This window comes from Solea solea, chromosome 2, assembly GCF_958295425.1.
Source record: "Solea solea chromosome 2, fSolSol10.1, whole genome shotgun sequence".
In the NCBI taxonomy this organism is placed as follows: domain Eukaryota; kingdom Metazoa; phylum Chordata; class Actinopteri; order Pleuronectiformes; family Soleidae; genus Solea; species Solea solea.
Genome location: NC_081135.1, coordinates 16388523 through 16532701, shown reverse-complemented (window position 1 = coordinate 16532701; position 144179 = coordinate 16388523). Strand labels below are relative to the sequence as shown.

At 39.3% G+C, this 144179-nt stretch overlaps 2 protein-coding genes across 12 annotated transcripts; one reads left to right on the top strand and one right to left on the bottom strand.

The window, feature by feature from the left end:
- Positions 1-27780: 27780 nt before the first annotated feature.
- On the bottom strand, positions 27781-97682 carry atp11a (ATPase phospholipid transporting 11A). 10 transcript variants are annotated; one of them, XM_058617212.1, is made up of 32 exons: positions 97257-97682; positions 57940-58062; positions 57782-57871; positions 57346-57426; positions 57130-57237; positions 56390-56518; positions 55732-55835; positions 55569-55616; positions 54455-54519; positions 54160-54241; positions 53092-53242; positions 52812-53009; positions 52538-52651; positions 51344-51403; positions 50897-51063; positions 50733-50804; positions 49939-50012; positions 49738-49841; positions 49321-49502; positions 48611-48862; positions 47995-48172; positions 47806-47908; positions 47512-47657; positions 47356-47415; positions 46447-46574; positions 45298-45433; positions 41298-41321; positions 39992-40057; positions 39786-39889; positions 38225-38390; positions 33932-34059; positions 27781-30121 (listed from the first exon to the last, which is right to left on the bottom strand). In XM_058617212.1, exons 1-32 carry the CDS (start codon positions 97299-97301, stop codon positions 29953-29955), a joined length of 3657 nt encoding a protein of 1218 aa, XP_058473195.1. In that variant the 5' UTR covers positions 97302-97682; the 3' UTR covers positions 27781-29952. The 10 variants fall into 10 exon arrangements, with proteins under 10 accessions (XP_058473195.1, XP_058473220.1, XP_058473201.1 ...); XM_058617237.1 differs by lacking the exon at positions 97257-97682 and adding an exon at positions 79845-79921; XM_058617246.1 differs by lacking the exon at positions 27781-30121 and adding an exon at positions 32771-33194.
- Positions 97683-100700: 3018 nt separating this feature from the next.
- On the top strand, positions 100701-139021 carry tubgcp3 (tubulin gamma complex component 3). Of its 2 annotated transcripts, none has more exons than XM_058617301.1 (23): positions 100701-100874; positions 101625-101732; positions 109834-109901; positions 110000-110077; positions 110949-111157; positions 114897-115063; positions 115362-115474; positions 119771-119896; positions 120010-120078; positions 121099-121231; positions 122823-122989; positions 127132-127242; positions 127683-127791; positions 129484-129673; positions 129757-129892; positions 130604-130672; positions 130786-130921; positions 131534-131622; positions 133020-133151; positions 133246-133386; positions 133484-133600; positions 133714-133808; positions 136933-139021. In XM_058617301.1, the coding sequence occupies exons 1-23, from the start codon at positions 100799-100801 to the stop codon at positions 136997-136999; spliced, it is 2706 nt and encodes a 901-aa protein (XP_058473284.1). In that variant the 5' UTR covers positions 100701-100798; the 3' UTR covers positions 137000-139021. The 2 variants fall into 2 exon arrangements, with proteins under 2 accessions (XP_058473284.1, XP_058473292.1); XM_058617309.1 differs by having other exon boundaries at positions 133714-133819; positions 136928-139021.
- The last annotated feature ends 5158 nt before the right edge of the window (positions 139022-144179 follow it).

Here is a 144179-nt window from a genome sequence, read left to right as displayed (position 1 = left end):
TGTGGTAATCCGAGGTGAGCAGTTATAACAGAAGACCGATTCACATGCCATGGAGGATGATATACTGACCCTTGCCAGAAGTGGCTTTGCCATAATAAATTTACAGCCCATGCCAATTACAGCTACCTAATCTAAATGTTACAGCCAGGTGAGGTTGGCATATAGCTGCCTCGCCAAACTCCACAAAGTAGTAGAGCATCAATTGTATGTCTACTGAGAGAATGAGGTATGATGATTGTGTGTGTTCTACTATTTTTTTCTCTGTTCTAACTTAGCTAATTCCAGGTTTTATACGCCTATTTTTGTATTTTACTATTTCTCTGTGTCTTGTTTTCTCTTTCAAATATTGACTCTGGAAGTTTTGCGCAATAATTCCTATGTGAAACATTTTGAATCTTGACAGCACATATGTAGCCCAGATAACCATGACTGTAACAAACAATTGTCATATTTGCACAAAATCACACCAGATTTAAGAAACTGAAGTTCAATCCAGCTCCGATTGTTTTGGCATGTCTGTGGTAAAAAACATATGAATAAGAACAAATAATTAGCATTACTGGACTGAACCTGTCATGTTAAACTCTCTGCCATCATTGTGATAACCACAACCTTTGTCAATCTCATCATCGTCACTGCTGTCACCTCATCATCACGTTCCTCTTTGGGACATTTGATTGTTATGGATCTTGTGTCTGGAGAAAGCCTTTAGCTTTTTGGCTGAGCGACTGATAGTTACGGAGTGAAGGAGATCAAAAAAGAAAAAAGAAAGGAAAAAACTAGAGAAAGGTTGGACAAAAGAGGGGAATCAGGAAGGAGGCTGTAATAGGAGACACGCAGCAGGAGGGCTGGCTTAAATCTGAGTCAATGTCTTGGCATTGTATTTGATCCAGATCTTAGGTTCCAGTCCCACATTAACGAGGTGACAAAGACATCATTCTTCTACCTTAGAAATATTGCTTGTGGGATGGAGGGAGAAAAACAAAAACACAAAAACAACACTTGCTAATTTGACACTTCATGAGCGATATTGTCTTTTAAAAATATTGAAGCATCGTACAAAAGAAAAGGAGGATAAATGTAAAAAATACAAAAACAAATGAACATCTTTAATGCATTGTCAAAAATATTTGGGACTGAACACAAACAAAGGAAAAGAGAAGACCTCTCCTAATCCTACACACCACTCTGTCAGCACATCAAAGACAGATTTTAGTCTGGGACACTCTGCAAACAAGTGTGTCACAGTTTCAGGACGAGCACAGAAAGAACAATTGTTCGGGCGATCAGGATTCAGGTGCTTTGTATCTGTTTGTAGCTATGGCACTGAGTACGATCCTCCACTGAAGGTCAGCTGCCAGTTTGTCCATAGGCAGCTTGTACAAAGACCGCCAGCAGTTTTTACGGGATGCTCCTGAGCCAAAGAAAACTCAGTCCAAAGCTCTCAGTTCCTTCAGGGTATTAAAATGCCTGACCTTCACAAATACACACAGCAAGGCTTCCTTTTTGTGAATGCTTTTGAAATCTCCTGCCTTTAAATATTGGAAGGACAGGAGACTCTCTTCAACCAGAAGCTGACAATTATGTTGGAGCAGACAAAAGCTCATGTTCAAAATAAGAAATAAAAGGCTGCCAGACCTTAGAGTATCTCTTAGTTTTGTACTGCAAAGTAAATCTAAGATGCTCTAATTTACATCACCTCCTCCTATCATTTATGAGATGGTGGTGTTGCCTTTATCCAGTTGAATAAGATCAATCTCCTAGCCAATAATGAAGAGAATGCTATTGCTTTCCTTTGAGCAATTGTTAGTTGTGCTTCCCCTGGTGCCACACCTTGGCTGTCATAGGACTGGGCTCTATATCTTTGTTGTAGATGGATGAGAAAGTTGTAAACTGGCCATAAACTCCTTCAGCCTGGGGCAAGACCAGAACATGTGACATATGTTGGCTGGCACCTATTTACATCTAGGGCAAGTCAGATCAGTCCCTGATAAATTCTTGCCAGTTTGTCCCTTGAGAAATGAAATCTGTGTAACACCTTAAACTATATCAGTCTGTGTCTAACACATGCAGAAGAAGAGAGTATTAGTTCTACTATGATCACCCTCAGTCTTAACCCTAACAATCAACAGTATCCCCTTTATTGCTTATCTTATCTGTGAGAGATGATGTTAACATTAACTCATTACCTAATCTAAATTAAAATAAATATATCTAAAATACATTTTATTTTTGAACATAGTTGTTGAGCTAATAGAAGTAAAGCTTATAGTGATTTTATTTTTTTTGTCAGTTCTAGTTTTGTGTTCCAGTCCCAGTTTTGTGATTGTGATTATTAGTTTTGATGGACCCTCCAGTTAATATTGGGCATTTTTTAATACTGGACTGAATGTAGATGACGCTGTTTTGTGATGTATTTCAGACTAAGAGACAAACACGGAGAAGAAAAACTATTTCCCTTAAATGTTACTAACCTAGAATATGATTTATAAATATATCTTATCTCCACACATTTTTATAATTTGAACAACATATTTGCTCAGAAATAAAACATTATTTCTACAATAGTTTAACAACAACATTATATCTTATCAGTATATAAGCTTCAAAATTATGATACAATTAATTATATCATATGTTTGGTTTAAAATCACTCACTCTGCCACTGTCTGTATTCCAGGTTTGATTCTCAGCTCAGTCCTTGGGCAAGACACCTAACCCCAAGTTGCTCCTGTTGGCTGTGCAGGCAGCATGTGAATGGGTATGAAAGATGTGTGATAGATATAGATGTGCTGTATAAATATGTGAGTGAATGGGTATGAATGTCAAAACTGCAGTGTAAAGCAGCTTTGAGTGGTCATCAACGCTAGATAATACAGATTTACTCTTTATGTATGTGACCATATTCTCTGGAGACAGAGGCCATGGAGCCACAACACTAATCCATTAACTCAGGGTTCCTCAATGCTGGTCCTGCAGGTCAATGGGTCCCCAGGACCAGGACTGAGAAGCCCTGCAAACAATGCAAAAACACATTTGGACAGTATAACCCAAGGCTTTTCTGAAATCTTAACCATAACCTGTTTTGAGGTTACCCAGTGGGATGTCTTCCATCACGAGGACCTGCCTATATTTACAGAGACTGTACTGCACTACATCAAGTACTGTATTGGGAACGTCACTGTGGATAAGACCATCCGGATTTACCCAAAACAAAAACCTTGGATGACAGGCCAGGTCCGCATCCTCCTCCGGGCCCGGGACACAGCATTCAGATTGGGTGACAGAGCCCTCTAAAGCGCTGCCCGAGCTGACCTGAAGAGAGGCATCAGGGACAGTGGAGGTTCATCTTCGCAGCAATAACCCCCCGCAGGTGTGGCAGGGCATCCAGACCATCACCAACTACAGAGGTTGTGCCGCGACACCAGGTGACCCAGATGCAGGACTTGCTGAAGAGCTGAATAACTTTTTTTCATGTTTTAAGCCTCCAACACAGCACCCCGACACACCTCTGCAGCCCCATCAGCTCCCAGCACCCCCCCACTGACTCTGGAAGTCCAGGAGGTCACACGAACACTTTAGTCAGTGGACCCAAGGAAGGCAACTGGTCCAGATGGAGTACCTGGGAAAGTGCTGAAGGCTTGTGCTCCCCAGCTGGCCCAGGTGTTCACGGATATATTCAACCTGTCTCTGGCCCAAGCTGTTACCCCAACCTGCCTGAAGTCCGCAACCATTATTCCAGTCCCAAAAAAATCCTCCACAGCTAGCCTCAATGACTATCGTCCCGTAGCACTGACCCCCATCATCACTAAGTGCTTCGAGAGACTCATCCTGCACCACATCAAAGCCTGCTTCCCCCCCCCCTGGACCCACACCAGTTTGCATACAGGTCAAACAGATCAACTGAAGACACCATAGCTACCAGCCTCCACTCAACACTCAGTCACCTGGAACACCGGAACAGCTACGTCAGGCTACTTTTCATTGATTACAGCTCTGCATTTAACACCATAATCTCAGACCTCCTGGTCCTCAAGCTGTCCAACCTGGGGATTCCATCTCCCACCTGTGCCTGGATCAAGGACTTCCTAACAAACCGGCCCCAGCGTGTCAAACTTGGTCATCACCTCTCCTCCACCCGCACCCTCAACATCGGCTCTCCACAGGGCTGCGTACTTAGCCCAGTACTATACTCTCTCAACACATCTGACTGTAGCCCGATCCACCCAGAGAACATCATCATCAAGTTCACTGACGACACGACAGTCGTGGGCCTGATAACAGGGGAGAACGAGGAAGCCTATCGAAACAAAGTCCTCCACCTTGAAGCGTGGTGTTCAGTGAACAACCTGACACTGAACACTGCCAAAACCAAGGAGCTCATCCTGGACTTCAGAAAGAATAGAGCTGCCCCAGCACCTCTGTCAATCAACAGCGAATGTGTAGAGAGGGTGGAGTCTTTTAAATACCTTGGCGTCCACATCGCAGCAGACCTCTCATGGTCCGTGCATACGACAGCAGTAGTGAAGAAGGCCCAGCAGTGGCTCCACTTCCTGAGAGTTCTCAGGAAGGAAAACTTCCAACTGCTAGTGACCTTCTACCGCTCCAGCATTGAGAGTCTGCTGACCTATGCCATCATAGTGTGGAACTCCAACTGCACTGAGGCAGAGAGGAAGAGGCTGCAGAGGGTAGTAAGGACAGCGGAGAAGAAATCGGCTGCCCTCTGCCCTCACTGCTGGACATCTACAACTCCCGCTGCCTAAGTAGAGCCCAGAACATTACCAAGGACACTTCCCACCCTGGCCATCACCTCTTCAAACTGCTGCCCTCTGGTAGGCGCTACAGGTCACTGCATTCCAGAACAAACCAACTTAGGAACAGCTTCTTTCCAAGAGCTGTTGCTGCACTAAACTTGAGCCTGCTATGACAAAGCTCTTTTATTTTGCACTGTACTTAACATATTTATATTGACGCACAAAGAGCTATACTCAATAAAGGCTATTCTGATTCTGATTCTGATAACCAGTTAATGTCTAACCATACCCACAATTTGATCTTAGCCCTAAACTTAACCAGTTTGTGATTCATCTGCCATTATTTTTCAGATTAACTGAATAGTTTGTGGTTCATAAATTCTCAGACAGTGACATGAGGTGAGGTTCTGGTGAGGCACATTCAGAGTCAGATTTTAGCACAAGCAGAGAAGTTTGAATATAATATAGGTTGAATTAAAGCCTTCACTCATTATTACAGTAAAAATGACTCCAGTCAGATATAATAATATATCAAAATAATTCACAACCAATAATCATGTTATTCTGATTATATTATAAAATGTATACATCTCATACCACTGCAAAGACCTTAACTCTGATATATAAATAGCATTACTTGTTTACATGTTTAGGTGATAGTAAACATATCAGCCTGTATTTATAACGTTCAGCTCCATGATCCTTGAAAACTCCCTGCAAATTTCATCAAGCAGAGCTGTAGCTTTCCAGCGTCTATTGTCAACAGCTTCGACTCGAAAATAGCAGCTCTCAGACTCATCCAAGGTTGAAAAAAAGAAACTGAAGAGGAAAACAAAAGAAAGACAAGGAAGAACATAAAGAATGCATGTGGATGAAATTGAATAGTTTTCCAAGGCTGCAGCAGTGACTGCGGACTGTGAGGGAGGTAAACATGTTCGATGGTATGTGTCTGTGTGTTCTTGTATGGGTATCTTTGTGAGGAACAACAAATGGAATGTGGAGATTTTGTGAAAGATGGACATTTTATCTGGTCCCCACACTTTTAAAGAGCTTTTTATGGCATACAACTTTGTTTTGAGGGTAGGGTTAGGGTTAGAATTATATGTAGGATAGGGTAAGGGTTAGGCATTTAGTTGTGATGGGGTTAGGGTAAGGGGCTAGGGAATGCATTATGCCTATGATTGTCCTGACCAATGGTGTAAATTCTGGGGGAGAAATCTAGACTAATTATGCATTCTTTCTGTATTTGCATCACTTCTAAATCTCAAAATAACCAGTCTCTCCCTCTCTCTCTATCTGTTTGTGTGAGTGCGTGTGTGTGCTTGTCCAATTGTCAGGGAGGTCAGTTGAAATTACAGAAAAAATTAAGACATTCTTTAACTTTTCAGTGAACTAAAATGCCAAGTGAGTAGAAAGATCCTAGTAATATCAAGGCAATTTGTTAAGTGCTTGGTTTCATTAGGCAAAGCTACGTCAGAGTATAGAGCTGGGCACAGAGAGACAGAGCCAGGCAGAGGCATAGTCAGGTAAATTTGTTGAGCTTTTGTTTGTCAGTATTATGAAAAAAAGAATACCTATTTTATAAAGACTGGTAATAGGTAAAAACACTCCTGTTGTGTTCAACTGTGTTTTTGGTGGTTGTCAATTTGGAAAATACCTTATTTCTATTCTCGGCAGCATGGTCAGAGTCAGGGAAAGTGCTGGAAGGCCCAAGCATAATATAAGGATTTCAAAGAAGAGAAGAAGAATAAATTAAGAAGTGCCAGTTACTGAGGTCTATGTCCTCCACCCAGTTAAATGAAAGGACCAGGAGAAAAATGATTAACTACATAACTACATGCAAGGTTAGCTATTGTAACAGTGAAATATTATGTCTGTATAAAGATATACCCTCCTGAGACCCTGCAAACTCATATGAGGACATTACATTTTTGCTGTTCTGCACCATGATACTTAATTTGTAAGAACTTTGACCCATCGACCTCATCTGGGGACACTGCCTGCACCACCTAGTGGTCTCATAACAACATTACAGTCATGTGATAAAAAACAAGATGGCTGCAATACCTAGCAAAACTTTTTATGGCATCTCCCGACTGAAATATGGACATGGTAAGAATCCTAATTGAATTTTGTGAATTAAACTTGTATATTTATGCACAATAACGTCTGTAGCTTCATATGGCATGCATATTTGATCAATTTGAGCAATATTAGCAAGCTACAACGTCTGTAAACATGAAGTACTCGTTTGAAGACATCGGGTCTATCGTCATATTTTTTTACCATTTATATCACAGGAAAAATTTCCTTTTCGAGAGCTGAAGAATTGCTCAATGCAATTGCATTGACATTGAAGAGCTATCAGACAGTGAAGAGAATGATCCTCTTGTAGGGGAGTTTGTTTCATGTAGAGCAACCACCTGATGACTCTGATTCACTGTCTGATTCACTGTCCAATGTAGCAGAAGATGCTGATCACATCAGTGAAGATATTGATCGATTCTTCAAGCTGAGGAGCCATCTGAAGGTAGTAATTGACAAGGACTTTCCAGAAGACAGGAAAACAGACAAATTCTGGAAGGTGAGGCCTTTCATGAATCGTGTACTCGATGGCTGCCGCATTCAGGCTCGACCAGAATCTGTCTCAATTGATGAGCAGATGATACCGTTCACTGGAGCCTGTCCAGTTGGCATGAAGAACTTTGTTCTGGCATCAACAGATGGCATTGTTCTGGACTTTGAAGTGTACCAAGGTTCAAAGGCACTGGTGTCACAGGTTCCGGACGCAGAAGGATTGGGTTTGGGAGCCCTGGCCCTCAGACACCTGACGGAAACAGTGCATTCTGGTACAAAGGTGTACTGCGATCGCTTCTTCACCACCATATCAGCTGTGGAATGCATGCTGGAGAAGCAGGTGTACCTAATTGGTACAGTCATGAAGAACAGGGTCCGAAAAACAATGCAGAAGCTGCCAAGTGAAAAAATCATGAAGCAGCAAGGCAGAGGTACCACCGCATCAGTTGTCAGAGGAGATGGGAAACTAAGTTGAAGATGTCAATATACCACAGAATAATGTCCTCTGGCTGTTTCCAAACAATGAGATATATTTGGAGTTTGTCAAGTTTCGTGATATGTTGGTCGATAAGTGTGCTCTGACAGGTTGAATCCAGCACCGGTCCCGTTCATTTCCCGCTGCATCTTAAGCCGCTAACATCGCGGTTCATAGAAATTGAGTCACATGATGTCAGGAGCTCAAATAACAACTTTGCACACTATATCTTTGTTTGTATTTCGTATTATAAGGAGCAGGGTTACCTTTATATTAACCCTACCATATGCTTATGTAGTTTGGGACAGTTCAGGGTGGTTCAAACAATTTCAGAAGGTGGTGAAAAAAGTGACTCTGCTGCACTCTAAACCCAGTATGACTCAGATGGAGGTCCTGGAATTGCTCACTTGCTATTTTCTTCCTCTGGCTAATTAAGGGGATCTCCCTGTGTCTAAGACACACACACACACACACACACACACACCAGGCTGCTCTCATTCAGCTTTCGTACTAAAAACTATGAAAAGTAATGCACAATATATTCAAATGCTTTACGAAATTGTATGCCACAAAGTCGTGGTCACATAACTGATGCTATATGCTGGTTATAGGAGAGCATCAGAATGTCGTCTACATTGCATGCATTATGACTTTGAAAAACAATTACCAAAGCTGAGTTAAGGTAAAGGTTTATAAGCAATTAAGGTAGAAAGATTTAGAAAATGCAGACCTTTTTTTGCCAAAAGAAATACTGCTTCATTACAGCCAGATTTATTTAGTTGATAATTACATAGGCTGCGATCATTTCTTGAGATAGTGTTGTTATTGTAAGCCTCAATATGGTGATATTATAATATCAGCGTTTATAAAATAAATGCGTTTAATTTTCAAGATTTCTCCCTCGATCACTATTGATTATTATAATTAGGTTTGCAGTGCTGCATCACAGGGGTAAACATTACCTCTTTTTTAATGTCTTATAAATGACATTACATTCTTACAAATAAAGTGAAACACAGATGTGTGGATCTACGATGTCAACTGAAAACGTGTCATTCGGCTTGAACATAATTCATCTTTACAGGTAAGTACACCTTCATCTTTTAACAGTACAGTTCAAACTAAACTCTGGTATTAACCAGTCTTGACCAGTGGGAAAGTTTGCGTGAATTGGATTGTTTTTGCCAGTTTTCAACAGTAGTATGAAAACCAACATTAACAGCACAGCACTGACTGTTCTGACGCAGCTAAAGCTAAGAGCTAGGACCGACTGGGGTGTGCTGAGCTATATTAAACACTGCACAGACACTGTTACAGTTGAGAAACACATCCAGGTCCATCCCAACCGGAAACCCTGGATGACCAGTGAGGTCCAGAAGCTGCTGAAGGAGAGAAACACAGCCTTCAGGTCCGGCAACGCGGCTCTCTACAGCTCAGCCCGCGCCAACCTGAAGAGGGGCATCCGAGAGGCCAAGTAGGAAGATTGAGGACCACCTGCAGAGCATGTATACAGCGGGCAGGTGTGGTTGGGAGTCCAGCACATCCCTAACTACAGGACCAACCTAGGTCCTGTAGTCGGTGACGCATCACTGGCAGAGGCGCTTCGCCCAGTTCGAGGTGGAAACGTCAGAGGCCTCCGGACCTCACCCAGGAAGCGACAACTCCACCTTAAGGGTGGAGGAGCATGAGGTGAGGCGAACACTGGGGTCCGTCAACCCGCGGAAAGCAGCCGGACCTGATGGCATCTCAGTGCGTGTACTGAAGGGCTGTGCTGATCAGCTGGCCGGGGTCCTCACCAGGATTTTTAACCAGTCCTTGTGCCAGTCCACTGTCCCGTCCTGTCTTAAATCATCCATCATAGTCCCTCTCCCTAAAAAACAGACTATTGAAAGCCTCAATGACTACAGGCCAGTAGCATTGACTCCCGTGGTAGTGAAGTGCTTCGAGAAGCTCATCAGGAACCACATCATGACTTTCATCCCCCCCTCATTCGACAAACACCAGTTTGCCTACAGAGCTAACAGGTCCACAGAGGACGCCGTGATCACTGCTCTCCATGCTGCCCTGTCCCACCTAGAACATCGGGGGAGCTATGTGTGACTTTCGTTACGATGCTCTGCTGCTGTTTGCACAAACTTTGCGGAGACAGGTTGGATGGAGCACTCAACTGGTTTGTTTCTGCAACTGCAACATGGGACAAACACATAACAGTCAGTGCAGTCAACAAGCCGCCAACTCTGTTCCCACTCGAACCACAGTGTAGCATTTTGCTTCTCTAACATGGTGATCGTATAGTGAAACATAGTGATCGTATAGTGGCATCATTTGCTTAGAAAAACATTTCACAAATAAAATAGAAAATGTAAAAATATCTTAACGATTTATAATGAGTAACATACCTGCAACATGGGACAAACACATAACAGTCAGTGCAGTCAACAAGCCGCCAACTCTGTTCCCACTCGAACCACAAAAGAGGACCTCCGCATCAGTACGTCCAGACCACGCACACATCACACTGCTAATAGCTAGCACACGCCTCACACACCAGCCAACACACACATCGCACACCACGGCAACAATCAGGTCACAAAGCAACAAAACTCCGGTGTTTCTTTAACAAACACATTATACAGTTAATGCAGATAAAGACCACACATCGTATGAAACATAATTGCATTTTACAACAGTTTTATGTCCAAGCGCACAGGACAGCGACTTACCCACAGCGTAGCATTTTGCTTCTGAGCGCTAAGCAACATGCACGTCATTAAGCGTAACACTGACTTCCGCTGTGGGCTTTCAAAATAAAATATACAATGATGCGGCTTTAGTCCCAAGTTTAACAGGAATTTAACAATAACAAAACTACTTAATTATGTACACCGTTACATATGCACGGATGGTCTTTATAGACTTTAGCTCTGCCTTCAACACCATCCTCCCCCACAGACTGGTGACCAAGCTGTCGGACATTGGACTACCACACTCCACCTGCCTTTGGATTAAGGACTTTCTGACAGAGCGCATTCAGAGGGTCAGAGTGGGCCCCCACCTCTCCACAGCCATTAGCCTCAGCACTGGCTCACCACAGGGCTGTGTGCTGAGCCCCCTCCTTTACACACTCTACACCCACGACTGCACCCCGACCCACCACAGCAATACCATTGTCAAGTTCACTGGAAGATCTGCACAACTCCCACTGCCTCAAGAGTGCTGCTAGGATCCTCCAAGACCCCTCTCACCCCGGACACGGACTGTTTGAACGTCTACCCTCAGGTAGACGTTTTAGATGCATAAGGTCACGCACAGACTTAAAAACAGCTTCTACCCGTCAACCATATCTCTACTAAATGCTGCTAAATAATAACATGTGCAATAATTTAAGTACCACTACAGTGCAATATAATAATGTGCAATATTCTCTTAATTCATTCGTCCATTTCATTCTCACAGCATAGTAGGTCATAGTATTGTATTTGTATTTATATTTTTTTCTACATTTTATTTTGATTGTGATTTTTAGTTTGTTTAAATATAATGTACTGTATAACAAGACGGTGCACCATACAAGTCAACCTATCAGATCGATTAATAACAAACGTATGTTAGCTAAACATTGCAGCTATTGAACATACTCCAAGAGCAGTGGACAGCACCATGGAGTAGTATGAATATGGCGCTGTCGGTAGAGAGCAATGAGGCAATAGAAATTAGTAGGGCCGGTGTAGTTTTCGTGGGTAATTCGCTTGTACAATATGTAGCCTATAAGCTTAATTTTCCTTTTTAATGTGCAAATAAACTCAAACATTAGATGCTTTTAACTAAACAATATTTCTATCTTTCTAAATTTAAGTGTGTCCTCAGTGCAGGAATGATGAGGCATGAATGATTATTAATATTAGTTATTTATTTTTTTGTAACCCATGAAGAGACAATGAATAAACATTAAAGAAAGAGGTGGACAAAGTACACAACTCCATTTAATTGAGTCAAACCATAGATACATACTACACATTAGGGATGCACCGATTGATTGCCCGGTGACCGGAATTGGCTGATTTTCCCGTGACCGGCCATGACTGGTGACTGGCTGGTCAGACAGAGCTATGCTGAGTTATTCCATAACTCTGCACTTTTAAGTGTGTACCTTAAGTTAGTCTTGAAGAATTTATCTGTTAACCTGTTCCATTTCTTTAAACAGACATTACATGACTGAAAAGTTGGTTGTATTTCTATGTTAGAATTGAAAAGATAGAAAATAAATAGCTCTGTGTGCTGTATAGTGGTTTGAAAAAATGAAATCGGAATCAGTTAAAATCGGTATCGCCAGGTCAAACTCCATGAATAACTGGATATCAGAATCGACCCCAAAAATGGCAATTGGTGCATCCCTACTACATACTGTACATCTTGTGAAACTTTATTTGTGTTCCAAGTACTTGTTTTTAAGTATTCAAGCATTCTTTAACCCTCTATGGCATGACTTTTTATTTTTTTGGAAAAAAAAAATTTCACCTCATTTTTTGGGAGCTTGGAGGTCCCTAATAACATATCCAGCATAAAATCTGAACCCCCCCACCCCCCTGAATCAGATTTGGGTTTGTTGCCTCAGGGCAAAACTGTGCTATAAGGGTCCTACAATTCCAAGGTGTTTATGTGATTATGATAAGTATTATACAAGTAAAACAATTGATTTATGGGAAAACAACTTTATTTATGACGTGTGTGTGTGTGTGTGTGTGTGTGTGTGTGAGAGAGAGAGCATACATGACATTTTGAGGTCACAAACATGTGAGAAGAACAAACCAAAAAGCTCACAACTCTGCAAGATATAGGATAGAATAACACGCATCTGGTATAAATTCATGCTGGTATAAATTCAAAATAATCACGGTTAGAGAACAATGCTGGAGAAGTGTTTTCTTCTCAGAAATCTGTAACTTTGAACTTGAAAATTCAAACTTGTCTTCTAACTCATTTTTTTCTTTCTTTCTTTGTAGGTGTGCATGTCTCTGTATGTGTCCATGTGAGTGTGTGGATGTTTATGTGTGTATGTATGTGTGCGGTGTTAATGCCTGTGCATGTGGTTGGGTGGTGCTGTTGGTGGTGGGGGTCGGGGTGTTGCCATTGCAGTCTCATTTCTTATTCCGTGTAGAACCTCAGGAAGCAGTTGCTGGTTGATGTGAAGCAGAGATGGACATAACATTTCTGGCACTTGACTTTTGGTGTACCTTTGTATCGAGGGACTTTGCATCTCCCCTTCTGTTCAGCCATGGCCATCCAGTGGGCTTAGCATCCAGACGGACATCCGACACTGGAATTGGGGCAGCTGGTCCTTTTCTCCTCTTGTAATCACGGAGAAGGGTCACGGAGCAGTTGTCGAACCACTTCACCACATGCAAGGTGGTTTCTCCAACCACGGCTATCTTCTCTGTAAATAATCCATGCCCTGCTCTCTTCAGATTAGCATCACTGGTCAAGTTGTTGCCTGGCAGTCTGTTGCCACGAATAGTACCAGTGCAGTGGATTCCTTGCTCAGCCAGTGTGAGCACAAGAAGCACACCTGTGAACCAGTTGTCAAATACCAGCTTGTAGTTCTCATGCTTAGGGATGGTTTGGGCCAAGCGAAGGACAACATTGCCACTGGCTCCCACATCTGGCAGGCCTGAGGGTTGCACAGCTCTCCCTGTGTAAATCTCTAAATGGTGTGGCACACCATCTGTACCAGCCATGAGGAGGATCTTATAGCCCTACTTTCTTGGCTTTGATGGGAGGTACTGTTTCAACCTGTGCCTTCCCTTGAATGGAACCATTTGTTCGTCAACTGCCAGTTGCTCACCCATTTGGACTGACATCCGCTTTGAGCATAGGTGTGTAAGCAGTGGTTGAATTTTGAAGTGGATAATTTTCCTCCTCTCTCTCTGCATTATTGTTAAAGTGCAGGTGTTTCTTGATGGCTTCAGGGTCATGGTGTTCCAAAACATGCAAGTCCCTGGCAAACCAAGCAATGAGATGAACATCACAACACCCAGGAACTGCTCCAATTCTTTGGTTGTGAGCTTCAGGGGCCTGGTTGGGTTACATTGTATGGTATAGATGTTTGGCTACTCGACAATAACTTCTAGCATGTCCTCTGAGAAGAACTTCCTGAAGTACTCAAGGAGTGACATGATACCATGAGATGGTGAAAGGCCTCGCAATTCTGGGCTCACATCAGTGTGTGCATTGTGGGGTGTTCTCCATCAAGGTAGCTGTGGAGCATTAACCTTCTCTTCTGCATCCTCATTCTCAGACTCAGTCTGAGTCTCCTCATCAGCATGGGCACATTCACCTTTAAAACAGGAAGCAGGGAGTACAAATTCAAACGTGTCCTATAACAGTCTTCATCCACTGACACACGCACACGTGCACACACACACACAAACACAAACACTTATTTGCTGTGCTGACCCATGACTGACCCTGCAACTAACTGTGTCTCAAACCTGATGTAGGGATCCACTCTTCCTCACTTTCTCCACTGTCAGTGTCACTCTGAAGCTCACTGTCCTCACTGTCTGAAGGAATGGCCCTAACTCCCAGATCATTCTCCTTCCGCCCATAAAATGTTCTTGCATCCATCTCCTGTAATTGTTAATAGATGGTAAAGTTAAAAACATGATTATTGTCATTATTTTGCAACTATTAACATATCCACACTGTATAATGAAATTGCCTGAACAAAAGTAACCTGAGACTAGGATAGTCAGGGTGTTGGGATTACACCAGCAAACCAAAACAAATAAACAAAAAACATTTGACAAGGTCACAGGCAGTGACACTACAGCATTACGCAGAATATCATATATTTGCTGTAAATACTGGAAATGAGATTTTTTTGGATCACCTCTGAATGTGGTCTGAGTGATTTGATCTCAAGATGCATTAAAGACACATTGGGTGTATTTACAGCTGTCTGTACTTAGACCTGTCCACTTGAGATCACATCTATCTATGATCTATTTGAGTATGTTGTCCTCTGGATTCTATTCCCCAACGTTACTGTCCAGTCCTTTTTGGGAGAAAAAGAGAAGATAAACAGGAATTAGTTGAACACAAACCTAGAGCACTGCATTTGTCACAGAATAATCAAACAATTGTCAACCCATGACAGTATCTATGACATTCTGATAATTTGCTTGTGTACAATATCATGTCCTTCTCACCTGAGTAGCTCTCTACATCACTTGCTAGATCTTGCTCCTGAAACTGCTCATGTGCCTCTTTAAGGTCCAGTGTAAGTTTCCTGTATGTTACACATGTTTCCTGTATGTTGCACACATCACATAAATCACATGATATCTTCCAGTGAGATGTGTGTTTGAGTCCTGAAAACGTCACATAAAAAAATCAGCAAAACAGACAACTTAAATCTTTCTATGGAAGAAAAACACAGCTAACATCTACAGGGTAGATGAGTGTGATCTGTTGATGGTTTTATTGTAATGAGTAATGGCTGATGGATAGACTACTCAATGTCTGCGCTGTTCTCTTGAGGAACTCCTAGTGTTGCCTTACTTCTCTAGCAAGGATTTTTTTTGGCAAGGAACCACACCATCTGGAAATGTACAAAAAAGAAGAAAAGAAAAATGAGGCCAGAACAAAAAGGCTAATAAGCTAAAACATAAATTAATGTATGACAGTTGGTGACCAATCTCCCAATTCAATATTTTTTTTACATGAGAAGAAATAATGTTGCCAAGAATAATGAATTAGGCAATCATCTCTTTTGTCATCCAGATCCTTCTCAAAACTAATTCACAAAAAGTTGAGGCTATTCAGTTTCAATGGGCATGTCATTAGAAGAGCAAGTAGTAGACACCTATAACGGACAACAACAGCATTAATTATTCTGTTTCCATACTTCCCTATTAGGGATTTAAGTATGTTAATCAACAAATCGGTCCAGAGAAAGAACTCAAATTCTGTCACTGTGCTTGGATGTAATATTAGACTCATTAGCATGGATATAGTATTATTGTTTTTCCTTTTAGATACTGTAACAACTAAGGGGAAGGTGACACAAGGAGTAAGTTTCATAAGGATTTGAAAATCAAAAATTATGTTCAGCCTAATCATTGTCCTGACAGTACAAATGCTAGAACTTGGACATAATTCTGCAAATCAGAATTGTTGGGAAAGGAAAAAAAACAAAATATTTGCAAAGTATAACATACCAGTGGGGGGTAACTGCCAAGGAAATATGAAGCCAGCTTGTACTGCGTTACTGACAGGGCCGATTTACTCTTGGGGTTGGACCATTGCATCATGTTGAGCCACATATATCTCTGCTGTCTGGGAGACATCAAATAAGACACATTCCAATACATGAAAGAACCTAATAATCAAATGAGAAAAACATTCTTAAAACATTTGATGTCTTTCACAAACTATGTACCTGTTTGGCTATAAAGCCGTGCCTTTCGCTGCCTTAGGCCCAGAGAAGTCTCCTCAATTCTTGATCTCACTTGTAACAGAGAATCATTACTGGCTGCGGGGGGTTCTTTACACAAAGCAATGTTGAGTTATGCAAGAACATTGTATTGATTGTTGTATTTAATCAGAGAAGGCCCTTATGAGACACACTGAAGTTACAGTGTACTGGAAATCAACAAATTATACAAGGAAATCAACAAAGAACATGCTCATAAATTACATTGCCATGGTCCATAACAGATAAAAACATTGACCGAACATGTTGCTTTCTTCAGAAACAGCAAAAATGCTTGTTTCGATTGTAATGTGGAAATGTTACATATTATACAAGTTGATACCTACCATACCTGAACCATGTTCAGCCCAGTCCCAGACATCTCTGACCCGCTGTTCCACAGTCCCATCATTTGCAGACATCTCTCCCTTGAGGGTCTCTAGGCTCTGCCTCTCCCTCTCAAGATTATGCTGTGTTTGTAGGAAAAGGAGGGGAGGGGGGTGTGTTGTTTGAGTCTTAAAAGATGAGACTTAGTTTTAATCCACAATGAGCTTGTGTTCAAACTTTATTGTACAAGGAACATCCTATAGAAAACTCAGCCTTCTGCTACTCTTGTTCATCCCTGGTCTGCCCAAATGCACCATGGTCATATAACTAGGTAGATCCCTCTGCTGGTCACATTAGGTATTATAATTGATTCATTGCATGTCAACACAGGGGAATTTAAACTTTAAACTTGTCACTCATATTGCAATGTGGCTGCTTGCTGAAAGAAGAAGGTTACCTTACGAGACCTTGTGCACAAGGTTTTACACATGTTCTCCATCTGTCTCTTATTCCATAATCCATGCTAACTACCCATTGTTAGCCTGTCTGTGTGTGCTGTTACAGACGAAAAAGAAGGCAAAAATGATGCTTGCCTAGAAGCTTCAGTTAACAACAATGTCGTTAAAAGGCTCCACTAGTGTAACTCTATGCTGTCAAGTCATTAGAGTTCTCAATGGGTCGGACAAATAAATATGCAAATGAGGCAGGTCGGGTCGGCTTGTAATAAAAAAATTAAAAAAACACCTTACATGTGTAACCATGTGCTCATGTGAAAAATCAGGTTAGTTTGAATAATCAGCAAAATGTCATATTGAAGTGCTGAATCTGATTCTGATTGGTCAGCAAAAATATCTTTTAATATTTAATTTGGGGGATCCCTTTCAGGCCTGTGTTCACTGTCTTAGTTTAATTTATTACATACCTGTACTCTTTATCAAGACCTTAGATCATAAGGAGCAGATTCTTTTGACTGTCTTCATTGACAGATGGCTCATCAAAAAAAAAGGAAAAAAGTCAATACATTTTTGATAGACAATTACAAATGTGGAAAACCAGGAACAAATAGGCTGAGGGACATTTTGAGTTATTTAGTTCTGAAAAGTGTGATTTCTAAGCTTTCCATTAATGTCTAATACTTGGAAGTCTGAAAATATTTGACAAAGATGTGGATATTTGAATGCAGGCACTCCTCAAACTGCTTTAGGGAGAATTTTAGCCTCAAAGATTTACAAACTTTTTCACACTACAAAGAATGGGCCAAATTTGCACATTGGATTATTTAAACAATAATAAAAATATTCAATCAAATGAGGTAGGCTGTGCTCATCATTCCACTGCAGAGTTTCCATAACCAAATCCTGATGCTAGGAAGCATTTCACCTTCAGTCCTGTGGTGTATGAAGCTCAAATTAATACAATGACCATGTTCAGAGACGACCAAAGAGAAGGTCTGATGGATCCACAGAGTAATTTAAAACCATGGCAGTCCTCCCTGAGACACAGTTCAGGTCAATCAGGTAAATAGTGGCTCACCTTCTCCTAGCGGAAAGAGTGGAAGGATTAGAGGATTAATAAATAAATATTATTTTATAAGTGATGGAAATCGCTTGTGTTTAAAATACAATTTAGAATTGAATAAGTATTTTTTATTGTTATGAATGACAGTAAGTGAGGGTAAGTTACCATACCCAAAAACCCCGTATTCACAAACACATCTACTTACACGTTCATATGAAGTCTTCAACTCTTGACTCGGACAATGGCGCTGAGGACATCTGGTGTTCGGGACACATGAGTGCTGCACGTCCACAGCTCTGTCCTCTCATCCATCTGCCCTTCGTCTGACAGAGAAATTTCCCACAAATGACAAAAAATGTCACACAATTTGTGAAGCAGTAAATATAAACTTCAGCACTTGTGTAAATTCCACAAACAACGGGCTTGCTTGCAACAGAAAATGCTAATATGTCCTTTCAGATTTAGCTGTGCTGTTAGTTTAAGGGTTTTTGTTCCATGTTGCTCTTGGTCTACATGCGTCTGTCAACGTGTGAGAAAAGCTTGGAATGAGACTTTGTTGTGTGCAGTGCAAATGTATGGCTAGCTCAGTCGAGGTTACCACCACACACCCAATTCCATCCAATTAGAAAGAAGGGACTGAACGGACTAGTTCAAATTCTAAGTTTCACTCTACCTCCACTTTGTAATTCTGTACAGATTAGATTAGAGGCCCATTTTTTAACATTTACACGTCACCGGCATCACTGGACATGACATCGGGGAACAGCAATCGCTGACCTCACTGTCACCCGTGTTTACAAATGTTCAGGAAACAAACAAAAAATGCATCTCAGATGCTCACGTGATACGGAGAACTAAGATCTTTTATAGTCTATAATCTGTTTGTGTTGAAGCGTGACTGGTTCAGTAGATGGGGATGAGCCGTGGTTTAGACTTAGCGCTCCCTTGTTGGCGCACAGACTGGGTCCCCAGCCTCTTGGCACAATGTCAGCGAATCACCATGAGCCGCACCCAGTTTGATCCCTCCTTGGCAGCAGCTGCGCTGTAGGACTACCTTTTAAGCTGTTATGTGATGTGGTGTTGTGAGCGGGCAACTATTTGCGTGGTGCTGTGTAGGCGTGAGTTATTGTTTCACGTCTCTCTGTGGCGCTGTCTGTCTCACTGACTCCCCATTTCAGTGTTCATCCAAGGTTGTGTGCATGTATATGTACAAAGCAGCTTTTAGCTTTGTACATATGCAGTACGTTAGACTTGAGTATAGAGCAAATGTCAGTGTATAAAAGATATGTTCCCAAAAGGTCTGAAACTAAATTATAAACAATTACAAGACAGTATAATGACAAAGATTAACTTGCAGATAACACTATGGAAGGGCAGGTATATACTGTATTCATGGTGACAGGAAATAATTAGACAGAGGTGGAACACATACACACTCCCCCGGCGCCACTTTAACTAAGGAGTTCTCAGTTGCCCACATGGTACAGCAGGAGAGATCTTTTAGGGCAGAAAGGCACAAGGGCGGAGCTAAGCATCATGTTGGCTTCGCTGGGACAGAATGGCTCCAATACCAACAGTGACTTCCACCAGGAATTTTCTACCAGAATTGGAACATAATCCTCACTCAAGCTATTATATGGATACTACTTTGAAAAGTATGGTATTACTGTAATAAAATCTCCTTATTACCACACTTTTATGATTGTTACACTATAACTTAGCTTAAATCAAAATGTGTTAAAATCTCCCAGACCAGTGCTTCTCAAGGTGTAAGGTGAGCCCATAGATGGACCTGAGCTCTAAAAAGATGTCTGACTTTGTTTTTCACATTGTACGTAGTGTATGTTACTCAATGGTCAACACAACATAGAGCCTATTATTTGTGACCAAAATGGTTATCTTAAATTGTTTTGATCAGTATTGAGATAATAGTTATTTGTGATGATTAAATAAATAACTTCAGTCTTAACTGTGTGTTGTGTTACATTGTTGCTAAAGTTTGAACATAGTATTGGTGTCACGATTCTCCAAATCCTCGATTCAATTTTAAAGTTCTTTCAATCATTGTTTTCTCCCTTTTAGCACAGATGGGTCTGCCATTATTAGACTTGTCTAGTTTAGACGAGAATGAAGGAGCACAAACACTGTGTGGTACAGTGTGACTACACAGAAAAGTAAAGTACTAGATTTTGAGAATGGAGTCAGTATTCTGACTTTCTTCACAAAATGCTGTCGGTATTCTGACTTCAATTTCTGAATAATATGAACTCAGAATTCTGGCTTTTTTAATTTTATTAACTAAATGTTCTGTATATGTTTGACTCTGAGAGAAGTTTGAAGAGCAAACAGGCTGAATTTGACTGCTCACCCTGCTGTGTGCGTCAGTGTGTTTCTGTCCAAGCAGAAACAGAGGCCAGGCAACATTTATTGACAACGGCTGCAGCGCTCGATAAGAAGAGGCATAAAATCAGTCAAGTTGATTGGTGGACAACAGTGAGGCAGACGTGAAGTGCACAGTGGGCTGGAGCAGGGAGAGAGCAAAATGTGAAAAATTAAAATAAGGAGTTTGATAGCAGAGATGGAGGGAACAAAGACGGGGAGAGAGGATGAAGAGGACTAATCCTCTTCATCAAATAATTCAGCGTCAAATTCACTGATCAGTGGAAGGAAATTAGATCATAGAAGAAGCAGATAAATGTCAGCGTTCTGCTTCCAGCACTTGGAAACCCATTCGGCAGTGAGAAGGGGGATTCACACTAGTCATACAACTGTTTTAGCCTCAACATGAAACAGGCACTTACCTCTTTAATAATCAGTGGTGGTACTGGCTCATTTAATTTAAGAATCGGTCTAATACTGTGTGTACACACATATCTTACTGTTCACAGATTAAATGAAAATCAGCCACAGCGTTTTAGCTGAGTCATGTTATGGACTGTTTACTTCTTCTGTATGGGAAAATTATAAATTGCTTGAAATGGTGGTAATGGCATCAGCACATGTGTTGTGAACAGCCTTGGTGTAAAATGAGTGTATCACACTGATTTCATATTCTCGAGGTTGTGATAGTATCAGTATCGTATCAGACCATGATTATGTAAAAAAAGCACAGCAGCCACACAGAGGTCATTCTTACAAACAGTAATGTGTTCACATTACACGAAAATAATGCACATTATCATAAATACATGACTTGAGTAGTTCCTTATTCAAAATACATACAATACTACCACCTAGTCACATTCAGACAGTTAACACATTCTATGAAACATTCATAGACCGTTTGTATTTTGTTTCTATATGTGTAAAATTGCATTGAAATACATTTTTTTACGGGTTTCATGCATTGGTTGGAGGCTGCCATGTTTGTACGACAGCCCAAAAGGACAAACTGACACAGTGTGTGTGTTTGTTTGTATCACATTTTTAATCAGAAGCTTATTTTTACCAAGAAACAAAAAAAGACATCCTTACTGACATTCTGTGTTCATTCAACTGTGTCTCTTTAACCATGTCCACATACAGTGTATTGTTCATTTATGTCAGTCCACCTCAGCATTCAGCTAAACAGAAGTCTCTAAGGATCAGCTTGTCTTGTCTCGTATTGTATTGTATTTGACTGCATTGTGTGTTAGGACATCGACGAGAGTGACAACGACGAGATGTGACATGAAGACACATGGAATAAAGTTTCTGCACAATTTCCTTCCATCAGACAAGACTGAAGGTGAAATGCTAGATAAGAAAAGTGGATGACACAGTCCAATCAGGTTCATAAGATACTGTATATATATATATATATATATATATATATATGTATATATATGTATACACATATACACACACACACACATACATATATATGTATATATGTGTGTGTATATTAAGGAAGATTTTAGCCCACTTATATTAATTGTATATGTGGGCTAAAATCTTAAAGTAGGACTGCATTCATTTCAGATTGTAAGCTCCCATGGTTGTGATTGCGTATGTATCACTAAAGCAACTCCCTTAAAAAGCCACACCATAATAATGTCAAGGCTCTTTGTACAGACAAAAGGTCTCCCCCTCCAAAATGAAAAAAGAAAACACGAGCACGCGCACACACACACACACACACACACACACACACAGTGTGTACTGACTCATAAACAATCAGTGGCAAATAACAGCAATTTCACAGCTAATTCGTAGATTTCACGTGTGGATGCCTCCATCACTTCCCCCCATTTAATGCTGTGAATAGAGACACACACTGACATTACAACCATGACACAAGTCTCCCTCTCTCTATGTGTGTGTGTGTGTGTGTGTGTGTGTGTGTGTTGTCAGTCTAATTATTTAAGCCTGGTTTGAGTATTAGACTGACTGTTGGGCATACAAGTGTGCAGTTAGACAAGCTACGCACACTACAGGTGTTACTACAGTTGTCAAAGCAGCTAATTGTCGAATGATAATTTAATGAATCAACTGATTCCCTTAATTTGTTTATAGAGACTGGAAAAGTATGTGCTGTGTCTACATGCACACTGTCAGAAATCAAAGTCAATTTATGTACCCTAAGGTGCAATCAAGGCTTATATAACCTCTTAGGAATAATTATTGAACCTCAAAATACATATGTACCCTGCAGTATGGGTGGGCCTAACCCTTTTGTACTACTAGCCCACCCTAAATGAGTACACATATGTATTAAAGCATTTAAAACTAATATATTAAGTTTTAAATGTTTAGACAACTACAGGTCAGAGAACAATATGTCTATATTAAAAGACAAACCTCAGGTAGAGCTAGGCTTCTATGTGGGGTACCTCAGGGTTCCATTCTAGGGCCTCTCCAGTTTCTGACATATATAAATGATTTATCTCAGGTCTGTAATAATGAGTTGATTATTTTATTTGCTGATGATACATGTCTTGTTGTCTCACATGAAAATATTTGCACTCTGATTCGAGAAGCAGATGAAGAGCTATCATTAATTACTAAATGGTACAAACTCTCCCTCAACATAAATAAATGAAGTATCATACTTTTTGAAATAAAAAATATGCAATAAAACATATGTGCCAAAATATCAAAACCCAGGATGAACTTCAAGTTCATCCTGTTCATGGGGGTCATAGTGGATGGAAAATTTACATGGAAGCACCATATTAAATTTGTCTTTATAAACAGTTTACATTTAAATGTATTTGTATATTATATATTGCAATACTGTGTAGGCTGCCACTTCTGCTAATCCAATATAGATTTTTGAGAATGATTGATTTTGCTAAAAGATGTGATATAGCTACTCCTCTTTTCAGAAAGTGCAAACTTCTATCAATTGTTAATGTGAACATATATCAGACATGCATAATATATGTACACATAACTCATGTCTTTCTTTAATCGTATCAGGCCATTCAATGAATTTGACAAAGACTTTAATGACAAAAACTCATTAAAGTGCCATCTCTTTGGGACAGTTTATCTGAATCCATCTTATGTACTCGTATGTGCGCACACATATCGTACCAGCAGAAGACTAAAGTGACTCAAAGATGTGTAGCGAACAGTTAGTTAGGTTTTGTTATATATACTCACAGTCAAAAAGAAACATACACTACTGTGTTAGCAGTGATGGGAGTAACATAATTGAAAATAACGGCATTACTAACTGTTACTGTTACTGCCAAAAAATGTGGCACGTTACTTTAATTATTAGCTCACTGGAGCTGTTTTCATCAGACCAACCAAATCTCTAAACTGAGAAGCAAAGTTTTTTCTTCTGCATGAGACAACCGCATAAGGGATGATGATTGGCTGAGGGAATGGCAAGCTCGGTTAATCCTAAAGCAGCCGTCTTGAACTGGAAGTATAGTCATTACTTTTGTGAAAATTAAATTAAAGGAAAGAAGTTATATATGTTAAATCCACATTATGCCCCGGACAAAAGTGCTTCTCCACGTCAATGCCAAGCAATTCCAATCTAATGAAACATATTTCAGCATCACACGCCTCCACGAAATGAGTGTCCATTAACAGTGAAGGAGATAAAGTCGGTGCCACATAATCGTCATTTGACTCATCGTCAGCTCAAGTTTGAAACTACAACGCCAGTTCCACACTTTTTAGACTCACCCATAGGGGCACAAGACTTCATTCCCAGAGTGTAAAAACGGTGTCTTTGCTAACAATTATGCTAACCGGCTCTAACGCTGCAGAGTACACTTCAAACTGATATTGCTGCGTTAAAAACGAGTATTTTGTTTTGTATTTTTATATTTATTTTACAACTAGCACTGTCTGCTTCGAAGCTTGAGACAGCGAGACTCTCGCAGGGCAGCGAGCGCAGTGCATGCTGGGAGTCGTTGTTCATGAACCAAACATGAACCAAAATTTTACTTTTTCTGCCTTTCTCGGCCAAGAAGACACTTCAAATATTATTTCACATTTTTACTACATAGATGACTCAGTTTTAAAAGACATTCATCTTTCCAACAGTGAAGCATGCCTTTGAGTGTCCATTTCATTATAATATTCAGATTTATCATAAATAAATGAACATGCACATGAATTTTAAGTTCTGTTAAAGAGGAGTGGAGGTGAGGTTCAAAAATCTTTTGAGATTGGCACAGTACCCCCTGCAACCCTCATGTGGAAGATAAAGCGGTAGAAGATGGATGGATGAATATCTTTTATTTCAAAGCTACAAATGCTTTTTCTACACACAGGAGTAGTGTAGAAAACAAGATGTGATTCCTGTCTGTCTGTCTGTTTTGCTTCTATATATTATAATTAAAGAAACAAGGTGGATATAGAGTGCAGTAGCCTTTTTATTGTGGCCAGGTGGCCAGGCATGTTCTGCTTACAATCATACAAATGACACGTGAATATAATAGACTTTGTAAAAATTGAAATGAATCTGCTATTATCAACCCGGCGCCCCAGCCAGGATGTTCAAGTGGGTCAGTGGTGTGATAGAATCCAAATGCATCATAGTCACACAGAAAGGCGGTTTGTAATTAGCTTTAATGAAAAGAGTCTTCTCAAGACAAAAGAGTCTTTGCCCACATGGGTTTCCCATACGGGTCCATGTAACTCAAACCATACCTGCATAAATTGCCCACTTCAGAAACCATTTCCACTTAGTAAACAAGTAGTCTGGAAAGGATACTTTGTGGGCAGGGGCTTGAAGTGGGAAAACACGGGTGGGGCCACCATGGAGTATACCATTCTGATGCCAAGATGAGACATGTACCCTCCATCCATGGTTTTTGAAGGAGTGGATCTGTTAAAAAAAATAAAATAAAAAAAAGTTCAGAATCAAGCACCACTATGTGTGGAGTAAGCATGTTCTCTGTGTGTGCGTGAGTTCTCTGGCTTAAGTAAGTGGCTGTGTGTCTTGCGATAAATACAATTCACTCCTAAATTACAAAATTTTCACTAGGGGCACAACATTGGTCTCTATTAGGTATAAACCTCAAGGGTACAAATAATGCTGCCTTCCAACTGTAGTAGGAACCCACAATTTCCGAGGTCATGGGATGTTCCTTCCATGGCAACATCCCCTGAACTCAGATTTCCAATGCTGAGTTAGGATTCCAAGAGGCTGCCTCAATGAGGCGAGCCAGCGAGCTAGTACATGCCTCACGTACACCCCCTCTCAGTTGGCGGGCTATTTAATCTCCAAATTTTCCCAGCTCTCTCTTTCCCCGTTATGTCTTTTTGCAACAGAGTTAGCTCCGGTTCTCTGGTAGTAGCCTGAAGTTTCCCATATTTCTTTATCAAGCTGTTTTTGAATGGTGAATGGTATTATATTGTGTTACTGTTGTTAACAGTAGATATTACTGATGGTGCTGCTGCTGTTGTTGCTGTTGTTCTATAACTTAATATATACATTTTCATATGTATATTTAATGTCAATTTTAAAATAGAGTGTAACTCTCAACATGTGTTGCGGGGGCCCCTCTGACCAATTATATTTAGGGCCCCCAAAAGCTTAGCAGCAGCCCTGCTCACCGGAGCTTGTACTAAAAAAAGTACCTGGTACCAGGTACTATGCTAGTGGAAATGCAACTTAACTGTGCCATGCTGAGGCGAGGCGAGTACAGCCTGTGGAAACACTATGACACTGTGGTGGCGTCTGCAGTGGACGGGAAAATACTGGATAAGCCGATCAGGAGAGCCAGCTCTGGACTCCACTGAGGAAGTGGGTGAGAGGACCTCGCACCACCTACACAACACTGTGGGAGATTTAAGCAGCTCCTTCAGCAGCAGACTGCCATCAGACTGTATGTAATGTAAATATCTTGACAATACTTTTTTCTCTTGTTTTTATATTCCAGTTTTATCTCACTTTATTGTTAATTGTATTTGTATTTACGACTGCCTGTTCAATTAATATTTTGTACTTTGTGCAGCTAGATTATGTGAATTTCCCTCCTGTTATATCAATAAACTGACTGTTGATATTTTAAAGTCACCTGTTGCTGGTGAAGCTGGACGTTGCACAAACACACAGGTAAATCTGACTGGTGCCTCTGATTCTTAGACCTTTCTCTGCCTCCATCATGTCATTATAAGGATATGAAGGCTTGATCTATGGATTATTTCCACTGGACTGGGACTGTGATTGATTTATATGATAAGATAACAAACATAATCTTTATTTTTGTAGTATTTCTCAAAGCAAAGTTAGAAAGACCATTTTAAAATACATTATATATGCAAAAAAAAAAAATATATATATATATATATATATATATATACATATATATATATAAACTAGACTTGAGTAAAATGTGGAAGTGTGAGTAACATTTATGGGGCTTATTGGCATACATTTTACAATGTATAATATATAAAAATAATTAGTTTTTTGTATCCTAAAAACAAATCTCTTAAATGTACTGTCGGGCCTTTAGGGCCTTGCTTTATGAAGGCTACCATCCTGCACCATCGTGTTTCTACAGCAGTGAACAAACTGCTGTGCTTAGGAAATGGATGGGTGAGTGGGTGATTCTACTGTTTGCTCCAATCAATTATTATTTATTAAACATTTTTAGAAAAGTGTACAATGAGGTGAGAGATATTCAGCTGTGATACAAAACTTTTCATTCTGCTCTTATTCTCAAAAAGACTATGAGTCAAACCTTGGGAAACCCAATTTATGGATAGAGGAAGCCACTTTTTCGTACTGCATTTGACAATTTTTTTCCCCGTGGATTTAACCTCTGACAGTCGTTCGCTAGATATTTCACCATTCTTGTCAGACTAGCAGGTTTCATCGGCTGCCAGCTGTAGAGGAGATGACGTGGATCAGCGCAGATGAGAAGTGAAAAGGATAAATCTATCCAAAACCTCCATTCTAATCTCGTTTACATGCAAAGATGAAGCGGGCAGCCCTGAAGCAACTTAAGAGCGAACACAATCTGAGTATCTTTTTTCTTTTTTCACCACAGCTGCTGGCTGACTAAACACATCATGGTCTGACTTCTCCTCATGCAACAACCTCTTTGATTTCATCAGCTTCAGATATTTGGAAACTTCAGGTACCTTAGATTTGGCAAGTACACATCAGAAACACTCTGCTGCCTCCCTGTGGTTGATGCATGAAGTGCAAACATAGATGAACAAAGACGCATGTTCCCTCATTTTTTATATTTCTGGCTTTATTTGTGAGCAACTATACAGATGTTTGATGTCCATAGCTACACAAAGATTGGCAAAAAAAAAGAAGTACATTTTTAATATGACTCTGTTAAAAACTGTATACAAAAAGACCCCAAAACTGTACATGTGTATACATGTATATATACATATATATGTATATATACATGTATATACATACTGTGTGTGTATATGTGCATACTTATATATGTATACTGCATGTGTGTGTACAGTGGTTATAGTTACTACTGGTTATGTGTTACACAGAACACGACACAATAATACATGATAAAAGAGACACAATTACATTCTGTTTAAAGGCTGTCAGTTTCTTGAAACACCAGGACAGTTGAGACCTTAAACGCACCATTTAATGGCTTTGAAGGTCTTTCTACAGCAAAGTGTCAATCACTGGACGAGACGTTTCAGTGCAAGGTGAGCAAACGCCATGGAAATCTCTTTTTCTACAACACGTACGAACACAGGTGTCCAGTGTTGTTCTGTCAGGAGCCAGTGTGGCTGTTGCTTATTAATGCTTAAAAAAAACAAATAAGTCAAAATAGTCTCGAGGAAATAAAAATAATAACGTAGCCTTGCATGAGCTCTAACATCAAAAACCCTCAAGTAACTGGATATTTTAGTGAGTATACTCATTCAGTTGTCCTAGAGTTTCATGAGCGGCATATACCCGAGTGTCTGAGCTCACAGGAAGAGGAGGACGTACAGCATTTACCAACATTTATCAGCGAACTCTGGATTTCTCTCCGCAAAGACAATGTTCCTCTCAACCTTTAAGAAAATGTTTCATACATATTTTAGTCAATAAATAAACGGATGCTTGGTGATCAAAAAAGGTTATCTAAGTAAGATTTCTTTGGGAAACAGATTTTTAGAAAATAGCCAGAATTCTGAGATTGAAGTCTCCTCTGAAGTAAGAAGAAAAGGTAAGAATTAAGTTTTTCTCAGAATTCTCAAGACATTGACATCAACCAAAACATTACTTTCCATCAAAAAATAAAATAAAATAAAACAAAATTCAATACCTGGCTAAGTAAACATGCTTTGTTTTGCTTTCAGAATATACAGAATTCTGAGTTGTTGTGTGTTCCAGTCAAAATTCAGTTTTTTCTATACGTTTAATCTCAGAACTCTGAATTGAACTGAAATAAAAGATTCTTTGTGAGATGAAAGTCAGAATTTTGACTTTTTTTCTAAAACGTCTAAGATCAAAGTTAGAATTCTGGCCTTTTCATTGTTTTAACAACATACTGCCCTAATCCGCTTCTGTGTTAAATACTGGCATGGTAATGGTGGTAGAAAAAGAACAGGATCTTTGATTATGTTTACATTCATAATCCTGACAACGCTAAAGGGCCAGTTCACACAAACTACAAATGAAAAATATTGCAAATGTCATGCTTACAGTATCTGTTAAGTTAGAGTATAAGTTTGGAGATATAAATCTCTAAGATTGTATCAGTATCTTATACCCTCAGATACAATGTTGTGCTTTTTTTCCTTTTGTATTTTAGCTGAACTGACCCTTAAATGAACAAATCACAAATATTTAAGTTAAGTATAAAACCAGAATATTGAGACAAAGAAAAACATACACAGAATATTGAAAGAAACAAAAGAAAACCAGTTGATCAATGAATCAGTTCATGCTTTTCAAGTTTTTCATGTTTTTAAAGGTCCAGTGCATACAAACTGAAATGATACCAATGTTTCTGACTGTATGAATTGTTGCTTTGCATTACTCCAGAATGAGCCTTTAAATGTATGTCAGGAGCTGGGTCAGCTCAATGGAAGCTGCCACTTTGGACCATGTTTTTACAGAAGACATCAATGTACAAACTAAACATCATTTGACTTTTGATGCTAACTGAAGGCTACATACTGTAGGTTCAACAACACACTTAGAGGGCAACTGCAACAATACATTGCTAAAATGTACACACTGTACCTTTAAAATGACAATGAATGAACACCTGATAGCTTGAGTGAGACTTTCCTTCACTCTTAATGTAGTAACAGGGACATTTGATTGAAAACAGTAAAACAGCATTTCAGAGACAAATGCCCTCCTGGACATTATAAAACATTTTGAATAAAAAAAATAGATATTGAACAATAGTTTAGTTTTCGTTTTGTGTTATTTTGTTGATTGATGGTCATATTGCAGAGCTGCATTTGTTCAGAACGAGCATTCTTAGACAGTAGAATTGTTTTGTTTTTGTTTTTACATTCACATTGTTTTTTCTCACGTATCCATTCACACTGACTCTCTTCATCCAAATATCGGTGCCATCACCTGCAGTGCCTTTCCATCCCAAACGCTTACTATTAGTCACATAAAAAGCAAGCAAAAACAAGTCAGCTACAAGTTTCTCTCGCGGCAACAACGTTTTGGTTCATAAAAAAAGTGACATCATCAATTTGGGATGTGGACGGATGGAAGGACAGACTGACAGAGGAGACGAGAGGGTGATGATGAGGCAGAAAACATTCACATCACTTCAGCAGAGGGAGAGTAAGGGGGAGGTAGAAAGAAAGATGGAGATGGTATTTTCATTATACTCATAAGAATGTGACAAGCATGAACACTCACTAACCACAAAACTAAAATAAATCTATATTTGACAGCAAGATCTGTGTGAGTATGAATATATGAGTGAATATCCATCTATCTATGCTGACGAGGATCCATTCCACAACAGTGGAAACACAATTCTAGGGCTCAAACTAATGATTATTTTCATAATCGATGAACTCATTTGTCCCTAAAATGTCACAAAATGTTGTAAAATGCTGAAATCTGTTTCCCAAACCTCAAAAAGATTTTTTTTGTTTTTTGTTTAGTCCACAAACCAAAAGTATTCAGTTTTAATAATGTTTCGGTTAGAAACCAGACAATACTTATATTTAGAAAGCTGTAAAATCAGCTGTTGTCAAAATAGTTAACGATTAATTTCGTAACATGTTTATTACTGTTTTTTTGGAGTCAGTTAGACTTCCCTTTCTCGCCAAGAACTCTAAATTTCACATCACGTCATTGTTTGAGAAGTTTAAAAGGAATTCATTTTTACTTTTGATTCACTACATTTCATTAGTTTTTGTCATTGTTTGGTACATCCCTGTAACTGTGAAGATGTGTGAATTTTATACTATTACTTTTCACGACTGTTTTTGTTGACGATCATTTTTAGAAGTTGTGCTAGTTTTGTGTTTTGTTTTGTTCTTTTTTGAAGGACGTCCGCTGCATAAACCTGTGGCTTCTTCACCGATCCTGACATGTTTTAATATTCTATTTTCCATCTGGATTTTATGCTATTTGTATTTTTAATAAAAAATAAATAAATAAATGAAACTATTCTTGCTTGTGTAGCAGCTTTTTTCTTCTTCCTTTTTTAATATGAAAATAAGTTCACAAAGCACATATAATCATATGATATCAATGTGGCAGACGTGTGCATCCATCACTCACACACTCTCTTAACAAGTTATCCTGTTATGTAATATGATATATATTTGTGTCTTCATTTAAGTTTAATTTTTTTCCCCCAATTTCCAATGCAGTGATTTTACACAAAGTATGGGACTAATACTGAATATCAACTCATCTCTAGTGAAGACCTGGATGGATGTACAGTGAATGTGCTCGCTTTAATAAATGCTTGTATGACCAATGAGAGAATCTCATCAATAATGTTAAGTATTGATTTAAGGCATCAGTTTAATCCTGAGCACTTGACAGAACCCTTTGGTTTACATTTTGTTTTGACAGGTTTCTTAAAGAAATACATCAGCTGTTGCTCAGAGTCTTCTTTTCTTTGGTTCATATAATATCTGCCTTATTTAACATTAAGGCATTAATAAACATCTAGCTCTACTTGCTTAAAACAATAAGGCATATTAAAAAAACATAGCTTTTTCTCTCAGCATTATAGAGAAATATGAGATCTATTAAAGTGCTTCTTGAAAATAAGGAAGCAGACATAAATAGAAAACGTCGACTGATTGTTGGCCTGGCAGATTATTTGGGCATTTTACTGATTATTTGTATCTGCAAGTACCATGGCAGTCTCTTACTCCTTATTAAAATCCATTATCAAATGTCCATATAAAGGAGATTTACATTTTTACTGTAAATGCATACTGGTTCAAAAGTTTGGTTATCTGCCTCATTAACTAGTTATAATTGGTATCCATATCGGCCCTGAAAACCGATATTTGTCGACCTCTAGTACACACTAACATAACTAGCTATCAGACACACACATCTAATCCACTCTACACTTTCTACGAGGGAATGAAGCTGGTTATTAAGACTTCTGATACAAACAGGAGAAAAGACCATCTTAGATCCACGTTTCCAAAACTAATGCTGCGTTCCATTTACATCGGAAGTCAAAGGTGACAGTGAGTGACATCACATCACCCCCCAGTTGAGAACTCCAAAACACAAATGTATCTCGGGCTAGCCATTGTTAGCAGTACCATTCGATACCAGCACTATACAAAGAGTGGAGCAACATGTCCACTGTTAAAAACAGTGAAACAGTACCACAGTATGTAGGGCTGGGCAATATATGGATATTATTTCTACGTATATCTATATCCTGACATTTAGGATATCATAATATCATGAAAAGGTATCTGTGATGACTGTTCTTCCTATTAAAGGCTGTTGTCACCATATTTATTATATTGAATACATTTGAGAAATTAACTATTATAGATGGACTCAACAAAATATATTTTTAAAAAAAATCACTTAATAACACTTGTCATTTGTGTTACAGCAGAATTTGACCATAGGCAATTTGATTGTTTCTAATATCCTTCATTTAACATTATATCACCAAAGAATAAAGCAGGTATCATCTGAAATGAAAGGTAATAACTATATTTCAAGCTGTAAATACAGTTATTAGTTAGTTAGATATTTTATTTTAGAGTGTATTTACAGTGTATTGTCACTCTCCCAGAGAAACCGCCTGTGTGCAGCTTTATATTTATCTCCTATAACGGGAGAAGTCATATAAAAGCCCTACTGCCCAGCCTTACCTTTAAGCTTGATGGAAATATTGATTTGATTTATATCAGCATACATATATATATAGATATCGAATGATACAAAAAAGTATATCATTATAACATTTTCTCCCATATCGCCCAGCCCTAGTACTATGTGTGTGACCGATTCACTGGGAAAGAAATATGACAGAAGTTTGTATGGTGGCAGCCACCTTTGCTCCGAGTTCCGAGTACAAATGGAACGCACTATAAGGTTTTACTTGTCTAGTTCGCTAGTCTACTGCAGCCGCTCCTTACATCGTTGTAAGATCTGACTCCAGAGTCCTATGGAGTATTTCTGAATAATAAGTTTGCACACAGGCAACACCAGTTAGTCCTAGAAAGAGACGGATCAGACAAGGTGGAAAGGACAGGAAGACGGGGAGGGCAGGAGTTGAAGAAAAGAAAATGGTTAGAAAAAAACGTGTGCTGAGAAAGAACACAGATACTGTCATCATCATCATCATCATCATCATACCACTCACAATACATAATATCATATCATGTCAATACTATTTTTTATATATATACTGTAGGTCATATGAATCTTATTAAATGAGAGAAAAGTACACTCCACTGCCAGCTATAAGAGGCAGACATAATTATGTAAAGGGCTAGTGCACATATTTTCAGTCTGAAGCTCTTGAGTTGCTTGTTGCTGTGACATCAGTAGACTGAGCCTTTAGTTTGCTGTGGTCCAGTGGGTGAGTGTTTCATAAATGATCCCACACTTGGCTGCTGACGTGTGAGATGTTTTAAAAGGTAATTCTACAGTCACTGATCAGGTACTTTTTTGATGATATTGCATCAATGCTCTTCTAGCAAGCTGGTCCACCTCTGGACCAATTTTCTAATATTACTCATTTGGTCATTTCAGTTCCAACCGAATATCAATGTATCTGATATCATTGATTAAGAATAACTATAAACTAGACTGAAGTTTCAGGCCCCATCCGATTGTAGCCTTGGCCCTCCCTGGAGCCATCAGCAAATTGGAGGAGAGGGGTGAAGGTGTAGTAGTCCTGTGTTCTTTGCCAGCGTGTGAACATGAGTTTCTTTTTTAAAGGTTCAGACCTTCTAGGGTTTTGGGCGATCCTTTGGTTTCCTGAGCCTCGCTGGTGGCCACCAGCCTTGGATGGAGTAAGGAGAGACGACAGGGGGGTGAACTCCGAGAGGTGGCCCTCATAAAGTCTGTCAGCATTCTGTATATGAAGAGTAAAGAGAGAGGCAAAGGACGCACAGAGGGAGAAAGAAGAGTGTGTGACATGTTAGTTTGTAGAGCTCATAAAGAGCATGGAAAGGAGTTATTACAGCTGGCCAAATGTAACATTTAGGGACACATATTTTTATATAATCAAGTCTTATCCAATAGAGCTCCAGACATCATGTGACTCAGTTTGCTCACAGCACTAACATTGCAGGTAAAGATGTAGCGAAAATGACCGGTATGTTACTGGATTCAACCTGTCAGTGATCATTGCACACTTAAAATACACAGAGATTGACCGATATGGATATATCTGATCTGTATAATGCTTTTTATGAGTTTGGAAAAACCCAGACAGGACAATAATCCAGACCTGCAGTATCCTGATTTTATCTTCAACTTCCTGAATAAGTTCCCTTCATTTTAATCCAAGAGCTAACCATGAAATAGGGTATGTTGCTTTTGGGTTCCCATCACTCTGTCTTCTTCTGCTCGCTGTGAAAACATTAATAGCAGCATTTCACCTTCGCTGTCTCTCTCGATCTGTGACCTGTGTAAAATGCTCTCCCGTTAACATGACTGTTTTGGCACAGCATCTATCCACGATCTTCACCTTTGTGATGAAAACAGCAGGCGAAAAGATGAGTTGTCTGACATATTGCTAGATTTGTGTTGAGTAGTATAGGTGAACAGCATCATTGTTCGCCACGTTACTGCTATTGCGTGACTGGAGCTCTATAAGATATAGTTTTCTAAAATTGGTGTGGAAGAGCCTGATCCCTGCACACAATCCTGACTGCAAATCTCTGGGGAAAACCTGGAGGTATTAGTTTTATACATACTGTATTTCTTCAGCTGTGCAATTTCAATTAGCCATGCACTGTACAGTACCACTGTATGCTTGAGAGCAGTAATTCCCGCAACACTGGGTCATGACCCACAAATTGGTCGCTGGAAATTTGCATCACATTTGCAGAATCTTTCCAAATGTTTTTGTTCAGATTTATGTGCACATGTTGCCAACATGCATACAATTTAATTTACCAAGCATCTCTTGGAAATGAGTCTTGCCATCTTTAAGAAGTTTGGGAAATGCTGGTTCAGTGGGCTGTCAGTAAATATGTGATTACTCTTCCTTCAATGTAACTGGCCAGTTGTAAATTTCATTCCTTTTTTTGACACAAGCCATAATGAAACCCAAGCACATGTGAATAATGCACCATGTAACACCACAAGCATGATTCTATACAAAAAAAACATGCAAATGAAACAAATGAATTCATCACCATGCATAAGAGCCATTTCCCACGGTAAGTAAACCTCTGTGATACTGATAGATGTCACAAGAGGGCACCAGAGTTCCACATGAATGGATATCTAATAGGATTGAAGTGCATGATACCATACCTGGAGAAGATTCGACCCTCACACAGCCAAACAAATAAACACACTGCAACTCATGGTTAGTTAACCCCATCACAGCAGGACATTAAAATCACCCACCCACCACTTTCCACTCCAACCATTTATATACACACACATACACACACTGTGGTCAGGTGTGTGGTTTACCATGTTGAAGCCCTCTAGGTTTCTGTGACAGCTACTCCATCTAGTAACGAGTCAGAACTCTGGTAGACCAGCGCTCTGTCAAATTCTTTTTTATCCCTCACACTCTGTGGACACACACACACACACACACACACACACACGACCAGGTCACACACAGAAATACACATATTCTGACTTCAGTATCCAACGAAAAGCAATTATAAAAGCCAAGAAAAAATTATACAAGCCACATCTCACTGGACACTTGTTGGATTTGCACTCAGGGCTGTTTACTCTGCCTGTGTAAATCCAGACATAGATGCACATACATGCACTGGCATGCAATCAGACTATTAATGCAAACACATTGGGAGGCAGAAAGTAACAGGATCACAAAATCAAGGACGTTACATAAGTGAGAGAGGGGAGGAAAAAGACAGAGGGGTCACCTCCAGAGGGGCTGGGTTAGAAACTGATTCTGCTGGAGGTCTGAGACAGCATGAAGATGGTGGAGGGCTCGGAGGCCAGGCACCGACGCTTAGACTGCCATGGAGGAGAACCAGAGGGTGGAAAACAGCAGGAGAGAGGATGATGAGGAAATTGGGAATAGGGAGGAAAGTTAAAGTTCTGAAGATGATTCTAATCCATCAACATGCCATATGGTCAATTTATGCCATTTGATGAGTTCTGAACTATACACAATGAACAGAGGTCTCAAACTTGAGGCCTGTGGGCCCCCAGTCGAGTGGCCCACCACATAATATCATATTATAATGAAAACATGGCTGCAGCCTCCTCTTCTTCCAGGGCGTGGAAAGGTAAAAGGTACAATATAAGTGGTACAACAACAAATGAATAAAAATATACAAAAACTTATATTTTAATAAAAATAAAGCTTATTTTGTGTTTTATTTGTACATTTTACATATGTTCTGTCTGCTTTTGTTATTTACAACTTTATTTTGCATCAGAAATATGCTTTAATTGTTAAGTATACCTCATTCCTTTATGTAATAACTTTATTACAATGGAATATTATGTACATGTTAGAATGTTAGTCATATTCGGTCAGGTTGGTCCATTATGGCGGTGTGCTCAGTCATAGCGGCTCTGATCAACCCTCCATCTGACCTCGACATTTCGGTGTGCAATACCGGTTGTATAATGACAATAAAGATGCTTTCCTTTTTTCCTTTTCATCTGTGTTAGATTATATTAGTCTTGTCACTGTGACCACAGAAACAACTATATGCACACTCCCAAACCACAAACTATGGATGAATACATCTGTGATTAGTCTGCTGAAGGCCTGTGATGCTGCTTTCCGGACAGGGGACCAAGGCACCTACAGAGCAGCCATGTCCAAATGAAGGAAAGTCATCAAGAATGTGAAGTGCTGCAACGGGAAGCGTATAGAGGAGCACTTAAACAACGCTGACATCAAAACCATCACAATCTATGCAGACAATAACACCAGCCCACAACACAAAGCAAGCTCAACTCTCCCCGAGGACCTGAATTGCTTATTTGCCAGGTTTGATTGCAGGGATCAACAAAACACCACAATGTGACACAGCAGAAACCCCCGCCAAGTGCACTGGTGCTGAGAACCCATAAGGTGAGACAGATCCTGAACCGCATCAATCCACACAAAGCCACTGGGCCTAACGGTGTACCAGGGCAGGCCTTGCACAGGCAATTGTCCCAAAATGTCTCAATCATCCCATTTCCAAAACAAACTGTGATCAGGTACCGACTACCGGCCATTGGCCCTGACACCGGTAGTGATGAAGTGCTTTGAACGACTTGTTCCATCAAACATAAAAAACAATATTCCACCCTCTTTAGACTAATATCAGTTTGCCTATAGAGCAAAAAGGTCAACCGAGGAGGCAGTGTCAGTGGCCCTCCACACTGCCCTGACTCACTTGGACCAACGTGGCTATTTTGTGCGGATGCTATTCGTTGACTATAGCTCCGCCTTCAATACCATCTTCCACATAAACTGGCCACAAAGCTTAATCTTCTCGGCCTCAACATACACCTGTGCAACTGGGCTCACGACTTCCTCAGGCAGGTCACAGACAGGGGGAAGCAGATCCCCCCATCACATTGAACATGGGGGCACAACATATATATATATATATATAATTCTACATTCAAAGATGGAAAGATGGAGAAGTAAATGCAGAAATTTATGCATTCACGGCAATAACTAGATTTTGGGAGGAAAAAGGATTTCTCGAGGGAGAGAAACATGATAATTTGAAAATACTACTATTTTAAGAAACCAAATCTTGCTACCAATGCAAATTGGTAAATAATAGATTTAATAAAATAGGAATCAAGACATAATTCTTAGATGGTAATAAACACTAATATACTTGTCTTACTTAGAAATAAAGCAGCACTGCACAAAAAAAGACAGAGGAGATTTGTGACTTACATCCAACAGAACAGGGACAAATCCAAAACCAGCATACATCTGCTGACCCACATCAATTAGACATTAGTGGTCAAAAGTGGTAAATGTACACAAGTAATTATGTAATTATTTTTACATATTACCTTTATGTTAACAACATGTGTGAATATATCAATGTACCCACCTGTATGCGTTCAGTGGTGGTTGGCCACAGTGCCCTCCAGATCACCTTCTTCACCACATCTGGCAGCAAACTGGCTGTTATCAGCAGAATTATACTCAGCCAGGCCGGACCACTGGACAACATCTGCATGAAAACATAATACATCCTCTGATAGTTGAGGAAAGGCCTGGAGGAGAGGAGAGAAGAGGAGAGGAGAGATGAGGAATTTGGTTTTCAAAGCCCCTTTATTGACTCACTTCAGGGGGGAAAAAAAGTCACTCAATACAAGTTAAATTCCACAGGAAACAAAACCTTAGAAATTTAAAATTAACTCCCATTCCCTCCCCACAGAACATAAACGCCACCCAACGCCCATGTGCAACAAAAACTCTCAACATTGTTCATCTTTAAATAGTATGTTCCACTCTTAGTCTGGATTGAACCAGAACAGGCACCGGCTCAACAGCACCAGCATCCTGTTCCTGGATCTTTGAAGCAGTGCTTCATAAAAAACAAAACTGCTTGCTGACAGGACACAGGGAGAAACCCTGTTCTGAAACATTCCAAAATAACTTCATGCAGGTCAGGTCCAAGTCTTCCAGAAGTGTCTGTAGAGAGACCATCAATCCCCGAAAGATGTTGGGGAGTGAGTGCAGGAGAGCTGATAACAACTTCAGCTGTCTTTTGACAATTTGAAAGTCTGCTGGCATCACTATCAGAACACTGTGAAAGCTGCTAAGACGAAACATTTTTCTGATATTATCTGATCAAATTGCCACAAGCCTTGTGTTCTTTTTAATACCATTAACTCTGTTCTTAATGTTCCCCAATGTATCAACATGGATGGAGTTCTTCAAAGGTTCAGTGACCAGAGCCCTCATCTCACCTCCTTCATATAACCCATCAATCTTGGCCTACTGCTCTGCTGTCTTTGACCAGTTTGAGCCTTCTTGTCTCCCTTTTTTTAGTCCGGTTCTCCTATAGATGATACCGCCCCCCCCCCCCCCCTTGCCTTTTTAAAGAGGTAATGTCTGTCACCTTGGACCATCTGTACTATTATTAATAGCAGTTTGGTACCTCAAAAGTTCAAACATGTGGTTGTGCAACCATTGATTAAGAAACCAGGTCTGGACCCCACAGATCTCTACAATTAGACATGTGACATGTGTTTTTTTTATATTTTAGTAATATAATAGTATAAGTAGTATTAGTATATTAGTAATAGTATATTTGCTTATTTTATGTTATTTTAATGTTACTGTACAGCACTGGGAAACTGTTGTTTTTTAAATGTGTTCTATTAATAAAGTGGATTGGACAGATAGTTTTGCCTGTTGTGATTAATAGTTGTCATTAGTAGTTGTATCCACATAGCTCATTACTGTGTCAATATGTGATCTTGGAATTTATTGATATTGCCCAGCCCTACCTTGATAGATGATTTACAGGAGCTGAACTTTTTTTTTATGATCTACTGTATATGTTTGTAGGTATTTTTTTTTTCTTACTTAAGTACATGATTTTGTGTTTGTCTCTTTGTCTGAAAAAAATAGTTTTTGACAAAACATAGACATTTGTTTACCAGATTATTCCTCCCCACAGCAAAGAGAAGACCACAAAGAAAATCAAAGAGCCCCAGATGACAAAATGGTTGATCCAAGTCCAGTAGTGAGTATCTAGAGCCAACTGCAAGAGAAATACAAGACCTGTTAATACCTCTCCTTCATATACCATTGAGCTTTAATGTAGTCTTACTTGAGCAACTGCATGTCCTGTTAATATGTTTACCTTAAATGTAACTGTGAAGACTAAAACAGTGAAGACCAGCGTCCCAAAGGTCCAGTTTCCAAACATCTATAGAAGCAAATTACAACAGCTGCTGTTAGCTCAACATTTCACACCACAGATTCATGTAAACACACAGTGTGGTCACTGTATAATGTCACACAATCAGCAGGAAACTGTTCGAAAACATTTTAAACATGTGACACACAACTGGGATTCAAACTCAGGGATTCACAGGTAACTGTACTTGTATCATTGGAGTGCAATTATTAATTAAGTATTCAATAAGGAATCAATCAATCAAACAGATGGCAGGGAATCGGGTGTAGCAGAGATCATCACATGATATGATGAAAGGGAGACATGAGATGTCTTGAAATGTGTGACATGTGACTTGTTTTTAGATCCTCTCCTCCACACTCTCATCACATACGTCTTCAATTCAGGACTACAATCAATCCTAGCCAGTGTGGTTCAGTTCTGACCTTATATAGTGCAGTTACAACTGTTTTGTGTTTTTTGGCGAGTCATCACCGCCTACACCGTGTGCCGATACGTGAAGCTGATGGCATTAAATCTGTAATGAAGTTTGTTCAAATACAGCATGTGTGAAATTGCCGAAATCTCCCCCCAATCTCCGTTCAATCCAAAATGGCCACACTCCCATTGGGTTTTTGGCCATTGGTCCACATTTAGTTTTTTGTGTGTTCCAACTAGGACTGCATCTAACAATTATTTTCACAATCAATTAATCTGTCTATTATTTTTAAGTAATTATTTGGTTGAGAAATCTTGGCCCGTGTTTTTCAATCCTCAAAATGATGGTGATGCTTTCAAATGTCTTCTTTTGTCTTTGTCCACAAATCCATATTGTTCATAAAATATTCACATTTAAGAAGCTGAAAAATCAGACAACCTGTTATAATTATAAAACATTTATGAAGGTCTATGATCAAAACTTTGCGACAATAAAATATTTTTTGCAGAGTTTCCATGCTACGCAAAGATAGTGAGGACCAGCCAAATTGTCCACACTTTCACAATGTCCTTACACTACCTTACAAATATGTAAGTACACACACAGACATGATGCTAAGGTGTTGTGAGTATGGTTTCAGGAAAAGGCAGGACACTACACTTGTATCAACAGCAGGCACTGCAGGCTGAACTAATGGGGACAAGATGAAGTGAACAGTGAACAGTGAACAGGTGATGGTTGTTTCTTTTTCAGGTCATGTGATGGGATGAAACAGTGAAGTGCAAAGTGAAACTAAGGGGACAGATGACAGAGAGACAGGGACAGGCTTACCATCTGTGTGTTGGTTGTCATTAGCTGGGAGGAAAAAAGAGAAGCAATAAAAAAGAAAAAGCAACACAAAGGTAAGAGAAGAGAAGGAAGAAGAGGAGGAAGGCCAGCAGAAAAAAAAATCATAATAAAACAAACACCAGTTTTGTAGCTGGAGAAAGAAACGTAAAAATTAGATGCAAAAATGAAATTCAGCAACTGAAAGGAGTCAACAACTTTTTGGAGTCTTAAAAACAATAGAACACAATCTGAGGGCACGGAGGAACAGTGGAAAACCTGTCATGCTGTCAAAAATGGAAAAATATGTGTCGTTTAATTCATATAAAAATGTCATAGGCATAAGACCAAAAGAATTCCACCATTTTCAGCTCAAAACACAGGAAGTTAAGTCAATCCGTCAGTTACAGGGCAGAAAAAGTACCAGTCATTTTTCTGCATTACTTGAATTATCTGGTATAAAGCTACAGATATAACATGACAGTTTCTATGAACCAACATGTTGGGAGCTTAAGATGCAGCAAAAATGAACGGGACTGGTGCTGGATATAACCTGTCAGAGTTCACAGCACACGTTACTGTAAATGCATGGAGATTGGCCGATATATCACAAAACTTGATAGTCTGAATATATCTGATCATTATATTGCTTTTTATGCAGTTAGAAACAGCCAGCAGCAACAACAGCAACATTCAGCCCTGCAGTATCCTGACATCTTGAACTTCCTGATTAACTTTCCTTCAACTTACTCCAGAGAGTTCAAAGTTTATAAGAGCCTGGAGGGAATCAAATGTACACAATGTGTTTTTGTGGCAAACATTCAACACTGGAGTCTAACAGCTAAAGAAAGTGTTGTTGTCACTGGAAGGGTAAGTGTCACATTAGCGAAAGAAATTGTAATATAAATTAAAGCTGCAAGCAGCGTTGTGCAGGACCTCGCAGCCGCCGCCCCCGCCAGCAGGCCGGGTTAGCACTGGACCCTGTGCTCTGGCCGGGTCAATTTAGTGCAGATTGGTCAACGTATGGCAATGTTATGGGTCACTTCCTGTCAGGGAAGACCTACTTCCCGTGTGCAGATCATGGCCTGCAAACATGTTAAGGGCGGATCCTTGGTCTCACATATCAAGTTTCGGACCGATTGGTCAATGTTTGGCGAAGTTAAAGGGCACTTCCTGTTTCAGCCGACCTACTTCCTGTGTGAAGGTCATGTCTTGCAGATGTGTTCAGGGCGGGCCCTTGGTACCACATATCAAGTTTTGAGGCGATTGGTCAACGTACGGGCAAGTGACAGGGCACTTCCTGTTTGGGTGACCTATTTCCTGTGTGCAGGTCATGGCTTGCAGACGTGTTCAGGGCAGGCCCTTGGTCTCACATATCAAGTTACGGGCCGATTGGTCAATGTTTGGTGAAGTTAAAGGGCACTTCCTGTTTCAGACGATCTACTTCCTGTGTGCAGGTGATGTCTTGCAGATGTGTTCAGGGTGGGCCCATGGTCTCACATATCAAGTTTTGAGCCAATCAGTCAATATGTGGGCGAGTTACAGGGCACTTCCTGTTTAGCGGCGAAACGCATAATTCAAAATTATGCGACATCGCGTTGGGGTCAAGTTCGCATTCGTAGACGTGTTCAGGGGCGGGGTCTCGTGTTACGTATGTAGTTTTGTGCGGATAGGCCAAATTATGGCAAAGTTATAGCGCACTTCCTGTTTCTTGGTGAGTCGTCGAAATTCGCCAAAATTGGCTGATGGCTGGCGTGGCCACGCCCTTTTGGATCTGCAAAGGTTTCTGATAACTTTTGATCTTGGATGGGTCTAGAACAATTTGACGCGTTTTCCGTGTTGCTACAATGAACGCCCTCAGACAAGATAGTTCAGGGGGTCAAATTCGAGATTCCCCGCGGAGAAAAATAAGAATTCCTAGTATTACAATAGGTCCTCGCACACTGTGTGAGTGCTCGGTCCCTAATAATTGCTCTGTTAACGCTGCTGTGCAGACTAGATTCACCAAGAGGTTACCATAAAATCTGTTGCTTGTGAGATTCTTCTCACTGTGAGCACATTTCTAACAGCTATTTATGTTTATTTATGTGTTGTCTAGTATGTCTATAGAGGTGAACAGCGTTGTTTCCTGCCTTGGAGCAGTTACCTTGGTTGTGTGATGTCAGCTCAGTATGTTAAGTGATCTTAGGTGAGATCACACAACCGAGGTAGTCATTTCTTCACTTTTATGGTGCTATTTGTTGTCAGAACTCTGGATTTTCAAACTTGGATACTTAAAGCAACCTCACATATCCCCAATTTAGGATTCCAAGATGGATGCATCCATACAAATACTGCTAGTTTTACAGTTAATCGCACTTCTGTGACATTTGTTTCACAGTACATTGAAAAAAGTTGCTCACATAGTATTGTTTAATTTTAAACCGTAGACATCTTGCTACACTGTTTGTGTGTAAATATCATGTCGAGCATTGCTATCGACTGGTATTGCTAACAATTGCTAGCCCGAGAAACATTTTTGCGTGCATGTTTTTTTCCAACTTCTCAACTGGAATGTGGTGAACTCGAGGGTGATGAAAATGGAACGCAGCATTAATGTCTCTTTCCGCTACAATGTAGCCACAAGAAAGTAGTTGTACTTACTTGATACATGGCACAAAGTAAAATGGAATGTGACAGGGTCATCCTCTAAAAAATGAACAGCTTCACCTGAAATGTCTGCGATTACTACAGCTGAGATTAACACGATAAAATAATTGAACGCAGTTAACGCAAGTTTTTTTACTTCTGGTGTGCACTGATGTCCGACATGAAAGCCGGAAATTATCTGCACAAAACAGTCATTTGCCTGTAGTCAGTCAGATAGGAGAGACAGAGATAGTAGCTTAAAATGGACAGAGATGAGGGGTTGTTGGGCAGGTTTCAGTTTAAGAAGCCGAGTGATGGAACCATCGATAAAACAATGAAGGAGTTTTATGCAATATTTACCAAGCTGAATTCAGCTACCACTGAAGCAGTTCATCATTCATTGTGTCACGATGGTGAGAGGGCACCCAAAGTGTGCCTGCTTGAGCAAGCTGCCAACGTTACTCTTACTGGTGACCAACGGAGCAATGACAACTACCTTGTTGTTTCTAAGGACATTCTTAGGTGGATTTATTTTTTTGATATGTTCTTGTTGGATACTGGATGGCAGTCATTGACCTGGTTGGCACTTGATAGGCCTGAGCTTATAGGCCTGAGTCTCTTTGAAACCACTTATGCAGTTTAGTGTTTAAAAAGAAAGATACAATTATAACAATGGTGTATGTAATGCACACTGTCTGATTACTCATTCATTTGTTCATTAGAAGAAAAGCAAACTTTTAATCACCATCAATCTACATTAACAACTTTCAAAAGGTGACATTAATTAGTTAATTTTTTTTAATCTCTTGACAGCCCTAATTAAAGTGAGAATATATTATCAGATATTGGCAAACCAACATCCCCTGATATGACTAATGACTATAGACTGAATAAGCTGCTACCTCCTTGACTTTTGTGCTTCACAAACTATTATTTATTTTATATTTATTAATTCTACTCAACGAAGAATGTATATCTACAATTGCTGTGACACAAATATGCAAAATATTATGTTAATTTCACAACAGAAGAGACTACTGAAGTCTCCAGTTATGTGCAGGTTAAAAAAACATACATATATATATATATATATATATATATAAAGATAGATAGATATCTCTCTGTCTATATATATATGTAACTCGGTAGCAGTTATCAGCCCAAGCACTTGTAATATAATCAACATATTAGATATTGACAAAAACTCCAATATTTTGCATCCCTGGTTGTGCCTGTCAAAAAGCTGAACAGCTTAATTGAAATAGGAAATGATTAAACTATGCTGCCACCAAATATAAATATATAAGCATACTAAAGATACCAAAGGAATAAACTGACTGGACACCAATGACTATTCTAATTATGTACACATAATTACCTGTCCATTGCTGGTGAAGGTGGTGTTGTCAAACAGAAAATAAGCACCAAAAAACAACACAATGGCATCATAAACACCCAGGATGGTCCAGTAAATGAAGATGGGCCAGCGCAGCAAAGAGTTCTTTGCAATATCTCTGCAAAAACAAATGATAACATGACAGTGAAGAGTCATGAATTGATATCTGTTTACATGAATGATGACACATTTATCGTTCCACACTGCATTAGCTGCCTCTGAGACCTACATTTGACCAGAAAAGAGTGTAATGGAATATTTTAATTTTATTTAGCAAATATGCACTGATTCATGAAAACATTACTGCTACAGGCTAATCATAAATCCTCAATAACATGATGAAAAATCATAATACATTTTTATCTATGATGCATTTTACATTATACAAGTGCAATAAAGACAAGAGAATGCATATGAAATTGCATCAAACTAAAATATCATAATAATCTTCAGCTATATTTTCCACAGTGAAAACCTGAGCTGTGATCAAAGTCTGGGATTCTGCCAAACCTAACATTACAAAGAAATGTTTGAAATTTGTTTTTTATAATAATGTTATTAAAGATTTTATGACTGAGAATGTCTAAAATGACAGAAACATCCAGACTAAAGGAATAAAACACTCAGGGGTCTCAAAACTCAAATGACCACAGGGCCACGGAGTATCTAGTCTGGTTAGTGAGGGACCAGTCAAGTGGGAAAAAAAGTCCTGTTGGGCATTATGAGCTTAAAATGACATCACAATATTCCATCATGATATCAAAATGATAGATATTTCACAGAATTTCGAAATAAAACTGCCTGTGTTAATATGGAACGATATATAGTTCACAATAACAATGCAAAGTATTTATGATGCAACATTAATCTATTACTAAAAAACATACAGAAAAAGAAATAACATATTATAACTTGATATTAAGTGGCAGGCCACATGATAACGACTAGAGAGGCACATATGGCCTGCAGACCACAAATTTCAGGCTTCTGATCATTATTATTATACACCATAATATGAAGAGATTGCCACTTCATAAGGTGAATGAAGTGCTGAACTACTGCTCTGTCCATGTATTTATTGTAGGTTTGTCATACTATGTCAACTAGTCATACTATGCTATGAACACTAACCGGTACAGAGATGGGTCCTTCTTCAGGATTTCCATATTAATGTGCTGCTCCATGAGACTGTAGAGCAGAATGGGCAGCGACGTGAAGCTGATGTTGTACAGAGTCAAGTAGGCTGTGTCATACAGAGGCTGGGGGAGGGGGGACATGTCAGTCAAACATACACTCTGTCACACCAGTGTCATGTGTATGTGTGTACTTGTACTTGCATATGTTATCTCAATCTATACCTCTTGTGGCCTAAACACTGACCTTGTTAAGACCAGTAGTCGAAGCTGACTTCTGAGGAACTGGTTAAGTGTAGGACTAAGATTCTCAGGTAGGTGTGATAAGGTTAAGGTTAGAGTCCTGCTGGATGAGTCACGTGTGCATCATGGCTGTGCTGCATCTAGCTCATACATGTGTGTTCACACCAGGTGTGTTTCACTTGCACTGCATCACGTTTGCATCCACACAACTATTATGATTATGACTTCATCTCTGACAGAAAACGCCACATGTTGTTTGGTTAGTCAGATGGAGGGAGAGAAACTCTGCAAAGCTGATAAAATAGTTTAAAAAATACAATATTTATGTTTTTCATGTATTCAGATTCAGCCTGGACTATAACTACACTGAGAGGTGTCAGTTTTATTTAATGATGCCGGTAGAATGTCAATATCATTATCAACATATCTTTTCTCTGAACCCTCTCATTTGTTGACATAGACATGGAAATAAAAATGCAGTGCAACGCATCACATTCAGTGTGAACCAGGCATTAACTGGTTTTAACTTTAATGCTTTGTTTAGACTGTCCAAATGATTACAAGTCAATGCAGTTTCCTAAGAAGAACAGCTTCACAAATCTATGTGTGTACGTGTGTGTGCGTCTGTGTGTGTGTGTGTGTGTGTGTGTGTGTGTGCTTGTACCTGTTGTGAGAAGCCACAGAAGAACTGGTAGAGGAACTGAGGGAAGATGAAACACACATTCTGGAAAAAGAGAAAAAAACAGGCAGCAGGTTAGAGGTTACAACTAAAGTGAAAGATCTTTTTATTTTTTATTTTTAAAGCAAACACTGTTTCTACCTTGTAGAAGAAGTATTGCACAAGCTCAGAAATGCGTATGTAGTAATAGTGTCCATGAACAAGCAGCAACTTCTTGAGGTGTTTGAACTTTGGGATGGCATAGTCACTGTTCCGCGTGGCTTGACGACCCTCTTTACCCATAATACCTAGAGAGGCAGAAACAGCATTGTCATTTCCTCATATTTCAGATTAAGACCAGTGTATTATTTAGTTGAAGTAGTGTTCTACTGTGTTTTCCTGTCTCACATGTAACTGTGAACTAGCTTTTGTTAATCAAATGCAAAACTGACTTACCAATACCAACATGCGCCTCCAGGATCATGCTGACATCATTAGCTCCATCCCCAATCGCCAGTGTGATGGGGTTCTCCTTGGAGGCTTTGATCAGCTTCACAATCTAGGAAAAAAAAGTTCAGGCATTAAGTCTCTATATGACATGCAGGAACCATAGAAACCATAGAAACAACACATGTGTCTCCACACCTGTGCTTTCTGGAGTGGGGCCATTCGACAGCAGAGAACAGCGCTGCAGTTACGGCAGATTTCTAGGAAGATCTCTTTGTAGTTCCCTGAGTTTGAGTCCTCCTGGCTGGGCCGCAACACAGCAGAGAGCGTGGCTCCGTCAATGATCAAGCCATAGTCAGTGCAGTCACCTGATAAACTAGACAAAAACAAGACAAGGTACTCAATACTCGGAGAAACACAATAAACAAAAGAATAAATAAATCAGGACATTTGATATTTCTATGTTTTTATCCCTTTCAGTTTTTAGTACCGCTTTCAAAGCAGCAAGTACGGCTGGATAATATGGACTAAAAATCTAATCCCTATATATTTTGGCTGAAAACAGACAGGAGGAGTTAAGTGAATTAAAAGCTCTACTTTGACTGTTTAACATGAAATAAGATTTTAACAACATGATCAAGGCACCCTGTAGTAACAAATAAATAAAATATGGGCACTGTTTAGTTAATGCAACCTGAGAACTCCACTACTCAGCTCCCTCTCTACACTGGTATATGAGAGACACACTATAATTGTGTAATCTTACACCACACACAAGCATGTGTGTATTTGTGGATGGAATACTATAACACACCCAGAGAAAGAGTCCCTGGTCATGCTTCCATGCTGCCTGAGGATGGTCCTGCTCAGGTCAAAGAGGACATCATGAAGGCTCTGCTCCTCGGTGCGTTTGGTGGTCAGCTCCAGGATCTGGGTGTTGCGGTGGAAGAGCTTGCTGGCATAGCAGGTCGCTGACGCTGTTTCCATCTTGTCTCCGGTCAGCACCCAAACCTTCATACCAGCTTTGTGGAGAGACTCAATGGTGTCCGCTGCTTTTTCCTGGAGCCTGTTGTGAAAGAAAAAGAGAAAACACATTTCTCTGTGGCTGGTTGGTTGAACTGCCACGTACTCTTCCTCAGTTTGATTCACTCAGAGGCCACACTTGTGTTCTACTTACATCTGGACTCAGAACTGGGAGTGGCGTCACCCCTGGTATTTTATTTTTTCTGGTAACATGGTATTTTGTGCAAACAAACAACGTAGCAACATGTCTACGGTTAAAAATTAAACAGCACTATGTGTATGACTAAATTACTGTGAAACCCATACAACAAAAGTTCAATTAATGGCAAAAGACAGTGTTTGTACAGTGGCAGCCATCTTGAAATCCTAACTCAGGGTACGTGGTGTGAGGTAAGTGAGGAAATGTGAGTTCATTACCTTGGAAATTTAAACAATGAAAGAGTTCTGACCACTAATGGAGTGCGGCATCACATTGTAGAAGACTATAAAGATATTGCCCACCTGTCCTCCACTGCGGTGGCTCCCAAAAGTATCAGGTCTTTCTCTATGAGGTCATACGCCTCAGCCAGGCGTTTGTCGCGGTCCTGCAGTGCCAATTTGGCGCCATTGAGCAAATGGCAGATCTCTTGATACTGTTCAGGGCTCAGAGGCTTATAGGCCACACAAAGAGTTCTCAGACCCTCCTAGAGGAGCAGATCCACAAAAACACAGACTGAGGAACACCCGCATGACACACAGAGGATGAATTTTCTATCTGATCAAAGTTTAGGCTCCAAATGAGAGTGTGTTCTATCTGAGCCTAGCAAGTTAAATGCCCACCACACATCCACAAAACTACCATTCATCTGTAGTTTTTAATTTACTTTATTCAGAATGAATGAATGAATTAGGATGTTTGTGTCAAGTGTTCACGCTCACCACTGCGTTGTGCTCCACACGAGATCGAACCTGATCCACCTTTCCTGCGACGCACCTGGGGAAGATGGAGGAGTCTGCACCTTTACAAAACAGATAGAACTCACCTGCACACACACATATACAATAACATGTGTTAAATGATTGAGACAAACATTTGCATATATGCTTATGGTCGTTAACATGTGTATTGTTGTGTGTTACCAGAGCCAGATCTGACAATGACACTCATCCTCCGCCTGACAGAGTCGAACGTCAAAACCTCCAGCAGCTCAAACCTTACAACAACAATCTTGCTTTATTAACATCATCACTGTTCAGTCCTTTTAAATGCAGAAACATGCTGAAAATAATAAGAAGCTCCTGAGTAAGAAATAGTTTAAGTCCCGATATATTGGAATATAAAGCTACTTCTTTCTTTTGAGATGTTTTTGTTTCTCAAGGTAGAGTGACAATATTCTGTAAATACACAATATTTACTGTTTATGATCTGTATTACATGATACAGTTACTATCTTTCATTTCAAATAATACCTGGTATATTTCATTGGCTTTTTAATGTTAAATGAAATTGCATGAAATTGCCTATAAATCACAAACACAAATACTTGTCATTAAGTCACTTTTTCAAATATAATTTTGTCGATTCCATGTATTTTTTAAAATATATATATATATATATATATATATATATATATATACATACATACATATATATACATAATATTTAGTGTATTTCACAAATATATTCAATATGATAAATATAATGATTATCAATGCCAAAAAAGTCATCACAGATACCTTATTGTGATATGGCGATATCAAGAATCTAAGACCATATGTTGTGTCATGTCACGATATAGATGTTAAATTGATATATTGCCCAGCCCTAAATTAGCGGTACAGAAATCTAACATTTTGATGGTAAATTACTAATGAAATAAATGTTTCTAAGGAGCTGAATAGATGAACTTGTTATTTGAAGGGAACAGACTCACTTCTCAATCTCATCCTCCCTGTTTAAGATCTCCATGTGACTGTCCTTGAGTCTTAGATATGTGAAGCCGAGCCTAAGACAAAGTAATGCCTGTTAGTAAACTGACAGCATGCATGTGAGAGAATACACAGTCTGTCTATTTAAGATTTGCTTTGTGAACTCCACCTCTTCATTCCCTCCACCAGCGCCACCTCGTCAGGAGACGAGGAGATGTAGAGGGACGAGGACTTGCCCTGGTGGATGCCATGTTTGATCCCGTCCACTGTCTCCTCCTCCTTTACCTGAACAGTGTGACACAGACACAGCGCCCGGAAAAACAGTTCCTCTCGCTCCTGCAGTGGATGACCAACAAGGTATTACACTCAAGTACACTCATACTTACTACTATATACATATGTATATGTGTATATGTATATATATATATACATATACACATATATGAGATATATGGCACTATCAAGGCACTGGCACAATCTAGTGTTTTGGTGTTATTCCATACTGATGTTGCTTCCATACACTCCTTAATTAATTTCCTGAATGGCATGCCATAATATACACATATACTGTATATATATATGTACATATCACACACACTTAAAGATAAGGACTCACTTTGGCTTCAGGGCCTGGCGATGTGTCAATCATGTCCATACCTGCAGCACCAGGCATCACCTACAAACATAAATACATAATGTATGTGATATATTATATTAAGGACAATTACGACAGGGAAATACAATGGGTTTGAAAATATAAACGTATGTGGATTGAGAAATACAAGCACACAGAATTATACATATCCCAAACACTGGGGTTGTGACCCACAGATGGGCCGTGGGAGATTTTATGTGGGTCCCAGAAGAAAGTAGCAGAATTTTCCCAACATTTTAATAACAATGTATGTGTATGTGTTAAATAACATGTATAAAATGTAATAAATGTATCAAACACCTCTTGAAAATGATTTGTTTAGCAAATTCAAAATTACATTAAGTCACAAACATGCCTCTAAATTATGCACAAATTTTCTCTTGTCATGATTTTTTTGTGGTTTTGGTCTTGACAGTTGGCCATCTCTAAAAGGTTTGGAAAAGAGTGATCTAGAACAGTAAAGGGCTGCCAACTTGCACGCAATGAGCGTGACACACACTTTTTTGAATGCCTTCACATGCGCTCACGCCACACCTCCAATACCTCACGCTAAAAACAAAGAATCAGTTAATCTATCTTGTATCTTGTCTCGATCATGTATTTACACACTGTCTCATGTGCTCTGCATCTGCACAGCACACAGCAGCGTACACAGCAGCACATGAATAACGCACATCAGTGGCAGCAGACCTTTTTGTTAATAATTATTTCATGTATGGAGAGGTTGAGGGACGCGTGTGTTAAATGCCTCTGCTGTTTTCATTAATTGACCCTCATTTGTATATTACTTCTACCTACATACTGTAGTTCTACATGGAGTGATGTCATTGTGTTATAGCCGCATTATTTGTTATGCTTACAGTTAACAGCATATGTCCATTTGTAATTTGAGAGTGATATATCCTGCACATTTCCTGCGTTATTTGCCATTGTTGTTGATTGGAGACAGCCACATGTGGTGCGCAATTAAAGGAGCAGTCCCTGATTTTTGCTCAAGAAATTTGGTTTAAAGCTGTGTAACTGGCTGAAAGACAATTTAGTATAATATGTGTTTTATTCATTCATGCATTCTTTTTATTCTTTGTAATGCAGAACTGCATTCCTTGGATCATCTCCTTTATTGACAACCACAACCATTGCCCGTCAGGTTGTTACCTGTCCATTACAGATGACATTAGGCACATAAACATGTCCGTCCACACAGCACTCGATGAACTCCATGTTGTTCTCTGTCAGTGTCCCCGTCTTGTCTGTGAACACATACTCCACCTGTGAAGAGAGCAGAATTACATCCATGTGAGATAATGCTACCAATTTGAACTAAATAAATAGATGTAAACTGAATTAAATGTATTTGTTTGTAGCCACTAAATTGCTGAATAAAATGATCATAAAAAGCCAAGTGATTCTGTGCGAGGTGGACTGCTACCTGACCCAGCTCCTCGTTCAGGTCGGACGTATTGACCATGGCTCGCTCCCCCAGCTCCTCATCCATCATCTCATCGTCCCACATGATGAAGTAGGAGCCCAGGAACTTCTGCATCTCCACGGTGACGTACATGGAGACAGGAATGATGTAGTTGAAGAGGACCATGAAGGCCAAGAAGTCTGTGAATGCCCTGATCACCTGATGATGAGACAAAGGGTAAGACAGCAAACCAGTGATGAAAGAGACATGTTTTAGTTGTGACTAGGATGAAGACACTCACAATATGTCTTTGTCTCTCTGCTTCTGTCCTCTGGTTGTACCATGGCTCGTCTCTGTTGGGATCGGCCTGCCACACATACTTAAGCATGGTGTTGATGAGGGCCTTGCTAATAAGAATGCACAGGTAGACCACCAGATATGCATTCATCGACCTGCAGGGGGAGACGATAAGCAGTCCAATCATGTAAACATTTCAAGTGGCAGAATGTGAAACACAGAAAGTGTTTAAGACTCAATAATACTGCAATCAAAACAAAAATTCTCAAATAACATTAACTGCATATGAAAGACAACACATTTTGGCAAAACAAGGGACATTTCAATTCCAGGGAGTTAGTCAGAGACCCACTGTATCTAAGGCCCTATCTACAAAGAAACGTAACGAAACATAAAAAAATGTTTCCCTTAAACACTGCATTGTTTTAGTAAATGTCTTCATCCACACCAAACCTCCACACAACGACTCTGTACACTATACTACATAATGCCAGACCTGTATGAAACAGATAGAATGAAGAATGCCAGGGCGACTAAGGAAATAAAATAAAAGTTATCATAAAGAAAGCTCTTTATTGTCATTAGACAACAAAGTCATGAGGTCAGACGGAGAGTTGATCAGAGCAGCTAGGATTGAGCATGCCACCACAAAGTAAACAATCTCCAAACACAAGAAATGGAAGATGACAAAAATAAGTAACAAGTGCAAAAGAGAGGTGGGACTATGACAACATTGTTTTCCCAAAGTAGTTGATTGGTTGATTTGAGATTTGTCATTCTGGGAGCCATTTCCAAAAAATAGTGTTTTAGGGCTCCCAAAATGCAGTTTCTGTGGGGTTAAAATGCCAATATGATTAAAAAAAAAAATAATAATAATAAAAACCTAAGCGGATTCACCTGGATCTGCTCTAGTGTTAAAAAACACAAGTGTAAATGTAACCCACATGATGCACTTATAGTCCAAACAAAAAAAAAAAAGCAATTCAGTCAGTGAAGAGGTGATGGATTGAAAAGCAAAAACTAAGTCTGCGTTGCTTAGGAGAAAAGAATGACAGAAAGAGAGGAAGCTCACTTTTCCACCGCAGAGCGTTTCTGGGACTTGGACTGATAGTTGAGAGCCATCTTGGTTTCCATGCCAGTGTAGATGACAGCAGCTGCAGACAGGACAATTGCAATACTGAATGTAAAAGTAGTTTTTTTATTCAAGGTCAATTCATTTCTACCTTTTCAGATTTTATGCACATCTTGCGATATTTGTCCACATGTGGCGTTTGCACAGTTGTCATGGAGATACAACATAGATACATACATATGACATATAATAATAATTAGGTAACCCTTATATTGTGTAATGCAGGTGATATTACCATAGATGTATTCTGTGTTCTTGAGTGTGGCTCCTCGCAGCAGCAGGTTCTCTGATCCCAGCGGCCTGCTCACACACATTATCTCATTTAAACTTCAAACTCAGATTTGAAGATTCATTGATGATTGACTGATTCAAAAGTTTCACTAAAACAGGGGTTTCAAACTCAACTACAGAGGGGGGTTCAATTAAAAACCCAGAAGGGCTAAATATCAACAATCGACTACTGTTAATATAAACATCAGTGGGAGTCCTCACAAAAGACCGTGTGGAAGAGATATATTATATGAAATATTTGAAATGTATTAATGATTTTCCATTGAAATCAGCTATTTCAATCTGTACCTGTATTTCAGTAGAACAACACATATGATGTGTTTCCATTGGCTCAACTTGCCTTGCCATGGCACAGTATGGTTAAGTTGCATTTCCACAAGCATAGTACCTGCTACCAGGTATTTTTTTAGTACCTGCTCTGGCGAGGTTCCAAGCGTGCTGAGTAGGCACTATGCCTGACGTTGCCAGACTGCTGGCCACTGATTGGCCAGAGTGCCGTCACAGGAAGAGACGTCCGACACAGATCAAGCTGAACAATGTCGAACTGCAGATCATTTAAAACTACTTAACAATCCTAAAAATGTGGGTTAGTCTCCAACAATTACCAAGGAAATGTCTAAACTCTCAATAATTAACAGAGGAGTCTGATGTATTTAGACGTAACCCTGCCGCTCGTATTTCAGTCCAGTGTGTAGTGTGTAAAGCAAAGTCATCGCAGTTTCACGCAGCCGTGCAGTGATGACTCCGCCCACGTTGAGTAGGTACTATTTTTGTAGTGGAGATGCAACCTGAACTGTGCCGTGTCGCGCTGTGCCGTGCGGAGGTGAGGCAAGCCGGGACCATAGTGGAAAAGGGCCAATACAGGACTGAAGTCACATGTATCTTAACCAATAATATGTTGTACTTTTATAAAACCAAAAAGGCGCAAAATATAAATGAGGTGCTAAGCTCCCTTATAACCCCCCTCTGGTATAGTTTTAAAGTTCCCATTTAATAGTTTAGTTCTTTAACAAGTCTTCAACGAGTTTGTTACACGTGTACTAATTTATAAAGTTTACCTGGCCACTGGCTCATTGTCCATGTAGATGTTGATACGTCCTACAAATCTGTGAAGGATGGAGGTCAACGGGAGAAAAATCAGGTTTTCAGATAGTGTGAGGTAAGAGAGATAGTGTTTGGGAGTTTTTTTTTAGCTCTGCAAGTGTTCAAGGTTGTACTGACTTGTACAGGTCCGGCTGTGGTTGTTCACATTCAATAGTGCCATGGATCGAGTCGACCTCTTTTTCTGTGATGTATGCTTTGGTGTCCTGAACTGCATAGTATGTCTAGTAGGAGACAGAAAAAGAGACCATTACAATTAAAATATGAGCGATAGAACAAACAAGGGCCTTTCTGTGAAATTTGCATGATCCTGTGTGTTTTCTCTGGGTTCTCCAGTTTCTCCAGTCCCACAGTTCAAAATCATTATATCGTCATGAACATCTTGCAATAGCATGATGGAATATTGTTTTATAATCATATGGTGTACCCCGCCTTTTACACCATGGACCAGGATGTGTGGGTTTGTGCTCAAAACTGCTAGACAAGCTTCACAGCAAAATTTCTGGTGGAAGAGGAAGAAGAAGAATTGCAATGTAAAGCAAGGCTCTCCCTTGCTTCACGTTGCTAAGCAGGAGCTCTTAATAGCGGGAGACTGAAAAGGGAAAAGGCAGCAAGAATGTTAGTAAAAGGGACAGAAAGACAAAAACCAGAGAAGAGTGAAATGATGAAATATATGAATGCCTGAAGAAATTAAAGTCGTAAATCACTATCAACTTGCACACACACACTGGAACACTTAGATAAGTGACAGATGAAGTGATGATACACACATACATACCTTGTGGCTGCTCTCTCCATCCAGACTGGCTGTCGTGACGTAGCAGTTGCCGTCATCTCGTGATGAGGACAGAAGTATGAGGTCACAAGGAAAAGATTCATCCTCTTTCACCAGGACAACATCTCCAACCTGAGAGAAACAAGCATCCTATAGTGTTATTACTAAAATGCACGGAAATACAATGATTTCTTTTTTTGGTTTTATCATATTTCACTGGCTTATTTCAGCCTGGTCACTGGGGCAGGACGATAAGGAAAAAGTTGTTGATGATGTTGTCTATGTACCGTGCCTTGATATAATGTATGTTATGATTTGGCGCTATATAAATTGAATTGAATTGAATTAGTGGAATGCATACTCTGCTGCATTTATACCAGAAACAGTTTGAGGCAAACCTGTGTCGTCCAAAAGAGGTTCAAATGTAATAATTATGAGGACTTTGTTAGTCAGACAAGTCCCCATAATTTGACTGTATAAACAGATTTAGGTTCCCACAACATGAGTAATACATGTGGCACACACTCATATTGACTTCATTTGGACAGCCTAACCAAAGTGTTAGTCCTAACCTAAACCATAACCAATTAATGCCTAACCTTATCCAGTTTCTAAAAAATACATTCCTGCCTCATTAGGACCAGCTTTTGGTCTCCATGAGGACTGCTGGTTTTTACAGGTCAGTGTTTATGGCAGAAAAAAGGTCCAAAAGAGCTACCAAATACAAGAACACACACACTTACCCTGAGCTTGTAACTTTGTTTGCATATCACTTTCCCATGCTCCACCACCTGCACAGGACACTGGTTGACGGCATTGTCTGCTTTGTGTCTCAACCAGTCCTCATAACCCTGACACACAACACGGAGAGAAACAGAGAGAGGTGTGTGTGGTGTGTGTGTTTGTGTTCGTGGGGTGGGGGGGGGTAATTATGATCAAGACTGCCCTTTAGGTCTCACCTGTTTAATGGCAGTGACTGTGATGACAAAGATGAGCGGCATTCCACTAGTGATTGGACTGGTGGGTGTGTCGATGATCAACTTAAGACAAAATGAATAAGAAAATGAATGAGAGCAGAAGATATACGGAGTAGTACAGACACAGTAACAGACATTCATAGTTAGGTCCAAAGAAAATTTACAAAAACCTCAAAATAACAATGTTCTCAAATGTTTACATTTGTCCACAAACCACATGTATTCAATTTTAACAATTTCTTTGTTAACATCTGGGAAGCTGACATATCAGAAATCATTCTAAATAATTTATATTATATTTAGCAAACAATTCACAATCGATTAACTGTTGCAGCCCTTGATTTTATTACACATTAGAGGCATGTCCCACAAATGTTCACATTTTCAAAATAAAATTTTATTTAAAAAAGCCTATTACCTGGACCAGAAATATGATGAGAAAGTAGAAGTTGGCAACTCTCCTGAACTGTTCGAACATGTTCTTAGGGATGAAGTTCCAAAATGTGTACTGGAAATGAGAAAGAGTATCATCAGTATCAATTAACATTTCCGTGGCTTGAAGGTACGTTCACTCACCTTGGAAGAAACTATTCTGTTGTCTGGGAATCTTTGTTGTATGAAGGCTTCAGTACCAGGAGGAGGCTCCTTGTGTCCGATGTAAATGGTCCTGCTGTCCACCCAGTTCTCCTCACCGACACACTGCAGGGACACCATACAGAGTGTGAGAATGTGCTGCTGGTGCATACGTGTGTGTTTGATTCAAGTTCAAGTTGAACATATCGTCATTCTCATTTTTTCTGTAACATCTGTGCTTGTGGTCACCAAGGACTTTGCTGAACCTACATAAATGGGTAATAATCCAATATATTCACAATGTAAGTTCACAATGTGAGAACTACAGAGGGTTTACCATGAATGAGTGAGTAATTTATGCCCAATGAATGAAAGCTTTTGTTAACACAGTCTTGCATGTGACTAAGACTGGAATGTGTGCACACACTCGCTCACTGATTAGACACCTGCAGACTGAGATTTCCCCGATGCTCCATTTTATTCAGAAACAATGAGGTTTTACTGAGGAAACACTTTATATTGATATTCCACTGTTGACTGTCTACTAGTGATCAACAGGTCTTCAGTGTCATGTCAACAGATAATTAGTTGACAGTGAACTAACTGGCAGTTGACTTTAAGTTGTGCTTTAATGTTTCTAACCCTAACTCTATACAAATGTGCCACAGTGTTATTAGCCATCATGTAATTACTACCCAATTTTGGTATAAATTGGGCAGCACACAAGCCCACAATCAACAAAATCAAGGTAAATGCAGATTTAATTCATTTATAACTAACTAACTCTATACTGTGGTGTAGTGTAGAGAGTATGTGAGCTGCAGTCACACTGGACGATTTAACATGCAAGAGTGACAGTGGTTCGCTGGTTAGATTCTAAGATAATAAACAGGGAGGGAGATAAAATATAACGGACATCGTTCTTAGCGTTGTCTTTGATAAAGGCTGCACGCAGTGTGTGTGGAGATCTGTGTGTTTATGTGTGTGTAGGAGAGAGAGCGTAAATGTTAGGAGCATAGGAACCCTGTTATTAATGTTTATTAACATTTATTTCAAATTAAAACTCGCATGGACCAGTCAGGGAGGGTGAAAGGGCTGCATGCCACCCGCGGGCGGTGTCATGCCCAGGTCTGCTGTAGACTGTCAGCATGTTATTAGTTGACTATGTACTTCTGGTTAGTCTGTCATTTAAAAGTTAACAAAATCATGACAAGACAGGATCACAAGTCTAAATTCTTAGTTGATCATCTGTTAACAAGATGTTTATTGGCAAGTTAACAGATATGTGAAATATGTGAAATATTTCAGGCAGGACTGAACCTGCAGGGGAGACACTCACAGTCAGTTAAACCCAAGACAAAGAGGCATGTGGGAATCTATTTCGCAAAGATCCATTGTAGTAATCAAACTCAAATCAACTCAAATAAATTCTGACTTCTTTCTCTCTCTCTTTTTTTTTCTAAAAGTAATAATACAGTTATCACCCTTAAGTGTTGTTATATGGAAGAACATGGATTCATGGTAGCAAGTCATTTCTGACTATATCTGTTTCCATTCAGCTTCACTTCTTCTTCTTCTTCTTTTCCTTTCGGCTGCTCCCTTCAGGGGTCGCCACACCGAATCAACCTCCTCCATTTCACCCTGTTCTCTGTTTCCCCCTCTCTCACACTAACTTCATGTCTTCTTTCACTACATCCATAAACCTTCTCTTTGGTCTTCCTCTAGACCTCCTGCCTGGCAGTTCCAACCGCAGCATCCTTCTACCAATATACTCACTATCCCTCCTCTGTACATGACCAAACCATCTCATTCTGGCCTCTCTGACCTTATCTCCAAAACATCTAACATGTGCTGTTCCTCTGATTGACTCATTCCTGATCCTATCCATCTTTGTCACTTCCAAAGAGAACCTCAACATCTCTGCTACCTCCAGCTCTGCTTCCTGTCTTTTCCTCAGTGCCACTGTCTCTAGACCATACAGCAACGCTGGTCTCACCACTGTCTTGTATATCTTTTCTTTCATTCTGGCTGATACTCTTTTATCACACATTAAGATACACTTAATGTATCTTTATGGGTGATTAAGATACATGATCCATTCAGCTTCACTGCTTTTTTAAAATGTCACGTTCTAAATCAGCAAAGTATAAAAACTTTTCATCTAATAGTTCTGCTTTCTTTTTGAATGAGTTTGTCAAAAATATGCACCAACAGTGGTTAAACAGAGTAGAGAAATAGGAGAGACTAGCTAGAGAGAATAGCTTCAATCATGAGTGTCATGTTATGCCAAGTTATTGTTGTCTTCAGTTCAGTCTATGGTTACCTTGTTCCAAATGGAAATTTATTTTTTTAATCCTGTGACTTCTGTCCAATACTGCTCAAAATCACTGGATTAGAAATCAAAAGAGATACAAATGTAAAATCTGATGCAATCACTGTGCACATACTGTAGAAATGTCATGCTGTGGGCAGTTTATTTCTTCTTTATGAGAGAAGACACAGTTGGAGAATTATGTCTGTGAAATAATTCCTGAAAAGCCTGAAAAGGTCTATAATGACTGTGTCCAAATCATAAGGGTGAAAAAAGTTTCTGGCCATTTTTCTTATGGCTGGCACTGATGACCACATGATTTGCATCAAGGGAGAAGATGAAGAGCTGATAATAAGGACAGTGCTCCAGCTCGGTCGCCCACAAGGTTCTCATTCTCTTTCGTCCACCCACCTGTATCTGCTTCAACTCAGTCTTCTTACACATTTCTTGTTGTCTGCATATGGAACAAAGCCATACAACAGCAGAAGATTTGACACCCAGTTCCTTATAATAGGGCTGGGCAATATATGGATATTATACCTTTATCGTGACATAAGACAAGATATGGTATTAGATTTTAGATAGATTAGATCATCATATCATAATAAGGTATCTGTGATGACTTTTCCCTGCTTTTAAAGGTCATAATCGTCATATTAATTATATTGAATACATTTGTGAAATAGGGGCCACACAGTGGATGTAGTGGTTCGCACTCTCGCCTTGCAGCGAGAAGACCCGGGTTCGAGCCCCGGTTGGAACAAGGGCCTTTCTGCATGGAGTTTGCATGTTCTCCCCGTGTGTGCGTGGGTTCTCTCCGGGTTCTCCGGCTTCCTCCCACAGTCCAAAAACATGCAATGTGGGGATAGGTGATTTGGACACTCTAAATTGACCGTAGGAGTGAGTGTGAGAGTGAATGGTTGTTTGTCTCTATCTGTGTGTGGCCCTGCGATGGACTGGCGAACTGTCCAGGGTGTACCCCGCCTATCGCCCGATGTAGCTGAGATTGGCACAGCACCCCCCGCGACCCTCTGGTGGAGGATAAAGCGGTAGATGATGACTGACTGACATTTGTGAAATACACTAAATATTACAAATTAAATATTATATATATGGAATTAAAAAATACATGCAATCCACAAAATTATTTTTGAAACTTAATACTTAATACCACTTATAATTTTAAGCCAAATTGTTTGTGTGATAGACAATTTCACACAATTTGTTTTAAACACACGTAAATATCCTTTATTTAACATTAAAAAGCCAAAGAAATAAAGCAAGTATTATCCGAAATGAAAGGTAATAACTGTGTTTTTAGGTCATGTAATACAGATCATAAACAGTAGATATTTTATTTTAGTGTATTTACAGGGTATCATCACTCTCTTTTGAGAAGCACAAACATCTCAAAAAACCACTTCCATCATGAGCACAGAGAAATAATCTGTGTGCAGCTTTATATGCTGACATATAATTGGACTGTATATTGGGATATAACCTATAAATATCTATTATTTATAAGTCATTATAAGCCATTTCCCCCAGCCTTACAGAAATATTGACTTAATGTATATCATGGTATATATAAATAACAAATGATGTAAAAAGTATATTGTGATAACATGTTTTCCCATATTGCCCCAAGGCATGAGTATATTTGATTCATCGCTTGATTATAAAAAGCCAGTTACTGTGACTAAATGTTTTTTTCAATTATTGCATTTATAATTACATCTTTCTACTCTGATGACGACCTAATTTGTGGTGCATCTGTTACTATAAGGTTTCAGCCACATCAAGTATTTACTTAGTAGAATTCATACGTGTTTGCTGAAGTGATGAAATTTACATGGTTTCTTGAAGGCACTTTAAAACTGCTTCTCTAAGCTCAGTACACTGGAGATCCCGCAGAATTTATGACATTTACCAAGGTCTTTGAATGCATCTCTTTAGCTGCACCTGTTAGCTCAACACAACTCAGAACACCTCACAACACACCAAAACCCTGCATTACTTTCACTAGATCTCATGCACTGGGAGGTTAGAACATTTGAATGTTCGACAAATAATACCATTAAATATTCTAATAGCGTTTTTGCTAGAAATGTCCATCTCTAACAAATATCACAACCTTAAATATCTTTGATTTCCAATATCAGTAATTTTTACGTATAAAAAATATATATTTGTGGTGATGTGTCTAACGCATTTTCAACATAGTTTTATCCAGCCCTTTCAAAAACACAACATACCAAATGTATACACTCTAAAACTTTAACTATGCTCTACTCAATTTAATTAGTGTAACATTTGTACACTTAAAAATATTGAGTAAATTTGAAAGCTGTGAAATCAATTAATAAATTAAGTAAATATAACTCAAAAAATTACGCAGATCTGAATAACTACATTGAGTACCATGAAATATAAAATTGGGTAGATGTAATCAAAGTCAATGCAATAGTAACCCTAAGTCCAAACAACTCAAAACAATGATATAATTGAAATGTTCGGTAGATGCAACTGAAAATAATACTATTATTTAACAAAACAAATCTGCTACAATTACTTAATGTTTTTAACATAATTTAATTCATACTGAACTATCAATTATCAGAATAAATGTGTTATATTTACTTGTTGTTGTTTTTTTAATGTATTTAATCTTTACTCACAGTACTTATGAGGTCAATATATGAAACAAAATAATAAACATGAAGCAATTCTACACACATCAACATTATTGATATTTCATTAAACGTTTATTTGTCTACTTTGACTCGTATAAAACATCAAGTGTAAATCCAAACTGCTTCACTTTGAAAATGACATGTAAAAATGTCCATGCTATAAAAACAGCAAGCTGAATTTAACTCGCTCATTAGTCTGTATTGGCATTCCTTAGTACTGCCTCTGTTGCCACTGAGAAAAGTGGAATGATGATGTCATTTGGCCATGATGTCGTATGATGCATGTGATGCAAAACGCTTTCAGAGCCGTCTCTGTCGCTTTCAAAAATTCAAATACTAAATTCCCAATAAACATTTTGGAATTGATAATTTTATTCTTGCTGATAATGAAAAATGCCAGCAGATGGCGCTTAGGTGTAGCTAAGGCTAGTAAAATCTGTTTGTTTCATTGTTTCGTTCAATTTAACATTAGTCTAATGTGAGCAAAAAAATAAAGCTTTCTAACAAAACAAAACAGGTAACAAGGAAAACCTGGAGTAAATGTGGGTCCTCCTCCAGTATAATGGCCACGATGCCTTAGCATCTAACCAATCAGATTTTTCTTGTCATTTGTCATGAGGAGCCTTCTATAACTGCATCTTTTGTTTGAGGGGATAATCACTGCACTGTTTAAAGACCAGTGAAATGAGACTTTGCAATCATCACATGACTCTGAGTTGATCAGATACAGTGCATGGAGACAGATGGCACAGGCAGAGAATCAGCGGGCCTCCTCTCTTATCATCTCCTCCATTTTGCACGTGATGTAGCTTTATTAGTTTTCTCACCTCCTCCCTCTCCATCTCTCGCCACAACCTGACTGGTCTCTAAAACCATGATCTCCCTGTTATTGATTATGTTAGGCCGGTTATCCAGATTCATGCTTTTTACATGAAAGCTTGTTTCTGTTTAATCAAATAAAACAGGGACTTTACAAAATAAAAGCTGGACATATAAAATAAAGCCAAGCTGTATTAGACCAGGCCTTTAGCCCTCGACTGTAACTGGAGACTTTTGGCTATTCTGAACCTTGATAATCACTTTTAGCTGAGTTTCATGTTTCAGGACGTGGCAGGATTCAGGAGTGTATTTATAGTTGGAAGGGAAACATTTGTGGTCAGGGGAGGAGGATGACAGAGCTTGCAGGCTTTGTTTCTGTTCATCTCTATCAGCAGCCACATCCACTTTCCTTAGAGCTACATTAGAGGCATTAAGTCTTTCAGTGAGCGCGCGCACACACACACACACACACACATCACAGCCCCATCAAACATACATGGGAGCAGACAAACAGTACAATGAGACACAGTGTTACCTCTGTAATCATTGGTCCAAGGGATATATTTAGACAAGCCCCACTTCCCTTATTCTCCCCGCCAGTTGTGTTCAGTGTGTTTGTGTGCGTTTCTCTACTTAATTAATTCTCTACCATAATTTAAACACCACTAAAAACAACAATATTTAAAGAAATTAACATTTGCATCACTCCCACATGACTCAAAACCTAAAAGTCTCCTGTGATCAGGAACTATCAGGAACTATAAACAGGAAGAGCTAGGCCCTACCAGTCACAGGGATATACACACACTTCCTGAAAGTACTTCCATCAACACACTGCTCACCACCCAGGCCATGTAAAACACTAATAATGGAGCACATTTACTGAATGACCAACAATTATTGAGAATAAAAAACAGTATTATTGTGCTGCTGTGTTAAGCCAACATGGGTACTGTTGAAAACAACATTTGCTTAAAATTTAAGGCTAAACCTGCATTATGACACAAAGCCAACAAACAGTAAAACATAAAAACCTACTCTTCACCATGATAACACAAGTTAAACACAACACAGGTACTGTGTGACTTACACCAAAACATGCAACCACTTTATATATGTTGCACTAGAAGTTTTCTGATAGTTGCCATTATTTAATAATCATTAAACAGTTATATTTTATTAAATGGAGGGAAAAAAGAAAATCAGCCAAATGTTGTATATGGATCAAAAAGATAGATGAAGACATACATACAAACAACCATTCATTCTTACACTCACACCTAATGTCAATTTTAGATTGTCCCATTTGCCGAATCCTCAAATCTACTCTGTTTTTTGGACTATGGGAGGAGAACATGGAGCACACTGTTTCTTGTTTGATAATTATGACTTTATCCACTTGATGGATTTTTCAGAGAGGATGAAGTGAGTCAATTCACCGAGTGAAACCTGGTGTTCAACGACAGGTCTAAGAATGCAGCTCTGACACAGACCTTCCAATTGAAGGAAACATTTTGTTATTTGTAACATGTTATTTCTGGGGGTGCAAGAATGTGCTGGTGGATCACATCAGCGGATCATGGGACAGAACAATACTGTTTTTACCAATACATGTTGCATTCAACAACCCTGCTCTAGACAAAGTGGTGTAGAACATCTCAACCAGGCAACCAGGCATTTTACTGTGAAGCACCGCCTCAGGCTCTCCACAAAAATCCAGCATGTGTCTTCACAAAAAAACACTACTTTCTGATTAGTGATTACCATTAAATGTAATCAGTTTGCCATTTGTAATGGAGACTGCATCTTTACACTGTTACTGCTCAATTAAGGAGGATGAGCGAACGAAATGTATGCTAAACACAGACATGACATGAACTGAGACACGTGATAGCCTCCTACACAACCATGGCAGACTCAGGACTATCCCCAATCAACATTACATATATCAACAACATTATTTTACTACTTTCATTCTAATGGTTAGAAATTCAATCAAAGTTATCCATAACATCATGAAACTAAAATTAGAAGTGTAGTCATAATGAAGTTGCAGATATGCAAATATATGCAATGTATAAAAATACATGTTGATCTATTATGCTCAGAAAGGATGGATGTGAAGTTATTTTTGTTTTGCTTGCATTAGTTATTTGCACTGCTCTGCTTTGTGAAGCAAAACAGCTCAACAAAGTACAGTAAAGCAAAGTAAAACTCAATACCCATTGAGTTTTCAATTCAATTCAATTCAATTTTATTTTATTTGTATAGAGTTTTACTTTGTTCAATGTATTTTGGTAAAACTGCATGTGACATGCTCCAGAGATCACATGATTTACTTTCTATGAATCTATCTGATTCACCTAGCTGTTAAACAGATATTAAACCTCTAAGGTTGGTACTTGTCTCCTGAAGAAGACTATGACCTGGATGAGAACCTCCACCGACATGTGGACTCAGATGTGATTTACTAGCTGTGAGCCTGTTTCAAAGCAGCAATTCACCTCCATGGCTCTGAATCTGTGGGGAACCAGCAAATCATGCTCTCCCATTGGTCTGTCTCCATCTCTTTTGGCATCCTGGGGGAAAACAACATCTATGCACCATCTTCAATTTTATGATGAAAATAGCCAGGGAAGAACGAGTAGTCTGACATATTGCCTGATTTATGTGTTGTCTAGTATAAATGTTGATAAGGTGAACAACATTTCTTCCCTGTTGCCTTGTTTGTGTGATGTCAGTTACCAGAACTCTATTGTTATACACAAAGCATTTGTCACCAATAAATATCACACATCACAATGTGATATAATGTCTTAAAGTAATTGGGCCCCATCCATCGCCCACCCTAGCATGAGAATAGTGTGTATTAGTTCACGGTTTTTCTAAAATCAAATTCGGTGGTTCCAAACAGTCATCAGTATAATGGTGTGTTCCATTTGTAATCGGAACACAGAATGTCTGAGGTCATGTGGTGTTCCCTACACAGGTACACCCCCTAAACTCAGATGTTTAACTCAGGGGTGAGATCACTCCCAGTTCTGAGTTCCTAGTTCCGATGTAAATAGAATGCAGCAAATATGTGGGTCTCAATGCTGGATTGTTTGTGTAGCACTGGTTTAGATTATCAGTTAATAGTCTGGATGTTTCAGAGATGATGAGTTAGATGTTGATGGGTGGCTAATTGGTTAGTATAATCAGCAAGGTCTATGCAGTAACATCAGAGTGGCTGCTGTATGATGCCTGTAAACTAGGGCTGGGCGATATGGATATTATAACCGGTAGGCTGCTCAGCTGAGAGCTGAGAGCTGAAACAGCTGATAGCTGAAACCCGACATCCGGTGTGTTCAACAGAAACACGGAGACATGAGACCAGAAACCGGGCACAGTAAACAACGAGCCGCTGATGTGTTTTAAGTCCACTTGGAGACGAAAATTGCGGGTAACCGCTAAGCGGCTAACAGCTCAACTTTTATTTTGTATTAACGAAGATAGTTAAGAAATTAGTCTTGTTCTCAGCCACCAACTGCTCACTCTCCACCTGCACCGTGTCCGCGACGTTTTCGTTCAAATGTCTGTTGTGATGCGTAGCATGGGTGGGAGAACACTACGTAGTACGTACCTAAGGGGCGTGGTTGAGCATCTGAACTAGGCTTGTAGGCTCAGAGAGAAGCGGTCAGCTTTATTAAATAGCGTTCGCAAGGCAACATAAAAATAATATATAATATACCGGTATGGCGATATTGTCTCAACTACATATCTCTTTCAAAAATATACCAATATAACTCTTACTACCAATATATCGCCCAGCCCTACTGTAAACTACAGATAACATTAGTGGAGTAAAAAAAGAGGAATCACTGCAACACAAACACATGCGACTTGTTGATTGTCTGCAGCTTTAAAAGGCTGAGCTTTTGTTTACCTGATGACCACTTCCCTAAGTGTTTTATCTTTATCTACAGGCGGTGCTGAAAAAATGTCTTGACAAAAGCTGCCAGACAACAACCTGCTGTCTGTGATACTGCTGATGGACGCACACTGTTCACACACATCTAAATCCTGTGGCATATAGAAGGGCCGCATATACAAACCAAACCAATCCAATGCATGGCATGCACACAGGCACATGAATGTGTCTTATCGCTCTGATGCTGCTGAGCTGTGGGGATAAGATAAATCACCTCTTCCCTAAATCATTCAGCAATAAATATAGACACAGCATGTGTCAGACTACTCAGTGGTGGGCTGTCAGGGCCAGCAGGGCCTTCTCTGCTGGCCCTGACAATATCAAAAAAGTATATTTATTATTATTATTGTTATTATTATTATTATTTAATAATCAAATTAATTATTTGTGTGTCTGAATGTGTCTAAATTCAATTACTTTTTCAGTATGTTATGATTATATTTCCAGAAAGAATATGGTTATTTTTTGTGAAGCTGAGCTGGATTTTCCATATGTCATTAAACGCATCATAGCTCCGTGGACCTGCTCTAGTAGTATTGCTGGCTTTTCGTTGAAGCTGCCATTTCCTATTTGGTTATAACTTTGACTGACGTGTGTCGTCAGCCAATCAAAATTTGATGCATAGTGACAGAACGCCCCAGGCCCAGCGATGTGTCTGGCACAAGCCCCCGCTGTTGTCATCAACGACGTTTGAACCTTTGGCGGCTTTTGAAGTAAGCTATGGCCACTGCATTAACACCACCGATCCATCATGTTTCTGATCTCCTTCGAGTGCACTTTTCACGGCGATCGTTTGGAGAAAAGAAGGAAATTATTTCAAGAGGAAGACCTACACCGAAGAGGTACATCATTTACGGTAGTTGGAGTGTTAATGATAAATTGATAAAAAATTTTAGAAGTGGTGAGGGCAAAACTGTTGATCATAAATAGTGCCGTGGACGTGTTCCCCGCGTATCTGACGCCTATGCTTATGTGGACGCTTGTTTTTGTGTCATATAGTGGCTTGTGAAATTGCGGTTGCTGAGTGACATAACGGAAGATGTGGTGGTAATGATGCAGTAGCCTATAGATGCGCAGTGGTGTGTGTGTGCGCTATGGTTGTTGCAGATCAACTGTCTTGTGAATATAGTGCATAATAGTGTGTTTTGTATATGGTTGTATTTGTGCATGTTTTTTTTTTTTTTCTGAAGGCCCTGACTGAAACCCCACGGTACGCTACTGAGACTACTGCACATCAGATTGAAGAAAGAACTATTTCTTCACAACATTTATTTTCTTGTATTTTCTACTGTAGAAAACACAAGACACTGTAACAGACATCCTGCGCTGTGTCAGCTGGCAGCGTAGGGGGCAGAAAACGGCAAAGAGCTGCAGACGTCATATGACTGTTTGTTTACAGCACCGTGGTGGCAGGAAAGGTTTCTGCAAAAAATTCTCAATTCTTGGCTCTTGGCTAGTGTACTGTACATGCCGATGGGCAAGAACCCTAACCCCAGATTGCTCCTGATGGATGTGCCGCCACTGTGTGAATTGGTGATGTGCTATGTGAATGGGGAAAACTTGTAGTGTAAAGCAGCGTTGACTTATCATCAAGACTAGAAAAGTGCTAAATAAATACAGACCATTTGCACTTTAAATCCAGAAATGTTCAACTATTTTAAAGGGTTTGTTTGTTTTTTAATAATTCTTAAATGTGAATATTTTTTGCTATATTGAGCAAAGAAACCATGAAGAAAAAGGTTTGTAGACAAAACAAGACATTTGGGGGTTTATGTTGCTTGTGAGTTCCCATTGCTCCGTCTTCTATGCTTTGCACATGTTTTATGCCAGTGATCAAACTCTGCTGTCTCTTTGGGATCTTTGGGAATCCGGTAAAATGCTCTCCACTTGTCCCCAGCTGTTTTCATAATTTGAGGCTTGAGAGCTATACACAATCTTCACTTTATGAATACAGCCGGTGACGACTTGCCTGGCATATTACCTAATATATGTGACCAGCCATGAGAAAACTAGCAACAAGGCGTCCCAGCACAAGTCGATTGCTGGGATCATGAAGAAGCCACTACATGCTTCAAATCACAGTATTGTAGGTCTTAAAACAATAAACTTTGTATTTGAATTTGGGTTGTTTGATTGCTGTGAACCAATTCCAAGTTGGGGTGTGGTGACACCACGTTCGTTGTTGTTTTTTAGCTAGCTCATTATTGTCCCTAAATTCTCCCTAAAGCAGTGTGAGGAGTGCCTACATTCAAATGAATATTTTCAGATTTCCATGTGTTTGACATTGTTGGAAAGCTTAGAAATCACACTTTCAGAATCTAATAACTCAAAAGGAGTTCCTGGTTTTTACACATACGTATGCCAAGGGATTCAAACAGCACTGCTTCTGGTCTTAAAATGTGAGTGTGTAACACACTCAAACGAGGACCTGGTGTAGTTTTCATTTAGACTCTCAATCTCAAAACTCGTTGAGACTTATTTTATTTCTCCATTTAATAAGATTACTTTCAAGTCAGATAACTATTTATTGTGAAAGAAACAGGGTCACCATTCAAGCATTTTCAGGCACATTCAAGCACCACTACAAACCTTGATTACTGAAGTAGCTAATTGTTTTTAAATTATAAACACAGTTGTTTAATTATATTAAAGGGGACATATTATACCCTATTTCCCCCATTAAAATAGTTCCCTGGTGTCCTAATGAACATGTCAGTGACATGCCTTGGTCAAAATACCATAAGGATGAAGCACAATAGCATTTCAATAACCCTGCTAAACCCGCCCCTTTCAGAACGCTCGGTTTTCGTGCATGGTCCCTTTATATGCAAATGAGACACAGGCAAACACACACCCACTTCTTCCAGGGGGTTTCTGATTTGTCCTTTTTACAGCGCTCACTCGCTCAGCTGCTTCTCGTCTCCCCCTCCCTCCACTAGTTCTCTGACAATATCAACATGGCAGCGTGCGCGGAAAATAGCTAGAGTGCCGTCACAGGAAGAGACGTCCTACATAAGGATCGAGCCGAACAGTGCCGAACTGTAAATCAGTTAAATACACTTAGGAACAGCACAGCTGATCGCCACCGCTGATCGCCAGCAGCGCACGGCGATCTGAATAAACTGGCGCTGTATCAGACCGGTGACTGTATGCTCCGGAGCTGGCGATCAGTTTAGGCAGCTCGCCGCTCGCCGCTGGCGATCAGCGGTGGCGATCAGCTGTGCTGTCCCTATGTATCCATGTGTCGGAGGTCTGTTCCTGTGACGGCACTCACACATACAGCGCCAGTTCAGGCAGCTCACCGTTCGCTGCTGGCGATCAGCGGTGCTGTCTTTTTAACTGATTTTCACAGAGAGTGCAGCACCACTGATCGCCAGTGGCTAACGGCATAAACGGCCGCTGTATGTGATCAGACTGAGTCTGTGCTCCGGTCATGAAGGACGTACTGAACAAATATTTTTAATTAGGACGTGTCAGAATGGTCAGTTATGAGCTCCATGTGACCTTTTCTTAAAAATGTGTGTGTTTGTACGTCGGTGAAATACGTTCGCTGACTAAATACGGCGACCGCTGGCCGCAGTCTGATGCGAAGTGGTGCGAACACACGTTTGCTGACTTTATCCGGAACATTAGCTTCATATATAAAATCTTCTGAGGCTGGAAGTTTGTGTAAAACACTGTGCTCCACTGTGCAGCCACCAACAGCACACTTGTCCCTCCACGTTGACATAATACCGCTCTTCCTCCCTCGCCTGCACTCTCGCAGGGACAAGGTGGAGCTAAGGTGGAGCTCTCGAAGTAAACTTACTGGTGGGGCGGTAACATTCGCGGTGAAATGCGCATGCTGACGTCATAAGCGCAGGGAATTCAACATCGAGTGTTTTATCGCCTATACTTACACTTAGGGGAACCACGAAAACATGACGGAGTATTCTTTTTCCACACTTTGGTGACTGGTAGGGCCCCCAGAGTCCCAAATATAAGTATTGAAATGGTTAAAAAGTTGATTTTGCATAATATGTCCCCTTTAAACAATTGTCAATTATATTTATATTATTTATTGGTGCTTATATTCTGCAAATACAAACTTTATGATTATAGAGCCCCCCAATACTGTGATTTGAAGCATGTGGCTGAGTGGCTTCTTTGTGATTTCAACTTGCATATTCTGTTAAAAACGAAAATGTTGGATTTTTTGAAAAATGGGCACTGTTTTCTCGTGGCAGGTCACAATTTATGCTGGAAACCCGATTGGTTCCTGTTGAATCAATTTATATAACAATGTTATATTACATTCTTATTCTTTCTTACATAGTTATTTTTTTATAAAATTAAATACATCATTAGATTTTATGTTTATTAGGGATGGGCATAATTAATCGACGATCGATTAATTGATCATTAAGAATTTCACAGATGACGTAAATTTTTCGTTGATGACTTGAAACTAATGCAGGTTATGTTGCGTAGTCAGTGGAGATCGGTAGGGCAGCTATTCCAGAGGCAGGGGGAGACGAGCATGCGTTGTCTGACACGGATGAGGGGAGCGCAAACACTGGAGTTTTCACAGCCTCCCAGTCCCAGGTCTCTGCTATGACACAACTCCTGCACAGGCACCTGTGCATTACGGCAACGTCAATCCCCTCAGAGCTGTTTTTTTCGGTGGCTGAAATGCGGATTTTCATTGTATTTTTAATATAGATATAAACTGATTTTTAGCCTATAAAAAGTGATTTTTATTTAAAAATATTAATGATTAATCGCTAATCGATCGTTAATTCTCCTGACAATTGATGAAGAAAATTTAATCGAATGGCCATCCCTAATTTTAAGTTATTCCTATAAAATAGACATGTTTAGTACATACAGAAAATGCAATACACACTTTATGTTATCTTTGGTTTTATTAGATATTCTTATCAGACAAATACATGTTTTTATGTTATCTTTGGTTTTAGTGTTCCCCTATACTGTGCAGCTAAAAGACCCTGCCTTTTTTTCTTCATACTAAACCTTTGATGTATTATAAGAACTGGATGGAGCACCGCCCCCTCTGCCTCGTAGACAATTTTGTCATGGTCAAATTATCGCGCTAATTGCGATTAATTAATTACAGTCATATTTAGCGTTACGTTTTGTAATCACGTTAATCTAATTTTTAATCTCTAACTTTACTGTTTCTGTATATGAGTTGCTTTTTTATAAAATCTGTTTTTATGTGTTGGGCTTCTTGTGCTTGAGTTTTTTGGGTGGAAAACAACGGTCAGTCGCACCCTGAAGTGGACATTGGCTGTCATTGTGTTTGGAGGGCAGGGTGAGGAGCGTTGATTACAGAGAGGAGACGTAAATAGGAAGGAGCATGTGAGAGTTCTCGGCCCAATGAATGGGACATTTACATTTCAAAATCGCCCCGATGGCACCATTAATAAAGGTAAAGTGATCAGCTTGTGATCAAATTTGCGTACCACCGAAGCAGCTCAAGTTTAGCCTACCACGTCAATGCAAAGCACCCAGTTGCGAGTGCAGCCACAGCTAACGTTAGCAGCAAAGACGTTAGCAATTTAGCGAGCCATAGCGAAGCTCTTTGCCAAACTAAACTGGAGGGGAACACCCCACATATGAGCAAGTCTGCGACCAACAGGCTACTTTATATGGACCTGAATTATTATTATTAATTTGTATTTTCTAATTATTTGGAGTTTGACAAAATAACACAGCGGAATGTAAATGGCTGCATCTGTTCAAGTTTGTTAAAACAATAAATTACTTTAAAGCCACTTTTTTGTTATAAATGAATCTTTTAATCTGCCACAATAATGTAATAATGAATTTAAATGAAAATACCTCTAGTTGGGGGCTTTAATAAGTAATTTTTAGGTGAGATTAAAGAGATTAATTTATTACAGATCATAATTAATTAATCGCAATTTTTTTTTAATTTCAGTTCTTATAATACATGTACACAAGAGTCACTCAGCCAGTCTGCCAATTCCTTCAACCTTTCAACATTGACTTTTTACTACTTCCTTTTGCCATAACACGTCACAATAAAACATAGCTTACAGTTGTAGTTCTTGTAAAATAAAATACAGTTTTATAGTATTTTTTAGGGATGCACCAAAATGAAAATTGTTGTGCATGCCCCTCATCTGGTGCAGGCAGATGAGGGGCATGCCCTTCTTTTCTGCGCACTGCTCTTGTGCTGTGCACTTCTCTGTCTCCTCTGTTCTCCATCTCCAACACCCTGGATAATATCTCTACGCGCTGTGAGTACAGTCGCGATAAAGTGCAGGGGATCCGAGTAGATCTTAGTAAGACGTGTTGACAGAGAGTGCACTTTTCATTGTGGTCCGTCTCAACCTCTTTGTGTAGAATACGCTTTAGTGCTGCAATTAAGGGAATATGAACGTCGCGGGGAGTTCATAATCACTGCTGTATGCAGCCAAGTTTCGCTTTTGCGCAAAGAGACTTTCCAGCATTTAATAGGTGCTGTTCCACCGTGTACTCACATCTTGTCGGAACCGTTTTATTGGTGTTCCAAACTGATCTTGGACAGACTCTAATCAGGAATGGCAGTTTTTGCATGCTTCATCACAACATCCTGTTTTGCTCATGTTGTTTCGGGTGTTAAAAGTGTAAAAACCCTAACCCAACAGGAAGTAGTCACACGCATATGCACAGACCAAATCGGGTTTCTAGTAACAGCTTGGAAATAAATATTCTTAAAGTCATTAGTCTTATAAAATATAATACACATTTTTATGATATTTTTCATTGTATTAGTTAATTCTATGAAATAAAATACACTTTCAACTGTCGTAAAACAATAGCAATAACAGGAAGCAGTCACACTTCACGCAGAACAAATCAGGGTTCTGGTACAAATCGGGTAATGAAAGGCATCACTCAAAAGACATGCACTTTATCAAAAAACACACACTTTACACAAAATCACATTGCTTTGATTTTCGAAAGTCTGCACAAGATATTTTTAGTACATAGCAGAGGTTTGTTGTCTGTGGATTAATAAATTATAGTGACATGACTACAGGTGCTGACTCTCTGGAGATCAGCTGTGACTCATATGAAACGAGCAACCTCTGCTTCTTACAGTAAGAGTCAGCAGACCACTCCACAGCTGCACGTTGTGGTTTTAAAGGTGTTAAATGGTTTTATAAATTATAAACAAGCATAAGAGAAGAGAAGAGAAGAGAAGAGAAGAGAAGAGAAGAGAAGGGATTTTCAAGAGTACATCTATTAAACAAATCCAGGAAGAAAAAAATATGCTGTAGTCACCTCACTTCTCAAGGGTCAAAAAGGAAACAATTAGAAATGAACATAGCCCTCAGCCCACAATTGGCTGAAAAGCTGAATATTGAATATTAAATAAACAAAGGAAAGCAAAACTGTTCTCCTATGCATGAACGTAGATACCAAACAAGGACATTCTACAAACAAATGTTCCAAAGTCTCTGGCTGGCTACAGGAAAAAACCACCCCCTTCCAGCTATGAATCTCTGTGTACAATCCTCCACTGTCATTTTTTGGGGCAACTTGTACAGAGACCGCCAACTGCCTTTCAGGGAAACATCTGGCCCAAAAAACATGGTCCAGTTCAACTATCTTATTCCTTCCAGTGTGCTAATGTTAAGCAACTGTACATAGGCCTGGCAAAGTTCCATCTTCCAAGCATTTTTAAAGCTTTCTAAAGTTGGAGTTTGGAGGCTGCTTGACGAAATGACTGCATCCAAGACTAAGGCAGAAGAACAAGAACGAGACACTGTCAGCAACACGTTACAGCCGCCAAAAAAACCCAAAAGGATCACCCATCAGCAAAATGAGCCGGAAAAAAGTTGCCACCAAAGGAGCCAACATAACAAACTTAATGCAGCACCTGCACGACCACCATCCTGAATTAAAGTTAATGCAAACACAACCCGTGAAAATACACAAGTAGCGAATTATTAAAGTAATACTTATGACGCTTTATCAACCAAAATCCAATCCAAACGTATTACTTTCAATCAATGGCATGGCCTAGTGGTTACGTATATATATACATATATATATACATATACACATACATAAACATATATATATGTATTGCTCTCCATGGGTTAGGGTTTATATATATGTATATACATATGTATATATGTACATATACATATATGTACATATATATGTATTGCTCTCCATGGGTTAGGGTTTATATGTATATATATATATATATATATGTATATATATATATATATATATACATATATGTATATATATATATATATATATACATATATGTATATATATATATATATTTATATATATACATGTATTGCTCTCCATGGGTTAGGGTTTGGGTGTGGCTCCTCCCCTGTCCTGTCTAATAGTGATAGTAAATGTATCCTCTACATTTACCCTTCCTTATTACACAACAGTAGTGAACACAGGACACAGGAGCAGTGGGCTCAAACATGAGATTAAAGGTCTCATGCGCAGTCCGGAAGGAGTATTCCTTCCCTAATTGGTGCCCTACCTTTAACTATTTCTACTGCAGTCAAAACAGTTGCATTGGCAGAATTTCTAATCAAAATAGCAACCCTTGCACCGAGATTTGCCCCATGACTAATTTCAGAGATAAGTGCTCTTTTAGTTTATCCCTCCCTCCATTAATATTTAGAGAGACAATTTTAAGGATCTTCATGTTGGGGACAAAGGAGAGATTAAGAACAATAAAAAAAAAAAGGAATAGTGAGAGGGAAAACATCATGTGATGAGCATGCATCATGTGATGATCATGCATCACGCATCATGCATCGTTTTCTCTTTTGAGGGGCTTGTGTTTTTTCTCTTTTTCCCGCATGCTGTGATGTGTTCTTTCAAGCAAAAATGCTTATTATTGTATTCATAAATCTGATGAATTTGTCAGTGTCAGAAATGTTAAATCCAAGAAGCTGTTCATTTCCTCTAATGAATAGAGATCAGTACTGTTAGAATCATCACTAATAACAGATTCTGGTTCAGAAACATACTCGTCATCGGATGAATCTGCTCTCCATTAATAGCAAGGCAGCAGATCTCTTAGGAATCTCAGAATCGACATTTTTTACAAGCTCAGCATTTTTCTTTGCAGCAGCACACATGCTGTCTTTCTTAACCCCAGCCTCAGAGCCACTGAATGCAGGCGCAGACCCGACCCTGGCTATAGAGTCAGACGCGGGTTTACCCCAGCCTCTGTGGCAGCCACAACACCAGCCTCAGGCCCAACATCAGACCCATCGCAGCATCAGCTGAAACAGCAGCCCCAGGTGCCGAGTGTGCCTTCAGCCACAGCCTCTCCATCAACGCCTGCACCCTGTAGTTTGCATAGATATGTGAGCCGTTTATGACCAACATCACCACATTCAAAACATTTAATTTGTCCAGAGCTGGTGTAAACCATGTACGCTTGTACACCTCCAAGGTTCAATCAGATACATCAAGGAACATGAAAACTTCTCATCTGGATGACCTGCCTCAGTTTAGGATCTTGTATTTCAAACTTCCTATTTTAAAACATCTTGCAAATGCACCAAACCTGCACAGCTCATATTCTCATATTCATTGGGAATGAAAGGTGGAACACCTGAGATGATAAAGAAAGAAGAAGAGAAGAGAAGAGAAGAGAAGAGAAGAGAAGTAACCTCAGTGTGTCAGCTATACAGAGAAATTCATTAACCTGGTTTCCACAGAGCAGATGTCAGATGGGAACTGAGATAACATACTTGCTTTTCCACACTATGACATCCCACTTTTCATGAAAACCTACAACATTAAATTACATAGTATTATACAGCATTAGTACACACTTTCCCAGCACTGATTTAGTCCATTTTAAGCTGATTTCAACAATTACTGCATTTAGTGAAGTTGATGCAGGACAATGCTGCAGGGCAGAAAGGGGACTCGCTCACAGACCAACTACTGTGCTTTTCCTCTGAGCTGGATAAAAGACCATTGTTGTGAATGTATCCTGTATCATTCTTTTGATACCACAGGAATAAACTTATACTCACACTGCCTGCTAGCATGTGTGTGCGTGTGTGTGAAAGAAAGGGATTAGAAGGGAGTCATCACATGACATCCCCCATGACATTGCTAATGCTGCATTCAGTGTCACATGGGAATGCGTATCGTAAAAGGCTCTTTGGTTTAAAATTTAAAACAGTCATTGATGACTCAGCTTAACATGAATGCATGGCCCGCAACATCACAGAAAAACTCTCACTCAAAGTCAAAAGATGAGTGAAAATCCTTGGATTAAGACAACCTTTTCTTTTAAAATATAAATTGGCCAACAATAAACTTTGTTATGTTATTTTCTTAAAAAATGTAATTTTAAAATCAAACCAGGTCCAGAAAATAGGTAAATATCTGAAAATTATTCAACAATACCATATTTTCCTATTTAATAAAAGAAATCCGAGAAATATAGTGTCATCCTGTTCTTCCTCCATCAGCAAACAATGTCTGTTTTCACAGTAAGTGCCTGCTTGGCAGCTACCTTTAAATAACTCCAGCATTGTCATTTAAAAACAGAAGGCTGCATCAACAGCTCACATGCATGTTAAAGATGGGTTTTGTGTGAGATGTGTCCTTGAAATCATCATTTTTCCCAGTTACTTTGACGGATTAGAGCTAACGCCAGACTGCATCTCAACCTCATTTGAGATTCAGAACTTCAGTTAGTTATTGTTTTGGTTTAAACTCTAGTTTTTATTTTTATTTCAGTTAGCAAAAATGTTTTTTTCAATTTTTGTGTTCATTATTTCATTAGTTTTTGTTATAACTAACTATAATATTATAACTATAATAACCTTGCACAGAACAAATGTGTCATATAGGATCTGCAGGTATAATTAGAACGAACACTTACATAGTCACCTGCACATGTGTCTTTAATATTTTATAATAAAGATTTGTTGTTTTGCCTCATATCTGATTTGGCTCATTTATCAATAAATCAATAAAAGCTGTAATGCTTTTCTATTACTGGTTACAACCTTTCATTACAAGAGATTTTTGTGTTCATTAGACATTTATTTTCCTCAGGGTGACCCACACACGTTTTACCACACTATGTTAGTGCTTTCACTTCCTGCTATAACATATTACTGTCGAGTCCTCTCTCATGAGTTGAGAGAAAAGTACCAAAATGCTTTTAAATACATTTTATCCTCCGACAATGTGTTTATTCCCCAACCTTTCATCCTATCCGTCTTTCTCTTGCTCACTAATGGAGCACTTCTCTGTCTGATGTTTGTCCTGAGACACGGCTGCTTAATGGTGTTCATTACACTGTTTGTATTGCTGGCAATCATTCCAGGACATAATACGAACACAAGCAAGTGGTGACATCAGTTTATGCTCAGGATTTTCAGCCCAAACAAAAGATCCAGACAGTTTTAAATTTAAAGTCTTGTGGAACACATTTAGTTTGAAATTGGCTTTACAAGGAATTCTGGAATGTTGAAACTGTCATTTTAAAGCCACATGTGAAACAGGAAGTATACACCATTAACAACACAGGTTTAAATGGTCTGTATTTATAAGGCACTACAATACACAGTACAGTTTTGCCATTCACGCCCATTCACGCACACATTCATAGAGTGCATCTATGCATTTTCTGTCACACATCTTTCATACCCAGGAGCAACATGGGGTTACGTGTCTTGTCCATGGACACATTCACTTGTAGACTACCAGAGCCGGGAATCAAACCCATAATCTTCCAGTTGAAAGATGGCTCACCCTGCCACTGAACTACCATCGCCTCATTTTTTCCCCCACATTTTTAAAGTGTAACTAAATTCCCTCTTCTGCAAATAACTCTGCCAAATTCCTGATTTTGAAGCTGGGCTGAGACCTGAGTGGGGGGAGAGCAGGAGGGAGTGAGAGTGCAGAGCAATGGGGCAATGATGCAAGCATGAACTAAAATAGCCAATGGCAAATACATTGAATGCAGTAGCTGGTGTTTGACCAGAGTGAGGCGGTTCTTACACCAATTTCCGTCTTAACTGCATGAAGAGACATTTGATGAAAAGAAAAACAATAGCAAAGAGGTAATTAAAAGCTTTACCTGAATCTTCATTCTTACTGTTTGAGGAGTCAAACACAGAGCACAGCCATGTTTTTATGCTACCAGGTGTTTCCTTCAGCTCTTTCATGAAGCTTCACTCTGGCCTGATTATTAATGTCTCTCCAACATTTTCTTTCTGTCTTTCTGTCTTTCTGTCTCCACAAGTTTTCTGTCTGTTTGCAGTCGAACTGACTCCTGCTTAGGGTAGTTGGTCCAGGCTCCAAGGATTCTAAATCACATGATGATCAACTGATACAGAACTGCAGTCAAATTCTAATTGTAGTCTCTAGAGCCTTCCATGCAGCATGCAGTCCGAGGGAACTGGAAATGCTGTTGCTCTTTTATTGATAATAGTTTACTAATAGCCTGTTGGCTACAACAAATAAAATAAAGAAACCACCACTCAATGAATGAATAATCTCTGAAATGAAGTTTTACATTAATCTAGTTATTTCTCCAAATTCTGTCCTGATGATCTCTCTGCAGACAGTTGCTCTGGCCTGTTACATTACATTGTTGCATGACAGACACACATTGTGTTAAATGGTGTCATGATATAGGTAATATATCAATATTACATCTATAGTGTGTGACAACCCCGAGTGGGCAGTGTTGTGCAGGTGTGCCTCTCTCACTTTCTCTTTTTTGTCTACACTCTTTTGGAGTCAATGGAGTAGGGGGCGGGCGTGGACACTTTGCTTATGCATGATGATTGGAGGAACTGTCTGAAAGGGGGAACCAGTTTTTGATTGACAGTGTTGCAGAAACATACTGTACATGCCAGCAGAGCCTTTTCTGCCGCAGTCCCGTGTGGATTTAGTCAGCGAAGCATGTAGACAAATAGCTGGTCATTATTTTTTGTGTCATTTTCATGTACATATACACTATAAATAAAAACACTTTTATAGCGTTTCAGTTTTACGTCATTATTGTGTTTCCTTGTTCTAGTTGTTTGTTTGTAGAATTAATGTAAGAATTTATGTAGAAATAACTGGGCCTGAAATGAGCTTCCCCTGTTTCAAAGACCAGCAACTGCCACTGCTCGGGTTCAAGCCTAATAGTAGCCATATATTATTTATAAACCATATCACTCAGAAATATTGATTTGATTTATATATTGAATGATATACAAAAGTATATCGTGATAAAACATTTTTTCCCACATTGCCCAGCCCTACAATCTGCAGTTCAATATGGATACTGTATTTATGCATCATGTTGCAGTATCAATAGTCTCAAATGGGCTCTTTTCTGTGACAACAGTTATTGTGTTCCCTGTACAGACATACATGACCAAAACTACTTCCTTACAGTTGTTTGTGGTTGTGGTTATGCATTTCTGTGACAAATACACAAACGAAAGTCAACAAGTGAAAGATTTCTACCACAAAACCAACGTGAGGTGTGGGTGAAGAAAGAGACAGCCTCCTCCAGACAGTATAAGTGCTATGTTATGAGCTGTGATGAAAAGATTAATTATGCATGATTTGTGCTTATATTAGTGTAGCATAAACCACTAATTGATAAATGGTTAGAATAACAAGCCTTAAACTCTATTTAAAAATGACAGTGGTTTTTGTTGTCTTCACTTCTCACTTAATAACGTTCAGTACTATTTACTATTTTTTATGACTAGGGTCACGATTTTGATTGTAAATCTAATATTGATCGAAACAAAATCACAATTTCGACCTTTGAAAGCAAAGGTGGAATCGAGGATTTAACCAAACACCCTGCATGTCCTGCAGGCGTGCCAGAGGGGAAAAAACAATGCTGTGATTGTAGTCATTGTAACATGACTACATGACATGTTACCTCCTGCTGTTGCCACGAATAGTAACCATGGCAACTGCTGATTTGAATGGCCTTCTCAAACTAAATTTGAATCCCCTCCCACTTCTCTGAAATCACCAGTGTTGAAATATTTTGCCTTCCCCGTGAGTTTTGTCAGCAACCCTTGCGTTGTCGACAAGAAAACAACAGTGTATAAACTATGTTATACTTGTGTAGCATACATAGCACAGGACATCTCCGCATGCATCACAAGGACACAGACATAGCTATGTAAACAACTCCATTAACACAGGCGACTCTTCTGTGCTCATTTGGAATGAAACGTCATCAAAATTCAACTTGTGCTTAAGCGATAACTAGTGCTATAGGCGTGTTTGTAGCATCAGACATGCAATCTTACTTGGTGGTGGAAATCCCTGGATTTAAGCATTTACTGGTTAGTTACATTCATATTGTTAATACATTATTTAAGTGTGGTACATTGCAATTTCATCCCCAATCTTTGAACAGGAAGTAGAAGGAGACGACGTACAAACACACAGCGGCTTGGTCTTTCTTTGGACAACACAGCAACCACAAAAGCCATGTTAGATCTATTTTGTATGATGATTAACATGAAAAGCAGGTACGAAACAGACAGACGACTTTATTAATCCCTTAAGGAGGTTCTCTCGGGGAAATTAAAAAAACTTTACATACAGGACCACAGCACCATTCAGCTCACCGTTCATCTCTCCATTCGCTGTTTGTTTCCTGTGTCTTAAAGGTCAACAGGAAATCGATTCAATACGCACTAGCTCATACAGAGATACAGCGCTACCTACAGAAGTCAGACATACACGGCCAATGCTCTTCTCTTCAAAGCATAATTCGTCCTTGTGTGGTTATTTGTGTGTATATAAACTGTATATATATACATATTTTTTCTCTTAGTATTATGAGTAGTAGTACTAGTGTGTTTGTATGTATACGTATATATGTGTATACACACACATATATATATATAATAAATGTAATTTTCTGTATAGTAGGGCTTGGCAATATATCGATATTATGACATGAGATTTTCAATATCGTAATATCGTGATAAGGTATCTGTGATGACTTTTCCTGGTTTTAAAGGCTGTTGCATTGATAATCGTATTATTTATATGTAATAAATTAGTGAAATAAAGTAAATACAATCATAAACAGTAGATATTTTATTTTAGAGTGCACTTGCTATTGAAAGACCCACATGTAATCAGATACAATCATTTATTATTTGTTTAAATGCACTTCTGTTTTTAAACATTAATAAATAAATATGAAATATGTTTATAAATATGTGTCCTGAGTTTGTGTCTGTTAATTAAGCTTTGATTTAATTGTTATTGCCTGATCCAACCTGGTGGCACATCAATGTGGAAAAACTCCTGTTGCAAATCTAGCAGTGGCTTCTTTTGCTTGTGGCATTTACACTCAAATATTAATGCATTGATTATTTATTCATGTTAAAATGCTCAACATAGCGCCTTTTAAGGATTTGGTCATGTCACTTGGGCTCATCCTGAGTAAAGATGCACTAGGAGAAATATAGTGTACTGTACATTTCTGCAAGCAATAGTTCCATTATGTATATTCTGCTCCTCCAGTATGTGTATGTTGGTCTTTTCTGCCACTCAATTGACAAAATACACTTTGACAAACCAACACAACTCCACTGCTGCCAAGTGTGGAGTTTTGTTTTTTAGGTTCCGTACTTATTAAGACTGATATCTTCAGCATTACAACGCCATTGTGTACTTCAGAATAAAAACTTAATGGCCCACTTCTCTTGATAGCACAGTCTGAACTGAATGAATGTCATGTGCAAAGTCCACTTAGGCTCTAAAGTGACAGCATGCCATCTCAGTTATGTCAGAGAGATTTTAAAGTGCAGTGATGCATCCACATCCAGTAACAACCTCTAAACACACACGCACGCACACACACACAGTCTGCCCTATAGTTAGTTACTTCATATTGCTACAGCCAAGAATCAACATGCCTTCTCAAAGACATTTAAACAAAATATAGGCTAATAACTTTAATTTTCAATTAAATTTTTTTTTTAATTTAAAACAGAAAGTGATTAAGATCTCTCCCACCTGGCTCTAGTCTGGGCTACGTCAGCACCCGGAGGTGTTATTCCCCCCGATTCGCTCGTCCGAAGCCCCGCACCAAAGCTCAGCAACTCTGTGATGTCCACTCCCGAGGCCAATGGACTCGACATCGTTGACTCCACCCATGGGTACACAACCCCACCGAACTCACCCGCTGCCACACTCAGAACCTCTAACCCTTGTGCGGTGCGGTGATCGCGCCCTGGACGCCCTCCGCCAACCGCGTACCCACCTCTCAATTAAATCAGACAGATTGCAGAGAGAGATTGCGTTGTGTACACAAACAATTGGATAATCACAGATTTCTTATTTACTATTGTATTTTTTTAATGCAATGTAAAGAAAGTCTACAAATGCTTTGAGGAATTTGACTATACAGTTGTTTTACACTTGAAGACAGTGTGGTGCATAATTATAAAAATGAAAAGATAAAGTACTAATAAATTGAAAGTTATGTTGACTTTGTGCCAAATCAGTGTTCATGAGGAGGCTTCACTTTAGTTTGGATGCTGATTTCAGTAAATGTGTTATTTCAGCTCAATATTTTTGATGATGGCTAGCTCATGAAAAATGGCTCAGAAGAAGAAGTGCACTGCTCTGGCAGGCTAACAGCTAGAGTGCTTACTTCATCACTGTTGTGACTGCCAAAATGCATTGATATTTTTACAGAATAATCAATCATATTTCATGAGCATGGGTTGTTGAGATACGGGAAAAAAAGAAGTATTGAACCTTTGCCTGCAGTTCACTGCCATGCACTTCCAGGCAATAATACCACTGGTTTGATAAGGTTTTAAATGCACCTTCTGAAAGAGACAGCTGGGTCTCTTTTTAGGTTGTTGCAGAACAGCTTGCTGCAGAGCTCTGAACTCCCGTGTGCTCCCATTGGATGAGTTTAGGTGAATCTGCTAAAGTTTTTTATTATATCAGCTTTTTATGCAAATGGAACCAGTATACACTACCAGTCAAAAGAGAAATCATGGAATCAATTTATAAACCAAAATGTATTCTATATTTTGACTCATCAAAGTAGCCACCTTTGGCAGATATAACAGCTGAACACACTCGTGGCATTCTTTCTACAATGGAAATCAAATATTCTGCTCAAAGTTCTTCCCAACTCTGTTGCAGAAGTTCCCATAAATGTGTGGCACTTGTAGGTTGCTTTGCTTTCACTCTTCTGTCCAGTTCATCCCAAACCAGCTCGATGGGGTTTAAGTCTGGAGACTGTGCTGGCCACTCCATGTTTTCAAGCTTACCATCTTGTTCTTTTTTCCTGAGGTAGTTCTGGCATAGCTTGGACGTATGTTTTGGGTCATTATCTTGCTGTAGGATGAACCCCTGACCAACTAGGCGCATACCAGAGGGTACTGCATGGCGCTGCAGAATGCTGTGGTAGCCGTTTTGGTTCAGGGTGCCTCTCACTCTGTACAAGTCACCGACCCTGGATCCAGAAAAACAGCCTCAGACCATCACGCTTCCTCCTCCATGTTTGACAGTTGATGTCACACACTGAGGAACCATCCTTTTGCCTACTCGTGATGAACCGCAGATTTCAAACTTTGATTCATCAGTCCATAACACCTTCTTCCAGTCTTCAGTAGTCCATTGGCAATGTTTCATGGCCCAGGCAAGCCTCTTCTTCGTACTCTGACGCCTTAGCAATAGCTTTCTTGCTGCAACTCGACCGTTCAAACCTGCAACTCTAAGTCTTCTCTTCACAGTTGAAACTGAGACTTGCTTTATATGACCAATATTAAGCTGTGCTTGAAGCTGTTGTCCTGTGAGCCGCCTATCACGCAAGCTGTTGACTCTCAGAAACTTGTCTTTAGATTCTGTTGTGGCTTTGGGTCTGCCAGACCTCTTCCTGTCAGAGTTTCTCACAGTTTCTGAGTGCGATTTGATGGTGAAGGAAACTGTACTTACTGACACCTTGACTTTCTTCGCAATTTCTCTGTAGATAAACCCTACATTTTTAAGTGTTATTATGGTCTGTCTCTCTTCCATTGTTAATTGCCTTTTTCTTGCCATTTTTATGGTAACACACTACTTTCTGCAGTACAATACTGTTCAAATGATGCTCACAAAGTTATGGTACCACAGTGTGTTCCAACACTACTTTTATGCAGACAGAGGGGGTTATAAGTAATAAAAAAAAGTTGGAGCACCTGTAGGAATTGGTAGAACCAACTTTCAATGCTTCATCAAGGCTTGAACAGCTCGAAGTTGTTAACCCATTTCTTGTTCCCTGAAAAAGGTCATTCTGAAATGTATATTATTTTTTGGGTAACCTTAACTTTTTTTTAACCTAGCAGTTCACAAGGGGTGCCTACTTACCTTTGTACCATTTCAAGCTACTCATTGGACTTGAATCGCTTGAATTTCAATAAAAAAACTGGAAAAATTGGGGTGTTCTAAAACTTTTGACCGGTAGTGTATTTGATACTGAAGAGTGATAAAAGAGTGGTAAAAACTCAAAACGCCATTTTTTTCCTTATTACTTTGGGAAAATGATGATAATGATAATCCCCCCTCTCTCTTGCACTTGCATTCACTGTTGCTGTCTACATCATTGTTGATTGCGTTTGGAGATTGTGCGGTCTGTTCGCGTCATGATAACTGTTATTTACTTTTTATTAGTCATGCTGGTTTTCTTCATTCACTCTGTTTCTGGGATTGTTTGCATTGTAATTTAATATTTATTATTTTTAAAAAAGCTCTTGTCTTCACTTCTTCTCTATTTTTGGTGAATGTCTGTAGCACTGTTACAACAGACATTTTTTGAAACAATGCCACTATTGTGTTTACATTTCATTATTAAAAGTGCACTAGAACATGATCAACTGCATGATTAGTTTGTTGAGAATCAGCTGTTCATCACATCTGGTGTGATTTTCTTCTCATCCATGTTGTCAAACACCTATCACCTAATACTGGTACCATATTCAAAACATCTCAAGGACGAAAGAAGACTAGTCCATGCTAGAATATGGAAAATGTATGTCAAACCACCTGAAGTGGATTTGACCAATTGTGATCCGTTACTGCAAAGGGCAGCTTCACTTCCCTTGTCAGCAGACTTTTACTGTTAATAGACAATGATCCAAGTAATTAATAGTTCAATCTCCTGCTAGTGCCAAGCAAATAAAGCAAAGAGAAAACAAAAATGAAGATGTGAAGATATGGGGCAAAATGGAAGAAAGAAAGGGGGTTAATGTGTGCTGAGTGCACCATCAGCATTCTTCCCCTCTGACATGAGGACCATGGGGAATGGTGTGTTCTAGCAGCGAAGTCGAACAGCTATCATTCCCTCAGACAGGGAGAACATTAACTTATATCTAGCCCCCTCAGCATTTTCACTGGCGACCTGCAGCAGTGTTATAAGGGTGACCCAAGTTCAACAGCATCTCTCTTTGTATCAACCTCTCTCTGGATAGAGACCTATATGCACCATTAACCCAGACCGATCCATCATCTGTCTCCTTGTTCAATGGACTGCAATAACACTGATAATCGACCTCACTGGAGCTCACAGTCTTCAGCAGGTACTGCTGAGGCAAATCAATGAGGAGAGAAAGTGTTTACTATATGTTTTTTTTTTTAACTTTTTTAACCAATATGTTTTAAAAGGTCCATTGTGTAACATTTAGGAGAGTTTATTGGCAGAAACTGAACATACTACTCATTAGTATGTTTGTGGAAGTGTATAATTGTTTAAAATAAAATGTGTTTAATTTTCCTAGCCTTAGGCCCAATACAAATGTAAATGTCATTTTGAAAAATTGTTCCGCATCCTTTCAGAAAATGTCTTCATCCACACAAAATCCTAACACGGCAATACATATGCCAGACTTGTACATGGTGCTGCTACAGAAAACACCAAAACTGGAGAAGGTGTTGAGCATGCACATACCACATGTGCAAAGTTTAATTTGCATATGTGGTCAAATTAATAAGTACATTACAATGTATACAATCACAGAAACAGAGACAGCATGAAGAAAGCCCGGGTGACTAAGGAAAGAAAATAAAAGTTATCATAAAGATGACAGACCAAACAATCAAAAACAAAGAGAGAGCGGTGGATTATGACTTCATCATTTTCCCAAATTAGCATATTGGTTGTCTCAACCAATAGGGTGACGTTTTGAGATTTTCCCACTCTGGTAACCAATTTAAAAAAAAAATAGCCTTTCAGTATGCCCACACTGTATGGACAAAACACTGGTAAAATAAAAAACTTTTTTACGTCGTCAATTTTTGTGTGGACAACCTTTGTGAAGAACACTTATATGACCTTCACAGAGACCACCATCTTGCATCATCCTATTTCTACAGCAGCCTGAACAGACAAACCAGTCAGGGCCGAACAACATCCCAGGACGTGTTGTGCAGCGCAACTGAAAGATGTTTTTGCAGACATCTTCAACACATCGCTCAGGCAGGCAGTTGTGCTCACTTGCCTCAAAAACGCCACCATCATCGCGGCCCCTAAAATACCAAACCCAAAATGACTTTCGCCCTGTGGCCCTCACTCCACTTGTGACCAAATGCGTTGAGCGGCTGGTCGTAAAACACATCAAGGCCAGTCTCCCAATTTGCTTACAGGGCAAACAGATCCACAGAGGACGCATCTCCACCACACTTCATCTCACGCTGTCACATCATTTCAGAGGTACAACACCTACGACTCCTTTTCATCAATTTCAGCTTGGCTTTCAACACCATCATTTCACAGCAACGGGTGAAGAAGCTGAAGCTGTTAGGTATCTTCTCTGCAACCTGTAACTGGGTACTCAGCTTCTTGACAAAGCAGAAGCAGACAGTCAAGGTGGGCAGCCACACATCAGTGTCCTTCTCCATCAACAGAAAAGCAGTCATCAAAAAGGCCCAAAAGTATCTCCATCTCCTCCAGAAAGTCAGGAAGAAAGGAAAAAATTGTGAGTGAATTGAGATCTACCAGCAGTGTTGCGTACACAGAGCTGCCAAAATTATCTAGTACCTTCACCACCCTTCTCATGGCCTGTTCTCAAGGGTCTCCAAAATCAGCCCGAGGAGTGTCAACACTTTCAACTCACTGAATTGGACCATGACCTCCACCAAACATCAATGGATCTTGCCCTGGTCGCATCACATTTGGCTTTCCCAGAATTTGGCATGTCTGTGCGCCCCAGTCATAAACTGAAGTCATTTAAAACACTGACGAAAGTTTAAATGCTGGGAGAGACTTTAGCTGCTGCACACAAGACATGGTTAAATTGGTGAGAGTTACAATGCACATACAAGGCGTGAGGGAATATCTTCTCGAGACATGCTTAACAAGTTTGCTTTTGTCTACCCTTAATGACATCCTGATCTTCTCCCGATCCGAAGAGGAACACATTCACCAGAGGGTTCTCCAACGCCTCCTGGAGAATTCACTCTTCGTCAAGGCTGAGAAGTGTGAATTCCACGGCCTGTCCGTCTCCTTCCTGGGGTACGTCATAGGGAGGGGGACCATCCAGATGGACTCTGCCAAGGTCACCCTCACCAGGCCCGGTGGTCACTCTTCATGACCAGATTCAACTTCTCCCTCTCATATCGGCCAGGGTCCCACAACGTCAACACTGATGCCTTGTCTCGGCAGTTCCAGGAAGAGGAAAAGGAGGCTGGCGAACCTGATACCATTCTTCCATCCTCACGTCTCATCGCCATATTTACCTGGGAGGGGGAGGAGAGGGTCAGAGCCGCCATCCAGGACCAGCCCAGACCCATGTCGACTAGAACACCTGTCCATTCCACCTGACCTCCATTCTGAGGTCCTCCACCCGTGACCTTCCCCTGAGGGTGGAATCAAAGAAGGCCCCTTGCTTCATTGGTCCTTTCGAGGTTGTCAAGATCATCAACCCAGCAGCGGTGAGACTCAAACTCCCCAGATCCATGCGCGTCCACCCCACATTCCACGTTTCCAGAATCAAGCCACTCTGAGAGAGTGCCCTGGTATGTCGTCTCCTACTGTCCCACCAGTGTGGGAGGGGTCTCCAATACCTGGTGGACTGGAAAGGGATACGGCGACGAGGAGAGATCCTGGGTTCGTATTGGATCACCACCTCAATTAGAAGTTGTTCTGTTTTATTGTTGTTTAATTTTAGGAAGTTTGAGTGTTCTACATTTTTAGTGTCTAATAATGTTTTTATCTTTTTTTATTTTTGGCTGAGCATTAAATTTGATTCATGTTTTCACCTTACACAGAAAAGCAACAGCAGTCACTCTCTCAAGAGGTGAAATAGCTTAGCGAGAGCCTGCACTGAGGACACTGAAGACAGGCTGTGGTTACATGATTAGCATGAAAGAGCTAAGAGGAGACCTGCTGTTGCTGCTGCACCCACACACAGTCTGGTTTCTATGACTTCAGAGGACTTACATTCATTTCCTGGAGACTTAGGGTGCATTCACAACAGCCCTTCTTAATCGAACCCTAGGACAGTCTGGTTCCATTGGGGAGGTGTGAATGCACAAACCGAAATCTGATGCGCACCAAAGAAGTGTAGAAGAATAGGAGAGATATGTTCATGTCTGTAAGTTCTTGTCAAAAGACGTGCAGCAGCATTTTGAACAAGCTGGAGATGAGCAATGGAAACCTGGCTAACCCCAACAAGAAGAGTGTTACAATAATCCAGTCAAGTAGTTATGAAGGCATGTATCATGTATGTATATTAAGTTGGTTATTTGCCTTCATTGAAATAAGCTATTTTATAACACTGCTAATCTGATTATCAAACTTAAAATCAGTGTCCATTAATTCAGTTCAATTCAATCCAATTTAATGTGTCTAGCGCCAAATCACAACATACATTATCTCAAGGCACTGTACATAGACAACATTATCGAGAGCAGAGAAACCCAACAATTCACACAATGAACAAATACTAGGCATCAGTGGAGAGGAAAAAAAATCCATTTTAACAGGAAGAAATCTCTGACAGAACCAGACTCAAAGATGTGGAGCCATCTGCCGAGGCATACATACATACATGATACATGCCTTCATAAATACTTGACTGGATAATTGTAAAACTCTTCTTCACCCAGAGTGTTACAATACCCAGTTGGGGTGAAATGAAAAATTGGGGACAGAGGAGATGTGGGGGAGAGAAAGGTCAAGAGGAAAGTGAGGTAGAGATAGAAGAGAGACACCAGGAGCAGAAAAACAGTTGTGTCAAGTTATCAGTTTAGACAGGACAGTTCTGAATCAGTGATGATGTGTTTAAAGATCTACAATGCAATTTACACAAGCAGCAGCAGAGATTGTTGATACATAATTATACTTTAATGATAGCATAATAATAATGGTAATGATATCATACGATTGATATGCATACTCTGCAGCAGATACTGTGCCCCTGTTTGAGCTAGGTCATCCCACACACATGTGGATACGCTCAATACAGCTACGCAAATCCTACCTGGGACTATTCGCTCAACAAATACACTGCTTGGTCAAAAAAATAGTCACCACCTAAAAAAAAGAGTCACACACACTCTAATATTTCGTTGGACCGCCTTTAGCTTTGATTACGGCACTCATTCGTTGTGGCATTGTTTCGATAAGCTTCTGCAATGTCACAAGATTTATTTCCGTCCTTGTATTGATGATGGGCGAGTCGGACCACTGTGCAAAGCCTTCTCCAGCACATCCCAAAGATTCTCAATGGGGATAAGGTAGGGACTCTGTAGTGGTCAATCCATGTGTGAAAATTATGTCTCATGCTCCCTCAACCACTCTTTCACAATTTGAGCCCCATGAATCCTGGCATTGTCATCTTGGAATATGCCCATGCCATCAGGGAAGAAAAAATCTATTGATGGAATAATCTGGTCATTCAGTATATTCAGGTAGGCAGCTGACCTCCTTCTTTGGGCACATTATATTGCTGCCACAAAGTCCTGGAGAAAATTGTATCTTGAATCTGCCTATGTGCTTGTAGCTGTAATTGTGCTTTGTTGAGGCTCCTGTTAGCTGCTGTTTTTCCTTGTTCTTCTTATGTGCTTTAGAAGCTAAGTGGTCACTGCTCATAGTTTAATGGGTCCAGTCAACTGTGTGTGTATGTGCTAGAAGAATTTACAGAACAACATATCACCTAATTCCGCTCATTTAAAGCCCACATAGACCGGAAGCTCCAATTAACGCTGCGTTTGTGTGTGTATCTGCGTCATTACCTCGTTTATGAAACCCTAAAGTTTCAGAACAAACAGTTCTGCCACTGCTGAGAAAATAGTGTTGTATTGTTTTCCTGGGCTCTGCGAAGCGGATCGGCACTTCCGTAGTTTGATGTCGTCATCAAAAATCCTCACCACTCCTCTCACCACCGTAGCGCCTCCCAGTGCAGGCACTAGTCCGGGCACATCCGGTTGCGGACATTCAACCGCAGAAGAAGAAGAACTACTCTCGTTGGAGCTGCTGAGATGCAGAGCATCCACCGTGCCAGAGGGGGAGCTGTGTATCTGAGAGCTGGCCTATCTATTACGTCACGTCCAGGTACCTGGCCAATCACAGGACAGTAGGAAAGCTCTCGTTGGCTGGCCAATCACAACACAGTCCTGGTTCTGGGGGTGTGGTTTTGGTCTGAAACAGCGCGGCTGACGAGAGCGTCAGTGAGGAGATATTTTGATCGGATCGTTTGCAACGATTTTAACCATGAAAACAAGTTAATATATGTAAGTAGACCTCCATAACTAACATATATGTGTGATACAAGCATTCTATGTCGCCTTTAAGCAGTTAGTTTTGAGTTTCTGAACTTTTTCAATCGCATGGTTGTCTCAGATGGCTGCTTAGACATTGTCTCAGAAACAACGACATCTCAGAAAAATCATGACAGATTCTGCGTGATTCTGCTTTTAACAGCCCGTTTTTATTGCTCACTTCTAAATAGTTTACCTCACAAAGCCCTCCATAAACTTCAACTGGTTCAGAACTCAGCCGCTCATATCATTACTAGAACCACATCCTCACAACACATCACCTCCATCCTTAAACAACTTCACTGGCTCCCCATCCATTTCTGCATTGAATTCAAAATCCTTCTTTTAACATTCAAAGCCCTCCATAACTTAGCTCCTCCATATCTCGCTGACCTGCTCCACACTTAGACACCATCCCGCATTCTCCATTCCTCCTCAGTCTCCCTCCTCTCCATACCACCTGCCTGTCTGTCTACAATGGGACTAAGGTCATTAGGCCATTTTGCCCCCCAACTCTAGAATACACTCCCACAACACATCAGAAACAATAACATCACTGTCTACCTTCAAATCCCAATTTGAAACTTCAGATTAGCCTACCTATCATCCCCATTATTATTATTATTATTATTATTATTATTATTATAGTAATTATGATAAAAATGAATAATAATAAAAAAAATATTATAATAATAATAACATCATTATTAATTTCACGATCACATGCATGTTTTATGCATCAAGAAAATCATAGGGAACTACAATATTAGGCATTTTGCCAACTATTATTAGTGTTCGAAGAGGGCCCCCAATGTTCCTTTTTGCCTAGAGCCCTCAGAGACAGTAGGAACAGCTCTAATTATCAGTATCTGCGTTTAGTTTAATGAGCTTAGGTTATTATATTATTAAGTAATTATAAAATACACTTACTGCTTATCAGAGAAGAGAAAAAAGAACTTATAGTTTATGCACACTTTTTTATTTTATTTAAATGTATAAAAGATGATGTATGAAGTTTTGCAAAATTCAAATTTTTTACTTTTCATTTCTACTGTAAATGCATATTGGAGATGCATACTGACCTTTTAATACAAGACTTTTACATGGCCAAAATAATCACAAAACAACAGATCTCCAAACAGAAACAAAAACTAAATTAGATCTTCATTTATACTGTAAATTTGGTTCCAAATATCTGTTATCTGCCTCATTAACTAGTCATAACTAGTGATCAGTATTGATATTGGCCCTGAAAAACAATACTGATCTACCCCTAGTACCGAGCACCTATGGGTTTCCCTGTACCCCACAGTGACTCCACAGCGCCATACACATCAGCAGACATTGTCCACAGGTGTTCTCATGAATTATTGACAACCACACAACGCTAAGAAGTTCATGTGATCCGCTGCCAGCAGCATCACCTGGCTACTACAGTATTCCACCTCCCTACTTACTTACCCGCGTGAAGTAACAGTAACAATATTCACTCAACAACACAGCCACTATTCACTCACTTTCTGTGCTTATTCTTCCCTTTGTGTCAATTCGAGCAAACAACAGGTCGAACGGAAGCAGCAGGAGATCAGTGATTGGCTTAAATTTGAGAGTAAATTGGATTAAGTGGTAGGAGAAGGTGGAGTGTACACTGGTAACCCTTTAATTCACTGTGTGAGGGGAGGAAGCCAAGCAGAGGGAGACAGGAGGAGCAGCATTTCCTGTCCAGGAATCCAGATTAGTCAGCAGCAGAGGAATGTGGCCTAGCTGCTTCAGCACACCGTCATATGAATACACACACAATACCTTCACTTTACACTGCAACTGCTTACTCTAGATTAAATGATTCACATTCAAGACAGAAGAACATACCAATATCACAGATTTTAACATAATATAAGTGAAAGGGAATTGGGCTCGTAACTGGAGGGTTGCCAGTTCAAATCCTTACATGTCAGGTTGTAGCTATATCTATGTTCACATGGATACAAGTACTTGGAATAAAATCATATAAGAAAATAATATTAATATGTAATGTAAACAGTGGCCCTGCAATGGACTGGCGAACTGTCCAGGGTGTACCACCTATCGCCCCATGTCAGTTGAGATTGGCACAGCACCCCCGGCAACCCTCTGGTGGAGGATAAAGCGGGAGATAATGGATGTATGGATGTAATGTAAACATGTCACTCTGAAAACCCTGATGTAATACAGCCCATTTGGAAACAAATTTCATTCAGAACGAGAGGGCTGGTACATATGCCGACCATCATTCAGATACCATGTACTTTTGCTAATGAAATAGCAAAAAAAACATGCTGTGCCACGCCGAGGCGAGTCGCACTGGTGGAAACATGCCAAAAGCTATTTCTATACTTTAACTTGAGTACATATTTAGACCAGTAGTTTTACTTGTACTTAAGTAAACTTCTATCAAAATAGTGGTTCTTTTACTTGTGTACAATATTTCAATACTCTTTCCACCTCTGCCGTTTTGTTACTACTGAAGAAGATGACAACATGGCAGGAGCAGGAGCAAAAAATGGTCAGGAGGGGACACAATTTGTGCAATCTGGATTTTTACATATATTGGTGGGGACCCACCGTCCACACGCAAACCTACGTCCTTGTGCAATGTGCTTTGAGAGGAGAGCGAGAGTGAGTGAGCGGATTTTACGAGCATCAGTGAACACAATCAGTGAATCACACCCAAGCAGAAATATCGTTGTGAGTCACAGAGGATATGAAAGAGAGAGAGCGAGCGCAGGTGGTGTGCACTCTCGTAACCACACCTATGCCCTTGTTCATGTTGCCAGATTCTTACAATATAAATTTGCATTTATTGACAAAAACAAGAACTTTTCATGGATGTCACTGAGAATGGCACTATTGCCCCAGAATTACACTGCAGCCCGTAGCGGGTGCTGCCCAAGGTGCCGCCCGAGGCATACAGCTGGACCAATTATGAATCTTTTTGTAAGTACTATTTATGTACACACCCACATTTATATACATAGGGCCCAAAAAATACCAGAATTCCCCTTTAAAAAGAACTTGTTGATGGTTGAAAGACTAGGAACACTAACTTGTTCAAACAAGTCCATGAGAAACTGAAGGAGAGTGAGAGATGTGCTCTCTCTGAGTGCTTCAAAGCTGTGGTTTCTGGTATTGACTGATAATTCATAAAAAGGCCAGGTATTGACAGAGAGATAAATGCTCCAAGCCCTAATTTTTAGCAGTCATCATTATCTCCATATCCAGGTTTCTAATCAATTTACCCTAAACCATTTGTTTAAAGCATTTATCCAAATCAATTACAGCAGCACTCCTCCTCAGCCTCCCACATCCCATCAATGGGAGGCCTCCAGTTTGTTTCTGACACATGGAAACGAGTGTAGGTGAATATGCATAGGATTTTTATCATATAGGTATTTTGTCCACATAGAAACGGCATTTTGAGAGCCCTGAAACGGTATTTTTTTTTCAAACGTGTTCTGAAAAACAAAACACTACCCTTGCAATTCCTGTGATTTTATACATTGTAATGTGTATAACTTGTTTTTTGGTGTGGCGTTACAGTGCTATTTATAGGCATGGCATATGTACTGCAGCGTTTTGACTCGTTTTGGGCGGCTTTGTGTAGATAGAGACATGTCCAGAAACAAATGCTGTGTTTATGGGAAACTTGTTAATGTTAATGAATGTTAATGTGAATATTAATGTTTTGTTACATTTCCATGTGGATATGGTATATGGCTCCATTTCAGTTCCCGCACAACAGGGATTTATCTAATCAGCCATTTGCAACAGTTGGGAGGCTGTGTCTAAGCCTCAGCTGAGCATGGAGCCTGGGTATAAACCTAACTATCTCTCATGTGAGCCGGCCTCGCTCTGTCTGGATTATTGTCAAAGACATTAGTGGAGCCTAATGCAACCCACAGCCATATAGGCCCCATGCTCCACTACTGCCCATTGATTTGACTAGCTGGGAGAAAACAACTGGATTACATAATTCATTTGTAATGACGGTGAACTGGAAGAAGCAGCATAATAAATGAAAGTGAGGGTAATCAGTTCAGGTTTTTTTCCCCCTAGATCACTTTATCTGATGGGAAACATGTGATATAGAGCTGCCAAAAATAACTGACTCTAAAACGGATATTTTTTCTACGAATGAAACATCTTTTATGTCACGTGTTTCTCTGACTGGAAAACAGCAGCATGTTTACATGTGCAAAATGTCTTCATTCCGAAATATTGCAACAAAGAGCTCTTGAGCTCTTTATGGAAATCAGCCCTTTAAACCGTTACTAAACCAAACGGATTATGTATTAAAATTCTAACTTTTTTGTCCCTTGTTTTTTGTTTGTATTTAATTGTATGGTATACTAGATTATATCAAAAAAAGTAATTTACGCTTTTCATTTCCATTCAAAAGTTAAGGATGTGAATAAAAATGACATGTAGGTATATATAATTCTAAGATTGGTAGTGGTTTAAATTAAATCTTGCCACGTTTAAGTGTTGTAAAGAAAAATATGACTTTTATTTCAAAGAACTGGGAAAATACACTTTGTTTCCCAGTGAGCTTTCCCGCGAACGTGTATGTTTGGGTGGAATCTGAAACCAACTGAACACACACATATGTATATATATATGCATGTATACACATACATGTATGTGTGTGTATAAAGCGTGTATGTGGACGGATTTTGACCGTTACAAGACATTCATTGTGTAAAAGAAAACTCACATATCTGCTGATGAGGGTCCGCAGAGTGCTTAAGTCCATCCCCATCCTGTTCCTCTTTCTTTCCTCTCCTTCCTCACTTGTCTTGTCTCGTGGAGGATTAGCTGCGTTTTAAATCTCCTCCTTTGGCCATGACTGTCTCTGTCCACTCGTGTTCGTAGATTTAAAAACACTGTGTTGTTTGTAAACAAGGTCCTCAAGCTGAGAGAGAGTGTCGTCACTGCTGGAGTTCGACAGCAGTTTTCAGGACGTTCACGCAGGTAGAGACAAGTGCGCTCCTCCTCCTCCCTCTCTCTCTCTCTCTCTCTCCCTCTCTCGCTCTCTCTCTCGCTCTGTCTCTCCGCCTCCCACGCGCTCTCCTGCGCGTTCACCAATAATCCTCTTGTCTCGCGCCGCAGGCCGAAAGAGCTTTTCATTCGACTACGTCACAGGGAGCCAGGTGGTAGTCTTGACTGGAAGTGAACGCAAGCCCATTCTGTAGTTTTTGTGGGCGTAAATGTAGGCGTGGATTTATGCAAGTGAGACATTCTGCACACATGGTCGTGGAAGTGGTTTTTTTAGGGCCCCCAAGAGAATTTTCCCAACCTTTTAGGTAAGATTTATGTCAATGTGTTCACATTCATAAACAGGCATACAATGTTGTGATTAATTTCCCAAACATCTCTTGGAAATCATTTGTTCACCAATTCAAAAAAAACAAAAACAAAAAAACTTTCAAAGGTCATGTTTCAAGCAATATTACTGTAGAAATACGGAGAAAATCCAGGGTTAATTCTCACCAGTGTTCAATACAAATAAAAAAATAATATTTGACAAACTTTTAATGAAAACCTTTCTTTCTATCTTGGAAATGATACACTAGTAATAATTAACATTTGATTGTTCTGCATTAAGATCTCTTGAAACTTGACCTTTGAAAGTTTTTAGTTGCAGTTTAAAAGAGCAAATTAATGTAGCAACTAGTTTACAGCCACATCTGTAAAACATAATATTATTTTGAAATTGTAATCTTCACTCACAAATGCAATGTGACACAAACACTGGCTAATTGCAACCTATCCTTTCATAGACACCAGGAAACATTGGGGCAACTAAACAGTGGAAAAATCGAGCACTGGCAAGTTGTGACCCTGTGCTGCAAGAGCTGATCAAACCGCTTGAGAGGTCAGTTAAATACCTCAGCCCCATCTTCCAGAACAAGCTCTTATATATTTTGTCACAGTGTGTATGTGGCAAAATTAAAGCTGTTCTCTGCAGTGAAATCATCCTTTGATGTGGTTTATGCAGACTATCAGATCAGGTTTTGTATGGTGCTGTTTTTTTTTTTTAAATTATCGCTGCTCACTTCAGTCTCATTGTGCTCTATGGATTTCATATTATTATAAGGTTTCTTGCCTATTTATCAAGTAGGAGTGCTGTTGTGAAGTTATTGCACAAAGAATGCCCTTTTCTCACAGTCAGTGGTCATTTCAGCACTAGGCTGAACAGCTCCACTTCTCTGGATTATGTATTGTTTTCACAGCACTCTGGCCCGAGTGGGCAAGATATTGATTCTTCTTTCTGGCCTCCTCAGAATACGTTTGTAAAGTGGTTTCTACACATATCTGTAATTTTCCAATACTTAAAGTGGTTCCCAAAGTCTGGGTCAGATTACGTGACATAAAACTAAGTTTTAATTAATTCACCAATCATCTCTTGAAAATTATTTATTTATCAGAACATATGTCTGTAAATAATTTGTGACATTATGCACAAATTTGCTCTTGTGACAGTTAATATTGTAATTTGAGTCACGATTGTCATTATTAAAAGTGGGTGACCATATATGAAGTTTGGGAAACACTGATTTAAATTGCAACCGAAAATACATATACAGCATATACTAATCAACAATGTGGGTTTTACTGCGACCTATTCTAGTGGAAAGGTAGAGAGGAGAGGTCAAAAGGGGAAGCGATCAGAACCATGGACTGCGCTTGGTCAGAGTGCTGAGAGGTGAAAACAATACATGAGCCAGAGAAGAGGAGCTGTTCACCCTAGTGCTGAAATGAACACTGACTGTGACAAAAAGGCATTTGTTTGTGCAATAACTTAACAACAGCACTCCTACTTGATAAATAGGCAAGCAATCTTATAATAATATGAAGTCCATAGAGCACAATGAGACTGAAGTGAGCAGCGATAATAAAAAACAGCACCATACAAAAACTGATCTCATAGACAGTCTGCATAAACCACACCAAATGATGATTTTACTGCAGAGAACGGCTTTATTTTTGCCATATATAGGTCATACACACACACACTGCGACAAAATGTATAAGAGCTTGTTCTGGACGGTGGGGCTTAGGTATTTAACTGCTGTGCATCAATGGTGCCATGGAGTTTCCACTGTTCATACACCACAGGCTCCAACATGTGACTGAGAGGACTTGGAGTTGAATTTTCATTGACAGGTGCCCCAATCTTTCACTCCCTTCACCCTTGCATTACTATTGAGGGGTGGAACAAACGCACAGCATAAATTATAAATCCCAGGCCTGGCTCTCCCCGTGGGCTCCCATCCGCACGGGTGCACCTGCTGTACCGCCTATAGTTACGCCATTGGCTCACTGTTCATTACCTGTAATTTTCTATTGTAATATAGTAATAAATATGGCAACTATGATGTTTTTTATTCGGCCCCCTCTAAATATCTAACTAGTCAAGGACAATTAAAAACATGCAGAAATATGCTCTTACACTCTATTCAATCAATCAATCATTCACACCTGACTTATTTTATTCACTCAAGAAAATGCAATTATGTAAATTATATCAACATAAATCTAAGACTATCACAATGATAATTAGTAACCAGTTTGTAAAAGTTGAGGGTCTGTTGAGGTCAAATAAGATGAACCGTCAGAACTATGATCTTTCGTACCCTGTTTCCAGGGGGAACTATTTTCAATCATTTGTCCATAGTCCATTTCCTGGAGACGCTTTTCGGCGGGTTCTGTTGGCGAACTAGCATCAAAGTCACCAAAGTAACAACACCATGTCCGGTTGTAATTTTCACAATAAAACACCTACTATGGCGAGATTGACCGCATCTTCTTTCTTTAAAAAGAAGAACTGTTTGTAAAATTCATGTAGAAAGATTTAAATTAGTAAAAGTGTGTTTTTATTTTGTTTTGTATAGCATTTCAAGGTCCAATGTCAAAGAATTACCACCTAATTACTACCTACTCCCCTTTTGGTAATTACACAACATAAGCGCTATCTAACTACAGTGTAGTAGTGAATGGTAAGTAGTAAATGATCTCACATTGTAGGCCCTTAAAATAAAATTCTTCATTGGCATTTTCTAGTGACTACTACATTACGTTTGCAACATATGTACGCTTTTATTTTGAAGGAAATGTGCCAATGCCCGCTATGATAGTCTTCCTGGTCCCTGCCAGCTTGATTTTACTTGTCAAAATGGCGTTGCTCATCGTAGGGAACTGGAGTTAGTTACATTATTCAGTAACATAGTCATTTCCTCTTCGGCCACGGACAGTATGGCGACACTGGATCAGAAATCCCCCAATGTTCTTCTCCAGAGCCTCTGCTGCAGAATCACAGGGAAAAGCGAAGGTACATCAGCAAACGTTAGCATGCTCCGCGCCACTCCACCTCTCTGAAATGCAAGCTATCCTCATTCAAATATTCTTATATGTCTGATCTCCTCGTATTAGCATTACTACGTGTCTTGCTCTTGAAGTAAATACATTTCCCAGTATCTATGCCAAATTCGGCGTTTATCAATTACAACTGCCTACTTTAATGTGATCAATTATTAAAATGTAGTTATGTTAGCATGGCACAACCCGGTGTGTTTTAGTGATGGAGTGTATTAGAAAACTTGTCTCTTTATAACACGCCAAAACGAATGCCTTGTTATGCATTTTTATACAAAAAAAAATAATTGGCTCAAATGAGATTGTTTGTAAAGCCAAACGGGATGTTTTTGGTGAATGTTTCATGTTAGCTGCGCAGGATAACGGGGCTGGGTACGCATTGCTGTCAGTCAATGAGCTCCGATGATGTATGTGCTCACATCGCTCATCAACTGTTCCTCCTTAAGAGATTAATAAAGTCGTCTGTCTCTAGCTTTGCGTCAGCCATAGCTATTAGCTCTGTTGACACCTAGCTGCCATGCTGGCCAGTATGTTGATATGGATGTGGGATGCACTTCCATCCTCCCAGCTGCAGGCCTCTGGATGAAGGGATCTCGGAAGATGTTATTATGCTTGATCAGAAATTGTGGAAAATTCTTTCTTTTACATAACTAAACATAATTTATGTGTCAGTATCAGTTATTTTACCTGTTGTTCTGTTCTTCAGCTGAAGTTGCCCATCAATTCCAGTATGCAGTGCGAGTCATTGGCAGTAACTATGCCCCCACCATTGAACGGGATGAATTTCTGGTGTCAGAGAAGATCAAGAAAGAACGTGAGTAACATTCAGACCTACATACTGACATTGTAGTCACACTGTAGGTTACAAAGCTACTGCATCAGAAGAAACTGGGTCATCTATGTAGTAGAAATGTGAAATAATTTTTGGAGTTGGTGCCCTCTTGACCAAGAAAAGGCAGAACATTTATTTTCAGCTCATGTGGATGAATGACAACTTCCAGAATGCACTGCACTTGCTGCCCTGCAAGGCTACTCCTAACACAGTTGTGTAAACACACAAATCCCTGTGAGGAATCAGTTGGCAAATACAATACGGACTTGTAAATTACTCGCGTTTCTTTTTTCTCAATATGGTGCTAAATTGCTTTGTACCGGGATGTGCAATTAAAACAAGGAGCGGACAAGCAGTAAGTGTCCATCATTTGCCGGTCAGAGATTCAGAGCTGTTCAAACACCAGACATTATCAGCTGTCAACCACCCGACATTTTGAGAGGACACTGACATGGAAACGCAGGGGGTTTGCGGTCTCCATTTCCAGCAGGAAGATGTCACTTAGAGGTAAGACTGTTGCTAATACTCCTCCTATTTCTGCTCATACTGTATACAATGTGATATACATGTACTTCTCAGCAGTCAAGCAGCAAAGTTCTAAAAGTAACGTTTGAAAGACAATTATATATAAGTTATTATAATTAGTTGTTAGCAAAGTAAAACCACCTTCTTTTCACTTGAGAATAATTTCAATGTTATGTTTTTAATGTTCATGTTTGTTCAAGAAGAAGTCAAAATATCTTCACGTGAAGGCCATTTTCAGTGTGTGCTAACATCTAAAGTTATTTACAGTCTATATAGACAGGTGATGGTCAATGTGACATGCCATGTTTCAGTGCAGAATACTGCTGCTACACCTTTTATGGTAGATGACACAAAGATGCAGTGGTGCAGGGAACATAAATATAAAAAGCACCAAAATAATAATGGAAAATTATTCAACATTGTGATAAAATAAATAATTATCAAACTTGACTCTTGAGGCTACAGAGGCCTCAAGCTATAACCATGGAACCACTGGCTTTCCGAAGGCCTTGGCATGGTGGTGATCCACTTGTATACAAAGAATCATGAGGGAAAAAATAACTTTAACATGTGGCACACAGAAAATGGTCTGTCATTTTTTTTCCATCCCTGTACACAAACAAACACCATCCTCCAGACTTCTCCAGCCTTTCCCCCATTCACACCTCATGGTCTCTCACGCTTGACCCCCCTCACAGAGCTTGCATCCTTATGTGAATTGTTCATTCATTTCATGAACGAAGGAATGAACAATTCACACTAATAAACAAACATACTAGTGAGAATAGTTGCCCTTATACACTTGATTATTTTAACCAAATCCTAATGACAATGTTTTAATTTTTCATTCTTTCTCCCCTTCTCTTTTTAATTGCACACAGGGCTACTAGAGGCTGTTTACAGTGCACTTCTGAAGTACCTGCACAAATGCCAGGCATTCTCATTCCAGGGAATGAAGTCGTATCACTTCCACTTCCGAGTTCCAATGTAAATGGAACGCAGCTTTACTTCACCAGCTTAGCAGAATGGAGCACTAATTCCATGTATGCAGCCGTTCCGTTCAAATATTGAAAAATACCATGGTGTAAACAGTGTTCTCAATTCCTGGAAAACTGTTGAAATTAGAAAAAAACGTTTTCCAGGCCTGGAAATGGTTGGGAATACAGATGTCACAATTAACCATGATCGTAAAAGTCACACTATTGGCATATTTCCACCGGCTCTACTCGCCTCGCCATGGCACGGCACGGTTTAAGTAGCATTTCCACTAGCACAGTACCTGGTACCAGGTACTATTTTTACTACCTGCTCCGGCTAAGTTCTAAAACAGTGCTGAGTAGTTACTATGTGATGATTGGTCAGACTGCCAGTCACGAACTGGCCAGAGTGCCGTCACAGAAAGAGACGTCCCACACAAATCAAGCTGTACAGCGCCAAACTGTATATCGGTTAAAACTACTTAACAATCCTAAAGCCGTGGGCTAATCTCCAACAACTACCAGGGAAATCTCTATATTTAACAGAGGAGTCTGGTGTATTTAGGGACAGCACCACCAATGGCGACAGCATCACAGACCCTGCCGCTGTAGTCTGTGGAGAAGGAGTCTGTACTACAGAGCCGTGTGGACAGAAATCACGCCGAACAGTGCCAAACTGTAGATCAGCATTTAACAATCCTTAAAACCTGAGTTAGTCTCCAACAACTACCAGGAGCCTGGTGTAAAGTCACTAGTCATTTGTTTGTGTGTGTATCACGTATACAAAGAAGTCACCGCACTTTCACGCAGCCGTGCAGTGATGACTCTGCCCACGTTGAGCAGATACTTTTCATTGCAGTGGAGATGCAGCCTAAACCGTGCCGTATCGTGCCATGCCGTGGCAAGGCGAGTAGAGCCAGTGGAAATACGCCATAAGATAACCACAAGAATTTGATAAATAGTGAGAATCTAGCAAGATTGGAGTAGTGGAAAATCATTTGCGACAGGAGTCGCATTGTGTGTGTTTGTGTGCCCAGTGTATCACACATATTTAGCTTACCTGGCAAGTGAAAGAGCTGGAAAATGAAAAAAAAGAGGGAAGTAGTATCAATTACACCAAATAAACGCAGTCCACAGTGTGTGACCTTTCGGCTATTTAAAGAAATTACCAGGGTGTCCTAATTCACGATGGGCATCTGATCTGCAGAGCCTGCACCCACGGGAAGGCTGCTGCTAAAGGTGGCAACATATCCAACATGTCCCAACACCCAAATGTGTATGCCCACATCAAGGTAAAAACTAAATTGGTTAAATGTTACAGTTCAACATGCAGTATATCACCATCAGTTATAGGCTATCCAACTGTTGGCCTGTTTAAAAATGTTATAAGTGTCAAGTAAATCTTAATAGTGCATCAGATTAAGTCCATATACCACAGCAATCTTTCACTTGGTGATACAAGCACCAAACTTGGTATGAATATTGTCCAGGACCTTCTCTGTAAAAAAAAACCCCAAAACAAACCTGGTAGCCACCTGAAAATACAAGATGGCAGCCATTTTTCAATATGTCCGACACATGATCTTTTGAAAGTCTCAACTTTCAAAAATGTATTGTTTTACAAGAAAATAGTGATATCAAAGCACAACCAGGGCACCAGGTGACATCACTGCTGTTGAACTGAGCATGGGGATCAGTGTTGACGAGTAGTCTACCTAACGTAGTTGTAGTGCAGTCTTATTCTTCGATGTATCCGAGGACTGACATTGTATTTGATGTCTACCTGGCAGCTAGCCTCAAGGCTGAAACACGTTCCAAACAAGGGAAAGGCAGCACATGCAGAGTGACAGACAAAACCTAAATGTCACTGAGCTATTTCTGCACTTGGCTGACCAAATTGTGGCATTGTGTTCAAATGGCCTGGTAGTTGTCACCAAAGACGAAAGAGTTCTTTGCAACTAAGACTGCAGTCTTGAAACATTAATACCCTGTAACCATGAAGAGGCTGATACAAGACTCTTCTTGGATGCCAAACATGCCACTGAGCAACAGCACAAGTCTGTGATGATCATGGCCTGTGACACTTATATTCTCACAGTGGCAGTCTGTCACATCCCTACAGAAAAGTGGCCTTGAGCAGCCGTAGATAGAGTTTGGCCTGGGTCAGTCTCTCAAATGGTTGCCTATACATGACATGTTAGTGAGTCTTGGTCCAGAAAAATCCAGTGGCATTCTCTTGTTTCACACATTCACTGGGTGTAATATTGTGTCCTCTTTTTGAGGTAAAGGCAAGAAAACTGCCTGGCAGACATGGGATGTTTACCCTGAAGCGTCCCAAGTCTTTGCAAAGCTCAGCCAATATCTAAGTTTGTCATCATAATGTATGGCAAAAACAGTACTGCAAATGGTGTTGATGATGCTAGATTTGATCTGTTTGTTCACAAGCAGAGGTCTTATGATGCCATTCCACCAACAAAGGCATCCCTATTACAGCACGTGAAGCATTCCTCCTGCCAAGCTGCATGCATTTGGGGTCAATCAACTACCTCTCAAATGCCAGCACCATGTCCTAAGGACTGGGGATGGCAAAAGCAAGGTGACACTTGGCAGATATTATGGACCACATTGCACCCATTGCGGAGAGTTGCCAGCAGCTCACAAAATGTTGCTGTAAAACAGAATATCGTGGAAGGTGCAAATGTTATTGTTAAAGCCTCAAATGCACTTCATTATGTAGTTGCAACTGTGAGGATTAAAAGTAAAGCATGAACGACCTCTATGAAACCTCATGTACATTAGCTTGTAATGCAAATTTGATTTATTTGGCTTAATCAACTTAAATTAATAATTTTGTGACTTGATTGGCTTATATCTTCAGAAATAATACATTTGGTTTTTGGGTGCAGAAATGAATTCTCCATGATGGAAACAGTCTGAGTCTGTCTGACCTCAAGATGCAACTCAAAACTGTCAAAATGTAGATTGGCTTTAGTGTACGTCAACATCCAAAGTCAAAATGGATCTCCAAAGAACATCCAAAGACCATCTTGGATTTTCAGGCGACTACCAGGCTTTTCTGAAAGAGTAGGGTCAAGACATTATTCATGAAACATTTGGTGCTTGTATCATCAAGTAAAAGATTCTTACAGTAATCTGCAGCAATAGAAGCCTTTTAAATTACTGGAACAAAGAAAGTAAGTGAATAAAACATTTTAAAATTAAAAAATGCTCAGTGTTTTCTTCCATGGTGTAAATAATCATGACACTAAATCTGACATTGTGACATCTGTCATTTGGTGTTGTGATGAATGAATGAATGAAAGTGAATGTTTTGGAAAAGTTTTGAATTAATGCAATAATAAATATATCAGATATACAATTCCAAGTTGCTCCAAGCTCTAATAGGATGCTAATTTGCAGAAATGCCCGGCAAGTGTGTTTTTGTCATGTGTGGCTTTCGAATGACGAATAGAAATGGCTCAAAAGAAAGAGGGAGTCAACTGTGGATGATGACTAAATACCAAATCCATGTTAATTTAACCGATATAGGGCTAGCTTACAGGAAATAGTTAGGCTGGCTTATTGAAAACGAGGAAGATACCTTTAACACAGTCAGTAGAGTCCTGGAAGTTGGGTAAAATATTGTGTAAAAGTTTTGGTAATGAATTGGTAAAAATGTTTGGGAACCCTGTATACATTTTTTGGTCTTACAGCCCAGCACTAATATTCTCTAGTACATTACACTGTTGAATCTTTGTGGCCTACACCACTGTTTGACTCTGAGGTTTTTGTATGTCCCCCCTGTGTGCACTTTAATAAAAGCCCAGGTTGAAGCTGGCACCATTAGAGGGAAAACATTGATCTAAGCTAAAACAAAAATAGTGCAGCACTTACTGTACAGAATGTTTTATTTATCCCCGGTTTTTAAGGTGGACATTTTCAAAGACGACAGAGTCGCCATAAAAATAACGATTTGGATAACTGGAAATACCATTTGACATTCAGCTCCAGCCATCAACTCAACTGGTAGTTAGAGATGTAACAGTATGATAATTTAATGTCACGGTAATAGTGACCAAAATTATCACGGTTAATGGTATACTGCGGTATTGCTAAAATGTGTTGAAAACGTCGAAAAGACTGATAAATTAAGATTTACTGTATATTTTAAGATGTGTTATATATCAGCAGCATCCAAATCCAAAACATTAACAAAACACTGCAAAATAAATATTAAATACCGTAAACAAAACTGTGAAACGTTAATAATAATAATCACAGTAAAAAAAACTTGCATAAGTTATTCAAATGTGCAAATAAAAACAACAGTCATCATGTTCAAGTTAGTTTTAATGTAAAAATAAGTAATAAGTAAATATATGTATGTATGTATGTGTATATATGTATGTATGTATGTATGTATGTGTATATATGTATGTGTACATATATATATATATATATATATATATATATATATATATATATATATATATATATATATATATATATATATATATATATATATATAAACAAAAACAAATCCAATGAACAGCACAGTGTGTGTGTTCTCTCCCTCACTCATCAAAAAATGTTAGCATATTCCATGTAGGGATCTATTAGGGGAGACAATGAGTCGCTGGCACTGAACAGTCTCGGAGGTTGAATTTGTTGGACCAGCAGACCCTCTCTGGGGGAAAAAAAAGGCTCGCTTAATACTAAAGGTGCAACCAACAGATCTCAAAACTCACATTTGAGATCACATCACTTTTTTTGAGAAACAGGTTGGATCCCTTATTTCTACATAGGCTTTTATCACATTCACCATACTTTTATTGCAGGTATTCTATATTTCAAGTGTAACTTGCACATTGACTGTCTCTCTCTCTCTCTCTGTCTGCTCGTCTGTCACTAGACTCGGTCAATCTGATGTGACTAACTGTAATATATTAATACTATATATTTTGTGACATGAGACAAGATATGGTCTTAGATTTTGGATATTGTCATATCATGATAAGGTATCTGTGATTATTTTTATATACTGATTAAAAAAATACATGAAATTTACAAATGTCTATTTATGACTTTAAGACCTAATTTTAATAATTATTTGTGTTAAAACAATGTCTTATTATTATTATTATTATTATATTTTCTAAATTCCACGGTCAAATTGAACACATTAACTTAAATCCTTAAATAATACACATACAATTCAGACACATTCTCATCAATTATTACAGTACTGTATCAAACCTAACAATACAGCTATGCAGTCTGCTGACATTAACAGGGTGCAAGTAAAAACTTACTTATACCTTTTCAATCCTGGCCAAATGCCTCTCCTAATGACCACAATTAAATATAAATGTGAAATACAGAAGCGATGCCTAACACCTTCAAGCATCTCCACCTTAAACAAAACAAAGTTGTGAATGAATTGAAATGTATTTGAATGAATTACGGATCATGGAAAATAGGTCTACACAGTATAGTAATAATAGTATTGTTTTCTAATTGATCTGGGCTTTTGTTGATATATATTAATGACTTTCTATATTCTTTACAGTGTATAAAATAATCTGGAGCACACTGGGCACATTTTCCTTTTTTGTTTTTGTGTGATTTATGTACAGTCATGGACAGAACTTAATTTCATTTGTTGAATATTGTGTCCGTTGATATAATCGTTAAGCAACCAATCAAAACAATTAATGAGTTATAACTCAGACAATCAAAATCACATTTTTAAGGGATATCAGCTAAATATCGATATATCATTAAAAAAAAGAAATATCGCCCAAACCTAATGCTATGGTTCTTCACATTTTTGTAACAACCTTTGGTAAGCAGTTTTTCTCACTGCTTGTTGTCTGAGTTGCTTGGTGAAGTTGTATGTTCCAGGGCTGACTTCTTTTGAGCCCATCTTGGCTGAAATAATTAAAAAAAGTTAAGTTTAAGTTTTGTAAAGAAATAATCTCTTCATTGTAGACTAGATAGCACATTGTTCTTCTGATTCAGAACACATAAAACTGCTTTACATGATCACATAAACTATAACATGGGTATGGTGCATATGAACAAAGATTAACACTGAGAAACTCTGCATCCGTAAATACAGCCAAACGTTTGAGCGTTTCCCCTCAGGCATCTTTGCAGAAGGCTCACTCTTGCTCAGTGGTGCAACAAGCCAAACACTGGCATCGCAAGTAACGCCGGAACACTAGGAGGGGGTAGTATAAATAGTCAGGGATTTGGTCACCGAAATTTGCATTGTTATTCGGTCTGGTTACTACCATTTATGTTGGCACTGGTGCTATTTGGTACAGAGTTTCAGAACCCATCCCAAGTTATAGCAGAATTTGACCATGGGGATATAAGCTAAAAAATATTGTTTTTAAGATATATTGTCTAGCCTATAAATCATGGATTTATATTGCAATATATACAGTACAGTATATCATTATTGAATAACAGAAGAAAAAATGATATTGTGATTTCTTTTTTCCTACATCACCCAGCCCTATGTTCAATGGATAAAGTAGATTGTCCAGCTTACAGATTGTGTCTTGATGTTGCAGTGCTGAAGCAGAGGAGAGAAGCTGATGCTGCACTGTTCTCTGAATTGCACAGAAAACTTCAGACACAGGTCAGTTCTGTTTATGTTTCTTGCATAACTATGGTACTGTTTGTTAAATAATGACAGATTGTTGTTAAGGTGATGGGATGTTGTTTCCTCTTTAACAGGGGGTTTTGAAGCATCGCTGGTCTATTCTCTACCTGCTGCTCAGCCTCTCCGAAGACCCTCGTAAACCTTCCAGCAGGGTGAGGGGTAAAACGCAGTTGGTGTGAAGTCCAAATGCTACCTGTGTTGCTTAATATATTTATATAATTTATTAGATTATTCATATTTCTGCTATACATATTTCAGGTTAAATTTTCTCTTTGTTTTTTTCTGATATTTAATAGGGATGAACTGATCGCATACTGATCAAAATCCCTGGATCGGATATCGGACAGATAAAAATGTAAAATCCGATACAAAATGACATGACATGACATGTAATACAGTCCAAAAATCCTATATATTGCATGCTTCACTATGAATAGTCTGTAAAAAAGTACTGTAAATAAATGTCAGTAACAGTATTTCTTCATGAGTCATGTTTTGGGCTGTATTTTTTATGGGAGAAGAATATTTGTTACACAGTTGAAGAATTATGTCTTGAAATGGGTAGCACAAATGTGATAATGGCTTCATAGTACAGCACAGTATCACTTTTTTGTATATATATAATATAACAAACTCAAGTGTCTACTGATATTATATACTGATATTAGTCGGAAACAGTCATTTTAGACTTTTTTAAACTGTGAAGATATGAAACATGAAATATTAATATTTTTCGCCATTCACAATTATTAAGATATTAGAAATTCACCATAATTCACTTATTATAAGTGCTTTTTATGATAAAAAAATAACTGATATTGTCCCATCACTAACACAGAGATGCGTTTTAACTGATGGAGCAAAAGGCTGAGCAAAGACTGAAGCACAACAGCTACACTATACATAAACTGAAACACTAGGAATGTTTTGATGACAAACACACAATGGCGCTTTAACAAAATAGGTGTAAGATTGAGTCACTTGACACCCTGACACTCTTCACTGTCCCCCTGTCTTTTCCAGGTTGGCAACTATGGGGCTCTCTTTGCCCAGGCCCTCCCCAGGGACTCCCACTCTACCCCATTCTACTGCACCCGGCCCCAGAGCCTGGCGCTGGGCTATGGGGACAGAAGTGGTGGGTTGACGGCCAGTGTTGGAACCAGTGGAATCTCCAGTCTGGGAGTGTACACACTAAACGGACCCTCACCAACGCCACAGTCGTTGCTGGCCGGGTGAGAATTTTCATTTATAAATCCCACACACAACACTATTTTCTTTCTCAGGTTGTAATCATTGCATTTAATCTACTGTTTTTAAGCTGTTTTACCCTGAAAGCTGCTGTTTTGTTTTTGTTCTCGTAAAAAAAACACTTGGTGCGAGATTAAAGTAACATCAATTATCACAAACCTCCAACCTGACATCCTTTAAATCTGTTTTACGAGGCATCCAAAGGCCATTTAATTCCATTTGTCCATATTAATAATGCAGGAGACCTTCATTTGCAAAAGACCATTGAGCTGTTCAGGCTCCCCTTTGAATTGTGAAAGGCCACGTCCTCACTCCAAACTTTAAAAAGGTCTGATAGTGTCGTTGATCATGTTGAGAGGAGTCATGATCACAGATGTGTATGTGGGTTTACGTATACATCGCTAGTCACTGAAGGCACTATTAAATAGGGCTGCAACAATTAATCGATTACTAAGTGAATCGTCAACTATCGGTTTGAGTGTTTGTTTTTTTTAGTCATTATCACGATTTAGCTTCCTAAAAGTAAATATTTTCTGGTTTCTTTGTTCCATGTAACAAAGAAATCATTAAAACTGAATAATTTTGGATATCGGCAAAAACATTAAAACCCCTGATATGAGTAATAACTAAAACAGTTGGGAGAATAAGCTGCTACCTTCTTGACATCCTAGTATCCTGCTAGTACCCTTTCCAACTATACAGTAATTTCTTGTTTATTTATTTTGCACAACAATGAAGAAAAAAAGTATGCAAACACAAGAGACTAAATTACCTCTGCAGTTGGGTGAAGGGAAAATATTGTAGCTTCCTGTGTTGGCTGAAATGCAAAGACTTATGGGTATTCTGTTTGTGTGGCAGTTATGGTTCAGAGAATGGATTCACAAACAAGCTGATGTGTAACTGGAATAAAACCGCTTCAAATGAAGAACTGCACCACCTAGCATGCTTTGGGGACTATTCCCAGTCTGATTGGTCATTCCAGAGCGGCATTAGATCGTCCATCAATTTGAGTCCTAGGCATTTGAGTCCTTTTGAAACACTAATGGAGTGATTGACACGCATTTGAAGACTAGAGCCTGGTTCTGTTGGTTCAGAGAATTAAAACCATGTATCAACCACCGAAATTGCCCAATGTAACTGAAAACGCTGCAGAGTCAGTGAGTAATCTTTACGCTCCAGAGTGCACAGAGAGCATCAAGTCACAAGCAAATTTTTCTTTGCAAATATAATTACTGTGATATACGTGAAGGTTGTAAATATTGTGTAATGGGAACATTGTAAATATTATAAGTAGTTCATTGTGGATTGTTCAGGTTATTCTTGCTATTATTGTTATTATTATTGTTACAGTTTTTATTATGTTTGCAATTTTCAGTAAATCTATTCATGTTAGACACAAATATAATAATTGTGTTATTGGTTTTATTTGAATAGGGTAATGTATGATATGTGGGTAGTTTTTTTTATTTTTTTTATTCAAAACAAGTTTTTTTTAGACCAATAGTTTAATAATATGGTACCTAAGAAATCTCAAATGGTGCCAAACTGTGCCAAACTGTGCAAAACTTTGCCAAAGTAGAAGACGCATAGGCATGTCTTTAATACCTCAAACCTCTGTCATTTTACTCTGCTTCACTCCAGCAGCATCAGAGTTTGCACAACTATCAATTTGTTATGTGACTTCCTTAAGTTTTTAATCTCCTACTGCATATTTTAAAGGTGATATTTACTTTAAAATGCAATCTTTTTTTAGACTTAATTTAGGCTGGGTTCCATCTGCATTTACTCTGACACATTGGCATCTACACTGAAACTGAATCTCACAAGTGTTATCTTTATTTTGATACCAATATAATTCACATAGAGCTTGTAACTGCAGTGATATACTCTATTTAGTTCGGGCATGTCATTTTCGAGCAGGGACCCCAAAAAGAGGGTCAGGGAAGAAGAGGTCTCCTTCAAATACTAAATAGTGCAATGGCAGATCAGAGAGTACTAGGGCACTAGAGTATGATGATATGATGCCGAAGGCTGCACTTAATTCAAACAGGATAAATATAGTTAGGAGTCTAGAGTCGGCAGCCATCAGAAAATCGTTTGTGAGTTCCAGATCCAGGCAGTCTCAGTGCTGTGAAGGGGATGGAAACCACACTGGAATGTTTCAAACAAAATGTCAGAGAGGTGTGTCTGAACTTGAGCTGCAACTACTCTTTCAAGATTTTTTTTAAAGAAATGGTAGGAAAATTGGTTTTGGTTGGTTGGAAATTGCAGAGGTTATTGGGGTCAGTGCCATGCTTTTTAAGTAAAGGGGTTATTGCAGCTGTTTTGAAAGATGGAACAAGACCAGAATTGAGAAATGTTAGCAGTTATTAAAGAGGACAGAGAAGGAAGACAGGCTTTGACCAGGTGAGTAGCAAGTGGATCAAGCTGACCGATAGGTCTTCATTTTTGAATTATACCAACAGATATCGGCAGCAATTGGGAGTGAAAACAAGAAAATGGAGAAAAGATGTCATGATTGGAGGCTGGGTAGATTTTGGTGTCAAAAAAGCTCATGAGGGTGTTGAGCAGATGGTGGAGTGAGGTGGGAGAATATCATGTTGTCGCAGGATGGTGTTTACAGTGGACAGCCTGACCAGGTTGGCAAAATATGCAGTGAGTGGCTGCCTCCATACAAACACTGCTACTTAGAAGCACATCTGTAATTTTTTTCCACAGTAAATGTACAGTAAATATATACAGTACATAGACATATATATATGTGTATGTATGTATATGTGTATATGTATATATATGTATGTATGTATATATATATATGTATATATATCAGAGGTTGCGCTAGACTTTTTCGTTGTCTGTCATTTTGACATAAATGATAATAATGACATATTCAATTGCATTGTTCATATTGCAGTGGAATATGAACAGTTCACCTGTGGCCTAAATGCACAGTCTTACACCTTCCTCCTGATCCACATGGACTTAAATCGCGTGCCTGCTTGCGCGTAGTTGCGCGTGGTAGGAAATCCCGCAACATGCGCTCCTTCTGCACCAGTGGATCAGCTGCACCGGGCGAGATGCATTGAGTACGGTGTCCAGGTCAGAAATTATGCTCAGATTCTCCGATGGGAATCTTTATTTTGTCGCACAACATTTTTCTAAACCGCCCTCCTCAGCCAGGAGAACTCCCGCTCCCACTGAACTCGCCTAACCTCCTTACTGCCGCTTCCTCGCTCCGCTGAGGCCAAGGGCTGAGTTTGTCCTTCATCTGCATCTATCCCTCTTTTTTCACCTCTTTTATCAACATAGTTTTTAGGGGTGTGAATTGCAATCTGTCAAAATGATGGATAGCTCTCAGATTTTTCGTTATTCGGTTAATGCGACCCCTGATATATATATATATATATATGACAATGGCTAGCCCTACATATGTTGGGTTTTTCCATGGGTTTTTCCGACTTCTCAGCTAGAACACGATACACTCAGGTGTGACATTTCCGACTTCTGATGTAAATGGTACGCAGCATTAGCATGCTTTTATTGGTGTAGCAGTGGAAAGGATTCCCCCTTGAGTTAAAAAAAAAAATGTAGTTTGTCCATGTTTGAAATTCTTTCCAGAATCTCACATCATCTTTGGGAAAAGACTGAATGGCAGCAGGATGTTGGTCACAACTTGTAACTAATTGGAAATGTGTATATGTGTTTTTTCTTTTTCTTTGTTAGGCAACCCCCTCAGTCTGTAGCTCAACCTCTGGGCTCCCGGCTGGCCTGGGCTCTTCCCATTAGCTCCTCCCCTTCATCGGCTTTAGCCCCACTGACCAACCGACTGCCCCTCGGACCTGCAGCTCCCTCCACCAGAGTGGTCCGTCCTCGTCGAGATGGTGACACAGGTGCTGAGTTACAGGAGTAAACCCATAATGTTATTAAGGCTGTAGTCAGTGCAGATTACAGGCTGACCACAACATCATGAGTGTGTTTTGTTGTCTGAGAGTCAAAACGGTCAATCGTTGAGGGCAAATACGACAATGAGACCTTTCTAAAGCCAGACATAGATCAATATAGAGGATGTAGCACATGTACAAATATCTTTACATTCATTATCATCTTACCTCTATATATATCAAGCTGAGAGGACAGTCTGTATTTTTAATGCACAATAAACTCTGTATTTGTCTTCTGTTGGTGTAGGAGAAGTAAGTGAGGCGGCCCTGGTGCGGGACATCCTCTACGTCTTCCAGGGAATTGATGGCAAGTTCATCAAGATGAGTGCCCAAGAGAATTGCTACAAAATAGACAGCAAGGTACCTGATCTATGTGAAGCTTTTAATACACCAGGGCTTGACACTGACTTTTTTCCTAATATCAAAAAATAGAAAAAGCATATTAAAAAAATTGTGTGCGTTCGAGAGCTGGAAGATGAATGAATGATTATGATATGTCACGACTTAAAATCACGTTGAAAAAAATGAGACAGAACCCTGTGCATAAAGTCGTACATTTTTACACACAAAAGCAAGTTAAACACTTACATTGTCGAGCCTTGTACACACGTCATGACTTTAGATCATACACATTGCCCACTTGTTCCATGATTCCGTACGCTGTTTTTGCAACGTGTTTATTAGGATAAGATCTCCAATGTGTTCTGCATTGTGTATCCAATATAAATATATGTGAAAAAATATATGTGGGAAAAAAAAGATGCAAAACTGAACATCATTCAATAAATGATTGCCGTAATAAAGAAATTAAGTATTTCCATACCAATGATCCAATGACCTTATATTGTGGACTGCACGTTTGCAGTCCACGTTTGCAAAAGTGACCATGAACTTGAATGCAGCTTGTTGCTGCTCTTTTAAGGTCATCACACCAGGAATTCCGCATTATTTATATTAGTGCTGGAGTGTGGAATTGCTCTCTGACAAAAAGACATATAATGTAGAAATGTAATTTAAACTATATGTTGGTCTAGCTTTTTTCTCCCTTATAATGACTGCAGTGAGGTTAGTTTGAAAGGACGGATGTTGAATATGAGTGAGTGTGTGGTAGAGATGTAACGATATGAAAATTTAATATCACGGTTATTGCTCCAAATTTATCACGGTTATCAATATTATCACGGTATTGTTGGATGTGTTCAAAAAGTACTGAACACACACAAAAAAAATATATTTTATATTATATGATGATTATTATTATTATTATTATTATTATTAGGGACCGAGCACTCACACAGTGTGCAAGGACCTATTGTAATTGAAGGAATTATTATTATTAATTATCATCTGACTGACTGACTGACGCGCGCACACACACACAGGTCCTCGGATAATAATTAAGTAGCAGTGGTTGTACACAGCATAAAAATAAAATAAAATAAACACAGAAACAAACACATTTTGCTCTGCTACGGTAACGTTAGGTAACACTTAATTTAGGTTTCCTTTATTGAGAAAATAGGAACGTTTTACAGACAAACCATGACATTTCCCACTATTCTGAAATCCCGTTTTTGTTGACTTACATTACACTCGCTGAAAAGTTGTGGGTGGTGGTCACGGAGATGGCTCATCAAATTAGAAGTGTTACCCCCTTCACAGAGTTTTTTTTTTTTTGCATTTTCTGCACAAGGGTTGATTGTCTTCAATTATTTTACCGTCAACATCCTTTAAAAATACAAAATATGCCCCGACTTCGGATCTTGTTTTATTACTGGGGGGGAAATCTCTGGAGCGCAGGTGGCTTCAGCCGTGTTGTCACAGGATAGACAGTGGAAACTGCGCATGCACGGCCGCTTCTGAGTGAGTGCCGTTCAGGAGCTGCTGCTTCTCCAGGAAAAGAGCAGTATCACTGTGAGTTTTTCGGTAATCAGTTGCGGTAATCAATCACGGATTTCACGATAATTGAAATTTGAAACGGTAGTACTAACCGTCGGGAATTTTACCGCGGTTTATCGTCATAGCGGTAATCGTTACATCCCTAGTGTGTGGAATATCCAACTAGAAATTAGCAGTGACGCACCATTTGAGTTTGAGTGCCGTTTCTTTGAATCTTTAAACTAACTCATCATTTTTACTTTACTTGCTACTACTACTAGCCATTAGGAGCTATGGCTGTGAAGCCTCCATGCAGGGCACTTTTCTGTGTCTCCACATGAGGCACCATTGGGGCCAGGGTCTGCCGATGCCGATTCTAAAAAGTCTAAAATGCAGATACTTAAAAAGGGGAAAAATATTTTGGGGGCGGGAATATGTGGAGCTGCCAGACTGAAGCCCGGAAACTCTCCCATATTACTTGATTGAGATGAAGTAATGGTCACCCCATATTCTGGTAGATAACATAATATCAAGGCTATTGTTGTTGATTTTAAATCAATATGAAGCTCTTTGCTGCTGAGCCACATCGACCTCTTCTTTTCTCTTTTCTTTTCTCCATCCTGTCAATTTCTTTTATCCCCTGCTCTCACATTGTCAATAGTAAGGGCCTCAGATGTAACTTGTTACCCGTATGCTCTCTGTGGCGCTAAACATAGACTCGCAAGTCAATCTGAGAGTCGAGTGAGACCGGAGATAAATGAGTCAAGGATGGAGATACTTTGCACCCTTCACTTCTCCCTGGATAAGAGGTTTAGTTAAACAGATAAAACTTTAATGCATCATTAAATGTGAAATCATTCTCTGCCAGAAAACAAATCTTGCGTTGTGAGTGATGGAGGCCATGTCATATTTTGTCTGTCTTATCTGAACAATCAGGGTTATTATTTTCACTGCAGATTGGTACCACAAGCTGCACAATGGATCATAATGTCATAAAATTTTAAAATTTGATATTAGTAAAATGCTATTGTTCCCCCCCAAAATTCCTTTATTTAATTATTTAAATGTTTTTATAAATGCCCTCAATAGAGGCTAAGTTACATCTAGGGATGGCCGATATTGGCTTTTTTACCGATATGCCAATATTATCCAACACTCAATTTCCGATTCCGATATCAACCGATATATACAGGCTTTTTTCCCACAAAACTAATTTTAGGTCACACCATGTATCTTCTGTTGGTGCCAAGTGCTTAAGCCTCATTACCGCCACATACAGAGTGTTGAGAAATTAACATGTCAAACACTTTTAATAAATGCATATATATTTATTGATATTATTTGTCATTTTAAATGTTAACTTAATTTATTTTTATTATATATTACAGCAGTGTAGAGTAGAAACATTAAAAAAAAAAAATAACGCATCAACAACAAATCTATCAATCACACCAAGCATTTAATGACAGGACAGGCCGATCTAACAAAGTCGCTGTCAAACTGTAAATGACTAATTTCTCACCTCATCTCAAGTGATCTTAAAACTGCGTTCCGGGACACAGACAAATATTTATTTCAGGTATATATTTCTTTTCTCTGCCGCTATGTTCCAGCGAAATGCATTCTGGGATACGCGAGTAAAACGGGTGGAGCGAGAACACTTTCCGGGTATGATGCACGCCTTGAGTTTGTTAAGCATAAATGTGTTCTAAGTGAACGAAATGCAATATATGTGTGCAGGCATGGTGCAGTAATCATTGTTGTACTGTTTTCATACAGTGTTTTAACTAGATTACTGCTACTTTTGTGTTGAGTTAGAGTGTTCATGCAGTTAATGACGCTCTGGGTATTCACTGGATGTGGTGTCTTGTGCAATTATGTGAATGTCAAAATAGAAGGAATTTCCTGTTCAGTTTAATTCTCCCTACTCTTTTATTGCTCACCGCAACTTAAGAGGCCATAATATCTATCTATCGTAGGATATTGCGAAATAAGGGAATTACTATATCAGGTTTTCTTTATCGACAGATAAACCGATACCGATATGAACCGATATTACAATAATAATTAATATTGGGCCGATATTATCTGTCATTCCTAGTCACATCTGCAGCATGCAATTCAATGTTCTAAGCGCATCTGGGAACTGCGGTGGCCTTCCCATACCATAAAGGATGCAAACAGTCTTTCACAACTCTCTCTTCTCTGCTGTTTCCTCCTCCTTTTCAGTAAGTTTATGCATTGGGTGCATATGCGGGAGACATTCTTCTTTGTTTGCATTGTTAGCGCTCTCACTTTTTCCAAAAATCATGCTTGAATAAATAGTATGCTATGACACACTTTATTCAGATAATTCTGCACCCCATGCACACATGCTCACCTGAGGTTGCACTGCTTGCCTGTGCCTCCTCCACTGACTTGGGTGGGATTAACTGCTTACCTAACAGCTGAGTCTGCAGAAAGGTTGGTTGCTTTGTCTATGATAAGGAACAACCAGAAATTCTTCCACTTGTTGCTTTTCAGATGTTTTGGTGGTAGGCACGATACCTCTTCTTTCTGCCCGATACCGATATCACAAACTTGAGTAACTGCTGACACCATTATCCGTCCGATACAGTCATTTTAGGCCTTTTAACAACACATTTGCACTGGCAGATCCAAATTTTGGATTAAAAGTGACACACCAGACCTATATCACCAAATGGATTGTTCACTGAATATGGACAGATAGTCAATAATAAAGCAGTACATATTGTAATGTGAGCTCTGTCTTCACAGGTGTTGGTGTGTAAATCCCTGAAGGGCACCAGCAGCAGACTGGCTGAACTTGGCTGGCTACACAACAAAGTCAGGAAGTACACTGATGCTAGAAGCTTAGACCGGGCCTTTGGGTTGGTTGGACAGGTGATTCTCCTCTTTCCATATATATTATTGTTGCCTTTGGATGTGCCTTTGGATTTTTTTCAAGCTATTCATTTCCTCTATTAATATGCTTTATCATTTACATCTGTCCTCAGAGCTTCTGTGCTTCACTCCACCAGGAACTAAAGGAGTACTACAGACTGTTGTCTGTCCTCCACTCTCAGGTAATAGCCTGTTATCAAGATCTCAAATTTGTTAGCCTTGGTGAACCCAATCAAGTCTACCAGACTCTGTAAACACGTCTGGCAAGGATGTTGTTTTTGCCAACCTCAGAATCTCCTAAAAAAAGAAAACAATCACAGGGTTCCCATAGGTCCTTGAAATGCTTGAACGTTTGTGAATATGAAAAAAAAAATCCAGGGCCCTTGCAAGTTTTGAGAATCACGCTCAATAGACTTGGGTCAATGAAAGTGCTTGAATTTTGTGCAAGAAAGAAGTTAAGTTGATATCTAAATGTTTCCCACCTGATCTGTCTTTGTTTGTTATGACACCACCCTCTGTTACATGTGCAATGAATTGCTTGATGTTTATAGACTAGATCTACACAGAACAAACATTGAGTCGTAATTACAAGCGGTGTTGTGGGCACGGTACACATTCTCTCTCCAGTGTTGACATGAGATTCCATGCAGAACAATGAGCACTTAAACTTAAGAGACATGATGCCCCAAAAGAGGCTCACCAAAAAATGACAAAGACTGGCTTGCCCAAGATCCCAAGGACAATCACTTGGCCAGATGCAGAGCTTGCTACAAATAAATAAAAGTTTTATTTAAGCTTTTATTTAAACTTTATTTAAGCTGTGTCTGCACATTCGGTCCTTGAATTTGAGGGAATTGGTCCTGCAAATTCTTTGAAAAGTCATTGACTTTGATGTCAACCAAGGTGTGTGTGCCCTGCCAGAAGTGTGCCAGGGGTTGTGCCAGAAGCCCTTGGCCCATCCCGGGAACCAGCGACCTTCCGGTTATGAGCCCAGTTCCTTTCCTCTACACCCTTTCCAGACTCCTGGCTATAATTCTGTAGAAGTTTATACCTGTTCCCTGTTTTCTACCATTACCAACAAAGAAAGATAAAATAATATACTTATGGCAACTTTGAGGAAAAAGCAAAATATCATCCTAAGAAGATGCTCTCATGTCACTCCCATGTCATTTTCTGCTTGTTATTGTGTCTGTGCATTGTAGCTACAGGTAGAGGACGACCAAGGTGTAACCGTGTGCACAGAGAGCAGCCTGACTCTCAGGAGGCTGCTGGTTTGGATGTATGACCCCAAAGTCCGGCTGAAAACGTTGGCCGCTCTTGTTGACTTCTGCCAAGGTGTGTTGCACTACTCTACAGCTGTAGAACTGTGTTTCCATCATGTCACGGTTCAGTTTGGTATGGTACAATTTGCAATGGTAAAATCCTGGATCAGACTTGCGTTTCGACTAAGAACCGCAATGTGTGACTATGAGCGACGACATGAAAACGCAGAAAGCAGTACTCAGTCAGCTGACCCCCGTACTCTGGTACCCCAAGGGAAAGGTGCCAAAAAAATTGAAATTTATTATTTATTGTCGGTACTATTCCTAATGTAAATAAACGCAAAATGGTACTGTACTGTACCAAACCAAATTGCACCACTCGATGGAAACACCGCATAGGTCAGAGGTCTTCAACGGGGGGTCCGCGGAGGTACTGCAGGGGGGTCACAAAGGTTTTTTTTCCACAAATTGAAATGTCTTTTAATACACATTAACATAAATCCAACACCCTGTAGTGAACAGATAAATGGAGGCAGAAGATGTATTTCAGTCAGCAATGCACACATTCCGCGACACATAGGAGCTCTTTCAAGCTCGGCACCGGTTCATTCACAACACCTGTCCCATCAACGAGGAATCACAACAATACCGGGTACAATACCGGTCCGTCCGGTCGGTGTGGAGGACATGGACGGTCCGTAATGTCTCAGTGAAACACAGATGAACTCAGGGTACTCTGCGGGGCTCCGCGTTAATGCCATTAGTCGTTCATCTTGTTGCTAGGAGACCGTACACTGACCATAACAAGAGAGGGGAGACTCCGCTTAAATCTTCTCCATAAACCCGTCCCGTCTCCACCTTCCTCTCCCGACGTTGCTTCCCTCCTCTGCATCCCTGGTGTGTTTTCTCCAGAGTTCAGGTGGTAAATCAGCTGGTCTGGCCACTACACCGGCCGGCATTAGCACGATCAGCTGTTCTCCGGAGTAAACAATGGCAGCTTGTCCCGGTGGTAGTGGCATTAAAACACGAAATAAAATACAAAAACTCTCTCAAACAACATCGTTGGAGAGGACAGGACTTCAGAGAGTTACAGTTAAAAAATAAGAACGAACAAAGAGATAATAAAAGTTAAGAAGTTAAAAAAGCAAACTGAAAGGCTGGAGTAACGTAACAGGCAGCACGCAGTTTTCATTAATTTTCGTTTCCACATTTATGTTTTAAAAATGACAATTTGAATAGCTTTTATGCATGTTTACATGCAATTTACAGACATTGTTGATCTTTGCAGCTATCAGTTTATTGTGTTATGTTATGTTTATGAATTACAGTTATGTTTATGAATGGCAGTGGCATGGCCACCCTACTCACTGTACCTTGCACTTGAATATATGAACCTGTGTATTATCTGAATATCTTAGTATTGAATGCACAATAACAAGGTACATTTATACATGGCACTATAGGACCAGTTTAATATAAAAAATATTTTTATACACTATATATAAGTGGGGGTCCCCGCTCCATCTCTCCATCAGTTTGGGGGTCCTTGGACTGGAAAACGTTGAAGACCCCTGGCATAGGTGGATGGTGGGTTATTGTGTGGAGGTGATTAGGGGTTAACACTAATTTAAAGTGTGACTGTGTATTAATGTGGATTTGCTCAGGTCGAAAGGGAGGCGAGTTGGCCTCAGCTGTCCATGCATATGGGAAAACGGGAGACCCACAGATGAGAGCGCTGGTTCAACACATTCTCAGCCTGGTGTCACACCCCATCCTCAACTTCCTCTACAGGTGGATCTATGACGGAGAGCTAGAAGATACCTACCACGAGGTACAAACCTCTCTCTAGTATTTTCATTCTTTGTGTTTTCAGGAAAATCCTCCAGATAAAATAGAGAACTTTCTAGGCATGGGATGATATTGTAGTAGTTTTTCACTTGCCATGGCTTTGGAAACCAGTGAGACAGTAATGAGTTAAGATTGAAGAATTAAAGACAACTTGGTACTGAGAACAGAGGCAACAACAGCCATGAGTGCACCCAGATGCCTCCTCATGTTCTGACGAGCAGCTTGCCAGGGCTGATACATTTCCTAATCTGTCTAATGACCTAGACATATTTCATTAGAACCTGGATGACACAAACTGTTTCTGGAAAGCTCTGTGCTCCACTAATATCCAAGGTCCAACAGTGGCATATTCTGATTTCTGTGGAGCCAACCTTGAATACAGCATAGTTTTTTTTTTAGTTCTAATCATCTCCGATCAAATAGAGTGTGAAACAACATGTAACTAATGTAACCCTTTAACTTAAAGTTAGCTGTATGATTTTATCAGTATTTAATTAGAGAGATATAGCAGGCGATTTGAAATTAATGATTGTCTTGACTAAAATTCTAAAATCATGATATTTTTGCAATAACTGTAAAAATCAGCTTGAAACACTTTTAAACACACAGGAAGCTACACAACGATCTATGCTTTTTTAATCACAGTATGCAATAGAAAGAAACACCTTCCAAACACTCTACTTTTCATTCTCTTCTTATTCACCACAACAAGCTTACATTTTTATATTATAACTGTAGTTCCACACCAGAACTTTGTTTAGTCACCTGCAGACCACCAGAATATTTTGCTCATTCTTCCTCTGAAGTTTGACCCCAATGAGAAATGTACAGTTCAGAAGGAGGGAGAGAAATAAAGAGAGGTGAGCCAGGACGCCTTCTCAAATGAGAACTGATGAGAGGGGTTTAATGGAGAACCTGGAGATGGATGTTTCTCCTTTACTTCTCCCTGCTCCCTCTTTTTCCCTCACTCACAGTATTTATGTGTCCATCACTGGACTCTTTTTTTTTTCTTTCCTAAGTGCTGTCTCTGACCAAGCAGAGAAAAAAATGTTGTAGCTTTCAGGAGGGACAGTTGTCACAGCTCATAAATACACTTTGTAGAATAAACAGTTTATACATACTGTATGTTTGAGGCTGGGCATTATGGGAAAAAATCTTCTTGCAATATACTTTTTCATATCATTCAATATCAACTTTTCTGTCAAGCTTAAAGGTAAGGCTGGGCAATATGGCTTGTAAATAATATCTGGATATTATGATATAAAAATATAAAGCTGTACACTGGGGTTTTTTCTCTCCATAGTTTCAATGACATTTAAATGTGTTAGAAACAATAAAATTGCATATTAATATGGTAGAGTTTTTCTATAACACAAATAATTAGTTTTAAGTGACTTTTTTAAAAGATAATTTTGTCGATTCCATGTATTTTGATTAGTGTTTTTCACTAATGTATTCAATATAATAAATATGATAATTATCAACAGCCTTTAAAATCAGGAAGTTATACAGATACACGATATGATATGAAGACCATAATATGGTCTAAAATAAGTATGCAATACACGGCTTTCCTGCGAATAGCAGCCAGAGTAGTTCTCCTGCTCTGGGTCTCCTGCTTTTGGTTTGGTACAGAAAAGAGCCCAAGTACCTTTCTGAGGGGGGAAAAAGCTGTAGTTTTTGCACTTAGGTCATGAGAGGACATCTCCAGAATTGGAGGACATATCATTTTATTTATTACTTTGTATTGTAATGTACATGTAGAAAAATTTGTAAGATTCAAAATTTAGGGTATTAAAGATGTGATGGAAAAATGTGCCGCACATGCGCTGTATGAATGTGTGAGTGAATGGATGAATGGCAAAACTGTAGTGTAAAGCAGCTTTAAGTGATCATGAAGACTAGAAAAGCACTACATACAGTATATACAGACCATTTACACACAGCGTTCAGCACAGTCAGTGGAAGCTTGTGCACTGGCCTCTGCAGTAAATGGACAATCTAAGTGAAACTGACAGTGGATAAAAATGTTTTCATGGATGGCACGGTTTGTCCATGAAACTTTCTCTTAACTTGGTCGTCATTAGCCCTGAACTTTAATGCCTGTTATTCAATTGAAGGCCTCCTATGGACAGTGTAATTTCAATCAATAAGGTAATTAGCTGCCTTATATCATCAGAATAAGCTTTCCACTGTTTATCGAACTACACTACCAGTCAAAAGTTTGGACACACCTTCTCATTTAATGGTTTTTCTTTATTTTCATGACTATTTACATTGTAGATTCTCACTGAAGGCATCAAAACTATGAATGAAGACATATGGAATTATGTAGTAAACCAAAAAGTGTGAAATAACTCAAAACATGTTTTATGTTTTAGATTCAAAATAGTCACCCTTTGCTTTAGAATAGAATAGAATAGAATAGAAAATACTTTATTAATCCCTTGCGGGAAATTCTTTCGTCACAGCGCTCCAGTGTACAAAGGTAACGAATGTTGTAACAGCAATTTTTTTGGAAATTACAAAATTACAAACTATAAGAAGAAGTAGGAGTAAACATAAGAATAAAATTACAAAATTAAAGAATACTATTAAAATAAGAATACATTTACAGAGTTAAACATTTCCAGAATATACTTCACAACTTGTACTTCCCCCTCCCCCCATATTAACAATATATACAGAGGAAGTATAAGCCTATTTATCATACAGAGGAATTGTACAGCTTAATGGCCACAGGCAGGAATGATTTCCTGTGGCGTTGATTACTGCTTTGCACGCTCTTGGCATTCTCTCGATGAGTTTCATGAGGTAGTCACCTGAAATGGTTTTCCAACAGTCTTGAAGGAGTTCCCAGAGATGCTGAGCACTTGTTGGCCCTTTTGCCACATAGCCCTTACACAGCCTGGAGGTGTGTTTGGGGTCATTGTCCTTTTGAAAAGTAAATGCTGGCCCAACTAAACGCAAACCACATGGGATGGCAGGATGCTGCAGGATGCTGCAGGATGCTGTGGTAGCCATGCTGGTTCAGTGTGCCTTCAATTTTGAATAAATCCCCAACAGTGTCACCAGCAAAGCACCCCCACACCATCACACCTCCTCCATGCTTCACGGTGGGAACCATGCAGGTAGAGACCATCCGTTCACCTTTTCTGTGTCGCACAAAGACACGGCGGGTGGAACCAACGATCTCAAATTTGGACTCATCAAACCAAAGCACATATTTCCACTGGTCTAATGTCCATTCCTTGTGTTTTTTGGCCCAACCAAATCTCTTCTGCTTGTTGCTTTTCCTTAGTAGTGTTTTCTAAAAGCTATTTGACCATAAAGGCCTGATTCACACAGTCTCCTCTAAACAGTTGATGTAGAGATGTGTCTGCTACTAGAACTCTGTGTGGCATTGATGTGGGCTCTAATCTGAGGTGCTGTTAACTTGCGATTTCTGAGGCTGGTGACTCGGATGAACCCTAAGCAGCAGAGGTGACTCTTGGTCTTTCTTTCCTGGGGCAGTCCTCATGTGAGCCAGTTTCGTCGTAGCGCTTAATGGTTTTTGTGACTGCACTTGGGACACATTCAAAGTTTTTGCAATTTTCCGGACTGACTGACCTTCATTTCTCAAAGTAATGATGGACTGTCGTTTCTCTTTAATTAGCTGATTGGTTCTTGCCATAATATGAATTCTAACAGTTGTCAAATAGAGCTGTCAGCTGTGTACCAACGTGACTTCTGCACAACACAACTGATGCTCCCAACCCATTAAGAAGGCAAGAAATTCCACAAATGAACCCTGACAAAGTACACCTGTGAAGTGAAAACCATTTCAGGTGACTACATCATGAAGCTCATTGAGAGAAGGCCAAGGGTTTGCAGTGCTGTCAACAAAGCAAAGGGTGGCTACTTTAGGAATCTAAAATATAAAACATGTTTTGAGATATTTCAAATTTTTTTGTTTACTACATAATTCCATGTGTGTTCATTCATAGTTTTGATGCCTTCAGTGAGAATCTACAATGTAAATCTCCTATATTTAAATATTTAAAAAGAAACCATTAAATGAGAAGGTTTGTCCAAACTTTTGACTGGTAGTGTATATGTCTCTTATGCATTTGTTTTTGTGTGCAGTTCTTTGTAGCATCAGATCCCAACGTGAAGACTGATAGACTGTGGCACGACAAGTACTCCCTCAGAAAATCTATGATTCCTTCATTCATCACCATGGACCAGGCCCGCAAGGTAAAATCACAAGAGCTTTAATGATTCATCGATTATTAATCGATTAGAAATTAATTGTCAACTTTTTTTGATAACTGATAAAACGATTTGAGTGTTTTTTGGTGGGGGGGTGTTATAATTAAAACATGTAATCTGAGTCAGCTTCTTAAATGGGTTTCTTTTCTCCACATAAGAAATAATTAATTAAAATTGTGTACATTTCGGTGTGGAGAATGTTTGAGAACATCATGATTTCCAAGTTTGGGAAACTGATCAACATTTTCTGACATTTTGTGGTTGGGATTGCACAATATCACTTTTTCGTTAACAATAGGCATCACAAACCGCACCCACCAATTCATTATCATAAATCTGAGGTACTGACTTTACCAAAATATACATATACCTTACATATAACTATCATCTCCTGCCTTCTACTCGTTATCATCTCTCTCATCTAGGTGCTGCTGATCGGAAAATCCATTAACTTCCTGCACCAGGTCTGTCATGACAGAACGCCGCCGGGCAAAATCACGTCGGCATCCAAGTCCACGGACACACCTAAAGATGGTGAGAGCATCGGCTGCTCTGTTACAGTCTCACTCACTCTCTGTCTCGCAATTCTATCATCCGAACTTTGTTTCTGATCAAAGCAGACTTATGATGTCACTAACTAACAAGAAGCCTCTTCTGCTTGTCCTCGTCATATTGATATTGTTGTGTTGACGTAGGCCAGTGGACTGGCAGTGATCGATGCTCTTACCGTTCAGTGGCCTTGTCCTCCTCCTACTTTTGACTATGAAGTGGAAGGAGGTATACTTAGCCGTACACTATTGATTCAGTTCAGTCTGTAGGACTCAGCTTTTCCTGTATTTGTTGAAGGGCAGCATTACACTGAATTATCCATCATCGTCCAGTGGCAGTGGTCTGGGGGCCTCACTTATAACGTTTTATACAGAACTGCAACTGCTGCACAGATCTTTTACTGGTCAAGAGCTGCATCATCACTCAGCTCCAGCTTTAAACCAGTTACAAGTAGAGGCTTATGGTCAGGTCATCATTGGCTGGGCCCAGCCTTCAGATTACAGGCTGCTCAGAAGCTGCTGTATGGCTGCTCTCTCTGTTGGCTAGCTCCTGCCCAGCTCATCTTCAGGTCTTGGCCTGGATAAACATCTATTTCTGTTGGATTCCCACTGTGGCCTTTTTGAACTCACACCTTTCTATAGGTCAGTGGAATCTTGGAGGACTCTGAATGTCATCTGAATGTCCAGGCTTTGGATGTGGCTGTTTGAGGAGCTGTTTTCAGTAACTCTCTGTCCAGTGGTGCTCTCATTTGTCACTGGCTGAGGTACTGAACATCCAGTCCTCCTGATAGGGAAGGCGATCAGGGAGGGCAGACAGGGACCGCAACACCAGGAGCGGGCCTTGGTTGACCAGTGGAGAAGGGCTCAGAATATGTGTTCCCATCCCTCACTGTTTGACCTGTTGTGGGAGAGTGGAGAGAGAAGAGTTGCCTCCTCCTCTCCATGAGGATCTCTAGTATGAAAAAAACAACTGTGTGAAGGTGCTGAACTGTGGCAGACAGAAACATTAGAGCACTGGTTTCATGGTCTGGCAGGCTATTTCTAAGATGTTGCATGGGTGGGTAGAGGCTCTGACAGAGGTTTTTCTGCTTTCTGTTCGTTTTTCTGGCTGAGGTATCGCTGTGTAAAAAAAAAAATAAAAAAGATGGTGTGCAATGGTGCTCATCAATTTCTTACTGATGGTTACTATGATTTATTAATTGTTTTTGGAAAATTGGTTCATAATTACAATTTTCTTAGTCTTCTTACAAGTTCTCCTATTTTTCAGCTTTTAAACTGTGAATATTTTCTGACTTCTTTGCTCATATAACAAAAAAAAACCTCAATATTGGTTTGTGAAGACAATTGAGAACATCATTAAATTGAGGTTTGGGAAAAAAGCAAAATCATATGTTTGGTCAGGGTTAGCCCTAACCCTGACCAAACATCTAATTGAGAAAATAATCAGTCTTCTTTTGCCCCTAGGTGTTCGTTCACACGGTTTTATAAATCTGGATTTATATTTTTATTTATCTTTTGCAAACACCATTTTTGGTTTTTGCACACAGGTGAACTTTTAGTATGCCCTGCACTTTTCCCTGAGTCTAGTCACCCTATTTACTTAATAAATTACTCTTTGACATTTTACAAAATCTAATATTTTAAAGCATAAATAGACATTTAATTCTGATTTTCGTAGCTGCAGAGCTGCTGTCTGACCTGGAGGGGGCGTTTCAGGAGAAGATCGATGCTGCATACTTTGACACCAGCAAATACCTGCTGAATGTTCTCAACCGCGACTACCTGCTGCTGGAACACCTTCAGGCGATGAGGAGATACCTCCTGCTCGGCCAGGGTGACTTCATCAGACATCTCATGGACCTGCTCAAGTTAGTTATAACTACTGCTACTTTCTACACGCCACAAATATAGTATCAGATGACATCATTGATGATCATGATTTTTGTTCCAGACCAGAGTTGGTTCGTCCTGCCACCACTTTGTACCAACACAACCTGACCGGTATCTTAGAAACAGCTGTGAGAGCCACCAATGCCCAGTTTGACAACGCAGAGATCCTCAAGAGGCTTGACGTTCGCCTGCTGGAGGTAAAGTGGAAGGTTGTGGATTTGATTCCTGGCTCCACCCTCCTTGGGCTGGCAGTGTGTGAGTGGGATGGTTTTCTAGTCTGGTGTCACCAGGTTTTTACTCTGCTGCTTGTGTGGTCGCTCATGGCCAAGAGGAAAGGAATTGGGCTTGTAACTGGAGGGTTGATGGTTCATATCCTGTGGCTGGTGAATGACTTGTGTGCCCTTAAGCAAGGCACCAATCCTCCATTGCTCCCCGGGCGCAGATAGGTGCTGCCTGTCATTACCCGATTTGTACCCGAAACCAGATTTGATTTGCGTGAAGTGTGACCATTTCCTGTCAAAATAGTTTATGGCAGTTTCAGGGATTTGAACTAAAATTATGATATATTACGTTATTTTTATAAAATAAATACACATTTTGATTTTACCCTTTATTTTGTAAGTTATTCTTAACTAAATAAAATACACTTAATGTTATCTCTCAGGAATATTTTTTATATTTATTAGTTACTACTATATATATGATACATGTTTTTATGTTATCTTGGTTTAGTAGTGTAGTTTAGTAGTGTAACCAAGCAGTTCCGTGCATCTATATTGTATTTTGCAAATCGGATAGTTTGTCAATGCCCACTGCTCCTGCGCCTGGCTTGTACTGGTGTGTAACAAGGATGGGTTAACTGCAGAGGTCAAATTCACTACAATAACTAATGAATTGTTTTACACCAGGTTTCTCCTGGTGATACAGGCTGGGATGTTTTCAGTCTGGACTATCATGTGGATGGACCCATTGCTACGGTAACTCACTCATTTCCACAAAACAATATATTGAGTAATTGTAATGTGTATCTGTAATCTTATGTCTGGTGTGTGTGTGTGTGTGTGTGTGTGTGTGTGTGCGCGTACCCCAGTTGTTCACAAGGGAATGTATGGGCCATTATCTGCGTGTGTTTAACTTCCTGTGGAGGGCCAAGAGAATTGAGTACACATTGACTGACATCTGGAAAGGACAGATGTGTAATGCCAAGCTCCTCAAAACCATGCCAGGTATATACGTTGTTTGTTTGTCTTCCCCTCCCTTCAAAGTTACTGTTTTAGTTGATCTATATAATTTAGTCAATAAGATTTAATCAACTGTTTACAAAAGTAGGGCTGGGGGCAATGTATTGATATTATATCTACTGTATATCATGATATGATACAAATTATTAAGATGTAAACAATTGTAAAAAAAAATGTCTAGTTTATTTTTGTCTGTTTTTTTTATGTTAATCTGTATTTGTTATAATTAATCACAAATTACATTGTCATAGCAATGTTCAGCAATGTTATCGCATGATTTCCTTATATTGCAGGTAAATATCCTTTATCATTTAACATTAAAAAGCCAATGAAATAAACCAGGTATTATTTGAAATGAAAGGTAATAACTTTATTGGATCATAAACAGTTCAGAACAGAGTTCAGTTTTATATCCCCATATATCTCGTATTTCAAGATCAAAATTAAAAGATATTAATTATAGCCTTACAGAAATATTGATTTGATTTATATTGTGATATATATCGATATTGAATGATATGTGATCTGATTATTTCTATTCTTGTTTTCAAAGAATCTTTGCTTATAAAATCCCACCAATGTGCTTTTTGTCTTTAGAGTTGTCTGGCGTGCTACACCAGTGTCACATCTTGGCCTCTGAGATGGTCCACTTTATCCACCAAATGCAGTACTACATCACCTTTGAGGTCAGACCATTAGCAGTGTTGGTACCATCACGGGCCAGAAACATCAGTTAAATGCACCAATTAGAGCAAGAGGCAAAGTGCTGATCTGCTGCGTGTGATTTATTCAGATTTACAGGATCAAAAGGAGTTTTAAAGTCAGTGAGGTTCACTCAGTTTTAGAAGGTTTTAAGTCCAGACTAAAATATAAAACATGTTGGAGCCTGTGTTGTGAAAAGTAAAATGAAAGTGCAGTATGGTTTGTCTGGATATGACTTCTTTAAATTCTTACAACTGAGACATATCATTGATGAAATGTGAAAAATAAATACAATACCTGGAAAAATCTAAGAGCTGGAATTGGTGACTAAGGGGTCACAGATCACCATGTCTAAGCTATATAAGGGCCTCCAGGAGTAGGAGTTGGACACATAATAAAAATACATAATAAAAAGTGGAAAAATGGGGGAAGCTTTACAATGCAAACTTGGAAAACTTGGCAGTAAAGCAATGGAAATAAACTCATTAACTTGGAGAGAGTTTAATTGGAAAAATAAAAAAATAAAAAATTCCAGGTCTTCAGGAGAAAAGCTATTACAAAGAAATGGTTATGTCAGGGTTTGGAGGACTGGTTTTAATATGTTGTATGATATTATTTGTTATGGAAAAACTAGCATTTGCTGTGAAACTCAAGTCACTCACAGCTGATGGTCAGAATAGTTTCACTCATTGCAGTAATAAGAGCAGTGTGAACTTGTTCAGATTAGAGATGCAACTAACAATTAGTTTTATAATCAATTAATCAAGAAAATAATCAACAGATTAATCGATTATGAAAATTTTGAAAATGTTGAACGGTGTTCGTCAAACCTGGACGTCATGATGTTCTAAAATGTCTTGTTTTGTCCACAAACCAAAATGATTGACTTTTAATGATTTATTTGTTATCCAGAGCAAAGAAGTGAAGAAAATATTCACATTTAAGAAGTTTAAACAATTAGAAATCTTGTTTTAATCATGAAAAAAGCTTCGGACCAATTAATCGATTATCAATATAGTTGTCGATTGATTTAGTAATCGATTAATAATCGATTCATCTTTTCAGCTCTAGTTCAGATGTAACTGTTGGTCCGAGATATTCAGATTAGTCCTTGTTGTCCAAAATCCCTCAAAGTCCTACAACTGCAAGAAACACAAGTTTTCCCCCTTAATTTCCACAGGACCCGCAGATGACTGACCGGCATCTAGTATCATGCCGTTACATGATGGTCATGACACATTCACTGACCTCATTCATTCTTAGTTCGCTAAACGTGATGATAAATTAAATTTCATGGGAAATGGTCTTGATTATTGGATTTCCGGGGGGAAAAAAATGATTTCGTAAAAGCTAAATAGTATACATTTGCATCTGCATGCAGGTGCTAGAGTGCTCCTGGGATGAGCTGTGGAACAAAGTGCAGCAGGCTCAGGACCTCGACCACATCATCGCCGCCCACGAAGTCTTCCTTGACACCATTATCTCGAGATGCCTGCTGGACAACAACACCAGGGTACCAGTGATAATGCTGTGGATTCAGTGATATTATTTAGCGTTTTTTGTCACACAAAATGTTCCTCTGATCATGTTTCTGCCACCTCTTTCAGTCTCTCTTGAACCAGCTGAGGGCCATATTTGACCAGATCATTGAGTTCCAGAACGCCCAAGACACCTTGTACCGCTCTGCACTGGAGGAGCTCACCCTGAGACTGCAGTATGAAGAGAGGAAGCAGCAGAGGGAGGAGGAGGTCAGAAGTGGCGGAGAGAAAAGGGAGAAATAGAATGGGATGTTGAGAAGATATCAGTTAATTATGTCTCAAATGGGGTCCTCTCTCTCTGATTTAGGGTCAGTGGGGAGTGACGGCTGAACAGGAAGAAGAGGAGAAGAGGAGAATTCAGGAGTTCCAGAAATCCATACCAAATTTGCGCTCCCAGTTCCGTGTTCTTACCCACTTCTACCAGGTACTAGCTTGAGCTGGCTCTGTGCTTAGCTGTTAATCATTTACATTTGGTGTCATTATAAATAGTCTTCTCCTTTTGAAATGTCCCACCTTCTGTTTTTGTCCTTGTTTCAGAGCATTGTCCAGCAGTTCCTGGTGTTGCTGATGACGAGTACAGATGAGAGTCTGCGTTTCCTTAGCTTCCGACTCGACTTCAATGAGCATTACAGGTCTGTCACGTTAAATTGGGCCAATTTGGCTTCAGCCTCTTATTATTTTGTATATTGGTTGATTATTAATGAGTGATGTACAGGATTCTCACAGCCTTGAAATTCCTTCCATTTACATATATATATCCAATTTAAAATTTGGTTGTAGTAGCTACTGAGGAGAATCATCCCAAACTTCCCTTTGTGTCTGCTGGTCCAAGACAAAAGTTCTGTATGTAAATGTTTTCAATTTTATTGTAACCTTATATTTCAAAATAACTGCCTTGAGATTGCGCCGTTTTAGTTCTCCAAAATCTTTACAATGAGAAATGAAAAACAACATTTTTAATTATTTCCCTCCTAAAAGGGTAAGGAAAGGGTACTGTTTGAGGATGGGGTTGGTCTATTGAAAACCAGGAAGTTATATATAGTCCATTGGGTCATGGAAGTGACCAGAGTGAAAGAAAATGAATTGTAAATGATGTGTGTGACCTGTTTCATGTATTTAAAGGTCTTGAAAAGTGATAAAACCCCACAGGAAAATGTGTCTACTTTGAGTGTTTAAAAATTAGTTTTTAAATCATGTAAAATTCAACTTCATTCACTGCTCTGACCAATGGCAGCCATGGAAACACGAGAGTGAACGCTGCTGTTCGTCAGTGTTTGTACATTAATGTAAATTAATACATTCATTTAGCACCTGCAGGAGTCTGCACCTCTTTCTGTACTTAATTTCCTCATCTTCAAGAATTTTAGATTAAGTATCAGGGCAGTAGTGTAGGAGCAGGTGCTGTGACTCATGAGTGTATGGGAGACTGCAGTTAAAGGCGTGCTGTGATTTTAATCTGATCCTAATCAGATTTTTTAAGATTGGCATAGGGATTATGTCATCCCTGGTCATCCCAGATGTCATTTAGTCTGTAGGGAAGTTAACAAAATATTTTTCCGACTCATGTCACAGCAGATGTAGTTATACATTTTCTTTGTTGTACAAAATAAATACACATAAAAATAATAGTTGGAGAGGACACCAGCATAGCAGTAAAGCAGGTAGCAGCCTATTCAACCTACTGTTTTAATCATTAGTAATATCAGGGGATCTGGTATGTGTTTAGGTGATATCTGAAAACCAATATTGAAAAACCCAAATCATCGACCTGTAATGAAAAGCTCTGACTTGTTGCTGACCAGATCTAGAAACATGATGCAGTTGTCGTCAGCCACTTTGTGAGCACCAGCTTGTGAAGTGTTACGACCAGGCCGAGGGGAAAACCTGATCGCAACATTGATAATGAGACTAACTCTTCCCAGCTCCCAAGAAAACACCAACAACACGTCAAACAAACCATTTTAAAGGTTTATTAAAATCAAGCACAAAATGCTGGCAGTCTGGCTGTGAGTGGTTTGAGGAAGTCCACTGCAGCAGGGATGTTCAGGCCTTTTAATCGGATTCTTTCCGTGCAGGACCAATCAGCTCCCAGGATCCACCCTAGACTCACTCACACAGGTCATTCACACCTGCAACCCTGGGGTCGTAACAGTAGCTTGAGGGTCTATAGAGCTCCGGACGTCACATGACTCAATTTGCTCACAGCGCTCGCTGTTAGTGGGAAAAGCATTTGAAACCAGTGCGGGATTCAAGCTGTAATAGTTTACTGAGGATTTTAAACTGACTGAGATCAAGCAAAAAAAGAAAACACAGAATCTGACGGATTGAATATATCTGATCCTTACAATACCCCAAAGCCCGTTTCATGAGTATGGAAACAGCCACAACAAACATTATTCCAGAGCTGCAGTATTACATCAACTTTCTGATAAACTTTCCTTCATTCTACCCTAGAGAACACTTCCACAGCACAATGAAAGCACTCAAAATACACAAGATATATAAGTTAGTTAGGGTTGGAGGCCGTTCTGAAGCTAGATTCACAGCTTTCCAGTCAACAGTTTCGGGGGAAACTTTAAGGAAGCTTACAATTATGTTCCTAACTTTTATAAAATAATATACAGTAAAAGATTCCCAATTCAAAATCATTTTTTTTAATTTTCAGTTTTTTGATCTATTTAGAATCTTTCAGGATAACAATCCCGATTTATTGAATGTATTTAAGTATTTTACTTCCCATCACTCCGTCTTGTCACATTGAGTGTGTTTTAAAGCAGTGATACACCTCTGCCGTCTTTGGGATCTTTGGTGATCCATTAAAATGTTCTCCAATTAGCCCGTCCCTGACTGACAGATCATAAACAGTAGATATTTTATACAGCCCAGCCTGACAGAACTATCTTTTTGATTTATATTGTGATATATATTGATTTAAAATAATGTAAAAATAAAAAAAAATAAAACATTCCTCGATTTGATTAGATTTTAAGGTCACAATTCTCTCATTTAGCACAGCTGGGATCATTGGGTTTATGTCATGATAATGCACTTCATTTTTTAAATACCATTTCTATTGTCTACATGGTGTCATGAGTGATATGTTTGCAATGTACCACACTAAGGCCTTATTGTCAAATTTTAATAATTTATTAGCTGTATGAATGTAACAATAATAATTTAATTGGAAACTATTTGTAAAAGAAGGTCTAGCAATCTGTTGTTAAGGCCACTAAATCTCCACTGCTCAGACATCCTATAACTGTTTATCATACATGGAAGTAGTAAGATGCGACCTGCATCTCGTAACATGGTTCCAGTACGCTAATGAAATGCTTAAATCAAGGGTTTAAATCAAGGTCACATGTCTGATGCTACAAACACGCCTATAGTGCTAGTTATCGCTTTAGCCCGAGATGAATTATGTGGAAGTTTCACTCCAAATGATGACGGAGGAGTTTCCTGTGTTAACGGAGTTATATTCATAGTTACGTCTACGTCCGTACGATGCATGCAGAGATATCCTCTGCTTTGCTACACGCACACAACATAGCTTACACGCCGTGGTTTTCATGTTAACAAAACTCACAGTTTCCACACCGCTTTTGAAGGTCGAGATTGTGACGTTGTTTTGATCAATATTCAATTTCCCTAGTAAAAAAAGTATATTGTGACATTCATTTTCCCATATGGCCCAGCCCTAGTGTGAAATGTCTTAGTAAAATAGGGCTTGCTCTCACACTATCATCCTCTCCACAGGGCCAGAGAACCACGTCTGCGAGCTTCTCTAGGAGCCACCCGAGGACGACGACTGTCAAACATCTGACATAAAGGACACATCGGCGCCCATCAGAGGAGCAGCAGGGCTGTGACATCACACTCAACAGACTTAAAAGCGCTTCATGTCCACATGATGTCCTGTCTTGGAGGGGCAATCCAGAGTTGTGACAAACGCTATCACGGTGCCGGCAGCGGTCACCAAGTGATGACATCACAATTGACAGCTCCAGGGAAGTGGGCTGAATCACATCTGGTCAATCAAAGCAGGAGCGTAAACAGACTGCTTGGCATCCTGTGCAAATTCAGAAAAATGTAAGGAAACGAAGAAAAGGGAAAACAAGTGTGAATGCTGACTCTTAATTTGCGTTGACGCTAAGTCGTGAAAAGTGTGCAGAGGTAAAAACAGAAAGCTGCCTGCACACTGACTGACACAGCATGTCTTATTGAGGAGTGAGAAACAACAATGTCAGCGTGATGGCATATCTACGGAAGAGTAGTGTTGCCACGGGAGAAAAATATCAGCGTCATTTCTCATTAGAACAAGGTTGTTTCTCGTTTGAATGATATCGTTTGTTGTTGGAATGAGAAGGTTTCTCATTAGAGTGTTTCATACCTTGAAGTTTGCTTTATTGATTGATTGTTGTGGGATGTTTACATCAGGGAGGGATGAGTTTGTTTGCACTGAGGTCAACAAGGAACAGGAACTGCGTTGATGACAAATGACTATTGTGATCAATCACTGTGTCGAACATGTTTACAATTGAATTTCCTGCACTTGTAAAACTTCCTCCGCAACAATGAATTAATAAAACAGACTTTAAGGTAAAAACCAATGTTGTTCTAATGGAAGAAGAAACGGCTTTGATATGTTTCCTCCCCTGTGGCAGTTCTATGCTGTCATACAAATCTAGTCCTAAAACGCATAATGTGTGTGCATAGAGTTTATGCAAAAATTAATCTTTTCATTGGGGTTCAACTGATATTTATGTGGTATTGATATTTTTCAATTTTTCTATTTGTAGCAGACATTAAAAGACTAATTGGATTCACATTCAGTACTTTATTCTGCATAAGAACATGAAGGCACTGAAATTATTGATGAGCAGCGTTCTTCATCATATACTATATTTAACATTCATAATCAGTATTGTCACATCAATATACAAGTCTAAACTAAGTTTCGACTTGTATATTCTCCATTCTCCTTAAAATCCAGGGTTTTTCAGGGTGTTCATACACAATCACACACAAAGCTGGCTCATACAAACATAAAGCACCTTTGTTGTTGATTTCTTTTGGTTTGTCATTAGATTTGTAATAAACAGAAAGTGAAGTGACCAGGAAAATGTTACCGATAAGATGAATGTTAACTGTGTATTCATTGTTCATGTGCTTTAATGTCTGTACGACAGATGGATCACGTGAAAGAACAAAAACCACAACAACCTCACTTCCTGTCATGACGTTAACAAAAATATTTTAGTATCATATCTCAGTGTCTTTCAATGTAAATATGTCCTCATGTGTCCATGTATAAAGACGCAAATGGCTTTACATTTCCCAGAACAGGTTTGTCCTCACATCACAGAAGAAATCAAGGTTGTTGTTTTTTTTAAGGAACTGAAATTTAACTCAGAATCTTAATACCTATGGTGACACACAACCACGCACCAGAAATGTTGGGATTTAAAAGCTACGTAGCATTTTAATAATTTTATTTCCATAATGGCGATGAGTTCATCTCACCTCATAGAACATGTTTCTAAAGTCCATAATCAAACAGCAGATTAATCCAACATCAACCCTGGAGTCACTGTGCAAATATTCACTCCCAAAAATCCACCTATTTTTATTTTAAATGTTTGGTTCCTAGTTTTGGTAGAATAAATCAGTGCTGTGTACGTACGGTCACAAGACCAGTCAACTGCTGTCTGACAATGAATTTCCTCCATCAACCAGAGTTAAAATAAATCAAATAATCTGAACATCGCTCTGTCCCCTGCATTGTATAGCATATCATGTATAGAATATGAAACAGACTGTCTTTAATAAAATGTTTCTTTTTATACATTTGTGTGTTTGTATGTATGACTTTTTTCTTAAAGCCTCTTTGTTTTGACTTCCTGCCACAATCTGGCAACAAGTCAAAAATAATAGATTGGTAAACGCAGATTCTTACAGTGGAAATGACCTAAAAAATAATAATTATTATAATATTAATAATAAAACACATTTCACCTTATTATTTTATCATTTAAAATAATATAAGGGGTATTCTACACATTTAGCATTAAATGTCTTGGGACAGTAGTGGAAAAGAGATTTCTCATTTTGTAAAACAGGTGGTTCATCTAGAATTGGTATTACAGTTTTCAGATATAATCCCAGAGCAGAACATTACTTCCACTGGTGCATGATCCCACAGACCAATGTTAACAATTGATGCATTCAGAGTCCTGGCAACTAGTTGTTTTGATATTAAAAATAACCTATCCTCAAATATGATGAGTGAGGATGGGAGTAAGATGTGTAATTAAACCCAGTTGTTCCTCCAAAGCCTCTATTGCTAATTAATATTTCTAGATCTATCTATTATGTGTAGTATTTGTCCAACATCCCCTCAAACCTAATTAAGTGATGCATATGAATAGTCCATTTGTGTTGTAATATTACGATCAGTGAAAGAAAATCCTGACAGTCTAATTTAGTGCATAAGAGAGATGCCCAGCTTCTGTGACAACCCACGAGTGCTGCAACTAACGATTCTTTTCATAATCAATTCATCTGTCGATTATTTTCACGATCAATCAAGTAATTGTTTGGTCCATAAAATGTCAGAAAACAAAAATTAAAAAATGTTGATCAGTGTTTGTCAAACCTGGAAATGTCTAGTTTTTGTCCACAAACCAAAATGTTTCACTTTAAATAATTTCTTTGTTTTATTGAGCAAACAAATTAAGAACATATTCACATTTAAGAAGCTGAAACAATCAGAAACTGGTTTTAATCATGAAAAAAGCTTCAAACCAATTAATCGATTATCAAAATAGTTGACGATTAATTTAGTAATCGACTATGAATCGATTAATTGAGTAATTGTTTCAGCTCTACAACCCACCTGCTTTCCCATTGAGACTTTTTGCCTCGATGTTCTGCTTTTCCAGCCTTAGCCTTTTGGACTAATCTCAAAATCTGAGATGCCCGCTTCCCTGTGTTATAACTGTGTTATAACTGTGTTATAACTGTATTTACAAAAGACATATGTGAATAAACAAAATATTTAATAGCAACACACACATGGTTGCCAACGAGGAACAGGATGTCTCATCATCTATAACTAAACTAACAGTTACTGTGCCGATTCAGGAGATTTGACCATCACCCCTTTAGTTTACACGACATGTGCAATAGGAACGGGCATTTTGATTATACACGTACTTAGTCACTCTGACTTCTTGAAATGAAATAATATTAAAAGATGCAAAACAAAGGTTTTATCAATGACTGCATTCATGAAAACAAATCTTTGTACTCCAATGACTGTAGTGCGTCTTATTACCACAAGGTGGCAGTGGCAGCAAGCATTTAGTTAGTGGACTTCAGGTTTGCAGTAGCGATGGAATTTAATATGTTACATGACCTCCTCCTCTAGAGAGTGCACAGGTTGTAGCACCTCCCACTGCACCTCCCACTGCACCTCCCACTGCACCTCCTGCTCTATAAACAGAGGCCTGGACAAGGCCGTCCTCCTCTGTAGCCTTGTCTGCAGTTTGCTGCCACTGTCCAGTGTGTACCATGTGTGTTTTTTGATTCTTCATTGTGAGCATCTTATTATGAATGCTGATGTTAATGAAAAATAAGTAACCTTTATTTCTTTCCTATTATATTTGTATTTAACCTAATTTAATACTGAATTTAGTTTGAGAGATCTTTTTATTTTACAACCATGGCACATCATTCAGAGCAAAACTAAATGAAATGTTAAAAGCTTAACCTTAGAGTGTTTCCTTTGTGCTATGTGACATTAAATCATGTGTACGCGGGAGGAAGATTTGAGCACGGCAAATTCCTTACACAGAAACATGCAGAGTTCAGAGAGAAGTCATTAAACCATGGACGCAAACATATCCCAGGCGAGCAAATGTTAACAACAGCATCTCATAACAACCTTGCAGTTTGCACACACACGCAGTGTTGCAACATGTCAGCAGAAAACAAATAAACAGTAGTGTGTGTGCTTGATTTGCTGTGGAAAAAAATACAAAAGAAGTGCCATTAGTAAAAGAAGCGGCATTTTAATTAGGGAATCCTAACTCAGGGTTCTACATGAGGTTGCTCCTTGTTTAAGAGTTGGAAATCTGAATTTAGGGGGACTTTCATTTTGAAGGAACCCTCTGTGACCTCAGAAATTCAGAGTTCCAACTACCTCACCAACCCCTACGTAGGATTTCACAGTAAATCAGTCGTACACATAGTACTGTGTAATTGTTCATTGAGAGAGGATATGCACCACTCATGTGGAATTACTCTCTATTTCTCTGCGCCACTATTACCTGCCTTGTGAATTTCAACAACTCTTTTTCACATTAGTGTAGATTCACCCGCGAGCCAACGCATCAGCTGTTTCCCATCTGATTAGTGACGTCGCACATAAACTGGACTCTATTTGCCCTGACGCACCAAAGTTTGTCTTAGGAGATTTTAATCACTTTAATTAAAAAAAAAAAAAAACTCCTGGAGGACATATGATCAGTATGTTACTTGTCCCACCACACAGAGGAACACCATACTGGATCTCTGCTGTGGATCCGTCAGTGGGGCTTTCAAATCCCAGCCTTTACCTCCCTTTGGTGCCTCTTACCACAGCAGTGTGTATCTCACGCCTGTACACAAGCCAGCCTTCAGACGTCTGGAGCAGGAGGAGAGAGCAGTGAAAGTCTGGTCAGAGGACAACATCTCCTCCCTCCAGTCATGCTTGGAGTGTACATTCTGGAACTGCTTTTATGATGACACTATCTCATCATGCATCACATTCAGAGTGGACTCGATAATTCCCACTAAAGAAGTGCTCACTTATCCCAGTAATAAACCTCGGGTGACTAAAGAACTTAAAGGTGTGATCAACAAGAAGAAAAGAACTTTCTATTCAGGTGACCTCCTCGAGAAAAAGCAGTCTCTGAAGAAGTTCAGGAGCAAATAAGGAAGTCCAAAATAAAGTATAGGAATACAATTGAAAGTCAGTATTGTAGTGGAGCTGCCTGGAGAGGAATACGATCTATGGCATCAAGTAATCAGTCATCTTGTGAGACCAGGCAGCTCATCCAAGTAAATGGTGTGGACGATAACAATTGGCAAACTGTTGTAATTCATATTCTCTCGGTTTGATTTTTTTAACAGACAGAATTCGGCAAGTATTTGTGAATGGTCATATGTCCACCTCCATCACTTCCAACACATGCTCTCCACAGGGCTGTGTCCTTTCTCCTTTGCTATTTATTATGTATCCTGACAGCTGCAGGTCTTCCCAAGTGGACAGCCATCTGGACACGGCCCTACTGTCACTCCTCCAGGGGGCCCAATCGGATCATGAGTGTGCATTACCTTCATTTGTGGAGTGGTGCGATGATAACTACCTGGACTTAAACGTGACAAAAGGAGTTAATCATTGATTTTAGGAGGAACCGTTCTGATCCTGCTGCATGCACCAAACATGGAGGAAATACAAGAATTTATGTACAATATTTGACTCCAGACGCAAGTTTGAAAAAAACACAGAGTCTATCGTCAAACAACATATCCATCTACTGCAGAAGCTGAATTCTTGTTTCTAAGAGCATATTTTTTCCTTTATTGAAAGTCTGTTGATGTTTTCTTTTATCTGTTGGTTTTATGGTCTATTTGTGAAGGAGAAGAACTGTCTCAGCAACATCACTAAAGTCTGTTCCAAGATCATCGGAGTCCAGCTAACGGACTTAAGTCCACCTGGAAAAAAGGGTTATCCAGAAAGCTAGGAAGGTCATGAGTCATCCTGACCACATCCTCAGTCAATTTAGTTTGATGCCCTCGGGGCGGTGTTACCTTGCCCCCCCCCCCCCCAAGGAAGACAAACAGATTTGCAAATTAATTTATTCCTTCGGCCTTCAGACTTTAAATGCGGCTGACAGCTAAATTAACAAAGGCCGGGTATTGTAAACTTGAGAGTCTTAATGTGTATATTTATTCATTATTTATCTCTTCAATTTGTACTTGCTGCTAGCTCTGATTGCCCATGCCTACCTGCGGTACTGACAGAGAAGTTGCTGTATGTGTTGTTGTTGTTTTTGTTTGTACGTTTCTATGTGACTGAGGGTGCAAACTAAATTGCCCTGCGGGGATAAATAAAGTTGTTGAATGAACTTTACCCTTTCCATCACTTTGGTAAAAGTTCATCTTTGTCTCACCAGGCCATAAAACCTTTTGAGGCTCGTCTCTGTACTTTTTTTGGCAAATTCCAAAACATTTTATTATGATTATTATTATTATTCATAATAATAATCATAATAATAATAATAATAATAATAATACTTAGGTTAGCATAAAGACTGGAACCAGAATATGCCTGGCTAAAAGTTGATAGGCTGACTAATGAGTAATGCCAGAGCAATGAACCTTGACATGCACTAATTTAAACCTTTTCTGATACAAAATGTATTGTTTCCTTCGAGATAAACCCATATTTGATAAATGAGGAGTTTAAAAATGAGTACAAGAGATATTTTGTTAACATGGGCAAAAATTGGCACTGTGGTGTTACCAACCATCTGCAGAAAAAGGGGTTAGCCCCCAAGGACATGATGCCGTGTTTGCTACATAAGCTTTATCAACTGTGCATTAGTGGACAGATTAATCCAAGAGGGGTAGAGAGAGCCTTGAAGATGGATGACCCAAGGTGCAGACGTCATGCCACAGCCACCTTCCAGAAAAACAATGATTGTGTTAACCACATGGTGATGGAAGACGTTTATTCCTCAAATAGTTTTTACACAAATATAAGGTACAGGTATAAAATGTTGACAGGGAGCTTATAAAGTGCACAATCAACACATAGGTCAAGAGAAATGATCCTGTATATACACAGTAGGGACAGAAAACACAACAACACAGAGCAAAAGCACACCAACGAGGAACCTTATCTACCTGTGTACAACTTTGAATTGCAACAAGCAGTGATGGGCACAAAGAGAAGT

What these genes read in the sequence shown, in the direction of transcription:
- atp11a (XM_058617212.1), bottom strand. Translation starts at nt 97,301, where the DNA reads ATGGGGATGGACTTAAGCACTCTGCGGACCCTCATCAGCAGATAT. An exon ending in AACAAAGTTACAAGCTCAGG is followed by an intron (nt 56,519 to 57,129) that starts GTAAGTGTGTGT and finishes TGTTTCTCTCAG; the next exon opens with GTTGGAGATGTTGTCCTGGT. An exon ending in TCTTCACAGTTACATTTAAG is followed by an intron (nt 39,890 to 39,991) that starts GTAAACATATTA and finishes TTTCTCTTGCAG; the next exon opens with TTGGCTCTAGATACTCACTA.
- tubgcp3 (XM_058617309.1), top strand. Translation starts at nt 100,799, where the DNA reads ATGGCGACACTGGATCAGAAATCCCCCAATGTTCTTCTCCAGAGCCTC. An exon ending in CTCGTAAACCTTCCAGCAGG is followed by an intron (nt 110,078 to 110,948) that starts GTGAGGGGTAAA and finishes TGTCTTTTCCAG; the next exon opens with GTTGGCAACTATGGGGCTCT. An exon ending in AGCAGCAGAGGGAGGAGGAG is followed by an intron (nt 133,387 to 133,483) that starts GTCAGAAGTGGC and finishes TCTCTGATTTAG; the next exon opens with GGTCAGTGGGGAGTGACGGC.